Source organism: Apodemus sylvaticus, chromosome 3 (assembly GCF_947179515.1).
Source record: "Apodemus sylvaticus chromosome 3, mApoSyl1.1, whole genome shotgun sequence".
Taxonomy (NCBI): Eukaryota; Metazoa; Chordata; class Mammalia; order Rodentia; family Muridae; genus Apodemus; species Apodemus sylvaticus.
In genome coordinates, this window is record NC_067474.1 from 130078980 (window position 1) to 130188118 (window position 109139).

At 41.0% G+C, this 109139-nt stretch overlaps 1 protein-coding gene, 1 long non-coding RNA gene and 1 pseudogene across 3 annotated transcripts; 1 reads left to right on the top strand and 2 right to left on the bottom strand.

Annotated features, from left to right (window-relative positions):
- Window positions 1–1773: 1773 nt before the first annotated feature.
- On the bottom strand, window positions 1774–33779 carry LOC127681127 (uncharacterized). Its single transcript, XR_007977080.1, has 4 exons — window positions 33647–33779; window positions 29675–29783; window positions 8328–8506; window positions 1774–3444 (listed from the first exon to the last, which is right to left on the bottom strand). It is a non-coding gene; the product is annotated as an uncharacterized LOC127681127 (long non-coding RNA).
- Window positions 33780–34087: 308 nt separating this feature from the next.
- On the top strand, window positions 34088–108877 carry Pik3r3 (phosphoinositide-3-kinase regulatory subunit 3). Of its 2 annotated transcripts, XM_052177078.1 has the most exons (11): window positions 34089–34562; window positions 34796–34905; window positions 71723–71831; window positions 74784–74882; window positions 86176–86356; window positions 87663–87788; window positions 94699–94841; window positions 95844–96020; window positions 98322–98396; window positions 98748–98918; window positions 105447–108877. In XM_052177078.1, exons 2-11 carry the CDS (start codon window positions 34800–34802, stop codon window positions 105643–105645), a joined length of 1386 nt encoding a protein of 461 aa, XP_052033038.1. In that variant the 5' UTR covers window positions 34089–34562; window positions 34796–34799; the 3' UTR covers window positions 105646–108877. The 2 variants fall into 2 exon arrangements, with proteins under 2 accessions (XP_052033039.1, XP_052033038.1); XM_052177079.1 differs by lacking the exon at window positions 98748–98918 and having other exon boundaries at window positions 34088–34562.
- On the bottom strand, window positions 63411–65359 carry LOC127679731 (BRCA1-associated RING domain protein 1-like; annotated as a pseudogene).
- Window positions 108878–109139: the final 262 nt, after the last annotated feature.

The window sequence follows — 109139 nt, forward strand, 5'->3', positions numbered from 1 at the left end:
AAACCCAATGATAATAAAAACAAATAAACAAATAAGAAAGACAGACAGAGTCTATAATGAAAGACCAACTGTGGTGAAACATGGTTGTAGTTCCAATTGTTCATATGTAGCTGAAGCAAGAGGTTCCTATAAGTGAGGGGATTCAAGGCCAGCTAAGAAAACACAGTGACACCTCATCTCAGAGAAGCAAGTTCAGGCTGGCGAGATTGCAAGTGGATGCCCGGAACCCAATTAAACAGAACAAAAGCATGGCGCTCGCCCTCTCTTCTGGTCTCTGCAGACATTCATGCATGTGGAGTGGGGTCCACTTACATACATGTAGGCAAAACTCTCATACACAGGTGGACATGGCAGTACACACTTAAACCCAGCACTGAGGAAGCAGGGGCAAGCGGAGCCTTGTGAATTGGAGGCTAACTTACTGTAGACATAGTGAGTTCCAGGACAGCCTAGGCTATACAGAAGACCTGTCTTAAAACAAGCAAACAAAAACCTACATAAAATCCAAATAAAGCTTAAGTTAACAGAATGGTTACAGTGGTAGTTGCAGAGGGGGCTCATCAGGAATTGGCATTTGCCTGACTTCTTGTGTTTAAGCTTCACAACCCACAGGTTGTAATGAAAGAAATATTTCATCAAACCTGTCCTCTGATTTCCACACATGGATCATGGCACACACACACACACACAAATACATGGAAAAATTAATGCAATGATGAAAATCTGTGTGCACATATTTTGTTTCTATTTTAAATTATTTTCTGCTTTTTTGAAAGTGGACTTACAGATCAAAGGCTAGTAAAAAGTGTGTTCCTGTAAACAGGATCCAAGCTGGCATGGAACTTACTGTATAAATCAGGTTGGTTTTGGAGTCACAGAGATCTGCCTGCTTCTGCTTCCTTGAATACTGTACGACCATGGTTGAGACAGGCTTTCTCTGTGTAACATCCCTGGCTGTCCTGGAACTTTCTCTATAGGCTATTCTGGCCTCAAACTCACAAAGACCCACCTGCCTCTGCCTCCTGAGTGCTGGGATTAAAGTTGTGTGCCATCGCAGTCAGTAGCTAGAATGTTCTTTTTATTTATTTATTTATTTATTATTTTTAAGATTTATTTATTTAGCCATGGTGACTCACGCCTGTAATCCCAGCACTCTGGGAGGCAAAGGCAGGTGGATTTCTGAGTTCGAGGCCAGTCTGGTCTACAGAGTGAGTTCCAGGACAGCCAGGGATATACAGAGAAACCCTGTCTCGAAAAAACTAAATCCAAAAAAACAAAAAACAAAACAAAACAAAAACAAAACCAAGATTTATTTATTTATTATATGTAAGTACACTGTAGCTGTCTTCAGACACCCCAGAAGAAGATGTTAGATATCGTTATGGACAGTTGTGAACCACCATGTGGGTGCTGGGATTTGAACTCAGGACCTCTGGAAGAACAGTTGGTGCTCTTAATCACTGAGCCATCTCTCCAGCCCTAGAATGTTCTTAAAATGCAGATAGTCTATGGAAGAAAACAAAATCTGTGCATAATAGTTACCATAAAAAGCAGAGTAGGCTCAAGGGAACAACAACCAAAATGCCCTGGAGTTCAGGGATGAGCTTGCTGGAAGAGGCCCCATCTAGGCAGACCTTTGAGGAAAGTCTTATTTTTAAAAAAGATTGAACTTAGGTCCCCAGGAAGAGCAGCCACTGCTCTTAAGCACTGAGCCCCAAGGAAAGGCTTTAAGGCTTTATCTGAACTGGGGGGGGGGGGGCGGGGGGAGGGAGGAAATGGTGTGAGGCAGGCACCGTGAGCACAAGTCACAGTGGAGGAAAGGGGAACAGCCTAAGATGGTCAGCAGGGGCCGGACTGCAAAGGCAGGCAGTTTGGATTTACTCTGTGCCATCAAACACTTTTAGGCAGGAAGCAACGGAGTCATAATTATGTCTTCAAGTGATCCCTCCGGCTGCAGCTGGGGTGGGGGAGGGGAAGGATTGGAGTGGGACAATCCAGGAACCTGTAAAAGCTGAATGCTGCTGAGGCCTTAGGGATACAAACGCAGAGGAGAACAGGATGCAGGGGATGGATGCTGCAGCTCCTCCCTGAGGACCCTCAAGGAGCACGGAGAATTGCCCAAGTGCTGCCCAATGAGACTGGGCTTTAGGGTAGAGCCTCTATCAATTCTATCCCACAGACACACCTGGGGTGTGGTGGAGACCGGAGGTAGAGGGCAGGCATGTGTCTGTCTTGGGCACTTCCTGTTTTGACACTGGACAAATTGCAGGGAATTTCTGTAGGTTTGGGTGTGTTAGAGGCATTTTAGCCATTATGACTCCCTTTGGGGATCAGCTTTCTTCTTTTTTTTTTCCGAGACAGAGTTTCTCTGTGTAGCTCTGGAACTCACTCTTTAGACCAGGCTGGCCTTGAACTCAGAAATCCGCCTGCCTCTGCCTCCCAGAGATCAGCTTTCTTAACAGAGATTTCTTATAGCTTTCAGAACTTGGATGGAGAGATGGTGGGCTTGGTATTAGTGCTGGGCGTACACTCAGCAGGAGGGATGACTCCCTCACGGTTCATTTAAAAAAGGTGGTTGACATGGTAAATGGTCTGTTTACCTCCAAGAAGAAATCAAAGATCATCCACCATTTGATAATTTGGGGGAATGCTGAGTCTGTGAAGCTACTAAGTTGCTTTTATTTTTCTTTATTATATTATTTATTGTCTGTGTTTGCGTGTTAGCACACACGTGTCACAGCACCATGTGGAGGACTGAAGACAACTGCACACGTTGGCTTTCTTTTTCCACTGTGTGGGCCCTGGGTATCTAACTGGGGTGTTCAAGCTTGGGTTACTTGCTGGGCCACCTCACTGGTCCCTGGGTAGCTTTCTGAATGAGAGGCTGAAGGGGAATCTTGTGGGCAGACTTAGGGATGGACAGGGCTTCTCGGAGGGGCCCAGGACAATAGCCTGGCTGAGCTTTTTTTTTTTTTTTTAAATCGGCTTCAGGCGTGTTTACTCACATTAGCTAATTAACTGACACTTTATCCAAGGGGAGATGAGGGATGGTGGAGGACAGCAAGCTCATGTCTTATCACTCGTCCAGAGGCTGGAGGAGACTGATAATGTGACTGCAGGGCCAGAGCCAGACTGTTTGTGTGTTTGGACAGGGGCTAACAAACGAACAGGAGCTAATTGATAGGCTCTTGGGGCCTGTGCATGATGGTCAGCTGATCTATCTATAACAGTGTGGTAAATGCCCCATTCAGTTCAGGGGCAGTGGCAGCTCCGAGACACCCGGGGAAGACCCTGGTGCTGATCTGATGACAAGCACATGGTAATTGCTGCCTCAGCACAGATGTCTTTTGTGGAGAGTACTCTTGATTCCAGGAGGCAGAATGTGATTCTTCATGGTCAGAAATGTCACATACGATCCCATTTTCCACAGAGGAAATCTTCTCACTGAAACAGAGCAGGCAATGAATTCTATCTATTGCTTTTTTTTTTTTCATAAAAATTTAAAAAGACAGCAAGCATGATGGTTTATCATCTCAACGCTTTGGAGACTGAGGCAGAAGGATTGCCAGAAGTTTGAAGTCAGAGTTTTAAGCCATCCTGGGCTACAGAATGAGACCTTGTCTCATAACAAAACAAAAAACAGGGATTGGAGAGACTGCTTAGTGGTTGGCTAAGATCATTTGTTTTTGCAGAAGACCAGAATTCGACTCCAAACACATCCACATGATGATTCAGAACTACTCGTAACTACATCGACAGGACCCTCCCGCTCTCTCTCTCTCTCTCTCTCTCTCTCTCTCTCTCTCTCTCACCACCCCCTCACACACACACATTAATAAAGAAATAACTTTGCTTAAATGAAAGCAAAATATTTACTGAAAATAAAAATAAGTAAACTTAAAAATGGGGCTGGAGAGATGGCTTAGCGGTTAAGAGCACTGACTGCTCTTCCAAAGGTCCTGAGTTCAAATCCCAGCAACCACATGGTGGCTCACAACCATCCATAATGAAATCTGACGCTCTCTTCTAGTGTGTCTGAAGACAGTGTACTTACATATAATAAATAAATAAATCTTTAAAAAAAACTTAAAAAAATCTTAGCCAGGCTTGGTGGTACACATCTTTAATCCCAGAACTCTAGAGACAAAAGCAGGCAGATTTCTGAGTTCAAGGCCAGCCTGGTCTACTGAGTAAGTTCCAGGGCAGCTAGGGCTATACAAAGAAGCCCTATCTCAAAAAACATAACATAACACAACACAACAAAACAAAAAACCCTTGGCTTCCTTTCTTTGGAATCCAACCATTAAAATAGTTTCTTTTCCTTACAATTGTTTGTGTGTTTCCTTAGTCATTTAAGGAAAACAAAAGGGGCCGTGGGGCTGGTGAGATGGCTCAGTAGAGGCCCAAGCTGCTTCCCAAGTGCTAGGACACAGATAACATGCTTTTTTTTTTTTTTGGACAGGGTTTCACTGTGTAGCCCTGGCTGTCCTGGAACTCACTCTGTAGATCAGACTGGCCTCGAACTCAGAGATCTGCCTGCCTCTGCCTCCCAAGTGCTAGGATTAAAGGCATGAGTCATCACCATCCATTGAAAAACAGCATTTTTACCATGAAACAGATATAACGTGGAAAAGTATATATTCTGCTTTCTTTTAGAGTGGTTTAAAATGGACCTGGAAAGGTGTTAATATAACACTCAGAAAGCTAAGGCAGGAGTATGTGAGCTTGAGGTAAGCTACTATCTCAAAGCACCCCCAAAATAAATAAGATTTAAAAAGCTGATCATGGTGGTGGAGTCAGGAGGATCATGAGTTCAAGATCATCCTTGACCATATACTAAGCTCTAGGCCAGCCTGGGCTACATGAAATTCAGTCTCAAAGAAACAAGCAAACACTGTCTATTGAGATAATTATCGTTGGCTAAAATCACTTTCCTTGAAGCCTAATGACCTGAACTGGATCCCTGGTGCCTGTATGGTAGAAGGAGAGAACCCATCCCTATAAATTGCCCTCTGACCTCCACAGGCCTCTGTAACACTTAGTCTCATATACAGGCATACACAAATACTTTTTTTTTTTTTTTGGTTATTTTGGATTTGGTTTTTTTGAGACAGGGTTTCTCTGTATAGCCCTGGCTGTCCTGGAACTCACTCTGTAGACCAGGCTGGCCTCGAACTCAGAAATCTGCCTGCCTCTGCCTCCCAGAGTGCTGGGATTACAGGTGTGCGCCACCACCGCCCAGCTCACAAATACATTTTTTAAAAATTAAACAAATTAAAGGATCTGTTTAAGTGCATTTATTTTTTTAGATAGCAGTAAGTGCTTATAAAAATTAAAAAAAGGCACTAGGGGGCTGGATGATGGTTCAGTTAGCATGTTACTGCAGTGCAGACATGAGGCCGAGTCCAGATTTCCGGCACTTACGTGAAGTCTGTAACCGTGGCTCTGGGAAGGTGGAGGGTTAGCAGGTAACAGTTTAAAAAGATGGATCCCAAGAACTCATTGGCCAGCCAGCCTGGTTGAATTGATGAGCTCCAGCTGAAAAAATGCTGTTTTTCAGTGAGAAATCTTGCCTCAAGAGAAGATGGATTTGGGAAAAGGCAGTTTTAGAAATGGCTCAGTGACTGGAGAGATGGCTCAGTGGTTAAGAGCACTGGCTGCTCTTCCAGAGGTCCTGAGTTCAATCCCCAGCTCACAACCATCTGTAATGGGATCTGATGCCCTCTTCTGGTGTGTCTGAAGACAGGGATGGTGTACTTATATACATAAAATAAATAAATCTTAAAAAAATAAATAAAAAATAAAAATAAAAGCATTTGCTGCTCTTGCAGAGGACCTGGATTCAGTTCCCAGATTTTATGTGGCAGGTGGCTCACAATGTAACTCCAGGTGCATGGGATCTGATGCTGTCTTCTGGATTTTGAGAGCACCAAGCAGGAATGTGGTACACACATGCATACATGCAGAAGAAACATTCATATACATAAAAAAGATAATCTTATTTTTAAAAAAAGGATCCTGGTCGGATGGGTGGGGGTGGGATACACACCTCTAATCCCAGCACTCAGGAGACAAAGGCAGGTGGATCTCTGAGATGGAGGCCAGCCTGGTCTACAGAGTGAGTTCCAGAATAGCCAGGGCTGCACAGAGACACCCCGTCTCAAAAATCGAAAACCAAAACAAAGAATCCCACAGTGAAAGTGGATGTGGAGCACAGCGCTTTGGCTGGCAATGTGAAGGAAAACGATGGATTTTGAAGACGTGAAATTTGAACTGAGACTTAAAGGACAGGAAAGTGGTGCATAGTAAAGGTGTGGGAAAAGGAATGTTCTAGGTAGAGGGAGGATAGATATGCAAGCTCCTGGGGCCTCTCTGGTCCTGTTCTCTGGCTGAGGCAGCGGTGGAAGGATGCCTCTGTGTTGCAAGTAGGTAAAGGGTGGTGAAACAAGACACAGAAACTTATGACAGCTGCTTACACTCTGCATTTTAGGCAAATGTGAACATATTTTGTTCTTCAAATAGTCTGTTCCTGCTTTATGTGGAAGAGTTTTGTTCAGAGTGTCCCCTAAGCTGGAATTCATGGCCATACCCATTCTGTCCTTCTTTCAGTGATAGAATTTTATAGTTGGGCATGGTGGTGCACATATTTGATCCTAGTACTCCAGGGGCACAGACAGGCATGTCTCTATGAGTTTGGGACTAGCCTGGAGAGTTCTAGGATAGTCATGGCTACACAGAGAGACCCTGTTTCAAATAAAATAAGAAAAAATAAAATAATAAAAATCTTGACATAGCATATATAGAGAGTCCTCTAACTGATCTGGATAGCCTACTTCTAAGCTGCTATATGAAAGGAAAAAGAAGTTTCTGTCTTGTTTGACACTGTTCTCTGTCTCTGTCTCTCTCTCATCCTCTCTGTGTATCTCAGGTTGACATCAGGCTCATGATTCCCTTGGCTGCATCTCTTGAATGATTACAAGCGTGTACCACTCTGCTTAGCTTGGATTTCTTTTAATGGCTCGGCCTCTATTTTTTCTTCTGTCTGGTAAATTATTTCCTTCATTCCTGTCTTCTCTTTCCCAGGCAGGGTCTTACTCTGCAGCCCAGGCTGGACTTGAATTCCGATTGCTCAGCTTCCTGATTGTTGTGTGGTCATGGTTGGCTTGCCTTGAGAAGTCTTATTTTTATCTGTTAAGACCAAGTTCTAAGAACCACTTTTCCTACGTTCTCTAAGAGGAGTTTCTGTAGTGGCGAGTTTGTGCTACGCCACTTTGTGCTCCCTCACTTCCAGCCACCCACCCAGAAATTCTTTGGATTCGTGAATGAAAGTCACACATAGATTAGCTTATTTTTTAAATACCTTGGCTAACTCAACGACTGGCCACTCCTTAACCTTCCCCTCTCACCCTAGGCCCAGTCAGGGAAGCGACCAGTGGCTCGTTGGCTAGGTCTCCTGCAGCTCTCCTCTTCTGTTTCCCACCACATCCTGGTGATCCTCTGTTTTTTCCTCCCTGAATTCTAGCCAGCATAACTCTAAGGGTCCTGCCCTGTATCTCGTGTCCATCCATTGGCTGCTGGCATCTTTATTGATTGGTCAAAAACCAACTGGGGGTCAAGGACCTTTAGCATTTAGACATGCAGATTCCTGATTGAATCAAAGCATTAGAACCAATCTCCAACAGGCTTCTCCCTTTCATTTGGTTCTCACTCAAATGTCTCCAGAAAAGACCCTTTTCTATGTCTTTACTGTACTTTGTATGTATAGCTATTCTAGTAGCCCCTCAATGAGCATTGACTAGGAGGCTAATAAAATGTCACACACTGTGGTAAATGGGTTTGTAGTGTACACAGAAGGACAAACATGGGGTAAAATGGTTGCGTAGTGGTCCTAATATATTCTCTGTGAGAAGAGAGAGAGCTGGAGGTTAGCACAGCCATCCTTCATTCTTTCCTCCTTCACAACTCCCATGTGTAGTTCTTTTTATTTTTTAAAGATTATTTATTTAATATATGTTAAGTACATTGTAGCTGTCTTCAGATACTCCAGAAGAAGGCATCAGATCTCTTTATGGATGGTTGTGAGCCATGTGGTTGCTGGGATTTGAACTCAGGACCTGCGGAAGAGCAGTTAGTGCTCTTAACTGACTCCGTCTCTCTTAACCAGAGCCATCTCTCCAGCCCCCATGTGGAGTTCTATTAAAATAACAAGGGATGGAGAAGTCTGAATATCCCAGATCTCAAGAAACTAACACAGTGGGAAAGAAGAAATTACATAGTAGCAGCAGTGATAGTTATCCTCACCTAAAAGAGGCACTTTCCAAACTCACCAGGACAGAAGGCATTATCGCTCCTGGAAGCCAACATCATTTGTTGCATGTGATCACTACTGGAGATGGGGTAAGTTCTTTGGTGAATCTGCCACAGAAAATGCAAAGTAGTGGAGCTGCAAGAGGACCAAGCACAGAAGGACTCACCACTGCCTTGAGAATCATTGGACAGTTCATTCCTATAAGTAGGGAAGGATTTGTTCATGTTAGAATAACTTTAACAAAAAAGTTGTTAAACAGTCTGAGTAGTTACAGAGAAATGGCCCAATGATATATAGGCTATACATTCTTTTTTTTTTTTTTTTTTTGGATTTTTCGAGACAGGGTTTCTCTGTGTAGCCCTGGCTGTCCTGGAACTCACTCTGTAGACCAGGCTAGCCTCGAACTCAGAAATCTGCCTTAGGCTATACATTCTATCTGAAAGTTTTAAAGAAACTTGTTTTATGTTAATTATGTACTGGACTATGTGCACATGAGTACAGGTGCCTGTAGAGGCCAGAGGGGTATGTAGATCCTCTGAAACTGGAGTTATGGGCCATTTTGAGCTGTTCATACATATGAAGGTCTGAGGCAGTCATCTCTCCAGCTTATCTGAGGTTATCAGAAGATTGTTGAGGATTATATTTGATTATCCTTACTATCTCTAGAGAGAAAGCATATTGTCACGAGGTGTGGTAGTGCATGCCTTAATCGCAGAACTTGGGAGCCAGAGGCAGGTGGATTTCTGGAGTTAAGAGGCCAACCTGGGGAGCTGGAGAGAAGGCTCAGTGGTTAAGAGCGCTGACTGCTCTTCCGGAGGTCCTGCGTTCAATTCCCAGCATCCACAGGGCAGCTCACAACCATCTGTAATGGGATCAGATGCCCTCGTCTGGTGAGACTGAAGACAGTGACAGATTAAAGGCGTATACCACCACCACCTGGCTCAAAACCTGAGTTTTATGTTTTAAAATTATCCTATTCTAGCCAGGCAGTGGTGGCATGCACCTTTAATCCTCAGGAGGCAGAGGCAGGTGGATTTCCAAGACTGAGGCCAGCCAGGGAAACACTGAGATACCCTGTCTCAAAATCAACAACAATAGCAACAACAAAATCAAATTATTAGCAAGCAGTAAAACAACACTTAAAAAGAGGTTTAGCCAGGCGGTGGTGGCGCACACTTTTAATCCCAGCACTTGGGAGTCAGAGGCAGGCGGATTTCTGAGGTCGAGGCCAGCCTGGTCTACAAAGTGAGTTCCAGGACAGCCAGGGCTACACAGAGAAATCCTGTCTTGAAAAATACCAAAAAAAAGTTTATTTTATGTGCATTGGTATTTTGCCTGAATGCATGTTTGCACAGTGCCTACAGAGGCCAGAAGAGGGCATTGGCTCTCCCTGGAATTGCAGTTACAGACAGTTGTCAGCTGTCATGTGGGTGCTAGAGATGGAATTTAGGTCATCTGGAAGGGCAACCACTAAGCTATCTCATCAGTCCCTGATGGGACTGTCTTAGTTATCTCTTCTTCTCCTCATGCTCCTCCTCCTCCTTGTACTTCTTCATTTTTCAAGACAGGGTTTCTTTGTGTAGACCTGGCAGTCCTGGAACTCACTCCATAAACCAGGCTAGTCTCAAACTCAGAGATCTGCCTCTGCCTCTGCCTCTGCCTCTGCCTCCCTAATGCTGGGATTAAAGGTGTGCATCACCACTGCCTGGTCATAAGATATATTTTCGAATGTGTTCAGCATGCTAAAACCACATACTAGCCCCAGACAAAAGTCACTGATCCAATTGCTGAGGGCAGTTGAGAAAGGCCGTTCAGTTAATGTAGTGACTTGGGAGTACCTGAAAGTTAATGGTATTTGGGGGAAAAGTCACTCAGAGTATGAGGAAAGAGCTTCCTTGCTCAGAGCATTCCACTGAGCCACTGAGAGTTCTGAGTAGCAGATACAAGGCATGGCGGAGGAGCTTCTGAGTGTGGTGAGGGGGAGGTTTCAGGGTCTCAGGGTTCGTTGGCTAAGTGCTGAATGCTCTAAAGGCAACTACAGGGCTATTCAGATAATCCGCTATGTCAGCGAGTGGGGATAATACACGTACATATATGAATTGAGCCTGGATAAATTCCCATGGAAGGCAGAAGGTCGAGTAACCAGAGGTCCAATCTCCAATCAACAGATCTTGCGTATAACCACAGTGTATTAGATCAGTTCCAGGATAAAGTTTTGGGAGAAATTCCAGCTGCCAGGACTGTTGAAAATAATACAAGGAAAGAAAGGAAGACTGGCCAGATCACCAAATAAAGAAAACCTAGTCCTTGCCATGTGCCTCCCCCTCCCTGGCTTCTTAGGAGGCTGTGGCCAACTCTTGAACTCAGGAGTTCAGGACCAGGCTGGTCAACACAGTGAGACACCAGTTCTTAAAAATATTAAGAAAAAGACAGGTAAAATCATTCAACAGGAGTGATTGTAGATGTCCATCAAGGATTCTGGTGATTCACAACTTTATGCGTGAGGATTAAACAGGAGAAATATCTAACAGCGGGACTTTTCAAATATTTAATTTAATTTTATTTATGTGTGTGTGCATGCATATATGCATTCATATGTGTGCAGCTGCCTGCAGAGTCCAGCAGAAGACATCAGATCCCTTGAATCTGGAGTTATAGGCTTTTGTGAAATGTTAGAATCTGAACTCCCGGTCCTCTGATGGGACAATAAACACTTAACTAATGAGCTATCTCTCTAGCCCCCAGTAGTGGATCTAATAGTAGATCTTTAAGTTCTGGGGAAAGAAACATGAGACTAGAAACGAAAAGACAGAACATGGGGGCTGTGCTATGGCTTAGTTGGTAGACTGCCTATTACTATGCAGGAAGCCATGAGTTCTATCTCTAGTATGCATAAAACCAAGCTTGGGGATGCATAATTGGTAAAGTGTTTGTCGAACAAACACGAAGACGCCAGCACCCATGTGAAGGCTGAGTGCAGTAGCACAGTCTGTAACCCCAGTGCTGGAAGGAGGTGGCTAGAGACAGGTGTGGTCTTAGAGCTCACTGGCTGACAGTCTAGCTGAACTGGGGAGCTCCAGGTTCAGGTAGAGATATTGTCTCAAAAACACAAGGTATAGAGCGATACCGGGCACATCAGATGTCAATGTCTGGCCTCCATTGACATGTACCTACATACACAAGTGCATATACAAGTACGCATACATACACACATACTAAAATCAACATTAGGTATGGGGGGCACATGCCTTTATCCCAGTACTTCAGAGGTGGAAACATTAGAAATTCAATGTCATCATTGGCTACATAGCAAGTTCCAGGAGAGCCTAGAGTGCCTGAGACCACCTTACCTTTAAAACAACAGCAAGCAAACAACACCACCCAAGGAGGCTGTGGGTAAGTAAGCAGGACTCCTAGCTAAGGAGGGATTCCAGCGATAGCATTCAAGGCTGAAGCACATCCATGAAAAAGAGAAGGGGATACTTAGCTCTCTCACAAGAGAAGGCCAGCTAGGAAAGGAGCTCACCTTTGGTGAAGGGAGAATCCTGGGAAGAGGGGTGACAGGCAAAAGATTGCCAGACTTTAAGAGGATGCATTGTACCTGTAATCCCAGCACTTAGGAGGCAGAGGCAGGCAGATTTCTGAGTTCGCCAGCCTGGGTTCCAGGACAGCCAGGGCTATACAGAGAAACCCTGTCTTGAAAAAACCAAATTAAAAAAGAGAGAGAGAGAGAGAGGCTGTCATTGTAATTATTTTAAAGACAGGAAGGAGTCTTGATACATAGCTCCAAATTGCTTCAAATGTGTGATTGCTTCAAATGCGCCTCCACCCCTGACTGCTGAGATTATAAGCATGTTACCACCAAGTTCATTTTCCTGAGGTTTTTAATGGAATAATTCATATATAAAAAGCACTCAAGCCATCTCCCATCACAGAGGGCCACATTTAAGCTGAACATTCAAGTGTCCCACACAGCTTGGAAAGAGAGGAGGGGTGAAAACGTCTGTGATCATAGACCTTGGTGGTATTCAGGAGAGGGAAGCACATTGGTGGGGATCAAGATCAAATTGAAGTGTTTAAAAAACACAGGGACAAGGTACCTGAATATTCTATCTTCATCTGGATATAGAAGCCATAGAAAAATAAAATCAGGAAAGAGCCAAATATTTCCGTTTTCTCTGATTCCACTCAGGGTCCTCCACTTAAAGCTTTAGTTTGGTGAAATGTTCAAAGTTCAAAACGTACAAGGAGAACAAGGAGAAGCTATCACCCCTGGAAAGGCCAAGGCAACAGTTCTCTCTCTCTCTCTCTCTCTCTCTCTCTCTCTCTGTCTCTCTCTCTCTCTCTCTTTTTCCGCTGTTTTTGTTGTTCCAAGAATGGAATGTGACTTAGGGTAATGGACTTAGGGTAAGCACAAGATGTAGTTTGAGAACTCAGACTCTAGAAAATAACCCAGGAAGTCTGTATTAACTGAGAGGAATGAATTTTGAAATCACCTTGGGGGCTGGAGAGATGGCTCAGTGGTTAAGAGAACCCATTGCTCTTCCAGAGGTCCCAAGTTTGATTCCCAGAAACCACATGGTGGCTCACAGCCATTTGTAATGGACACCCTCTTCTGAAGACAGCTACAGTGTACTCATATACATAAAATAAATCTTAAAAAAGAAATCACCTGCTGGGCAGTGGTGGTGCACGCCTTTGATACCAACACTTGGGAGACAGAGGCAGGTGGATTTCTGAGTTTGAGGCCAACCTGGTCTACAGAGTGACTTCCAGGACAGCCAGGGCTACACAGAGAAACCCTGTCTCAAAAAACAAAAAACAAAAAACAAAAAACAAAAACAAACAAACAAACAAAAGAGAAATCACCTTAAAGAACCATTGATAAACTTGATTGTTTAGGGTTTGCTACACCATAGATTCTATTTATTTTTATTTTGTGTGTATGAATGCATTGCCTGCATGTATATATGTATGCCTGGAGCCTGCAGAGGTCAGAAGAGAGAGCATCAGTGCCTGCCCTCACCCCACCCCCACACACACTGTATTTAAGGATAGCTGTGAATCACTATATGGGCTCTGGGATTTGAACCTGAGTCCTCTGTATTAGCAACAAGTGCTCTCTAAAGTGCCAAGCCATCTCTCCAGGCCATTACAGTTCCTTTAAAAAATTACTATCTACATTTACTTTATATGATTACATGCTATGGTACTGTTTCAGACATCATAGCAGACAACTTGAGTTGTTTCTGGTTTTCTGTCACGGAGGTTCTGAGATTGAACTCAGGTTGTCAGGCTTCATAGTGAGTGTCTTTACCAGCTGAGTTAACTCACTAGCCCCCCCCCCCCATCATCATCATCACCATCATCTTTATCTTTAAAATAAATGAATTTAAAGAAAAAAGAAAATGGTTGAATTCTAAAGAAAGGAAGCCACTAGTGACACATGCCTTTAACAGGAGGCAGAGGCAGGCAGATCTCTGAGTTCAAGACCAGCTTGGTTTACAAAGTGAGTTATAGGACAGTTGGAGCTACACAAGAGAAATCCTATCTCAGAAAACCAAAACCAAAACCAAACCAAAGAAAGCATTCTCTTTAACTAGACTCAGTGATTAGCTCCAGGGTGACAATGGGACCCAATGGGACAAGCCTGTCCCCCAGAATTTCTCTGTTATCATATGACAAAACTTATATTCTGCTGGATAGGATTGATTTTTGGGCAGAGTGTAAGCCTGATCTGCTGAATCCATCCTTGGGGAAGCATCTCAAGGGAAGGGAACAGAGAACGAGTCAGAATCTTGCTAACACTGTGTTCCAGTTACTTTTCTACAGCTGTGATAAATGCCCAGACCAAAAGCAACTTGGGAAGGAAAGGGTTTATTCCATTTCACAGGTTACAGACCATCAAGGAGAGGGGTCAGGGTAGAAGTTCAAGCAGGAACAGAAGCGAAACCGTGAAGGAATGCTCCTTACTGGCTTGCTCAAACACTTCAGCTACCTTTCTTATATAACCTATTCCCCCTTGTCTAGAGATGGTACTAGCCATGGGGTGTTGAGTTCTCCTACATCAATTACCAATCAAGAACATGCCCACAGACATACACAGACATATACACAGACAAATATAATCGGGAAATTCTTCAACCGAAGCTCTCTCTTCCCAGATATGTTAAGTTGACAGCCAAAGTTAGCTATCATACATGGTTATAGCATCTCTGCCCTCTGCTCCTGACGTGAACTTTTATTTGGCTTAAGCTGGGTTTTAGTCACAACTAAAGTCATATTGTGACAACAGTGATAGTGTCCCCTATGAAAGACTCAAGATTGAAGGTGTCCCTTTATAACTTCAGCAATTTTGCTTAATCTTCATAAAAGTTGATGACAGGAAATATCACATATGATATAAACACAGGCTATGACATCTATATTGTTGTTGTTAGTATTATTAATTTTGGGGATTGAACCCACAGCTTCAGGCATGCTAAGTGTGCTGTCTATGACTGAGTTATACCCTTAGGCCCAGAAGATCCCCAGATAACTTATGAACCCCAGGAAATAAAAAACAATCACAATGTTAATGAGGAACTCTTCCAGGCTCCTAAACATCCTTAGTGTTCCAACTTTGTATTTGACATTGTCACAGCCAATCCAGGGTACCAAATCAGAAGCTTAAGACCCAGAAGAAAGTCAAATCCCTCATTGCCAGAAATTCACTCATTTGGAGGTCCAAGCTTGGTAGTATGCTACTTATTTAGGTTTCATCCAAGCAATTTTGTTGTTGTTGTTTTGACTTTTTGGAGACAGGGTTTCTCTGTGTAGCCCTGACTGGCCTGGAACAGCTCTGTGGACAGACTGGCCTCAAACTCAGAGGTCCACTTGCCTCTTATCTCTCTTTAAGAGGCGGGGTGTCACTCTGTTGACCACTAGGTTAGGGGTCTTCCTACTTCTTGTTGAAGAGCAGCTGGGAACCCAGACATGCACAGTGATTCTCAGTTGTTTTGTGAGTGAAATGGTGTATCACTAGACACACTCGCAGGCTCCTAAGAGTCAAGTTGTCAGGCAGGTCTAGCAGGAAGTTCTAGTCTGTCTTAGCTATCATGCTCATGGTGGCATTTGACTGCATGGTTCAGAACAGATTATTATTACTCAATCTATGAATGTGAAGTTAGATGGAGGAGTGTATATGTCCAACATCCCCAGAAAAAACAATGAAGGCTTTCCAAGAAAGAGGACCAAAATTTCCTCCGAGGGAGACAGCTCCAAGACCTGACTGATGAGATTAGAGAGGACATTTTACACTCTTTGATGCCTAATATCTGAACACTGTTCTCATTTTGGAGTAATGCCAAACCAGATGAGAGGCAGAACTCATAAACTCTGATATGATAATGAATATAGTTTCAGAAATAATGTAATATTTTAGGGTTTGGGCTATTAAGGTCAAAATCTCTAATTAGAGATATAATGTACATACTATATGTTGTTGGAAGGGTAAAGTCACAATGAGTAATCTAAAATAATTTTCCATAGATGGCAGAACTTACAGCAAAAACTACCTCTTTGCTTCTGACACATTTGGTGGGCATTAGGGCTTGTACCAGACACCGCTCTAGCCCACCAGGGAACAGACAATAAAACTGGCAGGGGCCTTTGGGATTCTTAAGTTGCAAGTAACAGAATCTAGCTGGATCATAATTTAAATAAATATTTATATAAACAGTTTCTATTAGAGCTGAAAAAGAAACAGCTCTGGTTTGGACCCTGTGTCTAAAGGGTCTTGCTTGGGCCCTTTTCTGTGCCAGCTCCTCTCCTTAGGAAAAGAAATCCCCTGGGACAAAGGGAGTGAATTATTTATCCCAAATCCTTGCCTCTCACTTCTGGACCATCCTCAGTATCTGGAGTTTCCTGCTTACAAAGCCTCTGTTTGTTTCCAAGAACTTCATAGGTTCTTCCCTTGGATGTGTTTCTCTCTCTCTCTCTCTCTCTCTCTCTCTCCATATATAATAACAATAATTAATATTAATATTAAATTAATTATTATTATTACTCAATCTATGAATGTAAAGTTGGATGGAGGAATGATAGACAGAACTCACAGCAAGTATATGTCCAACATCCCCAGAGAGAACAATAAAGGCTTTCCAAGGAAGAGGACCAAAACTTCTTCCAAGGGAGACAGCCTCAAGACCTGACTGATGAAATTAGAGAGGATATATATATATATATATATATATATCCATCCTTCTGTATGTCTGTCTTTCTCTGTGTCTCTCCCTCTCTCTCTTTTGTATCGCTGTCTCTATCTTTCTGTCTTTGTATCTCTGTCTTTCTCTGTGTGTCTCTCTCTCTAGTTTTTTTCAGACAGGGTTTCTCTGTGTAGCCATAACTGTTCTGGAACTCACTCTGCAGACCAGGCTAGCCTTGAATTCACAGAGATCCTCCTGCTTCTGCCTCCCAAGTGCTGGGATTAAAGGACATGCTCCACCACTGCCCGGCTGGATGAGTTTTCCTAAGAACAGAGAGCGCAGTGTCAGCACCTTTAGATAGACCCAAAGGTGGCCAAGGGACAGCTGTGAGGAAGGGATGGGTGGAAAGAGCTCGGATTCTTAAACAAGGGCTACTCTGACCGTGCAGGGTGAAGCCAGGGGTAAGAGGACAAGGGCCATCACTCTAGCTCCTCCATGCTTTGCATGTGTCAGAACTCTGAGGAGCCTTGAATATTAAATTTGAATTTAAGCCGGGCTATGGTGGCGCACGCCTGTGATCCCAGCATTCTGGGAGGCAGAGGCAGGTGGATTTCTGAGTTCAAGGCTAGCCTGGTCTACAGAGTGAGTTCCAGGACAGCCAGGGCTATACAGAGAAACCCTGTCTCGAAAAAAACAAATCCAAAAAACAAACAAAAAAAAAACAACAAAAAAATTGAATTTAGTTTTCTGAGTTTTCATGAAGATGTATTGGATATAAGCAGACTTTATTTTTATTTTTTATTTTTTTTAGTTTAATGGTGTATATTTGACTTAGAACCTTTAAGAATTTTGACAAATGGCATGTGGGTCTCCATTAATACTCTTGCCCCAAGCCCTACTAGTGTTAATATGAGAACTCAGTCTGGTGTCAGGAAACTCTAAATTAATGTCACAATGTTATATTGCTATAACAAAATACCCAAGGGTGGGTGCTTTATTAAAAAGATTTCCACCGGGCAGTGGTGGCATATGCCTGTAATCCCAGCACTTGGGAGGCAGAAGCAGGCGGATTTCTGAGTTCGAGGCCAGCCTGGTCTACAGAGTGAGTTCCAGGACAGCCAGGGCTACACAGAGAGACCTTGTCTCGAAAAAATCAAATCCAAAAAACAAACAAACAAACAAACAAAGATTTCCCTTGCCTCATGAATTTGAAGGCTGAAAAGTTCAAGCTTGAGGAGTCACATCTGATAAAGATCTATTTTTAAAAGTTTTTAATTAGCATATTTTAATTACACATAATAATGGGTTTCACGGTGTCATTTTCATGAATGCATATGATGCACTTGGATCATATTCACCTCTCATTATCCTCTTATCCCTCTCACACGCTCACCAGCCTCCTTCCCTCCTTCCCTTCCTGCTCAAGTCTCTGCGTGTGCATTAGGGTTTTGTGCAGGATGAAGAGTTATTTATAGGAGCATGGGCAATTGACCAGTGGCTGTATCACTGAAGAAAATGTCTCTCCCACCACAGCGACACTAATTGCCTATAGATCCTCCAGGAGGGGCGAGGCCCCATGAGTCACTCCTTACAAATAGCAGTTAACTGCCTATAAATCTTTAAAGAGGGGTGGGGCCTTGGGAGCCCCTCCCACCTTCCTGTCAGAATGTTGACCAGCTGAAGCTTGTGCATGTCTTATTCTTGTGGTCACAACTTGCCAGGAGTTCAAGAGTGCAAACCATGCCATGCCCAGAAGACAGTGTTCTCCAACATTCCACCCCTTTCCCACTCAGGTTCGTCCATATTTTTTGTAACCACTTCTGTGATATTCCCTGAGCCTTGGTGTGATACAGATGTTCCATTTTGGACTGAACACTCGACGGTCACTTATTTTCAGAATTTTGACCAGTTTAGACTCTCTGTGATAACTGCTGCCCACTAAAACAGAAGCTTCTCTGACCAAAGCTGACAGCATTACTGGTCTGCTAAGAATTTTAGAGCATATAACACTACAGGGGACATCATGTGCTGGAGGTGTGAATGAGAGCAGTGAGCCTATGAGAGAGAGAGAGAGAGAGAGAGAGAGAGAGAGAGCGAGCACGAGGGGAAACGAAGGAAGCTGGACTCACAACGTATCAATTAATACTCACGGTAACTAATCCAGTCTCTTGAGATCTAATGGATGCTCTGGAGATGGGCCTTAATCTGTCCCTCAGAGTCTTGCCCCATGACCCAATTCCCTTCCACTGGACCTTACTCTTAAAGGTGACACCACCTCTCAATTACATTGTGGATCATGTCCCCAGCACATGAGCTCGTTTTATTATGATGTTTTCATACAAGTACATGCTGTACTCCATCACAGCCATCTCCCCATCACTCTCTTTCCTTTTTCTCTCCTATTGGTCCTCTTTTTAACTTTCATGTCTTTTTGTAAAACTCTAGATTGCATATAGGGGAGGGGAAAAGCCTCATATTTTTCTTTCCCAGGCTGGATTATTTCACAATACATTAGCACATCCATCCATTTCATTTTTATTTTTATTTTAGTTTATTTTTTGGTTTTTTGAGACAGGGTTTCTCTCAATAGCCCTGGCTGTCCTGGAAGTCACTCTGCAGACCAGGCTGGCCTCAGAACTCAGAAATCCGCCTGCCTCTGCCTCCCAAGTGCTGGGATTAAAGGCGTGCACCACCACAGCACTGCAGCACTGCGGTAGTATGTCTTTAAGACCAACCCTAGGGTGGCAGAGGCTAGCTGGGGATACATAATGAGACCCTTTCTCACAATTTAAAATTTTTGGATTTATTTTTATTCTATGTGCATGAGTGTTATCTGTAATGTATATCTGTACTTTACAAGTCCCGCCAGCACCTGTAAAAACCAGAAGAGTGCATTGGAACTTCTGGAACTGGAGGTATGTTGACTATTGATATGATCATAGATATCTAGGCTGATTCCATAATTTGGCTATTGAGAATAGTGTTACAATAATGATGGGTTCCAGCAGGAGAACTTTGAAGAATCAGACATATTCAAATCACAGCAATGCAGAAAATTGGTTACTCCTTGTAGTCATTCAGTCCTTTAACTCTATTCTATTCATATGACTTTCCTTCTTTCCTTCCTTCCATTTTCAGCATTGGGGTTGCCTTATGCACGGTAGATAAACACTCTGTCAGACAACTATACCCCTATTCAAGTATCGTTTACTTACTTGCCTGATGTAATTGTCATCTCAGAGGCTCACTGCCTCTGCTAGCCTAGGCCTAGTCCTGGAAGCTTCCATACAACCTAATCTTGGTCTAGCATGTTTTCAGCCTCTGAGACTTGCTGTTGAATTAGCTCACCCTTTCTTACTCTTTCTGATGGCTGGCTAGTTGATTTAACTCAGCTGTTCTGGCTCAAACTCATCTCCAAGATGATGGATTCAATCTGGCTTCTTTTAACTCTCCTTCTAGCAATCTGTTCTAATCTTCTGACTCACTCTCTGGCTCCTTCTGTCTTCACCTGTGTCTAGTTTGTTCTCGTTCTATAACCTGTCTCTGTACAACTGTCCCAGTAAGATTGCCCTTTCTCCTCCCTCTCTCTGCACTTTCAAGTAGCTTCTCTTTTCTCTATTGTTTTCCTGAGAGTTGGGCATATACTAATTCTGTCAAATCTTTCTCTGATTCATAATTTTGTCTACCACTCAATCAGACATCACTTTCAAACATTGGTGCTTCTTCTACAAACTAAACTTTACCTTTATTGTTTGGGATTAAAGGTGTGTATTAAAGGCGTGTCTGCATTCCAGCCAGATCACACAGACCTAGGTCTTTTGATGTGAAATTCCTCTACATATCCTCAGACTCCTTGGGGGTGGGGGGGCGGGCAGTCTTTGAGACAGTCATGCTATGTATTCTGGCTGGTCTGGAACTCTCTATATAGACTAGGATAATCCTGAACTCCTAAAGATCTTGCCTCCTAACCTTTTTTTTTACTTTTCTGTTTTGAGACAGGCTGTAACTGGACAAATCTGGCCCTGAGTTCAATCTGTAGCCCAGAAAGTCCTTCACCTTGTGATCTCTGGGTCTGGAAATGAAGGTAGTTCTACCAGGCCCTGCCTTCTTTGGTTTTCCTTAGAGTAGTTTCCTTTGAAATTCAGTGTTAGGGTGAACAGTACTCATAGCCAACTCCAGAGGTTGATACTTTTTACAAGTCCAATCCTTTAAAAGTCTAATTTGGGTGGGGGAGTACTATTTCCAAATATTTATGAAAGGAACACTAATTAACTTGGCTTGGGTGGGGTCACTTATGGCCAGGAGCAAAGTCCTGTGCAAATTGAGGAGGGAGATTTCATGCTGAAGGCATCATCACTACAATGGGATAACTGACTCATCAGCCTAGGACATGATCTTTACCCAGTGTCAGGCCATAATCCATAAGCAATGCTCTCTGGGCTACTTGATCTAGCCTGGAGGGCCTTGAAATGAAGGAATCATTTGGACACACAGAAGAAAATAAATGAAAACATCCTCACATATTTTCTTATAAAACAATTATAGCCAGGCAGTGGTGGTGCGTGCCTTTAATTCTAGCACTTGGGAGGCAGAGGCAGGTGATTTTCTGAGTTCCAGGCCAGCCTGGTCTACAGAGTGAGTTCCAGAAAACCATACACACACACACACACACACACACATATATATATATATATATATATATATATATATATATATATATATATATATATATATGCATATGCACCCCTCTCATCCCCAAGGATCTCACCACTGTGGTGTAGAACTTGATTAGATCTCACAGAGATCCACCTGCTTCTGACTCCCTAGTAATGGGATTAAAGTTGGACACTAGCATTGCCAGAGCATGAAACCATTTAAAAATAAACAAATGAATTAAATGGGAAAATATTTTAAAAATTATGGAACTGAGTATGACGGTTTACCCTTATCCCAGCACTTAGAAGACTGACCTATGAAGATTACAGTGAGTCTAGAGTCTGAGGGCCAGCCAGCTTGGGCTCCAGAGTAAGAGCTTGTCTCAAAACATTAAAAAAAAAATAGAGGAAGAAGGCCTAGTATTTGTGGTATTACTTTCCTAGGATTGCAATTGTGTTTTACCACAACTGGCTGGCTTAAAACAATAGAAACTTATTCTTTCATAACATTGGAGGGCTGAAGTCCAAAGGTTCAAAGCCAAGATAAAGGCAGGTTTAGCACTTTCTGGAGACTCTGAGAGAAAATGCATGTCTTCTCCTAGATTCTGGGGGTTGCATGTAATTTCCTAGATTCTGGGGGTTGCATGTAATTCTCGGTGCTTTCTGGCTTGTAGAGGTATTGCTCTGATCCCTGCCATTGTCTTTCTGGGTATGGCTGTGTCTCAGATCTCCTTCTTCATTTTTTAAGAAGGACATTTGTCACTGGATGGAGAACCCACCTTAAATCTATGATAATCTCATTGCCAAGATTTTTGCTTATACCTTTGAAGACTTCTTTTTCAAATAAGGCCATATTTAGAGCTTCTAGGGTTAAGGTGTATACAGATTGTTAGATAGAACTGGTTGAAGTGGTACTAGGGTATAATAATGTTCCACAATATATGAATTGGTCAGAAAAAGAGAAAAAAAAAACAAACAAAACAGAGAAGTCTTAGTGGTCTGTTATTGAGTTAGGCGTTTCAGAGATGGCACGATCCACGGGTGAGATGGGTGCCGCCTGGTTCTTATTTGCAGTGTCCTAGGCGAGCACTGCAGAAACTGCAGCCACAAAGCCTCATATCAAGCAAGGATCCCGGGCTCAATCCCTCTATTGTCTTGGAAAAGAAGACTTAATCCAAGGGATGCTTTCAGTTGTGGTTGGGGAATAAAGCCTGCAGTGAATTCCACAAGAACAGAATCATGAGGTTAAGACTCAGCAGTCAGAAGCCAGGGAGAGATGGAGAGAGCTGTGAGAGGGAGAAAACAAAACACAAAACCCGAGGGGGCCAAGAAAGGGTGCTGTCTCGTCCTGGTTTTAGGACCCCACGGAGAATGAGTTAGTTTGAAAGCAGAGAGGAAATGGGAATGTTGCTTGTTCTTGTAACCCTCCCTTATGATGTGGTGGGCTTATCTGGGAGGAGTAGAGTCTTCCAGAGTGCTGAGCACAAGACTGGTTCAGAGGAGGGTCTTAGTTGAAGTTGAAAATGAAAGCTTGTAATTTTGAACCATTTTTCCTTTTTAAACCTCTCTCTGTCTGTCTGTCTGTCTGTCTGTCTGTCTCTCTCTCTCTCTCTCTCTGTGTGTGTGTGTGTTCGTTCTGAGACAAATTCTCACTATATATCTCACTTGTATGGTGATACAGAAATCTCTATGTAGACTGGGCTGCCGCAGTGCCACCATGCCTAGTTTTTAATGTGGTAGAGATTTGACCTCAGGTCTTCATGTTTGCACAAGTAGCTTATCCCAGCCATATCTCCAGACTCTTAGCTTTGCTTTGCTTTCTCTCTCCTTCTCTCCTTCTCTCTCTCTCTCTCTTTCTCTCTCTCTTGTTAATTTTTCTTTTTTGAGATAGGGTTTCTCAATGTAACCTCGGCTGTCCTGAAACTCACTCTGTAGACTAGGCTGCCCTCAGAAATAAGCCTGCCTCTGCAAGTGCTGGGATTAAAGGTCTGTGCCACCAACACCCAGCCATATGCATTGCTTTTCAATACACATTTCTCAAAACCTTAGAAGCTTTAGTTCTGAATGATGTAATTTAGAATTTTATACACTGGCACTCAGAAATAAGATCTTAAATGTAGTTTTGTGTATAATAGTGATCTTTACTAAGTGTTGTCTCTTGTGCAAAATGTCTGTAATGTCCTCCTTCTCCACGGCTCCTTGAGATAAGAAAAATCTGATATGGTGGTTCATATTAGTAATCCTATATTTCAGGAGATGCAGGTGGGAGAACCAGAAATTAGCCTAGGTCAGCTTCAAACTTGTAGCTGTTCCTGTCTCTGTCGCCCATGGGCCGGGATTACAGACCTGTGCTATCATGCCCAGCTTCTTCCTTTTGATTAAAGAAATCCTTTTGAGTATACAATTTTTTTTTTAATCAAATGATCAAACCTTTTGCTGTTTTTGTTTTTGGAGACATGTTTCCTCTGTGTAGCCCTGGCTGTCCTGAAACTCAGTTTGTAGAGATCTTCCCGCCTCTGTCTCCCAGTGTTGGATGAGAGGCGTGCTGACCAGGTCTTTTGTATTTCATGCTTGTACTTTTCTTACTCAGAGATTTTTTTAAAAAGAATTTACTTATTTATGTAGATTTATTTATTTTATTTGATGTGTTTGAATGTTATGACTGCATGTATGTAGGTTCACTGTGTACATCCCTGGTCAGAAGAGGGCACTAGACACCCTGGAACTAGATACACTGGATGATTGATCCTAGGTGCTAGGAATCTTCAAGAGCAACAAGTGCTAGAAACCACTCCACCATCTCTCCACTCGCCTCAAATGATGATCTTGTAGTCCTAGAAGCTACCTCATTTCACCAGGTCTCCAGGAAAATGCCCCTGTAGAGATTGATGTGGAGGTTGTGGAAGGCCTTTTGTTTTAATACACGTATTACATAAACCACTTGAGAGTTTCCTGCTGCTTGAAAAGAAAATTGTTATCTCTACTCTCTACCTGGGATTGTCTAGAAAGAGAACTGGGCTGGCTTTATCCTCAAACAATGATAGATATTAAATGTGGTTTGCATCTGAGACCCATGGCATTATATTGCGATTAGATATACTCTGGAAAGGTAGCACAGAAGACACACTACTCAGAACTACTGCAAGGATGACCTCAGGAAGTGAGCATGCTTTAAAGCCCTATATGGAGTTACATCTCAGAAATGAGCTGGGCTGAAAAACAAAACCCATTCCTTTCCTAGGTGCTGAGCTTTCCTGAATTTCCTACAAACTGCTTGGAATTTTTCAAACAATTCACAGCTGATAAAATAGAAAGATGACAGAACCGAATGTCTTTGGAGAAGACCCTGGAGGCAGCCAGCGGGAGAAGGTCACTGTCTGTCTCTCAGGGTTCCTGTAACCTAAGAACTGCTTTTTTTGGGGGGGGGGGGCCCGGGGTTCTTTTTGTCCTTTCAAGTAAACCAGGAATCAGGATCAGCTGAGGAGCTACAGAAAGTATTACTAGGGTGATTTAGAATTTAGAATGCTGCAGAACCTCCTTGGGAAATATACTGGTAGCATTTGTTGACCACTCAATGTGTGCCACATTCTTAGTTGGGCATGGGTGACTCAAGGACCTGCCCTCACCTACAAGAAATCCTTTTATTGTTTTAAGATAGAGTTCTTCTGTGTGGTCTTGGCTGTCCTTGAAGGTGTGCACCAGCACTGCCCAGCTTTTTTTTTTTTTTTTTTTTTTTTTTTAGAAAACTTAAAATATTATTTTATGTGTGTGGATGTTTTTCCTGCGTGTATGTCTGTGCACCATATGCATGCCTGGTACTCACAAAAGCCAGAAGAGGGCACTAGATCCCCCAGAATTAGAGTTTCAGTCAGTTGTGAGCCTCTAAGTGGGTGCTAACAATCAATTCTGGGGCCTCTGGAAGAGTGACCAATGCTCTCAACTACTGAGCCATTTCTCTAGCCCCAGGGAATTTTAAGGAATATTGGAGAGCTACAAACACATGCTTTAACATATAGCCCAAGGCTGTTCAGAGGGGCTGATTCGAGCAGTCTTCAAGAACACTGTAGAGAGAGGAGTTTATCTAGTTCATAGTATGTTCTGATACCTGTAAATACTTCACTATAGTCAATTCTTATTTTATTTTTGAGACAAGGTCTCATGTAGTCTAGCCTGACCTTGAACTTGCTACGTAGCTGAGAATGTACTCCACCCTAGAGGAATTCTTTAGGTCTGTTATTGACAGCTCCTAGGAGATAGGAAGAACTACTGGGAAGGGACGAGAGGGGTTGGCAGGAATCAGAGCATTAATGGCCTGAAATGCCTGGCTAAGAGAACAAACCCTTTTCTAGAGGGCAAGAGAAACCATCTGAGTTTAAAGTAAAGGAATGACATAGATTTGTTTTTGTTTCTTCCCAGTGCTCCAGACTGAACCCAGAGCCTTGCCTGTCAGGGTTTATTTCTTATTGTTATTATTGCTGTTACTATTATTCATTGTAGCTGTGTGGTGTTTGGACTAAAGAAGGCAAGGAGATTAAGAAGAAGCTGTTCAAATGTGATTCAAGAAATTGAGGGAGCCGGGGGTTGGTGGCGCACGCCTGTAATCCCAGCACCCTGGGAGGCAGAGGCAGGCAGATTTCTGAGTTCGAGGCCAGCCTGGTCTACAGAGTAAGTTCCAGGACAGCCAGGGCTATACAGAGAAACCCTGTCTCAAAAAAAAAAAAAAATCCAAAAAAAAAAAAAAAGAAATTGAGGGATTCTGGAGACGGTGGACAGAGCTTGACCTGTAGGGCATTTGCCTCATATGTATTGGACCCTGGGTTTAGTCCCCAGAACTACACACAACCATTTATAGTGGCACATGCCTGTCATACCAGGACAGAGGGCGGGAGGCTGGAAGATCAGAAGTCCAAGCTCATCCTTCGCTATATAGTGAATTGGAAGCTCCAGTAAATCTCCAACCCAAATAAGCCCCTGCAATGAAATCCTGTTTGGAAACCCCCCGCCCCCCCCAAAAAAAAAGGAGGAGGAAGAGGAAGAAAGAAGGAAGAAGAAGAAGAAGAAGAAGAAGAAGAAGAAGAAGAAGAAGAAGAAGAAGAAGAAGAAGAAGAAGAAGAAGAAAACACAACTCAATATGAATACAAGCTGCACGCCTAGATTAGGCAGATCTCCCACTACACTCCCATATTCCCCAGCTATGAGATCCCTTATAACGTGCGGTTTCTCCAGGACGTGCTTCTGCTCCATTTTCCTTCCACCTCCTTCTCTTCCATCTTCCTCTTTCTCCTCCTTCTCCTCCTTCTCCCTAAAACTTTTCAGCTCCACCTTCCCTTCCGCTGCTCAATCACAGGCTCTAGCCTTTATTTTACAAGTTAAAATGGGCAGAAGGTTCACAAGAAGTCACCTGAGGGCTGGGCGGTGGTGGCTCCCGACTGTAATTCCAGCACTCTGGGAGGCAGAGGCAGGTGGATTTCTGAGTTCCAGGCCAGCCTGGTCTACAGAGTGAGTTCCAGGATTTCTGAGTTTGAGGCCAGCCTAGTCTACAGAGTGAGCTCTAAGATTTCTGAGTTCGAGGCCAGCCTGGCCTACAGAATGAGTTCCAGGACAGCCAGAGCTACACAGAGAAACCTTGTCTCAAAAAAAAATCAAATCCAAAAAAACCAAAAAAAAAAAAAAAAAAAAAGGCACTTTCTATGGATCCACTCCTAGTCCCAAGCAGCCCCTCTTGGGGAAGTGGAATTAGCATCAAAATACAAACACCAGGGCAATCCACAACATTTCCCCCCTTTTGTCCAATTTAAAGGCTCTTTTCTCTCAGATATAAATTGAGTACAACTATTACCATTCTACAATTTATAAAGTATAAGATACACTTTACACCCAGTCCATCAATTTTGTCAACTAAATAAAGAACTCTGCCATCTATCCTAAAAGACTTATATAATTCTATATCTGACCTATGTCCTGGTTTTAGATTGTATGTCATCTGAAACCCAGCAGGGCTACTTAAGAACCTACCCTGTGTAATAAAATAGACAAAACAAACAAGCAAACAAACAAAGGATCTGGCAAGCTGCAATTTGGGCTAGCTTTTCCAATTAAAACTTTAAAAATATGTATATATAACAAATATATATGTATGTATGTATATATAAAATAAAGATATATGTGTATATATGTACATGTATATGTATTTATTTGGCTGTCCTGGAACTTGCTATGCAGACCAGACTAGGCTAAAACTTAGAGATCTGCCTGTTCTTGCTTAGTCTCCTGAGTGCCGTAACAAAGGCATGCACCACCACTCTGGCTTAAGATATATGTTTTTTGTTTGTTTGTTTGTTTGTTTTCCGAGACAGGGTTTCTCTGTGCAGCTCTGGATGTCCTGGAACTCAGTCTGTAGACCAGACTGGCCTCGAACTCAGAAATCTGCCTGCCTCCCAAGTGCTGGGGTTAAAGACTTGTGCCACCACCGCCTGGCAAGATATATGGTTTTTTTTTTTTTAAAGATTTATTTATATATGTAAGTACACTGTAGCTGTCTTCAGACACTCCAGAAGAGGAGGTCAGATCTCAATACAGATGGTTGTGAGCCACCATGTGGTTGCTGGGATTTGAACTCAGGACCTTGGGAAGAGCAGTCAGTGCTCTTAACCGCTGAGCCATCTCACCACCCCCCAAGACATCTGTTTTAATTATTTTATTTTATGTGTATGAATACTTTGCCTGTATGTATGTCTGTGTGTATGTATGTAGATACACTGGTGTCTGTCTATTAAAGTCAGAAAAGGGCATCAGATCCCCTAGAACTGGAGGTATAGACAATAGCAAGCTGCCATGAGGGTGTTGGGAATCTCTGAAAGAGTAGCCCATGCTCTTTACTGCTGAGCCATCTTTCTAGCCCCTTGGTGAAACTTTTTTAGGCTTGAAGTTAATTGTATATATTGGAGAAATAGAAATAAAGAGACCACGGTATGTAAAATGTTCAAGGAATGCCCAACTACCGAGGCTGCTGCTTGCAGCATGCGTCTAGACCGTCTTTCTTTGGGGCTCCCACAGCTCCTGGTCAGTTTCACTATCCATGCCTGCCATTATTTGTGCCTTTGTAGACCCTCCTCTATGAGTCTAGAGAACTCACTGTTAGAGAGTCTTTCCTACTCATTTTCTATATCCAGGTAAAAACATTTGCTTGGAATATAAAGAAGCGAGGGGCTGGAGAGACCGGCTTACCAGTTGAGAGGTCCTGAGTTCAATTCCCAGCAACCACATGGTGGCTCACAACCTTCTACACTGGGATCCGATGCCCTCTTCTGGCAGGCAGGCGTACATGCAGATAGAGCACGCATACATTTAAAAAAAAAAAAAAGAGTTGAAACTATAATGTCACAGAAAAGGAAATGGACCTGGCAGAGACCTGGCCTCTAGTGTCATCTCTGTTACCAAGTGATTGCATGACTTTGAACAAGTTCCTTCACTGCTTTGCGTCTCAATTCCTCATCTGTAAAATGAGAGTAAAAATACAACCCTCTTCCCCAGGGCTATGGAGACTCTGTGAGGTACCAGAGCTCACCAGCTGCTTGTCCTGTTTGCGCGCTGCCCTAGCAAAACAGCCTGGACTATTGTTCCTGTCATTTGGATCTCATTTGCTCTGTCTCCTGGTGAGAGTCAAGCCGAAATCTGTTGTCTTGTTGGAGGGGACATTCGTAGGAATGGTATACATATCATCAGGTGCCCTTTGTGTTGCCAGGGGGGGAGGGCAGATATTAAAAGAGAGGACCATGTCAGGAGACAGAGAGAGGCACTCGCATACCCTGAAAGCTGAAGGAGAATCCACGGTGGGAGAGTGTGGCAGAGCAGGTCTCCATCATGCGTGATGGGCCTGAGCCCCCTAAGCCCATTTGGGCAACAACATTGGGACAAAGGCCACTTCTCTAAAGCCGGTCATCCAACAACTGTCGTAATTCTCAGGGCCTTAGGCCGGAATGATTAACTTTATCATGATGATCCAAGTGTTAAAAAAAAGATGAGGGGAAGTTAAGAAAGAAAGAAAGAAAGAAAGAAAGAAAGAAAGAAAGAAAGAAAGAAAGAAAGAAAGAAAGAAAGGCAAATGCTATATAAGAGCGGTGCTATTCAGAATGGTAGGCACAGCTATCTCAAGAGATGTCTATCAATCCCCAGGTGAAATGACTGTCTAGAAGATCTAAGAACACTGCTCTTTTTGCAATCTAAGGGAAACGTTTCCATCCAAAAGCATGTGGCCCTAGGAGCTGCAACTGATAATTTTGAGTGCTTTCTTTGGTGTCCATTTATTAAGTGAATTTCTTTAGCTGCATGGGCTAGGTCTCAGGAGATGGATGAGTTGTCAAAGAAGGTGATGGGGGTGGGGATGGGGGAGAAGAGATTGAGGCCAGTGGAATTCTTCCTGAAAGGCTAAAGTTAGTCCTGATGTCAAAGCTAATGACCTCAAGGGAAAAGGTACGATTCCATTTTGCCAAGCTTTAAAAAAAAAATTTGTGTTCAGATGGTACCTTTAATCATGAAGAACTTTTGGCTGAATTCCAGGCAGAGTCTTCTGGCACAGAGAACTCTGAGATCATCCACTATATTCAGAGCACAGAAGAAAATTCTCATCCATTTCTGAAATATAGAGAAGGGGGGAGTGGAGCATAGTGTACAGTTTTGTGATAAAACAATACCAGGGTTAAAAAAGGAAGTGCATCCTATCTATTTGGGATACAGAAAGGTACTATTTTTATTTTTATTTTTATTTGGTTTTTCAGATTTGTTTTTTTTCAAGACAGGGTTTCTCTGTATAGCCCTGGCTGTCCTGGAACTCACTCTGTAGACCAGGCTGGCCTTGAACTCCGAAATCTGTCTGCCTCTGCCTCCCAGAGTGCTAGGATTACAGGCGTATACCACCACCACCGCCCGGCACTATTCTAACTATTAAGTAGCATTTTTTTTTTATTCTTAGAGCTTCAAAATAAATTAAGTAGCTTGCATACATCCAAAGGCAATCTCCAATTTCAAATTTATAAATGAAAGCAGATAGATTTTGTAATTTACCTAAGGCTAATTTAAAGTAAAGAAAGGAGAGAGAAAGAAGAAGAAGAAGAAGAAGAAGAAGAAGAAGAAGAAGAAGAAGAAGAAGAAGAAGAAGAAGAATGCATCTCCCAAAGTAGCAGGTTGTGACCCAGAAGTTTGAGCTCTTAAAGCTGAATTTAATCCACACTCAGGCCAAATATAATCCTCCACTATGGAAGTGGTCCAGAATACCAGAGCTAACATTTTTTACCTTTGCCAAAGAGCCAGAGGCAGTTAAATGCCATGCAATCAGAAGCTTGATTCTGTTTCTCTCCCCACCCCCCACCCCCCACAGGGTTTCTCTGTGTAGCCCTGGCTATCCTGGAACTCACTCTGTAGACCAGGCTGGCCTCAAACTCAGAAATCCACCTGCCTCTGCCTCCCAAGTGCTGGGATTACAGGCGTGCACCACCACCCAGCCTGATTCTGTTTCTTAATGAAAAGAAAAGTCAACATCCTGTGATAGGCACTTCCTACCATGGCAGGATGCTGACTGAATCCCATCTTACAGGGAATGTTCTTTTCCTGGACATAGCCTCTTGTGCCACTCATCCCTTGGAAATCTCCTATTCAAAGGTCTATTTAAATTGGAGATTTGGATCACACACTTTTTGGTGGTAAGATTGAATAATTGCTGTCTTAGGGTTACTACTGTTGTGAGGAAACACCATTATCAAAAGCAACCTGGGGAGGGCAGGGTTTATTTCCCTTACAGTTCCTTAGAACAGTTCCTCATCAAAAGCAGTGAGGGGAAGAATTCAAGCAGGAAGCAGGGCAGGACAGGAGGCTGCAGGCAAGGGCTGAAGCAGAGGCCATGGCGGGGTGCTGCTACTGGCTTGCTCCCCCTGGCTTGCTCAGCCTGCTCTCTTATAGAGCCAGCATCACCAGTCCAGCCATGGCATCACCAACAATGGCCCTTTTAGAACAATCACAAACGAATAAAATTCCTTACAGGCTTGCCTACAGGTCTATCTTATGAAAACTTTTGTTACTGTTATTGTTTTTGTTTTTTTTCCAAGATAGAGTTTCTGTGTGGTCCTGCTGTCCTGGAACTCACTTTGTACATCAGGCTGGCCTCTAACTCAGAGCTCTCTGCCTGCCTTTGCCACTTTAGTGCTGAGATTAAAGGTATGACCACCACTGGCCTGGCTTAAAGACATTTTCTTTTTTGTTGTTGTTGTTGTTTTGTTTGTTTTGTTTTTTGGATTTGTTTTTTTCTAGACAGGGTTTCTCTGTATAGCCCTGGCTGTCCTGGAACTCACTCTGTAGACCAGGCTGGCCTCGAACTCAGAAATCCCCCTGCCTCTGCCTCCCAGAGTGCTGGGATTACAGGCGTGCGCCACCACCGCCCGGCTTAAAGACATTTTCTTAATTGAAGTTTCCCTATCTTAGATGATGCTAGCTGTTTCAAGTTGACATAAAACTCTCCAGTACGATTGCTTTAAAGCCATTCAAAAGCCTTGATCATTAGACTTCTTCTATGTTACTTTTTCACTCCATCCTGCTAAACCTTAGATATTGGTAAGGACTGGGTGATTACTCTGTATATCAGAAACAGAAACCCATCTCTAACTGGTCAAGCTCAGTCCAGGAAAAAGTTGCTGTGAACACGTGAAAGCCATTATTATCCTCTTCACACTTTGGTCTCTTCAGTTTCATTTTCTTTGGGACTGCACGGGGGAGGCACACCTGTGTATACCAACTTGCCCTTGACTGACTGTTCAGCCTTTTGAGTTATCTAATGTGAATACTTTTGGCACTCAGATATGGTGAAGTAGAGACTGCTGGGAAGCCAGCCACAAATTAGAGTTGTTCTTCCAACATCTTCTACCTGAAGGAGCAGTTCAGGAGATTAAAATTAATGAGCCCTGCCCCAGAGCTGCTTAGCTTTTGAAATACATTTCAACTGAAGAGACAAAAGAAAGCATCTCCAGGATTCTAAAAGAATTCTGATGTGCTTTTCAAATTTGTTTCCTTAAATGCTTTACCCTGTCTGCATTTCCTGGATTTTTGTCCCTTTACTTTGTATCCAGTTTATACACATTTTGATTTTGACTGTTTCCTGGGCCTGTCTCAACCCAGTACATACACACACACACACACACCCTCCTCCACTCTTTTGTTGTTGTTGTTTTTCCAGAAAGGGTTTCTCTGTGTAGACCTGGCTATCTTGGAACTAGTTCTGTAGACTAGGCTGGCCTCGAACTAAGGCCCGGAGCTCAAGAGACCTGCTTGCCTGTCTCTAGAGTGCTAGGTCTAAAGGAGTGAGCCACTGCGACTGGCTTTAACTCAGAACACTTTTAAGAAAGGCAGAACCCTTTAGGAGGTAGAGGATAAAAAGTGGCGACCCTTCTAGTGGCCAGTCAATACAGAGCTAGATTCTCAGGACAGGTTTTGCTCACGCTTAAATCAGGTTGTCAACTCAAACACAATGGGCTTTGTTACTCCAGTGTAAAGAGGAAACAGCAGTTTTTGGCCTCCTCAGACTGTATTGTAGGGCAGGATGGCAATTCTAGGCCCAGGTTAGTTATTCAGGGTTCCCCAGCAAGTTAATTAGCTGTTTCTGAAATGCATGCAAATGTTCAGCATTTCTATACTGAAGCAAGTCTCAGAACTTTAAGCTTGGAGGGAGGGAACTGTGTGTTAGGAAGTGGGAAACAGAATAGCTCCTTTTTGGTAAGAGAATCCAACACCTGTGATTTATCTCAGAAAGCACGGGGTCACTGAAATTCAAAAAAATAAAATTCTATTTTATTCTTATTTTTATTTTTTTATTTTCTGGTTTGAGTACTAGAACTGGAGGGCTTGATGAGATGCCTCACTATTGAGCGTTACTATGGGTTCAAAAGTCCTTCAGTGAGAAGCAGAGTAGCCGGGTAAAAATGACTCCTCAAGGAATATTCCAGGTTCAGGTACCCTCAGGGAGTTGCGAGGGGCGATGGGGGATTTTGTCTGGTCGGAAAGAGTCGTGCAAGTGGGTTTGGCGACCTTTGCTGTATCTGATGATTTAACGCCGGGGTAGGGGAGGGCGAACGCAGCAAGGTGAAGAGGTTTGTGAGGAGGAACTTTGCCCAGAGACTTCCAATGGAGCAGAAGAGTGTGCGCCCCGCCAAGTGACAGCACGCCCCGCTGCCGTCGCTCCCCTCCCCCCCGCGGCTAGTCTCCAGGCAGAAGAGTCTCGCGCCAGCCCGTCCTCCCCCCCTCTCGTCACTCGTCCGGGAGGACCGAGCCACAGCGGGAAGCCCCGCCAGTCTCCGGGCAGCTTGAGCCCCCGAGCGCTCGCCCAGCCTGTCAGTAACCGCCGTTTGCGCCTTCTTTCTTTCTCTCTCCACACCCCCTCCTCTTCCTCCTCTTTTCTTTTCCCCTTCTGCCTTTGTCCCGCTTAGTAACTGAGGTCCGACCAATCGCCGCCTTACCGGCCGGCGCCGGCTATCTTCTGATTGGCTCGCTTGGGGCGCGCAGCCGTCGCCGCTCCTCAGCTGGAGCAGGGCAGACAAAAGACGCAGGCTCGGGCTCCGGCAACCCGGACCAGCCAATCGCCATCCGCCCCCCAGGAGCTCGCGTGCGCCCGGCTCCGACTCCTGGCGAGCGGCCAGCGCCCGGACTGTACCATTCTGGGCGAGGCTAGGGGGTAATGGCAAAGTCTGATTAAAGTGTCGAGTCTCACAGGCTGACCAGGAGAGGTAAAAGTCAAAGCGGAGAACGGTGTCAGTCATCGTTTCTTAGGCACTTGACAATCTTTGCACGTTACGGTGCTAAGGAGTGGAAAGGACAGTCGAGCTACCGGCTGTTCCTCCTGTCCCGCACGGTTGGGTGACGCCTCAGCAGGGGTGGCAGGGGGGGCGGGGGAGGAGGTCCCCTCAGCGCAGTTAAAATGAAACTCTAGTGGTGGGAGCCAGGGCAGAGCGTGAGGGAGCCGGCGCTGTCGTGCCGGTCTTTACCTCTCGGGCACAGTCGAGCTGACTGGACTCTCCGAGGGGTCGCCATCCCGAAGCTGCGGAAGCTTGGGTTCCCAGCCTGACGCGCTGAGCCCGAGTCCCAGTCCCAGAGGGAATCGCTCTCTGCAGACCAGTGGGACCCCGAAACTTGAACGCAACCCCCCTTTTCAAGCCTTTGTCACTTCCCCAGCTTTCTCCCAACGCGTTCTCTTTTTTTCCCCCCTTCCTCTCCATTCTCTCTTCTCCGAAGGACACAAAAGTGGCTTCCGCTGAAAGATTAGGGAGGCGGTGGCAGCTTTTCCCTTTGGAGAGCGATTGTGTAGAAGGATTTTCGGGAAGCTGCTTTGTAACACCACTGCTCTTTGCTTCCCGAGCTTCCCTGTAACCCTCTGAGGTAAAAACCCCCGTAGCTTAAAAGTTCGGGGTATTTTGTTGGGTGCTTTAGGAGGAGAGAAGGGGAGGACCTTGTCCTCATCCCAGTAGTTTGGCTGGACTTAGACTGTCCGTTGGAAACCCCCAAGTACATTTCCGTGTGGAACTTTTGCAAATGTATATTTAGATTTTTAAATAATCAGATAAAAGATATATATGCTTTTTATATATTTCCTGACGACCTACCCCTGACAGCGCGATGTACAATACGGTGTGGAGTATGGACCGCGATGACGCAGACTGGAGGGAGGTGATGATGCCTTATTCGACAGAACTGATATTTTATATTGAAATGGATCCTCCAGGTATTTGAGAACAAACTTTTTATTTATTGTTTTTTTTTTAAAATTTGGATGGGTCTGACTTGTGCTTAACAAAACCCCAGTGACGTTTTCAGGCCAGAAGTATTCTTGGGTGCGCCAGGTTCGGGATGAGGGGTAGATTGCAGTTATAGCTGCAGTAAAACTGCTCTGGCTTACACACCTTTAAAGTTTGCAGTTAGGACCCTGATCCCATTGTCCCGAGAAGGTGGGGGTGGGGAACTGGAGCGGGAGGAAAGACCCGTTTTGGTTTGGCCTTTGCGTGTCATTCAGGTTTTTGACGGCCCTCCACTTTTTTTTTTTTTTTTTAATAATTCAAGATTTCAACTGGCAAGGGATGTTTTATAATCCATGCTTGAAGACTTTCCTTTTGTGGCGATTCCTTAAAGCTTATACTTTAATGCAGTTGTCTGATTTGATTCGTTATTTTACCTTCGTTAACTTTAGAAACTGAGTTGCCTTTGTGATTATTCATTTTGAGACTCCGTGCTTCTCTCATAGTAACCAAATGCCGGTTAGTGATTTTCAGGGATTGGGCGTTCTTATTCATTCATGGCCTTAGTCTGAGGCTTTTTCCTTTTATGCATATAGTTTCTTAGGTCTGCATGTAGTATTTTACTAATCATTAATTAATTTATGATGCTTTAACTTAATTTGGGGGATAGAATTGATATAATTTCGACTCTTAAAAATAATCTTTCTTTCCTGTGAATGCGACATATACATATATGTGAATGTGATAGGTTTCTATATATGTACATGTGAAGTGAACATATAAATATATTTTTATTTGAGGACCTTGAGGCTACTAGAGATATTTTGTGTTACAGTGAAGGAAAAAGAAAGAAAAAGTTTTTTGTTCTTTAAAGTGTGCCTTATTTTATGGTCATTATAGCTGTCAGATATTCAAACCCTCTTTGCAATTATAGATGGTGCTTTATGTAATGATTTTGAATAAGCAGAGGGCCTTTGTGATTCTTTGTTTTTAACCGAGAATAAATTTGTTGCCTTTTAAACTGTGTTATAGTTAAGCCTACAGAATAAAGTGTTTCTTATTAGAGAACCTTGCTTTTTGTAAGACTATATATTTTTGGAAACATTTGAATGGAACAGAGCCCATGCAAGTATAGTGGAGTGTAAATGTCTTGTAGGTGTATAGCAATTATTTCTGCATCCTGTGAGTGGCGAATTATCTCCTTTAAAAATTAACAATAGTGTTAAATGATGCCTTAGAAAGTAATAACAGTATTGAATGGCTTTTTTCTGAAAACTCTTAATGATCACTAAGAGTTTTTCTCTTTTCCTTTGTCTTTGTACTGTCTCATTTACTTTTGTGATTGTGGTTGTGATCCAGATGACGCTTTCCAGTGTTGATAAAGTTTGTGAGATTTGCCACTGTCTATTGTGTGTTCCCCTTTGTTTCCTCCAATGGTAAAGCATAGCTTCTGTGACAGACATTTGTCATTCATGTGTCCAGAAATCCAGGACATCACTGGTCTCTCTCCTGTAAAGAGTGGGTAATGTTATATATCTGTATTTGGAAGAATTATATATTCACAGTGCCTTAGAATCATGCTGGATCATAGAGTATCTTGCCTTCCAGACATACAAAGGGAAATTTATTGGGCGGGGAGTTGAGTAGGGAGGACGGTAGAAAGTAAAGAAGGTACTAAAGATTGAAAAATTTTAATTTTGTAGAAAAATACTAGCCAAATTGAGCTGAATATATATATATATATATTCAACTTACATATATTACTTGCTTATTTTTGAGGCTGAATCAAACACTATAGCTCAGGCTAGCCTGTAGTTCTCTATAGTCTAGGCTGGCCTCTCAAACATGCATTCCTTCTGTCTCATCTTCTGAAGTGCTACGATTACAGGCATGTACCACTATGTTTGGCCCCAAAATAATCTTTCAGGAAGCTATTATAATTATAATTATTGCAAAATGTAGGTTTAATATGCATGTCTAGAAAATTCTGATCCAAACTTTTTTCACTGAAATAAACTTTTGAATTTAAGATGTTTATCCTTGAATGAAATTCTGTATACTAAATATTCAAAACACTGAAAATACATTTATACTGTGTTTTATAGCCTTACTATAGAATATGGTTGTTCCTAATAGTATTTCAAAGAGAAACTGCTTTTAAATATGCTGAAACACTGATTATAAATTGAATTTACTTTCTTTCCAACTTACTTTTTTTTAGTTTTTAGGTTTTTTTGTTTGTTTGTTTGTTTGTTTTTAAGACACTAGATTGGCCCTGTCTGGTGTAGTAATCACTATATGTAGACTAGGTTGGCCTTGAACTCACAGAGATCCACTTGCCTCTGCTTCCAAAGTGCTAAGATTAAAGGATGAGCCATCACACCTGGCCTAAAGTGAATATGTGTGTATATGCACTTTTACATGTGTATTACATTTTCTCATTATTTTAATTGTTTAATGCCAAATTATATTTTATTTAAGTTATCAGAAACTATAATAATTACTTTAGAGCAGTTCTTTGATTATCAGTGAAGAAATAAAAACAGCTAAATAAGACATATCTTTTTTTTTTTTTTTTTTTTGGCAAAACCAAGATACAATGATATTAACATTTTTTTGATAATTTTATACAACAGTTTTTGACCATATTCAGCTCCCTTACCAACTCTTCCCAGTTTCAACTCCTTTTGAGTGGGAGCATATTAGTGTCCATCTTTTTCCTAGCCTTCCACCCTAACAAAAAGTTCTTCCTCCCTGGACTGGAGAGAACTTATTGTTTTCCCCATTTCTCTTCCATGTAGTCTATAGTTTTTGTTTGTGGATGTTTTGCCTGGTGTTTATCCGTGTACTACATGTCATGCCTGGGACTCAGAGGCCAGAAGAGGGCATTGATCTCCTCCCAACTGGAGATACAGTTAAGAGACATGATATGGGTGCTGGGAATTGAGCTCCCCTGGTCCTCTGGGAAAGCAGAAAGGGCTCTTAACTGCTGAGCCATCATTTCTCTAGTCCCCTCTCGACAGTTTTTATTGTTGCAATATTTACCTTACAGTAACACAATGATACAATCTTCTAATTTTTTTTTTTTTTATAAAAAAGAAATCTTCCAATGGTGCTGGTGGTGGTGATCATGCCTTTAATCCCAGCACTCTGGAGGCAGAGGCAGGTGGATAGCTGAGTTTTAGACCAGCCCAGCCTGGTCTACAGAATGAGTTATAGCTAAACCTACACAGGAAAAACAAAAACACAAAAAACCAATTCCCAATGTCTTCTTTGCCTATTAAACACACACACACACACACACACACACTCACACTGGTCACCCCTTGTATATAAATCCATCTTTCTTTTTCTTCCTAATTTTCTCATCCATTTTTTTCCTGGGGTCCATTGTAACTTCTATGGAAGCTTTTTTTTTTTCTTCTTGTTACTTTTAATGTATGCTTTGTTTTTCTTTTTAATCACTTCTAATGGTCACTTGTCAAAAGATTATATGTTTTGAACTCACATCAGATGCATTTCCCCCCAGAATATATATTCCCTGATACTCTTTGTTAGAAGACATTCTTCCCTTTTTTGTCCTTCCTTCCTTCCTTCCTTCCTTCCTTCCTTCCTTCCTTCCTTCCTTCCTTCCCTTCCTTCCCTCCCTCCCTCCCTCCCACCGTCCCTCCCTCGCTCCCTCTCTCTCTCTCTCTCTCTCTCTCTCTCCAAGGCAGGGTTTCTTTGTATAGCCCCCGGCTGTCCTCTGGAACTCACTCTGTAGACCAGGCTGGCCTCAAACTCAGAAATCCGCCTGCCTCTGCCTCCCAAGTGCTGTGATTAAAGGCGTGTGCCCCACACCTGCCCGGCTTCTTTCTTTTTTTTTTTTAAGAGTACTTCTTAGATGGAACTTGCTTATCATGTTTAGAGTGGCTGCTGCATTTGTTTATGAATATTTTGTTCAATAGAATTGTGTTCCTGCTTGGTTGGAAGTTTCTTAGCTTGTTTAGGGTTTTGGAAGTAGTAGGCAGTTTAATCAATACATGTTATAGGTAACTAAGTGTCCCTGTTTCTTTCTAAGTTAGGTGTTTTTTGCTTAAAGTCCTTAGTCATCTCACTCCTTTGCTATTGCAATAGCCTAGTTTGGAGTTAGTTTATTATTTGGGCTCTTAATTGGAATATTATTAATATTTTTGCTATATTATTTTATATGTTGACTTTAGTCTGAACTATAAATATATAATATGTTTTAAAACCTGATATTGCCTTAAAAACTATCTTCCAAAGATCTTTCCCTCTAACTTATCTTTATCTTTTCAATAACTTATCATTCATTCAATCATTTTATTTTTTTCTTTTTGGTTTGGTTTTGTAAGACATGATTTTTCTGTGTAGCCCTGGCTGTCCTGGAATTCACTCTATAGAGTAGGCTGATGTGTTAACTCAGAGGACCCCCTGGGATGAAAGATATGTACCACCACTGTCCGGCTAGATTTTTAGTCTTAAGAATTGTGTCTGAGCCGGGCAGTGGTGGCACACTCCTGTAATCCCAGCACTCTGGGAAGCAGAGGCAGGCAGATTTCTGAGTTCAAGGACAGCTTGATCTACAGAGTGAGTTCCAGGACAGCCAGGGCTATACAGAGAAACCCTGTCTGGAGAAAAAAAAAAAGAATTGTGTCTGAAAGGGCTGGAGAGATGACTCACTAGTCAATAGCTATGTAATAGAAAATCCTGTCTAAAAGAAAATAGAAAAAAAGAATTGAATTGAATCCAAATAGGAGCTTAATATCTTTTTGGAAAATTAATTTTATCTATCTATCTATCTATCTATCTATCTATCTATCTATCATCTTATTTGTATGCTGGGAGCAGGAGTGCCATGGTGTGCCTGTGGCAATCAAGATGACAAATTACAGGAATTCGTCCTTTTTCTCACCATGTGAGTACTGGAGATCAAACTCAGGTTGTTAGTGTTGGCAGCAAGCACCTTTTACTCACTGAGCTGTCTTTGTGGTCTGGGTTTCATATTTTAATGTTCCTGTATTTTCTGGCAGCTATAGAGATAATGTTTATATGAAATGTAAAACTACCTTCAAAAATGTTAAGATTGGGGTAGAAATATAATTCAGTTGTTAGAATGCTTGTCTAGTATATATGATACTCTGGGTTTGATTCCCCTACATGAAGTAAATTGGGTGTGGTGATACAGGTTTGTAATTCTACGTAGAGGCAGAAGAATCAAGATCACAGCTACACAGTGAGTTGAGATTAGCCTGGGATATGAGATCTGTCTCTAAAAAAAGAGAAAAAGTACTATCAAGAGTTAAGGTTGTGGGCTAGGCTGACAAGATGGCTCATTAGGTAAAAGTTCTTGCTAACAGTATCCAGCTTCATAACCTGAGTGTGATTCTCCAGAATCCACATGGTAGGAGGAGAAAACTTCCATAAGTCATCTCTGACTTCTTCCTGTGCACTCTGACACATGTGCACCCACATATACATGTGGGGACCCGCACATTAAATAAATAAATAGATAGATAAATAAATAAATAAATAAATAAATATGGAGGGAAAATAATTAATCTGGGTGTGCTGATGCATGCCATTATTCCAGCATTTGGAGACAGAAGGGGGAATCTCTGTATTCTAAGATCAGCATGATTTACATAAGGAATTCTAGGACAGTCAGGGCTACAGAGTAAAACCTTTTTCAAAAACAGAAACAACCAAACAAAAGAGAAAGCGATTAAGATTGCTAGGGACACACAGAATAAATAAACAATATTGCACTAAGATTGTTAATAACCCCTTACTTCTGAGGTGGTTTGGATATTGGGGTTACTAGACAAGCAGTTGCTGATTAGGCTCTCAAAGACCTTCATCTTTGATGTAAGAACTACTGTAGAATTTAACTGTACATGATTGATCCTAGAATCATTCACGTTTAAAGAGCTCAGATAAAGTGAGAGATTACGTGGCGCATACATTGTAATCTCAGCATTCAGAAAAGCCAAGGCAGGAGGATCCAGAATTCATGGCCATATTGGGTTATTTATCTAGATCTTTTAGGAAGAAAAAGAATAAAAGTCTATGTGATAATGGTCCATTAACTCAACTCTTGAATTTTGACTTTAAGTTTTAAAAGTGTATGTTTTATGTGTATGATTTTTGTCCTGCATGTATATCTGTGCCACATGTATGCCAAATGCCTAAAGAGGCCAGAAAAGTGCATTAGATCTGAAACTCAGGACTCAGACAGTTTCAAGCCATCCTGTGGGGGGGCTAGGAGTTGAACCCAGGGTCTTCCACAAGAGCAGTCATTACTCTTAACTGCTGAGGCACCTCTCCAGCCCCACACACTGTTGTTGTTCTGACAGTAGAAAAATGTAATAAGTGATTCTTTTTTAAAATTAAATGACAGAAAAAATGAAAAAATTCCTAAGATCCTAAACCATTTTGGGTCTCACCAAGATAAATTTTTGAAATTTAGGCAGCAACATTTCCTCAGTAGATAATTAATTGATTTTTTTACATCTATTTATTTATTTATTACTCTTAACTGCTGAGGCACCTCTCCAGCCCCCCCGCCCCCCAACACATGCATGCACACATGCTCAGTCAGGGTCAGAGGAATCAATTGTAGGAGTTGTTTCACCTTCTTTACCCGTTTGGGTCTCAGAGGTTAGACCCAGGTTGTCAAATTCAGTGGCATGTGTTGTAACCACCAAGCCATCTCACTGACCTGAAAGGTAATATTTTTAATTATTTGGCAAGATACAAATATAGTAACAGTTAAAAAGTGGGGACACATGCCTTTAATCCCAGCACTTGGGAGGCAGAGGCAGGCAGATTTCTGAGTTCGAGGCCAGCCTGGTCTACAGAGTGAGTTCCAGGACAGTCAAGGTTATACAGAGAAACCCTGAATTGAAAAAACCAAAAGAAACCAAACCAAAACAACAAAGGAAAGTGGTCCCTGCTGGAGCTGTGGCTCAGAGGCAGAGCACTTGGTCAGCCCCACGTGTGAAAGCTTTGTGCTTGATTCCCCAGTTCCTACCTCCCAAAGTTGTCAGTGGCTTTTGTCTCAGGATTCTGATTCTTAAAAATTATTGAGGACCCCAAAGACTTTCTGTTTAAGTGGATCATATTTTTGTTGTTTAAGAGTCTATGTATTATAGGCTAGACCTGACTCATTATGTACCCCAGTCTGTCTTTAAACTCATGACAGTCTTACTGTCTTAGTCTCCTCAGTGCTGGGATTGAAGGAATGTACCATCATTTCTTTCTTTCTTTCTTTTCTTTCTTTCTTTCTTTCTTTCTTTCTTTCTTTCTTTCTTTCTTTCTTTCTTTCTTTCTTTCTTTCGTTTTTTTTTTGTTTGTTTTTTTGTTTTTTTTTTAAGATACATTTACTTTATGTGTGCGTACATTCTTGTTGTCTTCAGACACACCAGAAGAGGGCATCAGATTTCATTAGGGATGGTTATGAGCCACCATGTGGTTGCTGGGAATTGAACTCAGGACCTCTGGAAGAGCAGTCAGTGCTCTTAACCGCTGAGCTATCTTTCCAGCCCCCACCATCATTTCTTTAAATCAGCAGTTCTCAACCTGTGGGTTGTAACCCTTTTGGGGTACACATATGATATATTCTGCATATCAGACATTTACATTATGATTAATAACGTAGCAAAATTAGTTATGAAGTAGCAATCTTATTATCTTATTGTGGTTCAGGGGTTACCACAGCATGAAGAACTGTATTAAAGGGGTGCAGCATTAGGAAGGTTGAGAACCACTGCTTTAAATCAATTATATTTACTCTTGAAATAAAACTAAGAAATGCAAAGAATACTTAATTCAAGTCAAGTGTGGTAGCACATATCTGTGATCTCAATACTTTGCTGGTAGAAGCGGGAGGATCAGGAATTTGAATATATCCTCAGCTACAAAGGGAGTTTGAGGGAAACATGGGTTACATGAGACTCTACCTTTTTAACACCAGGTTCTGGGGATGAGAACTCAGTGTTTCAAGCTTTCAGGCCAAGCACTTTAGCAACTGACCTATCTCATCTGCTTCATATTATTGTAGACTCAGTACCATTTTATGATTTCTTTGTACCATTTCTTTTAGCCAAACAACTATATAAAGTACATACTTAAAGATTTATATTTTTATCTGTATGGGTGTTTTGTCTGCATATGTGTCTGTGTAGTACGTTTGTACAGTGGTCTTGGAGGTCAGAGGAGGATCACTTGAAGCTGGAGTTATAGAACTGCCGTTTGGTTGCTAGGAATTGGACCCAGGTTCTCTGGAAGAGAAGCCAGTACTTTTAACCATTGGGCCATCTTTCCAGCCCTGATGGTGCATATTTGTAAGTTTATATAAAGTAAGGCAGTATATATTCTGTAGGCAGTGCTAAAGCCATAGCTTAGTGGTTAAGAGCACCAACTGCTCTTCCAAAGGGCCCCAGTTCAGATCCCAGAAACTGCTTGCTGGAGAGCTGGCTCAGCAGTTAAAAGCACTGACTGTTCTTCTGGAGGTCCTGAGTTCAAATCCCAGTAACCGTATGGTGCCTCACAACCATCTGTAATGAGATCAGATGCCCTCTTCTGGTATGTCTAAAGACAGCTACAGTGTACTTACATATAATAAATAAATACATCTTTAAAAAAGAAATAAGAGAGGCATAAGTTGTGCATGACTTATGTCAGTGTAAGATCTACTCTCTGCTCTGGTGTTGAAGAGTGAAAACAAAGCCAAAGTTATTGCTATCCTCTATTATCTATCCCTGGGTACCCAGGTACATAGCTATGTAGTCTTCAGTTGTATAAGAAAACTTAATTTGCTGGCAGTGGTGGCATGCCTTTAATCCCAGCACTTGGGAGGCAGAGGCAGATGGATTTCTGAGTTCGAGGCCAGCCTGGTCTACAGAGGATTTCCAGGCCAGCCAGGGCTACACAGAGAAACCCTGTCTGGGGGGGGGGGGGAAGAAAAAAAAAGAAAACTTAATTTATTGATATTATTATTGTTGTTGTCTTTTTGTTGTTGTTTGTTTGCTTTTGGAGACTGGCTTTCTCTATGGAATCCTGACTATCCTGGACTAAGTAGACCAGGCTGGCGTCAAACTCATAGAGATCCACTTGCCTCTGTCTCCTAAGTGCTGAGATTGTAAGTCTGTGACCACCACCACATCCAGCTAAGATTGTTATTTTGAAATTAATCTGTCATGACTCAAATTTTATAATGATTATAAATTATTTTGAGAAAAACCTTTTTGAAATGAATTGCTTTAGAGTCTGTTCTTTTTTGTCTTTTTTCTTTTACTTTGTGTGTGTGTCTCCACATGTAGAGACCATAGGACAGCTTTTAGAAGTTCTCTTCCACCATGTGGATCTGCAGATCAGAGTCAGGTCATCAGAGACATTTTCTGTCCCTAGAGTTTGTTTTTAATGTGTATGATTTGGCCTTTTTTTTTTTTTCCCCCCAGACAGGGTTTTACTATACAGTCCTAGTTGGCCTAGAGCTAACTGCAAAGGCTAGGCTGTCCTCAAACTCACTAAGGTTTGCCTGCCTCTGCCTCCTGAGAGCTGGTATAAAGGCATACACCACCATGGCCAGTCTGTATTAGATTTTTTTTTTTTTTTGTATTTTAGTTTTGTTGTAAGGACACTCAGTGTGGTATTATTTATTAATAAGCATTTTTTTCTGTTATTGGCATATGTTTTATAAAATAGTTACCATTTTTAGGGACAAGTTACAGAGCTGATTTAATGGCTTAAGAACCAACATTTTATCTATGTAATAGTCTTCAGGGTTTGTTGAACTGTTTGTCAACCACATATTGCTAAAATGTTCCATGCTTGAGACAGGCTTAGTCATTAGTCTAGTAAAATGGTCACAGTGATTCCAGACACACTGACACACAGAGACATCTGCTTCTGTGCCTCAGTTTTCAGGGAGGAGACTCCAGAAACCTTTCCTAGACTTCTTTCACGTCTTTTTACCCAGAGTCAGGTCATATGGTAGTTCCCAAACCAATCACCATCGATTACCCTTACACTAATTGTGTCTCTGAAAGTGGACTGGTGTTGATTTCTCCTGAGGCGTACTGTAACTGCAGGGATTCTGTCAGGGAATTGAGGAGGAAGGACACTAGGGGGGCAGTCAGCAGTGGCCATGGTTTGCAAAACTACAGCTTTCTTCAAGATTATTCTTTTACTTTTTTCATTAATTTATTTATTCACTTTATCGCAATTGCAGCCCTCCTTCTTGTGGTCCCCCAAGATTATTTATTATCGTGTTTGTACAAAAACTATTAGGAAGTTATTTGTTCTCCCCTTTTAGAACTAAATTTTAGTCCTTTCTTTCTTTGTTTCTTTCTTTGTTTCTTTGTTTCTTTCTTTCTTTCTTTCTTTTTTGTTTTTGTTTGTTTGTTTTTTGTTTTTTTGAGACAGGGTTTCTCTGTGTAACTCTGGCTGTCCTGGAACTCACTCTGTAAACCAGGCTGGCCTTGAACTCAGAAATCCACCTGCTTCTGCCTCTCAAGTGCTGGGATTAAAGGCGTGCACCACCACTGCCCGACTCATTTTCACTTTCTAACTTGGAGTCCACAAGACCAGATAGTATATGTTAAAAGTTACATAAAAGGACAGTGAGATGGATCAGTGAGTAAGGGCATTTGCTATCAAGCTTGATGACCTGATTTGATGTCTGGGATCCACATGGTAGAGAGTTGCCTCCAACTTCCACACTTGTGCTGTTACTTGAGAACACACAAATAAATGGATTAATGAATAGACAGGAGGAGCTATGTGAGATTGCTCAGTGCATAAAGTGCTTGCTCTGCAGGGCCTGCTGACCTGAGTTTGGTCCCCAGGATCCACGGAGAGGTGGAAGGAGAGAACTGACTTCATAAAGTTGTCTTCTTACCTCTACACAGTGCTGTGGTTTGAATGATTTTACTTACACACACAGCATAGACAGTAAGCCCAATAAGCTCCCTGCATCACCAAGCTTAAAGAAACATCACTGAAAGCAGGCATGTCTGCACATGCCTTTAATTCCAGCACTGGCCTTTGGAGGCTGAAGCAGGAGTTTGAGGCCAGCCTGAACTTCATTGTAAGACCCTGTGTCTTGGAGAAGGAGAAGAAGAAAGCAAACTGTAAGACAGTCCTTTCCTTGTTTTGTCAGTTACTTATTGCAAGAAGAAGGTAGCCACTCTGGTTGATACTTTTCTCAGTTGAGGAATATTAGGTCTAGAATAAAGTTTATTTGTATTGCATCTAAAAATGTGAGACAACATTGAATAACTATACATGTTTTACTATTTATTTATTTATTTATTTATTTATTTATTTAGGGTTTTTTTTCGCGATGGGGTTTCTCTGTATAGTCCTAGCTGTCCTGGAACTCACTCTGTAGACCAGGCTGGCCTCAAATTCAGAAATACCTGCCTCTGCCTCCCAGAGTCCTGGGATTACAGGCGTGCGCCATCACTGCCTGGCTACATTTTTACATTTTAATTTAGTGTGTGTGTATATCTCAGTGTGTATGTGTGTATATGCACACATGTACATATGGAGGTTAGAGGACAACTTGTAGGAGTTGGCTTTCTCTACCATCATAGGGTCAACAAATACCTTTACCCATTGACCCAACTCACTGGCCTATAAACTTTAAAGTCTAAAGTAAATGAAGTAAACTTGAAATGGGTTAAGATTTGAGTACTAGCCTTAAAAATTAGGACACCACTATAAAGTAATCTATAGATTGTATCTTTTAACTAACATGTATGATATACTTAAAAAATGGTTGTGTTCCCCCATTCCCAGCATATTGGAAGCTATAGTCTGTATTGTAGGATGTTTAAGAGAGGTGGCTTTGGAATAAATTGCCTGATTTGATATTGTGTCTCTGCTACTTGTTAGCATGCATCTCTGTGTAATTTACATGTGTTATATTTTCCTCATTTAAAAAAATGGAGGTGCCAGGCAGTGGTGGCTCACACCTTTAATCCTAGCACTTGGGAGGCAGAAGCAGGCTGATTTTTGAATTCGAGGTCAACCTAGTTTACAGAGTGAGTTCCAGGACAGCCAGGGCTATACTAAGAAACCCTGTCTCAGACCCCCCCCCCCAAAAAAAAATTGAGATGAGTCTTGGGTGACAGCTCCATTGGTGAAGTGCATTGAGGTGACAGACATAGAGGCTTGAGTTCTGTCTCCTAGAATTCACCCAGAGAACTGCTTATAGTCTCAAGTGCATGCCTGTTTTCCCATACCTCTACACATGTCAACATACACACAGAAGTAAAATGGAAGTGGTCTGATCCTTTGGTAGGGTTATTGTGAAAGTTAATTGTGTGTGTGTGTGTGTATGTGTATTCATGTAAGTGCCAGAAGGCAGCACTGACTGTTTGGCTGGATTGCTTTCTACAGTATCTTTCGTTGGACCCAGGACTCATCGATTAGCTAGACTGGCTGGCCAGTGAGCTCTAGAATCTCTCCGGTCTCTTCCTCACAGTACTGGGAATGCAACCATGCACTGCCATGCCAGGAGCACCAGTGAGCCAGAGTCAAGGTCCTCATGCTTGTGCAGTTAACATGTTACCCTCTTAGCCATCTCCCTAGTTCCTACTTTTGTGTATTAATTCACTGATACTTTTAACAGTTTCTTGACTGTCAGACACTGTTCTAGGTTCAGCAGTGAGCAATACAAGTCTTGACATTTTGAAGTGAGGGAAGAGAATCAACAAATTCAGAACTATAATACATAGTAATGGTGATAAGACTATAAAGTAAAACCAAATTACAAAAATGTATTCTGAGTTGGGGAACTGATGTTAACTGGTTGGGCAGGGAGGCCTGACCTAAAGCAAGTGAGAGAGCAAGTGTGTACATGTATGGCAGACAAGAGAGCAGGGAGCTTTTCTGGTAGATGCAGTATCTAAGGACTTACCTTGACTCAGGACCATCTATCTCAGTGACATGTTCTGGGATCATATAGGAGGCCAGTGGGGCTGGAGTAGAGTGAGGGGAAGGTCTAAGAAGTAAAGACAAGCTAAAGAGATGGCTCAGTGTTGAAAGCATTTTGAATGCAAATGTGAGGACTTGAGTTTAGAGTCCCCCAAACCCTTGGATGTTTGGACATGATGGCATGAGTTGCCCCTGTGGCAAGATATGAGGCAGAGAGAGAATCCCTAGCAGCTTGCCTGGTTTATGCAGTGCAGTGGCAGACAAATCAGTCCCTGTCTCAAACAGGATAGTACTCGACCAACATCTGATGTTCTCGTCCATACCCACACCTGCCTCCACAGACAGAGGGGTGCACACATATCATGCATGCACCCACAATTTTTTTGGGTTTTTTGTTTGTTTTGTTTTTTCGGGACAGGGCTTCTCTGTGTAGCCCTGGCTGTCCTGGAACTCACTCTGCAGACCAGGCTGGTCTCGAACTCAGAAATCCGCCTGCCTCTGCCTCCTGAGTGCTGGTATTAAAGGGGTGCGCCACCACCACCTGGCGTACCTACAATCTTTTAAAGGAGTTGGAGAGAAGGCTTAGCATTTAAGGGTTCAACGGAATGGAGTTCTTCTCCCAGCACCCATACAGGTGTCTCAGACCACCTACAACTCCAGTTCTAGGGAGAACTGATCCCTCTGGCTTCACAGGCACCAACATATATGCACACACACGGTAATTTTTTTTTTTTTTTGAGATGAAGTCTCACTATGTAGCCTTTGCAGTCTTAGAACTCTGCATAGACCAGGATGTCCCTCAATGCACAAAGATCCAGCTGCCTCTGTCTCCAGAGTATTGGGATCAAAGGCATGAGCCCCATGGCCAGCAATAAAAATATATCTTAAGAAAAAAAGAACGATGATGGCTGGGCAGTGCTGGTACTCTGGAGAACTCTGGAGACAGTGGCAGGTGGATTTCTGTGAATTCAAGGCTAGCCTGATCTACAGAGTGCATATCAGGACAGCCAAGGCTACACAGTAAAACCTGTCTTGAAAAACCAAAAAAGAGAAAGAGTGGGGAGAGAGGAGGGAGGGGAATGGGAAGTGGGAGGCGGAAGAGGGAGAATATGAATGATATAGGTGGTGGTAGAGCATTATATCGTGTAGGACATTGGGAGCCATTATGAAAACTTTGGCTTTCAAACTTGAGTGAAGGTCCCAGTAAAATGGCTCAGCAGGTAAAGGCACTTACTGGCAAACCTTTCTGTTAAATTTTATCTCTGGACCTACATGGTGGAAGGAGAGAACCAACTCCTTCAGGTCATTGTTGACCTCTACAACGTGTTACATCTATACATGTGATCACATACATGCATCCACACAAAATGTAATGAAGACTTTTGAATAGAGGAGAAGCCATCAAGCTGTGCTGAACAGTGATGTACACCAGCTGCTGGCAGAGAGTACAGATCTGTGGGAGTGGGGAGGCCAGTGGGAGCTGTGGCAGCAATAAAGAACTCGTCGCATTCTGGATAGTATTATTGCCAGTTGTATGGCATGTCACTTCAAACTGACTTTTTTCCTGGTTTCTTAACTTTATATTTCTGTATGTAAGTTGATTAAAAATTAAGCAAACGTTATGTATTTTTACTATTTTTTCCTTAAAGTGTTATTCTGATCTCTGAAATTTAGTTGGTTAGTAGAAGTATATTTGACCTTGGTTATTGTAGGAAGAGCTGCCATAATATATTTATAAACAATTCGGTATAAATCTAGTTTGTACTTTAATTTACTTTAAAAAGTAAGTATAAGAGGCTGGAGAAATGATTCAGCGGTTGATTAGTTGGTAATCTCTATTGGTAACTCTAGTTCTTGGAAATCAGACACCGTCTTCTACCTCCAAGAACACCATGCACACACACAGGCATACATACAGGCAAAATGTTTATATACATTAAAATAAAACAAACCTTTAAAAACTATTTTTAAAAAGTAGCTCTGAAAAGAAAATTTCCCTGTGAAGGTTCTTAGTTTCTCCTATGGGCTTTGACGGGAAGAAGAAATTTGAAGAAACCATGCCATACTCATTTTATTTTATGTGTTAAAGTTGTTAGTATCTTAGAATAATTAATATATATTTATATATTTTCTCTTATTCAGTTAGGTTTTTCTTTGTTCAAGACTAAATTAGGTGGATCAGACTGGTTGCAGCATAATATTGAAGTGCCTGAACATATAGCAGAATAATAGAAAAGAAGGACTTTTTATTCAGTTTTTGGTTTTTGTATGCTTTTTTTTTAACGTGTGTGTGTGTGTGTGTGTGTGTGTGTCTGTGTGTGTGTCTGTGTGTCTGTGTGTCTGTGTGTGTCCATTCTCAAAGACTAGGCAAGTTTGAGGCCAGCCTAGGCTACACTGTGAGACCCAGTCTCAAGAAAAACCAAAAACCAAAACCAAAACAAAACAAAAATGGAAGACAGGGAATAAAATGAGGAAGGACAGAGAGAGGATGGGAGAAAAAACCCTTTTCAAAAGAAGAAAACAAGGGCATTTCACTCTGTCATTTTTTTTCAGCAGGCCACATGACTCAAACCTTCCTTCTTTACCCTCGGAATAGTCTGTCCTCTCAATACTTTTTATACAAAGCTGCTGTCTGTTCTGACTGCTGTTAACCTTTAAGCTTTCATAACCTCTTCATCTATACTAAGATAACTTCCTTACTGATTCCTTAGCTGTCCTGGAACTAGATAAATATAACAGGCTAGCCTCAAACTCATGAGATCCACCTGCATCTGCCTTCCAAGTGCTAGTGTTAAGAGCGTTCACTATTATGCCAGGCCCAGTTTCTCATTAATCCATCTATTTTTCATTTTGCCCACCAGTTAACTGGTGCTGCACAGCTGCTGGTAAAATTAGCAGACTAATCCAAGTACATTCAGGCCTTTCGTGATTTGGACTTCATTCGCCTGTCAACCACATCGAACACAATTCCCATCTTACAGATGTTTCAACAAAACTGAAGGTGCATTAATCCACACGTGTACTAAGCTGTTAATTCTCTATGATTGCACCAGTAGTACATACATTCCTCCTATGCTTAAATATTTTTCTTAGTATGATTCAAACATTTAGTCAACCCGTAGTTACTAACAGAGCTAGGTATTGGAGACAGCAATTATTGATTCAGTTCCTATCATAATTAATAGCCTAGTAAGGAATAAAGAAGCTAAACTACTAATAATAAACATAAATAATTTTTTAAAACATGGACTAGAAAGATGGCTAACAGGTAAAGGTACTTGCTACACAGCCTCATGATCTGGTCTCAATCCCAGAGACCCACACAGATGCAGCTGTGAATACATTATACAGCAACACTTTTGGTTTTGTTCCATTTAGCAGCCATGTTTTGGCTTTTAGAAAACTATTTGCTTGATTTATAAAGTATCACTGGGTGATTTAGACTTGTGGGATATTAGTTCAGAACTTGGAGGTTAGTCTCTCTCCACATAATCACTGACCATAAGAGTAGCTGTCACATATTGGATGGGGACTGAGCTGAGCTACTCTTTGGTTTCTGGGGTTCAGTAATGGAACTTTAAGGTTGTCAGATAAAATGTAGACTTTGTGTCTCATACAATATTTGGGACATACTATACTAAAAAGTATTATTTATTAGAAATTCAAATTTAGTTGGGTGTTTTATATTTGTATTTGTTAAATGTGGCAGTCCTAATTTAGGGAAAGGCTGTTACCTGGACAACATCTTCTAGTACATTTTCTGTACAGTGATGTGTAACTTGATGCAGTAGATATCTGAATAGAAAATTCAACAGAAATTCACTAAAACAAATATCTATAACTATGTAACTGAAAAGACCAAAAAGTAAAGGCATCTGACCAATGCTATTAAGCTTGGATACTGTCTTTCCCCAGTTCTTTTGGAATTACAAATGTTTGTTGATTTTTTTCTCAAGTTGGCTTTCCTGGTGATGAAGGTGGCTGCTGGATCCTGGAATTACAAGTATCCTTATTCATAGATAATAAAGATTATGTTACATAAGCATAACACTAAAAGCTTGATCTTGAATGTAATTAGACCACCCCTATGTTCTAAAGGATCACTGTTTTAAAATCTGGGTAGCTTTTTTGTCTAGATAGTAGCTATTACAACTACTTCAAGGGTTTGTCAAAACACATATTGCTTGGCCTTACCTTCATGGTTTCTGATTTAGTAGGTCCCCATGAGTTTGAGTTCTAGGAATTTGTAACAAGGGTTAGACTGGCTTTGCTAATCACTAACCACACTTTTAGAATCACTGCTATGACAAATCAAGGCCCATTCCTGGAGCTGAGGAACTGGTAAATTTCTTAGCAATGCTGGGAAGGAACAAGGTATTTTAGAAAAATGGTAACTGTGTCCAGTGAAAAGAAAAAAGAAGATGCTTCCCATTTATTTAGGCAATAGCTTCTTGATTTTTCTTAAACAATAATTTCTATACCATTTGCAATCAATGTGGTGAGGTGGAGATGGCCTGACCCACGGTCTAGAGGTAGGTTTATGGCCCACTCTTGATCAGTAAGGGCTGCTGCTGGGTGACTAGCCCACCAGTGAAGAGGGTAGTGATCTGTGCAGCATAGTTAATGAACATTTATTTACTCTCCTCACTGATAATCTGAAAATGACATAAGCCTTATCTTCAAGGAGCTCAGACTATGATCAAGGAGACCCACATTGTTAAATATGTGCAGTATGTCTCTGTATAACCCCTTCCTTTTCATCTGGCTGCCATAAAATGTACACTTTAATTTTATGAATATTGTATTACCCTTTATTTTCTTTTTAAAGATTTATTTATTATTATATATAAGTACACTGTAGCTATCTTCAGATACACCAGAAGAGGGCGTCAGACCTCATTATGGATGGTTGTGAGCCACCATGTGGTTGCTGGGATTTGAACCTTTGGAAGAGTAGTCAGTGCTCTTAACCTCTGAGCCATCTCTCCAGCCCCTATATTACCCTTTAAATTACATTTTATTTATTTTGTGTGTATGTCTGTGTCTGTAGTGTGTTCTGAGGGTTCCAACCTTGAGGGCGATGATCTTTCCTTTCAGGGTTTTTACAGAAATCTGCATCTTGGTGGTGGATCTACCACAGAAGGTGAACTAGAAAGAAAGATCCCATTTTTATAAAACAAATAAAATACAAATTATATTTTACATCTTTTGTTTAGGATTATACAAACACAAGGAAAGGTATGAAAATATTTTTCATGTATTCATTTGGTGGGATATAGCAAGTAGACAAAACAATCTTTGTGTTGTTCCATGGGTGGAGATAAAATAGTATGCAGATAAGAAGTAAATATCGGTGGTTAGGCAGAGATAAATAGTGTAGAAAACGGAGTTACTAGCAAAGGGGATTGGAGGGCAGAGAAAGAATTGCTATTTGAGTAGTCAGAGAAGGCTTCACTAATGTAGTGACTTAACCTTAATTGTAAAATATATACAGAAATATCTAACTATAAATGTGTAATTTATTGAATTATATAAAGTGAACCACCCTATAACCACCACCTACATAAAGATGAAGATAGCCAGCTTCTCAGAAGTCTTAGGCACTCCTGGTTTCCAATTATACCCTTTATCTTAACAGGTAATTATTAAGTTGACTTTTTAAAGCAGTTACTTTTTTTCTATATACTTATATCTCTAAATGATGCATATTATTTCTGTCTGCTTTTGAGTTTGTTATACATGGAATTTTGAAGAATGTATTTTCTTATTCTTTTTGTCTATTTATATGTTTTCATATAATGATAGTTTCTTTTTTGTTAGTATAAGATATTTTGCTGTGTAGTTCATCTTTACTTTTTTCTTAGACAAGTGCTCACTCTGTCTTCTTGACTAACCTGGAACTCCCTATGTAGATCAGGCTGGCCTCAAACTCAGAGATCCACCTGCCTCTGCCTTCTGGGATTAAAGACGTGCACCACCACTGTCATTCTTTATTTTTCCTTTTTATAACAGTTCTTGTCAAAGCCTTAATCCACATGGATCAAAAATAATCTTCCCATTTTAAATAATTTTACTTTGATTGTTTGAGACGATTTTTTACTATGAAGCCAAGATTGTTCTCAAACTTGTGATCTCCCTTCTCAGCCTCCTGAGTACGGAAACTATGTGTAATATGTTAATGTATCCAGTCTTCAACCTAGTAATTTTTTTTTTTCCCGAGACAGGGTTTCTCGGTATAGTCCTGGCTGTTCTGGAACTCTGTAGACCAGGCTGGCCTTGAACTCAGAAATCTGCCTGCCTCTCAGAGTGCTAGGATTACAGGCGTGTACCACCACCGCCCACCTTGTTTTTGTTTTTGTTTTTTTTTAAATTAATTAATTTATTTTTATTTATTTATATGAGTACACTGTAGCTATCTTCAGACACACCAGGAGAGGGCATCAGATCCCATTACAGGTGGTTGTGATCCACCATGTGGTTGCTGGGAATTGAACTCAAGACCTCTGGAAGAACAGTCGGTGCTCTTAGCCGCTGAGCCATCTCTCCAGCCCCCTTTGTTTTTGTTTTTGAGACAGGGTTTCTCTGCGTAGTCTTGGCTGTCCTGGAACTCACTCTGTAGACCAGGCTGGTCTCAAACTCAGAAATCCGCCTGCCTCTGCCTCCCAAGTTCTGGGATTAAAGGTGTATGCCACTACTGCCCGGTACAACCTAGTCATTTTAATTACCTCTGCAGAACTCTTTTAATCAAGTGATGAAATGTACTTGATATGGCATATGGACAATTTTTTATGAGGGTAGTTATTCTGTCAGTAACTGTAAATTTGAAGAAGACAAAATTTTACCAACCAAAGTTGGACTTGGTAGTTCATGTGTTTAATACCAGCATTTCGGAGGCAGAGGCAGGCAGGTCTCTGAGTTTGCGGCTAGCCTGATCTATTGAGTGATTGCCAAAACAGCCTGGGCTATACAGAGAAGCCCTGTCTTGAAACAAAACAAAACTGTATTTCAAAAAGGCATCGAGAATGAGTTGAAAAGAGAGAAGGTAAAGATGGATGTTCTGTGAGGAATAGAGCCATGAGAGTTGTGTGTTTGGAGGAGCTATGGACATTTTGTTGTATCTAGGATGAAAAGCGCCTGTGGGGAAGCTCTAGAAAAATGAGCCTGGACGAGTGGGCAGAGGCAAAGGCTGTGGAGGGCCGTCTATGCTGTGTTGAGTTCAGGTGTTATCCTGCATGTAGTAGCTAACTCTTTTTTTTTTTTTAATTTGGTTTTTTTGAGACAGGGTTTCTCTGTATAGCCCTAGCTGTCCTGGAACTCACTTTGTAGACCAGTCTGGCCTCGAACTCAGAAATCCGCCTGCCTCTGCCTCCCAGAGTGCTGGGATTACAGGCGTGCACCACCACTGCCCAGCTTAGTAGCTAACTCTTGAAACAATTTGCTAAGCTAGGATGGTTAGTTTTGAGACACAGGATAAGCAGTGAAGGTAAGAAAACAACCAGGGATGCATTTTCAAAATGGAAATGGATTCCTATCAGGATTAAACCCAAGATGATTATTATGTGAAATAAAGGTAGATTCTACTGTACTTTTCTGTAGGGAGGGCCTTAATAAGACATACTTGGGGAGTGGAGTAGACATCAAAGTAATAGATTTAAGAGTAAATATGACTTATCACCTTTAGAAAACTTATGAAGCCGGGTGGTGGTGGCACACGCCTGTGATCCCAGCACTCTGGGAGGCAGAGGCAGGTAGATTTCTGAGTTTGAGGCCAGCCTGGTCTACAGAGTGAGTTCCAGGACAGCCAGGGCTATACAGAGAAACCCTGTCTGGAAAAAACCAAATCCAAATAAATAAATAAATAAATAAATAAATAAATAAAAAACTTATGAAGCAAATGAAAGTTAATGAGAGAAGGAAGAACAGTTTATGTAGCTCAGGCTATCCCTGAACTTGTTATATCATCATAATGACCTTGAATTTAGGATTCTCCTGTCTCTAGCTCCTGATTGTTGGGGTTATAAGCATGTGCCACCATGCCTGATGTATGTATTTTCAGGCTCTATATAGCTAAAATTCAAACAATGGGTCTGTGTGATTAGATGGACAGGAAGGTGCTGGATTTGAAGATATGAAGGGATTAGTAGCTTAGCAAAGGAAGAGAGAAACCTTTGTCTAACACTCAGAAGTCTGAACTTGATATTCAAGAAGACTGGAGGTTGGGTGATAAAATTGGGTGGCAGCAGAATTATTTTTAAAGGACACAAGAAGGGGGACATAGGAAACAGTTATCACTTGTGGGTTTGCTTTTCAGGGTTTCGGGTGCTTGTGGTCAGCTGCAATCTGATAATAATAATAAATGAAAAATTCTAGCAACAATTGATGAAGGTTAAATTGCATGTTGTCCTGAGTAGTGTGATGAAATCTCCTACTGGCCCATTACATCATTCATAGGACATGAATCTTCCCCTTTGTTACACACAGGCCCTGTCTGTCATGTAGATCCTACTGTTGGAATAACTCTGGGCTTGTGTTTGGTTAACCCTTATATCCTAGCCTAACCCTGTAACACAATGTCTCCCTCAGTTCCCTCCCTTTCTCCCATCATTTAAGCATTGTGCTGTCATTTCACAGCACTAGAGGAGGGGTAGATACAGCATAATAAGATGTTTCAAGGGAAACCACATTCATAAACCTTTTTATTAACAGCATATTGTAATTTTGTATTTTCTTTTTTTTTGAATCTTTTTTTTATTCGATATATTTTTATTTACATTTCAAATGATTTCCCCACTCCCAATTTTGTATTTTCTTAATCTCTTACATTTAGTTTGTAAGTTAAACTTTGTCATAGGTATATATGTATAGGAGAAAATAGTATCTATTAGATTCAGGTATTATCTATGGTTTTAGGTATCCATTTGGAGATCTTGGAATATGTCCTCTATGGATAAGATTAGAGTGACCATTGGCCACTCTGTGGGATGGAAAGGTCATTGCTTAGAGGCATATGGATAAATTACTAACAAAACAGCAATCTCAGTTACCATTAGAAACTATAAATTGGAAGTGGCATGAATTTCTAAGCTGTTGTAATTTCCTTCAGGAGAATTTAGAAGCTGTGGCATAGTAATAGTAGAAACAGGGTTTTGGGGTTTTCCCTCAGTAGAATGACAAAAGAGTAAGGAGCTTGCTAGTGAGTTCCAGGCCAGCCTGGTCTACAGAGTGAGTTCCAGGATAGCCAGGGCTACATAGATAAACCATGCTTCACAAAACCTAAATAAATAAATAAATAAATAAATAAATAAATAAATAAATAAATAAATAAATAGGAAAGCATCAGAGAAAACTCTGTTAGCTTCCATCCATATATATGCATACATATGTATGTACACTCACATGCCCACATACATTTGAACACACATGCACATATACCACAGACAGGTCTCATTATGTAGTACTGGCTGGCCTGGAAACTCACTATGTAAACCACCTGGTCTCAGATTCATAGATCAGTCTGCCTCTGCCTCCAGAGTTCTGGGTTAAAGGTGTGCACCACCACGCCCAGCCAGTGTATAGATCACTTGGTTTGCTTCTATTCAGCTGTTATAAATAGTTGGTTGTTAATATGGAAGTGATAATGCCATACCTTTTTCTTTTGGATATATAACTATAAAGCAGGATTGATGGACCATATAATATTTGTTGACAGTTGTTTTAGGAATAGGTGATATTTTAATTTAAAATTATTTTTAACCTATACATTAAAACTGAACACATATGTTGGGTTCCATATGATATCTATCTTAATGCTTAGATCAGTTTAAAGAGATTTACTTAATTTTGTTTGTTTGTTTGTTTTTTCTGAGTCAGGGTTTCTCTGTATAATCCTGGCTGTCCTGGAATGCACTCTGTAGACCAGGCAGGACTCGAACTCAGAAATCTGCTTGCCTCTGCTTCCCAAGTGCTGGGATTAAAGGCGTGTGTCACCACTGCCCGGCTACTTAATTGTTTTTTAAAAAAGATTTATTTATTCTATGTAAGTACACTGTAGCTGTCTTCAGACACCCCAGAAGAGGGCATCAGATCTCGTTACTAATGGTTGTGAGGTACCATGTGGTTGCTGGGATTTGAACTCAGGACCTTTGGAAGAGCAGTCAGTGTTCTTAACCGCTGAGCCATCTCTCCAGCTACCCTTCCACCACCCCACCCCCCTTTTTTTTTTCTGAGACAGGATTTCTCTGTATAGCCCTGGCTGTCCTAGAACTCTGTAGACCAGGCTGATCTTGAACTCAGAAATCCTCTTGCCTCTGTCTCCCAAGTGCTGGCATTAAAGACATGCACCACCACTGCCTGGCTATTTAATTATTTTTTTCAAGATTTATTTATTATGTATACAGTGTTCTGCCTGCATGTATGCCCGCAGGCCAGAAGAGGGCACCAGATCTCATTATAGATGGTTGTGAGCCACCATGTGGTTGCTGGGAATTGAAAGCAGGACCTCTGGAAGAGCAGTCCTTAACTGCTGAGCCATCTCTCCAGCCCAAAGAGATTTTTTTCTTTTAATCTCTCTACCTTTTCCAGCCCCTGGCCTTGGGCATGATAGGCAAGTACTCTACATTGAGCTGCATCTCCGGTTTTTTGTTTTGTTTTGTTTTGTTTTTTTAGAAAAGATCTCTACAAAGTTCAAACTGACCTTGCATTTGAGATCCTACTTCCTTGCCTCTCAAGAGGAGGGACTGTAGATCAACATCTTACTTTTTATATGTACGTGAAATCATGCTGCATTTGTCTGCGTCTTGCTTATTTCACATTATTCTATTTTCATGCCACAAATAGCAGTGTTTCTCAGTGTAGCTTTGGCTGTCTTAGAACTTGCTCTGTAAACTGGGTTAACTTTGAACTCACAGGGATCTACTGGCCTCTGCCTCCTGAGTGCTGGGATTAAAGGTGCACACCACCACTGCCTAGCACCTTTTACACATTTTTAAAGATTAAAAAATTGTTTAGATTTATTTTTTTCTGTTTTATATGTATGGTATTTTGCTGTGTGTTCAGAGTAGCTAGAAGAGAGCATTGCATTCTCTGCATCTGGAGATGGTTATGACCTCAATGTGGGTGCTGGGAATTGAACTGAGGGACAAGACCTCTAAAAGAGTAACAAGTACTCTTAACTGCTAAGAAAATCTCTCCAGTTCTTAAAAACAAGATATTAATTTACTTTGTGTGTGTGTTTGTGTATATACATCCAAATGACCTTGGCGTACTTGATATGGTGGTTGAGAATCAAGTTCTCTGCAAGAACACCATAAACTCTTTTTTTTTTTTTTTTTGATTTGGTTTTTTCAAGACAGGGTTTCTCTGTATAGCCCTGGCTGTCCTGGAACTCACTCTGTAGACCAGGCTGGCCTCGAACTCAGAAATCCGCCTGCCTCTGCCTCCCAGAGTGCTGGGATTACAGGCGTCCGCCACCACCGCCCGTCGCACCATAAACTCTTAATGCAGGCCTATTCCCTCTTGTCCCTACAGCTTATATTTGAGACTGGGTCTCACTGTGTCTCCTCACCATCCTTAAACTCACTGTGTAGACTAGTCTAGCCTCAAACTTAGAGGGATCCGACTACCTCTGCCTCCTTTAAGCTGAGATTAAAGGCATGTACCACCATGCCTGGTGCCCACCCCTTTTTAATGGCCAAACAATTTTGTGCATACATGCCATGCTTTATCTATTTGTGAATTGATTTACATTTAGATTGTATTTCTTATGAATAAATGCTATGAGAAACACAAGGGTACAGTATTCTTCTTAACACTTGGTTTCATGAAAATATAGTAGAATTGTTAGATCTTTTCTACTTTTGTTTTCTGATTACTGGGTCATATGGTCTGTCTTTCTTTTTTCTCTTTCTTTCTTTCTTTCTTTCTTTCTTTCTTTCTTTCTTTCTTTCTTCCCTTCTTTCCTTCTTCTTTCCTTTTTCTTAACTACCATAACTTTGCAAACAATTGTTATCTTTATTGATTTTTATTTTATGTATGTGGCTATTTTGCTTCCATGTTTGTCTTTATTTTGCACATGCTTTCATGGAGGCCAGAAAGGGTGTTGGATTCCCTGACACTGGAGTAACAGACAGTTGTTAGCTGCCATGTGGAATGCTCCTTGTCCTTTGTCATGCTTACCCCATTTGCTGTTGGCGACTGACCCAAGGCTTCATGCACACTAGGCAAGTGCTGCAGCTTTGAGCTCTATCTCATCCCTATGTGTTGTCTTCTTATAATAGCATGCAGCCCTGACTGACCTGGAACTTGATATGTAGACAATGCTGGCCTGGTTGTCTCAAAGATCTATTTTTGCCTCTCAGGTGTTGAGACTACAGAAAGGTATAAGCTAACATTTCTGGTTTTAATCTTAAAAAATTTTTTTATATTTATTTTATGAGTATGAGTGAGTGCCCAAGTGCATCATGTGTGTGTTTGGTTCCTGAGGAAATCAGAAGGAGGGTATCAGATCCTAAGGAACTAGAGATACATAGAGCTGTGAGCTTGCCATGTGGCTGCTAAGAACCAAACCCAGGTCTTCTAGAAGAGAGCAGTAAGTGTTCTTAACTACTGAACTGTTCTTATTGCACTGTTACTGCATTGTGGTTTTGATTTGCATTTTCATATTATTGATACTGAATTTTTTTCATATACTTGTTGGTTTCTTTTTTGTAGTAGATAGTTGATGGGGTTTTGTAAGTCAGATCCATATAATTTTTATAAGCACAAATAATTTTAATGATTTATGGTAAATAAGAGTGAAGTTTAAATTCATTAGGGAAAGCCGGGTGGTGGTGGCACACCACTGTGATCTCAGCACTCTGAGAGGCAGAGGCAGGTGGATTTCTGAATTCGAGGCCAGCCTGGTCTACAGAGTGAATTCCAGGACAGCCAGGGCTACACAGAGAAACCCTGTCTTGAAAAAAACAAATCCAAAAAAAAAAAAAAATTATTAGGGAAAAGTGAAAATTACAAGCCTAATATAAACCAACTGCATAAAATTCAGCATTTAGAGTACTCAGTAATGCTAATAAGGAAAATTTTAAAAAGGTAGGGGAGGCAAGGAAGAAAATGAAACATGGACAAGAACCTGCAAAGACATTTTTAGATACAGGAATTCACAGCAAGGAAGAGACACAGCATGATCGGGAATGAGACCCCGGGTGCAACACAAAGCAACTGACAGTTGGGATAAGCAAAAATAATGAAAAACTACTACAACCCACATCCCAGGATTCTTCTTGTTTTTCTTGTTTTTCTTTTTCTTTTCTTTTTTTTTTAGACAGAGTTTCTGGGTATATTCCTGGGTATCCCTGTGCTTTTTCTGTAGACCAGGCTGGCCTCAAACTCACAAAGATCTGCTAGCCTCTGCCTCCCAAGTGCTGGGACTAATGGTGTGCACCACTACCACTTGGCCAAAATCCCCAGATTTTATATGGCTTAATCCAGATGTTGCCCCTACCCCCAGATTTAGAACGTAATTTGAATGAAGCATTGGTAAGAGCTGTAGACTTCCAGAACTATTCACCCTGGAAAGCCAGAATCAGGAAATATTTTGTTTATATAATATACCTGTTGACATGAAAAAACAGCAGTATGTCAAGGGAGGCTTTATGTGAGATATGTTTACAAACGATGAACAGGACCTCAGAATTTCTTAGTAGTAGAACTGGAGACAACTGGCTTCACGGCCTTCTGGTGTTCTGAACTGGGCAGACCTTCCCAGTGCTTATCAAGTTCCCCTGTTTGGCTTTTGACAGCAAAACTGGTGGATCTCTTCGCACCAATTTCTACAAACCCTAGTGCCATAAACACCTCAGTTTCTGAGAAGATTCATCAAAGAATCCTCTTGGTTTTTGTTTGTTTGTTTGTTTTTTTGTGTTTTTTGTTTTGTTTTGGTGTTTTTTGTTTTTGTTTGTTTGTTTGTTTTACTTTTTTGAGACAGGGTTTCTCTGTATAGCCCTGGCTGTCCTGGAACTCACTCTGTAGACCAGACTGGCCTCGAACTCAGAAATCCCCCTGCCTCCCAAAGTGCTGGAAGAATCCTCTTGTTTAAAACCATTTTAAGACTATAGATATTGTCTGCTTACAGTGAGAGCATGCAGGACAGACAAGCTGCCCTCATGCCCAGGCACCCTTCCTACTTCTGTACCTTGGCTGTTCAGTGTTGAGGAAGCTCTTCACACTCATACTATGTATTTGCTGCAATGGCTTGTGTGTATGGTGTGGTGAAAGTGTCATGAATTGAGAAATAGGCACCCTGACCACCCACCAAACTAAAAACTTTATAAAGAAATTAAAATTGGGGTGAGTTCAAGGCCAAACTAGCTAACTTAGCAAGACTGTCTCCCAAATAAAGGGATGTGAGCATAGCTCAGTTTGTGTGAAGCTCCCCCTACACAGAGAGAGAGAGAGAGAGAGAGAGAGAGAGAGAGAGAGAGAGAGAGAGAGAGAGAGAGAGAGAGAGATTAAATCTGGACTGGGGATATAGTTTTATGCTAGGTAACTAGCATGTACCAGACCCGGCTTATATTCCCAGTATCACAAATAAAAGGTAGAAAGGAGAAAGGTAAAGAAGACAGAGAATGGGGAAGAAATTAAATCCTAACAGAGACTTATTTTAGAAATGCTCAGAAAAATTTATCACAGATTGTTTCTAATCTAGTGAACTGATGGTGTTTGACCATTTTCTCAACTGGTAAGACTTTTAAGAAATGATGACAGTAAAACAAGTTAAGCAAACACTGAGGTATACAGAGATATGTAGTAGACAGCCAGTATGCACAATAAAAGTATTCACAGAAGCACAGTAGACAGACAGCAAGTGTGCACAGTTAAAGTATACACCATGGGGCAATTTGGCATTAATACCCAGTAGTTTACATCATGATTTCCCAATGCATATACAAGATTTAAAAAATTAATAAATGTGAAGAAAGACCAAGAAAAATAAGAAACTAAAATACAGTGTCGGAAAAAGATAATAGCAGATAAAACCTATATACCTATATACCTATATACCTATAGTGGTATATTTAGATAGATACTCTGTTATAACAAAGGCAGATCAAATCATACAGTGATACTCTGTTTACTAAAGGATACTAAACTAATGATAGAATACTATGGGCCTGACAAGTAGTTCTGATGCCATCTGATTTATTAATCTTTGATAGATGCGGATAAAACTGAAAGACCTGATCAATAAAAACCACAGGCCACTTGTAAAATGAAAACTTTTTTTCCAGTTCCCAGTGTGGAACCTTGTGCCTTATGCATCCTTGAAGACTCTGCCACTGAGTTTTAGCCCAACCATTAAGAGAACAAAAACAATCTTAAAAGTAATTTAGGCCTCTAAATAAATTCCTAATCTAGTATCAGTTGTATTATTTTTCAATTTAAAGGGGAACAATGTAAATGGTTCTCTTTCATATAAAGTAAATGACCAAGCATATCTCAATGGTTGGGTTCTCATGAACCATGCATGTTCATCTTAAATGTTCACCTTGTATGACAGTTAGCTGTCAATTGGAAGCAATTCAAAGACCATTAAACAGCTGATAAGCCAGGTGGAAAGAGCCTTCCAGACTTTGTCCTGCTGAACCCTGGGTGACAATGAAACAAGATCTTTATAGATGATACTTCATACAGAAGTGCTGATGTGTGGCATGCAACTGTATTGATGAGTCGTGTCACTGCTTGCCTTTGGCTTTCTACTGAGGACCCTGTCTTCTGATGCAGCAATGAGCTCAAGAAGGTCGTTCAATAGGGGATGTTTGACGTTTACACCCCACAAAAGACGTAGCATCCATCAGATAGCTTTAGCAACAGCTGTCCTCTATGGACATCCAAGAACTTGATATTATTTTTCCTGTTCATGTACTTTGCAAAGAGGCCAGCATCCGTTGTGAACCCTCAAGCATACACTTCAAAGGACCTTGAGCTTTGTTCATCAGGAACAATGACTTGAGTAATTGTTCTGTCAAACTCAGCACATTTTCTAGCCTTAAGAACTACCTCACGTTTCCTGAGCATCTTTTGTTGTTATGAAAGCCATTGCTTTCAAGCCCAGTAGCCCATTCTTCTGCTGCTTGGCATTTGTGACTGTGCATTGGCTAGTTGAGAATGATTCATTCTTCTCTGGTAGCAACAATAATTATCTTATATTCTCATTGTCTGTATGATCAAAAGGCTATACACCAAATTGACAGCATCCCTCAAGGCGCCATAGGACAGAAACACCTTGACTATCTATGTGCCCATTCTTGGTCACATGGTGGAGTGGTGAGTCTATTTGATAGCCAGTGGTGTTTACCAAAGCATTATGCTGGAACAGCAATTCTATACCTTCAGGTGCCCATGAAGGTTTATGCAATGGTGTCCATCCAGTGTGGTCTTTAACTTTTGGGTCATTTCCGTTTTGCAAAAGGTATTCAACAGAGAGTATATTGCTTTTAATGGAAACAACATGAAGCACAGTCTCTCCTGTGATTTCTTTTCCTGGTGTAGTACCAGGTGATGACTTCACTGTGGAGGGGCTTGACATCATTTGTCTGTGAGTTGAATTATTCAGCGAAAGTGGAGCTGTGCCCAGTGAAATTTAAGGGAGTCATCTGATATGGTAGTTTCTCCTGAGTGTGACATCAACTTAAAGTTGGCCTAAAGGCAGTGAAGAACAGTTGATCAACAGTACTTTTTCTGCAAGCTGTGTCTCTGTTGCTACTTGGAATGTTGCTCCCAAATCTCTTAGAAGTAGGATTGGGGGACCTGATGCAGCAGTCACAATTTCTGTTACATTTTAGTGAGAGACGATCTTTTTTACACAGACCTTCTCAGGAGTCTCTTGTTCACAGTGTCTGGAGACACTGTATGCTCAGCCAATTGTAAAGAGAGTCTAAGATGGTGATACATGCCTGTAATCCCAGAATTGGGAGGCTGAAGGAGGAGGAGCATGAGTTCAAGGTCAGCTAGGGCTACATAACAAGACCCTGTTTTAAATCAAACAACATAAAACAAACCAAAGCCAACCAAGAAAACCAAAGACGGGGTGGGGACAAAACCCAAAGAACCCAAGATACTTTTCTGATAAATATGTAGAACAAAAAAGGTTTTTGGTTCAAAGATCATTATATACTTCTATCCTTTGATATACTAAGTCAATAGAAAATGTAGTTTTACAATTATGGCTCAGGGCGGGTGCTAGTGGTTAAGAGCTCAGTATTCTTGCAGAGAATCCAGATTTGGTTCCAGTACCCACATGACTGCTCACCGTTATGTGTAACTCGAGTTCCAGGGGAGCCAATACTTTGTTCTGGCCTCCACTGGCACTGAATGGTATACTCACATTCAGGCAAAAACAATTATGCATTTAGAATAAAAATAAAATTTTAAAACCAAACAAAAGAAAAAACCCTAAAAAACAAAAACATAAACTCTTTTCTACCGAGTAAGTTCCAGGACAGCCATGTTTACACAGAGAAACCTTGTCTTAAAAGCAAACCAACCAACCAACCTGTGTGCATAGGTAAACATTATTTTATCTGTGGGCTGCTATAATTTTAAAAGATACTATTCACTGTAGCAGCTGCAAGAAAAGTAACAGCTGAAAAACAAGTCATGGTATGGGAAAGTCAAAGTTCTCCCAGGTAGCATAATTTAAAAGGCCAAAATATTTGCCCAGAAACTGAACCTCTGCTTTATAAAGAAACTTAATATATGTCCTGAGTGCTTAGCAGATGAGTGAGGAGATGGACTGTTTGAACCGTTAATGACAATGAAACAGTTAATGAGAGAGAAAATAGCCTTTCTATTCAACCATATATACAAATAATAAGTTCCTAACTATGATATAAATGTGAAAAAGAAAACTTTCAGGAAAGATAAGGATGTTTGTTTTTTATGATATAGAGGAGAGAAGATAATGAAGCTTTTTTTATAAGGCTTGAAAGACAAAGATTGGTGTTTATTAAAATTTACAATGTGCAACCTATAATCCTAGCACTGAGGAGGCAGAGGCAGGAGAATCAATGTAAATTTGAGGCCAGCCTGGCCTACAGAGTGAGACCTTGTCTATGAATTAATGCATAAATTAATAAATAAACAAACAGTTATTGCAAGACAACAGGAACAGAAGAGATGCCCAACCATTTAGAAGAAAATACTAAAATATTTGGAGAGCATAGACTTGAAAAGGATTATTAATAAGCATATATGAGGAGAGTTTTATATACCTCTAATAATAATAACAGGAAGACTAGAAAGTCATAACAGAGGAAGCACCAAGTACTTGCAGACATGAAAAGGTGTTCAGACTCTTTAATAGTCATGGAAGTGCAGATCAAAACACATGAAGTGGGGTTTGTTTTCAACCTAAATGTTTGGATTCCTTGGCTCAGCACTCTTCCTCACATCCAGGGCCCCAGGTGCTTGGCAAGTCTCCTCCACTGATCTATATTTCCCAGCCTGTTTTAAAAGCCTAATTAAAGTTTTTCTTCCTAACTGTTGAAATGATTCTTCATTTTAAGTATGAAGTAGTCTTTGAGACATTGACATGTTTTGTTTATGTAAGTGTATGTGTGCACTTTCATGAGTTTATGTGCATCATGTGTATCTGAACCTGTGGAGGCCAGAAGAGGGTATAGGATCCCCCTTAGTGTGGAGTTGTTACAGGCACTTCAGAGCCACCATGTGGGTACTGGGAACTGAATCTGGGTTCTATTCAAGAGAAGTGAGTTCTCTGGGTTTTTGTTTGTTTTGTTTTGTTGTTATTTATTTATTTATTTATTTATTTTATTTGAGGCAGTGTTAGAGAGATTCACCTGCCCTTGCCCCTGCTGGGATTAAAGGCATTTGCCACCACGCCAGGATCAAACATTTTAAACTACCAAACTACTGAACCATCTCTCCAGCCTCATGAAATAGTCTTTTAAAATGACATACTTTGAAAGAAAAAAAATGTGTGTTTGGTGACACCCATCACCTAATCTTGGCACTCAGGAGGCAGAGGCAGTTGGATCTCTGAATACAAACCCATTCTGGTCTACACAGTGAATTCCAGGCTGGCTGGGATTAAAAAGTGAGACCCTGTATCAAAAAGAAATATAAACAAAGATCATCCTTGCTACCTATGTTCAAGGCCAGTCTGGGATACGTGAGAGACCCTGTCTAAAGAGAAAAGAAAGAAAAAAAAATACAATTTATAGGAAAATAAGTCTTCAAAGATAAAGATAAATACTTGTTTTGTTGAAAGAGAAGCTCAACCAAACTACCTGCTGGAAACTACAGATTTCTGTGTTAATGACACGAATATTCAGGTTCTGTGTAGTAATTGGCTGTTTTAATGTTTTCATTCAGAGATAAGTGCTGCCAGCAACACCTGATGTGGGATTGGGCTTTAGCAATCAGACTGATGGCTGGTGTGTAGGAGAGGTTAATGTCACTAAGGCGCAAACATCATTGTGGAGATGGGGGCAGGGTTTCATTTGTCCATGTCTGAGCAACCTTGTCCTGTATGTCAGTCCTGCATGCCGAGTGGTCAGTGAAGTCCGGATTGAGTGTGGTGGCCCACTGATGCTGAGGACAACAGTGTCGAATCATTGCTTTAGTAAAAAAAGTTGGTTAAAGCTTTCCCCCCTTATTTTAGAAAGTTGAATGGTTTGTTTCTTCCTTTTGTTTCCACAGAAGGCTTTCAAAAAGTTGAAAATTTAATTAAAATAACACATTTTCTTTCCATGTAACTTCTTTTTCTTCCAGAGTAACTTGATTAAGCAGTTATTTTTCTAAGTATATTTGGCCATAAACAGTTATACTCTGAGCAGTTCTAATTTGTTGTTGTCTTGTATCTTTAAAATAAAATAGTTTTGGTCTAGGGACTATATTTTAAAGGCTTATTTTGTTTTATTAGCTTTATATTTTGAGCCTTTTATAATACCTAGTTATTTACAAATATATGCAGTGGGATTTTTTTGTTTGTTTCTGAACAGTGATTAGTAAAATTGATATCATTTTTCTAGAAATTCAGGATATGGATGTACTAACATGGTCATTTGTAATACCATAACTAAAACTTTCTACTAGAATTTATCGTTTGATAAAATATTACAGTTTTTTTTGTGTATCTTTTATTGACAGTTCATTTGCTTTTGATAACATTTAAACTGGATAGTCCTTTAGTTTCTTTATATTTAAATACCCTTAGTACTGCAGTACTATACAGCTGAGAACTATATGAAAGTGTTCTTTTCTTTTTTTTCTTTTTAATTTTAACATTTTCTTAAGCTGAGGGTTTTTCACATCAAGGACATTTGTGAGAGAAAGGACTTAACTATTTAGAGGATAAACATGTTTTGTTTTTCTTTTGAGACAGGCTTTTTCCATATAGCCCAGGTCTTGAACTCCAAATTCTCCTGCTAAAGCCTGCTCAATGCTGGGATTACGCGTGTATCATAAGGCCTAGCTAGGAACTTAAAAAACTGTATTTGAGGGCCGATGCAAGTGGGGCCTGAGCAAGTTGAGTTCAATTCCCAACAACCACATGATGGCTCACAACCATCTGTACAGCTACAGTGTACTCATATACATAAAATAAATAAATAAATCTTTAAAAAAAAAAACCTAAATTTGAAAGGGAAGTATTGAGGGACATTTGTTGACTTTTTGATTTTTGGTTTTTTCGAGACAGGGTTTCTCTGTATAGCCCTGGCTGTCCTGGAACTCACTCTGTAGACCAGGCTGGCCTTGAACTCAGAAATCCGCCTGCCTCTGCCTCCCAAAGTGCTGGGATCACAGGCGTGCACCACCACCGCCCGGCTAGTTTGGTACAGTTTCATGGTCTAGTTCATTAGTTGGGAAGCCATTTGATAGTTAGTTATGGTACATTCACAAATGGGAGCGAGAACTGAGTTCACATACTCGTGCTGCTTGCTCTTTCTCAGCTTGATTTCTCCATTCATTCATGTAGGGTGCAGGACCCCTGTCTAGGGAGCCGAGTCGCTCATGCCGAGCTGGGCCTCCCCACATCTATTAACTTAAGACAGTCTCTCACAGACTTGCCAATAGGCCAAGTCAATAGAATCCATTCTTTATTAAAGCTCTTTCCTCATTATTCTGTCTTATCAACCTGACAATTAAAACCAACCATCAGGAGGCTGGTGTGATGGTGTGTGGTCGAGAGTGCCTGCTACTCTTCCAGAGGACCCTACTTCAGTTCCTAGCACCCACTTCAGGCTGCTCATAATAGCTGAGGGGGGGGGGAGTTCTCTGTGTAGCCCAGGCTGGCCTGGCCTCAAACTCAGAAATCTGCCTGTCTCTGCCTCCCAAGTGCTGGGATTAAGGGTGTGTGCCACCACCCCCTGGCACACACACAAAATTAAAAAAGAATTTGAGACAAGGTTCCTCAAAAAGTAGTCCTGACTGTTTTGGAACTCTCTATGCAGGAGTTCCCCATCTAGGCCTCAAACTCACAGAGATCCTCCTACCACTCCTTCCATCAATAAAATAAATCTTAAACAAAAGCTAACTAACCATCACACAGACTTTGTGTAGGGTGTGGAGAGAGGAAGTACCGCCTGGGTACTTGGTGGAACTGGGAAAAGAACTAAAGGTCTAACTATTTTTTGAGTAGAAACTGAGCCAGTTTTGTTTGGGGGCATATTCTTTCATTTTAGATTTGTTTGTTTGTTTGTTTATGTGTTTTATGTTTATGAATGCTCTGTCTACATGTATGCCTGAAGGAGGGCATTTGATTCCATTATAGATGGTTGTGAGCCACCATATGATTCCTGGGAATTGAACTCAGGAACTCAATCAGAACAGTCAGTGCTCTTAACTGCTGAGCCATCTCTCCAGCCCTTGGGGCCCATTCTTGAAATTTTCCTTCAAAGCCATATTGTACCTCTTAATTCCTGCATCCTACAATAACATGAATTATATTGCTTTTGACTGAATTTTTTTTTAGGTTTGTGTTTAATTTTAGAGGCTCTACCAATTCAATTTTGTCTTTTTCCCCCTTTATTAGTTTTGCTGCTATTGTTTGTTGTCTCCTCTCTGAATCTCTTCACTCTGTTTAAACCTTCAAATGTGTTTGCCATTTGGGATTAATCATAACGTTTTTTTAGCCCATTCATGTTCTCCTCTGTATCACTGCTTCGCTGCTTTCATTGTTGAATAGCATTGTGTTACATAGAGATGAATCACAACTTGTCTCATCTCCCGCTATATACGCCCCATATATACCCCACTTTGGGGGTATTACAAGTTGTTTAGCTATGAATTTCATATACAGGTTTTTTGGTAGGTGTTTCATTTTTCTTGAATATGTAAAATCATTGAGCCAGAAGGTGACTATTTAGCCTTTGAGGATACCTGGCTTTTCTTTATAGTGTAGCATGAGTGTAGGGAGTGCCTTCCTTCCTCTTCATTCATTTGCTATTCTGCCTTTGAATTATCATTACTTTTTAAAAAAAGATTTATTTATTTATTATGTATTATATAAGTACACTGTCTTCAGACACTCCAGAAGAGGGCATCAGATTTTGTTATGGATGGTTGTGAGCCACCATGTGGTTTCTAGGATTTGAACTCAGGATCTTTGGAAGAGCAGTTGGTGCTCTTAACTGCTGAGCCATCTCTCCAGCCCCTGAATTATCATTACTTTAATGGCTATAAAATAGTGTCTCATTTTGAAATTTTTTTGTTTCTCAAGACATGGTTTCTCTATATAGCTCTAGCTGTCCTGGAACTTGATCTGTGGACAAGGCTGGCCTGGAACTTAGAGATCTGCCTGCCTCTGCCTCCCCACAGAGAGTAAAGGTGTGCACCACTACCAATTGACTCATTATGGAATTTTTGTTTTTGAAGATTATTAAGAACTATATACTTCAGAATAACCTGGAAATATCTATGTATCTCAGGCTGATCTCAAACTTCTCTGTAGCCTGCTGAATGCGGGGGAATGCAGACATGCACACTCATACCCTGCCTCTGATTTTCGTTTGCATTTCCTTGATGACTGATATTGAACACCTTTTAATGTGCTTGATTTAGCCATTTGGTCTGTTTTTTGTTTGATTTTGGTTTTTTGTTTTTCAAGACAAGATTTCTCCGTGTAATAGTCCTGACTGTCCTGGACTCAATTTGTTGACCAGGCTGGCCTTGAACTCACAGAGATCTGCCTCTGCCTCCTGAGTGCTGGGATTAAAGGTGCCACCACCAAAAACATGCCTATTTATGTTTTGGCTATTTGTATATATATTTTGTGTGTGTGTGTGTGTGTGTGTGTGAGTCACAATGCATGTATAGTAGTCAAAAGATGGTACCCTCCACCAATGTGGGCCAGGGCAACTTGAACTTAGGTCATCAGGCTAGCTCAACACACACCTTACCTGCAGGCCACCTGGTCTACATAGTGCATTCCAGAACTGTTAGGATTACACAGCGAGACCCTATCTTAAGAATAAGAATATCTAAAATCCAGTATGGTGTCATATTGCCAATATCCAGTATAATATTAGTTATTAGCTAGAGTCTTCCTGTTGTACATTAGTCACTTAATAGTTTTTGGAATGAATCGCTCAGGTTACAGCTTTACTTATGTTTCAAAGATGTGAAATTTTACTGAAGTAAAAGTATTTTATGAGGAAGAAAAACCTTTATATTTCAGGCATCTATGGGTAACATTTCAAAAGGGTCCCCTTGGCTAACACTAACCTGACAGCCGATTTGACTGAGTACTATTTCACATTGATTATTTCACATAGGAACTAGTTTTGGGTGAAGAAATTAGAAAATGAATAATTTTCATATACAAAATAACATACATCTCTCTTCCAGCTCTTCCACCAAAGCCACCTAAGCCAATGACTTCAGCAGTTACAAATGGAGTGAAGGACAGTTTCATTTCTCTTCAAGATGCAGAGTGGTATTGGGGAGATATTTCCAGGTAACTCAAAATTCTACCATAATTGAATGCAGTGTTTTTAATTGATTTTGAAGTAGTAGATAAATAGTTTAATGCTCTATTGGCTTTCATTTAAAGATTACATTTTAAAAAGTATGGGTAGTAACCCTTCAAAAGTGTATTTAGGGGCTGTAGGTTAGCTCAGAGGTTTAAAGGTGATTGTGCCAAGCATGATTACATGAGTTCAGTCCCCTGAGTTCCCATGGTGGAAGAAGGGAACTGTTTTACAAGTTGTCCCATGATCCACCTCACATGCATTGTGGTGTGTCAACACCCCCCCCCACACACACACACGAAAAATTTAAAAGAGTCTGTAGGGGCTGGAGTGATGACTCAGAGGTTTTATGAACGACTCCAGTTCCAGAGAATACAACATCTTCTGCCTTTGCAGGCTCTGCATGCATTTGGTGAATAGACATACATATAGGCAAAACATCCATATACAATTAAAAAAAAAACCTTTTAAAACAAAAGCATCATTCTTTCATTCTCAAGACAAAATGACAGGAAGATCTTTGGGTTATGAGTGTGATTGTACTTTTCCAATCTGTGACAAGGATGGACTTTTAAATATATAATCCTTACACATTTAAGATAGTTACATTAGAATAAAGGAACTTAGATTCCCTTTACCTTTTTTGTTTCATTTTGTCTTTTTAGATAGGCTTTCATTCTGTAGTCTTGGATGGCCTGAAACTCAATCTGTAACAGAAAACTCCCTCTGCTTCCCATCCTTCTTCATGTCTGCTGGCCTTTCCTTTCCTTTTTTTGTAACCCAGCAGTCAGGTCTTGAATTTGGGATCCTCCCCACTTACCCTTCCAAGTATCTGGGATTACAGACCTGTACCATCTGGCTCTGCTCCCTTTCCTTTTTCTCCTTAAGGCAGTTGATCTAAGGTTTGCATGCACTAGAGTCAGTTGAGGTGGAGCCCAAGAACCTTTGAGGCAGGGTTGTACTTTGTATTCAGTGCTGACCTTGAACCATCTCAAACTTTAGATCTCTTGCCTCAGCCTTTGTGATGCTAGGATGCCACCCTGGGCAGGTACCACCATGCCCTTCATTAGGTGATTTTGATGCAGGCCTGTTTGGTTTTGTTTTCATTTTTTGAGGCAGGGTTTCTCTGTGTAGCCAGGCTGTCCTGGAAGTAGCTCTGTAGAACAGGCTGGCCTCAAGCTCACAGAGATTGCCTGCCTCTGCCTACCAAGTGCTGGGATTAGAGGTGTGTGACACTATACCTGGTTTGATGCTGTTTTTAAAAAAATCATTTCTTTTAGTTTTTGAGACTACATCATTTCCCCCTTCCCTTTCCTCCCTCCAAATTTCTTTTTTCCTTCCATGCTCTTTTAAATTCATGACTTTTTTAAAAAAATTTCTTTATATAGCTTAATCTCAGAAATAGATATCAAGAAGAGATCTGCTTTTTGGGTTAAATGTAGATTTAGATAATTTTGAACACAGAGAGGGTATATTTGTTTACTTGTATATTGTTTATTAATTGAATATTGTATCTTTTAGTTATTTTTCTCATTAAAGTTTGACGGGTGTCTAATGGTTTTGCTTGGGTTTTTTTTTTTTTTTTTTTTTTTTTGAGACAGAGTTTCACTATGTAGCTCAGTCTGGCTAGAAGCATTTTCTGTAGACCCTGTTGACCTCGACTGTGTCCAGCCTCTTGACTGGACAGTTTACAGGCTTGCACCCCCATGCCCATCTATTGTACTTTGTTTTCTGTTTCTGTCGAAGCTGGCTCCAGCTGATGCTGTAGTGCCTCAGTATATCACCTCTTAACCTTTGCTGCCATCCATCCCAGTTCTCATTTACCCATATCATTTTATTTTTTCATTGGCATTAGGTATATTCACACTGTTACACACATAATTGTTATCTGTCCTTAGAACATGTGCATCTTTCTAACTGAAACTCTACCAGTTAAAACAGGTCTTCTTCCTCTCCTTGAGCCCTTCCTAACCAGGCTTCTATATTCTGTCTTTATAAATTTAACTACTGTAAATAGTGGAATTATATAACATTAAATATTTGTGACTAGCTTTTCACTTACTTCAGATAACTTCATAGTTCATTCATGTGTCAGAATTTCTCTTCTTTTTAAATCTAAATATATCCTAATATTTATAAATATTACACTTTGTTTATTCAACTAAAATAAGGATTTGGTGGATATTTGGGTTATATTTTTTAGCTTTTATGCTGATATGAATGAAGCTGTTATAAATATATTATTTATAAATAAATATCTGCTAGACTTCTTGCTTTTGATGATTTGGGGATATTTACCCCAAAACCGAGATTGCTAGATGATTTGTTAATTCTGTGTTTAATTTTTGAAAAGGACTTAATACATATTAAATTCAGTAGACCAATTATATAATAAGAGTGTTTTTAATATTTAAGTGCCACTTAAACTATACTTTAAATCATGCTTTATTGGAATTCAAGGATCTTTTATGTTTTACATTCCACGGAATAATGTTCCTGAAATTCCTAAGCTGCAGAAGGAATTTAACACTTATTCAAATTAGCACCATGTTGATAGTCGTGAACTTCAGTGAATTTTCCCCTCTGCTCAGTAACAGTACCACTGCCACTTAAAGCAATGACCTTCTTCCTAAATAGCTGTGGGTTTTCTTGAAACTCTTCATGTTCAGACCTGCCTAAGAAAGCCCTAATGGCTTATTAGAAACATGATCTGTACAGACAATTGAAATCTGGAGGAGTTAGACATCAAGTAATCTTTCCCTAGATTATATAACACCAGAAATAAAATCAGATTTTGTTTCCATGGGGAGGACCTGCATGACTACTGGAGACTTGGGGGTAGTGTGACTTCCAGCTGGTCTTGATAATAATATGTGAAGACAACCAGTGTTTAAGATATTTTTTCTTTTTTAAATGTTTCCTATAACTTTGCTTCTCAGGGAAGAGGTAAATGACAAATTGCGGGACATGCCAGATGGCACCTTCTTAGTTCGTGATGCCTCAACAAAAATGCAGGGGGACTATACATTGACTTTGAGGTAAGTGCTTTTCTGTTTCTGGCTGGGGTCCTCCTAGCATGAATATATTGAGAGTTCTGTATTTTCTTTAAATATTTATATATTTTCCATTTTTATTTAATTTAGATACATAATTTTTAGCTTTGTTAACATTTTAACTTTAGAATCCCTTTACTGTACATAAAATATGTAAACATAAAATGGTGCCTATTTTATTTCTACATTTTAAATATTTGTACCAATAAGATAAAAAGGCTAAAATTCCTAAATATTAGATAATAAGGAATATATTATCTTATTCTCTTACCTTCATTAATGAAGGAAAAGTGTTGGCTGTAGCTTAATTCTCCAAACACTCTTATTTTTTTTTTTTTTTGCATAATAGCACCTTTATTCTCCAAACTGCCACTAGATCTAATTGAGGCAAAAACTGTACAAACACACACACACACACACACACACATACACATACACACATACACACCCACACACCCCCCCACACACACACAGAGACTTGTACTTGCACTTACTCCTATGTATACTTATCAAATTGTTTTGGAATGTTACATCAGACTGCAAACCATAGATTATAGTGAGCATATATATTAGTTCTCCAATGGAGATAACCGAACATTTTGACATTACCTGGAAAAGTATGGCACTTAGTAGTTTTAAGTTGGATGAATAAATTGTGGTTTTTAGCTATTTGTTATGTCTGTTGGTTTCTATTTAGTATGTTCTTTTGTGTGAACACTCTTATTTTTTTCCTAATGTGGGCCTTAGGAAGTGTTACTCAGCGTAGTTTTGACAGATTAGAGAGGTAGACAAGAGAATAGTTCTAGCCTGTGTTCTTCCATGTGGACAAACTGGCATTTTATAAATGGTAGAGCTATGACATTTTATACTTACAAGGATGGGATATATATTAAAAACAGGCCAAGAACAACTTCATTAGCTATTTCAACATTTAATTTTAATCATTAGAATCACATAATTGCAGTCTGGAGAGACAACTCAAATTTTTTTCTTTTTTCTGAGACAGGGTTTCTCTGTATAGCCTTGGCTGTCCTGGAACTTGCTCTGTAGACCAGGCTGGCCTTGAACTCAGAAATCTACCTGCCTCTGCCTCCCAAGTGCTGGGATTAAAGGCCTGCACCACCACTACCTGGCACAACTCAATATTTAAGAGCATATATGGAGCCCTTGAGGACCTGATTTTGATGGTTCTTTGAACCTACATCAGGTGGCCCATAACTGCCTGTATCTGCAGCTCCAGAAGATTGATGCCCTCTTCTGACCTCTGTAAATAAAAATGCATAGTTTAAAATAAAAATAGAACATTAAAATCACCTAGCTGTAATAAAGTTTTGTGATTTGGTTGTATAATATTAGTGGCTCACCCACTTACTTATTCATTAAAAGCTTCATTGTGCTAGGCAAGAACTCTACCACTTCATCTCCAGCTATTATATATTGACATAGGGTCTTACTGTTTAGCTCTTACTAACCTGGAATCATATGTAGACTAGGCTGGCCTTGACTTCAAGAGATACCCCTCCCTGCCTCTGCCTCCTTGTACTGGAATGAAAGGATTAGGGTGTGTATGAGGTATGTGTGTGAGTGGGCATACAAGCCATCACATACATGTGGAGGTTAGCGGACAACTTTGTGGGTTCAGTTCTCTTTCCACCTTATTTGGGTACTATGAAGGAAACCATGTGACCAGGCTTATGCAGTAAGTGCCTTAACCCACCGAGCTCTCTCACTGGACCCCTAGATTTTTTTTTTCCAAGATAGGGTTTCTCTGTGTAGTCCTTGATATTCTGGAACTCGCTCTATAGATCAGACTGGCCTCAAACTCAGATCTGCCTGCCTCTGCCTCCTGAGTGCTTCGATTAAAGGTGTGTGCCACCATGCCAGGCTCTAGAAAATGTTTTTAATCTCACTGAGATGGTATTTCATCCTCAAATTGTTAGTTATACTACCTAAAAATAATAGTTATTTATATTATGTTCAAGAAAAAAAGCCTGTAAATGTTATATAACTGGGCAGGTTGATGGGTCAGCAGGTAGGCATTTGCTGCAATGCCTCATATTTTAAGTTTGCCTTCTAGGACACACATATTAGAAGGAGGGAACTGATTGGAGGGAACAAGTTGTTCTCTCACTTCCACACAGACTGGGTAGCATGTACACACACACACACACACACAGAGAGACAGAGAGAGATAGAGACACACACACACACACAAAGAGAAAGAGAGAGAAAATAAATGGGATAGATTTTTTGGTTTTTTTGGATTTGGTTTTTTTTTGGAGACAGGGTTTCTCTGTGTAGCCCTGGCTGTCCTGGAATTCACTCTGTAGACCAGGCTACCCTCGAACTCAGAAATCTGCCTGCCTCTGCCTCCCAGAATGCTGGGATTACAGGCGTTTGCCACCACCTCCCAGCCAGGATAGATTTTTAAGGTTATGCGACTTAGCTGAAGTTGCTGAAGTGTTCTTCAGGAACCAAGACAAACAGTGGTCTCCTAGTCTAGGACCAATTTAAGACTTGATGATAAAGGGAATTAGGATGGAGAGTCGGCTCAGGGGTCAGAGCACTGGCTCTGGGTAGGGTACCAGTCATATTTAGGGAATACATAGATACGTGCAAAGAAAATACTCATATGCATATAATAAAATAGTTTTTTAAAAATTAAAGGAATCTTTAATATTTACTAATTTATATGGGTCAAGTCCTTGAATAACATTACTTAAAAAAAGGACCCTCTGATCTTTCCTCAGAGGCAGTCAATTTTGTTGTGGAATAGTAATAAAATTTGAACATTATCTTTACACTGGGCATTATTTCTAAGATTGGGAATTTTTTTGTTTTTTTGTTTTTTTTTTTTGTTTTTTTCAAGACAGGGTTTCTCTGTGTAGCTCTAGCTGTCCTGGAACTCATTCTGTAGACCAGGCTGGCCTCGAACTCAGAAATCTGCCTGCCTCTGCCTCCCAGAGTGCTGGGATTACAGGCATGCGCCACCACCGCTTGGCTTGAGTCTTTCTCTTTGACACAGATGGTCTTTTCCTTGGGATGAATCCTCTTTCTGCTTTCTGCTCAACCAATAGCTATTATTAAAGACAAGTACCACCGCCCGGCGGATCGGGAATATTGATATACTTAAGACATGGCTTTTCCCTGAGGAGTTTGTAATCTAAGTGTGTGATAGTGGAATAGGAGAAACAAATGCACCCTCTACCTTAACTGTTTCATTAGAATTCATTCAATTGCCCCTTCTGTTTACCCAGGCTGTCCTGGAACTTGCTATGTAAACTCACAGATACCTCTGCTCTGCCTCCCAAGTACTCTAACTAAAGGTGTGTATCACCATGCTCAGCTCCTGCTTTCTATTTCTGAATCATACAAGTACTTATCCTTCTGTGTCATGCTTATCATTTTTATGATTTTAAGTCTTTTTTTTAAGATTTATTTATTTATTATATGTAGGTACACTGTAGCTATTTTCAGACACACCAGCAGAGGACATCAGATCTCATTACGGATGGCTGTGAGCCACCATGTGGTTGCTGGGATTTGAACTCAGGACCTTCGGAAGACCAACCGGTGGTCTTAACCACTGAGCCACCTCTCCAGCCCATGCTTATCATTTTTAAACATTTATTATATATATATGAGAATACTGTTGCTCTCTTCAAACACACCAGAAGAGGGCATAGGATCCCATTACAGATGGTGTGAGCCACCATGTGCTTGAACTCAGGACCTCTGGAAGAGCAGTCAGTGCTTGTTACCGCTGAGCCATCTGTCCAGCCTCTTCCTTATCATTCTTAAGTTTAATATTTTTAAAGTTCATATATGTTACAGCAGGGCTCAAATTTTATTTCCTTTAAGGATGGGTAATCTGTTATATGTCTACATTTTGATTTTCTATTCATTGATAGATATAGGCAAAAAAATAAGCAAGGAAAAATTGTATTACTTTTGTTAGTGCACTTAACACAGTTCTACTTGAGCCTAGATTCTAGAGTCTGTAACTATCCTTTAAGGTTTTCATTCATCTAGAAAAGGTTTGGCAAATTGTTGGTTTTCAGGTAATATTTGAGTAGAGCATAGATTAAATGAAAGGACAGAGAGCTTTCTCAGAGCTGTAACTTCATGAGTTTGCTAGTCAGACAAACGATGGACTTAATTCAGTTTAATAAACAGTTAATATCAGGGATATTTAAGTACACAGGGCATTTAATGTGTTAAAACTTTTGTCTGCTATAACCTCCACCTAGGAGGCAGAGGCAGGAGGATTGATAAATTCAAGCTTACCTGGGTAACTTACTAAGACTATCTCAAAATAAGAAGTGAATGGTAGAGTGTCTGGAGAGATGGCTCAGTAGTTAAGAGCACTGGCTGTTTTTCTAGAGAGCCCAAATTCAGTTCCCGTTGTCCACATGACAGCTCACAACCATCTATAACTGTAGTTCTAGGGTATCTGGTGTCTTCTGACCTCGGTGGGTACCAGGGAAGTACATGGTGCACAGATGTGCATGCAGGCAAACACCCATATATATTAAAACCCGTTAGCATAGGATGAGCATACAGTTTAGTGGTGGAGTGCTTGCTAAACATGAATGAGGACCCTAGGTTCTGTCTCCAGTGCTGCCAATACAACAAAAGAGAACAAATTTTGCCTAAAGGACCACTTAGGTAAAGTCAAAAGAAGTAAGAAAGGTATATTGAACAAGAGTTAAAATAATAGAATTTCAAAAAATATGCTTTGGAGGATGTAAGAAATGAAGGAAATACATTTTTTAAGGGCATAATGAAAGCTGACCTTCATGGAAGAAATGACATTTTATATGTAGACAGGGATGCATTGCCAAGGGAGATAACACTGGGAGCAGGGAAGGTGGAATGAGAAGTCGGAGCTATCTTGTGTGATGCAGTTCCATTCTGGCTGTGCAATGTTTGTTAAAAAGAAGTGGTAGGGAATAGACGGTTCGAGGGCTTAGAGAGCCTTGAATTCTAAAGTGTGGAGTTTATATTTAATATTGTAGGTGGGTGTAGAGAGGTTATGATCAGACTATATTTTAAAAGAAAGGAAAAACAGGGTGGGAGATACAGTCCAATCGATGAGTGGTTGCCTAGCATTTGAGAGACCCTGAGTTTGATATTTAGGATCAGGTGTGCTGATGCATGCCTGCAATCTCAGCAGGATCCCAGGAGGATCCAAAATTGAAGGTCATATATATATATACAGATATATAATGAGTACGAGGCCAGCCTGGGCCATATGAGACCTTAACTTAAAACAACAGAACAATTAATGAAATAATGACAGTTACTTAGGGATCTTTTATAGAGTGAGAGGTAGTCATGATTGAATTTAGGATTTATTGCTCATTTAATATTTATATATATATATTGAGTACTAACAGCATTTTTACTCTTCTAAGCAAAAAAAAAAAAAAAAAAAAGCAACCGAGCACAGCCCTCCCTTGTAGTGAGAAGGAAGGGTGAAGACAGGGAGACAACACAGGACAGTAAAAAAGAAATGAGCTGAGACAGTGTCATAGCCCATTAGGTGCTGCACTAGGGATCACGGTGCCCTCAGGAGTGTTGGATGACGATGCTCAGAAGGGCTTCTGAGGCAGTGGCCTTTGAAAGTTGAATTAGAAATCTCCAGCCAGAAAGGTGGACCCAGGGGAGAAAATAAAAAATAGAGAAGCAATCTGGGGGAAGATTTAATGCAAAGACCACTTTGTAGTTGGCTTACATAATCAAGAGGTTGAAATTAGAATGAAAACAAACACATAAAATAAATAAATCTTTAAAAAATAAATAAAAATAGAATGGAAACAAGCTTTGCAGAAACTTAAGGAGACATGAGAAGGAATATGAACTTTATTTCTAAGTGCAAAAAGATTGGTAGATAATTATACACAGAGAATGACATGATCCAGTCCTGATTGCACACTGTCCTTTGATACTCCAGCTGTCTTAGGACAAGACTTTCAGTGAAAGAATGCATAAAGTGACAAGGGTCAGAGCCCGAGACAGTTTTTAAACAGAGTAATAACTATATAGCCAGGAAACAGACAAGAGAGGGGTAAAGTAAAGAGCATCATCATCATCATCATCATCATCATCATCATCATCATCATCATCGGAGGCACGGGAAATGGTGTGTTTGGGAGCAGGAGGCAAGGCAGGGACCCACGCCTTCAGTCCTAGCACTTCGGTGGCGGCAGACTTGGGCACATTTCTGAGTTTGAGACCAGCCTGGTCTACATAGTGAGTTCTGTCTAGGCTAGTTATGGCTACACAGTGAGAAGCTGTCTTGAAAAAAAGGAATGAAAAGCAGCATCACCAGCAAGCACAGGCAGGTGGCTGGGGAGATGGGTCACTGGGTGACTTGTGTTTGCTGCCAAGCCCAGTGACTTGAGTTCAGCCCCGGGCTCCACCTTGTGGAAGGAAAGATAGATACTGAAAGTTGTTCAGTGACCTTCATAAACAATGTAATACATTGTTTATGTATGTGAGTACACTGTAGTTGTCTTCAGACACACCAGAAGACGGCATCAGATCCCATTACAGATAGTTGTGAGCCACCAGGTGGTTGCTGGGAATTGAACTCAGGACCTCAGTGCTCTTAACCTCTGATCCATCTCTCTAGCGCCATACATTTTCTTTCTTTTTTTTTTTTTTGTCTTCAGAATATTTACTGAATGAATGAATTCCTTAACATTGCATTACATTCTCTGCCGATATTCTGTAACATCTTATTCTTTTTATTTCCAATTTAAACAACAACACTGTCATTTTATTTTATTTTTATTTATTTATTTTTTTTATTCGATATATTTTTTATTTACATTTCAAATGATTTCCCCTTTCCTAGCCCCCCCCACTCCCAGAAAGTCCCGTAAGCCCCCTTCTCTCCCCCTGTCCTCCCACCCCCCCTCTCCACTTCCCCGTTCTGGTTTTGCTGAATACTGCTTCACTGATACATTTTCTTTTTAAAGAAGAAAGGAACTGGTATTACTGCTTAGGTGGTAGAGGGCTTGCCTATACACACAAATCTCTAAATTGGATCTCCAGAACAACATAAGCCAGTTACAATATAAGACTAGAACTAAAGGTGGGGGGCAGGACAGTCTGAGGGTTATCCTTGGCAAATAGAGTTTACTGGCAGCCTGGCTACCTGAGACCCTCCTGAAAACCATAGCCATCATAACCAACAAAGAAGAAAGAGCAGGAAAAGAAGGAAGGACTGGGTCAAGGGAACAGGGCCTGGATTTGATAAAATTACTGGTGATCCTTCCAGTAAAGTGGGAGAGATGAAAGTGAAACTGGATTGCAGAGAATTGGGTGAAGATGCTTTTCCACATAGTAACCAGCATTTTAGTTGGGTGAGATGACTCAGCAGTTAAAGGCACTTGCTATGCAAACCTTGAGTTCAGTTTCCAGAATCCATGTGAAAGTGGAAGGAGAAACCAGTGGTGTGTGTTGTCCTTCCAGTAAAAAGTGATGATATATTAAAAAACAAAACATGCTGCATATCTTTAATCCTAGTACTTAGGAGGCAGAGGCAGGCAGCTTTTTTGAGTTCAAGGCCAGCCTGGTCTACAGAGCTAATTCCAGGACAAATGATGTCGTGGAACTGGAATCACAGGTGGTTGTGGCCCCTCAGAATGGGAGTGAGTTTGGTTCCCAGCATCATCTTCCAGAAACTCACAACTACCTATAAATCTGAAAGCTCCAGAGGATTTGAAGCCTGTGGCTTCATCAGACACTTGCAAGTGTGACTACACACACACACACACACACACACACTCACACACTCACACACAACACACACACACACACACACACACACACACACACACACACACACACACAAGTCTTTTTAAAATGAAAGCCTTACTAGAGTCTACAAGGTGTTTCTTGATCTTCTATTTACAGCACTTACTGTTCTCTCTTTCAGCCATTCAGCCCTCAAATCACTGTCTCTTTACTGAGTTAAATCTTTTTTTTTTTTTTAAGATGGAGTTGCTTTGTAGCCCTGGCTGGCCTAGAACTTTCTATATAGAACAGGCTGGCCTTGAACTCACAAAAATCTGTCTGTTTCTACCTCCCGAGTGCTGGGATTAAAGGTGTGCACCATCACTCGCTAGCCTTTATTGTTTTTATTTCTACTTTATTTTAATTTTATTTTATTATTTATTTTATTGTGCCATAGTGTGTTTGTGGAGGTCAAAGAGCAACTTACGGGTACTGTTTTTTTCCTTCTACTAAGTAGGTTCTGTGGATTGACCTGAAGTTGTCGGAATTAGTGACAAAGCCCTTACCGGATGAGCCATCTCTATGGCCCTTCTTTTTCTATTTTTAGCTTGAGGCAAGAAAATTGCCACAAGTTTAAGGCCAGTTGGATCTACACAGCATGTTTCAGGCCAGTATTGGCTGTAGTATGAACCTGGTCTCAGAAAGCTGAAACCCACCCCAGGAGTCAGAATGCAGCCCTCTCCCTCCCCAAACCTCAGAGCTGTGGAGTGCACATGTGCTGTGCTAAGTTCTGTGAGAGCATGGGCTGTGTCTGGCTTCTTCTGTCTTTGTGTCCATAGCACTTTGTATAGTTCCCATTATATAGTAGACATTTGTGGGGGTGTGCAGCAGAGTAACACCCTGAATGAGGCAAGACTTACTTACCTAACATGACTTAGTTAGCCAGTGCTGGTTCAAACTTGTGGAATCTGACTTCGGGTAGTTTATTTTAGTCATATTTAAGTACAGCACAATTTGGAGAAATGTCTCTTGATGAAAATTAACTTAGTCCTATGTATACAACAAAGCTTAAGACATGTTTATATTGAAACTCTTTACAAAGTATGGCCTCTTCCATAAAGATGAGTTCTGTTGACTCAGAAACAATGCTCAAAATAAGGGTCTAGGGAGAATGACTGAGGTAAACGTAGCCTGTGGGAGCCAGGATCGGCCTGGCCACAAGGTAACGTAGACATCACTCAGGCTGTGTCACTCAGGCCCTTGTAAAGTACAAGTGACATCTTCCATAAGGATGGGTTTATTGACTGAGGAGCCGTGCTCAAAATCTAGGGAGCAAGAGTCTGGGATAAACAAACATTATAGTCTCAGGGACTTGGGTGAAACCCAGACCTACAGGGGGCTAGAGAGATGGCTCTGTGGTTAAGAGCGCTCGCTGGCTGCCATTCGAGAGGTCCGGAGCCATTGATGGCTCACAACCCTCTGTAATAGAATCTGATTCTTTATGGTGTAGAGATGAACATGCAGACAGAATACTCATATACATATATAAATAAATCTTAAGAAAAGACTGGCCCTACAGCTAGCAGAGACGGTCAGTGTTGTAGTATGGTGGACAGACACCATGACCAAGGGAAGTCTTAGAAAGGAAACATTTCATTGTCACTGGCTTTTACAGGTTCAGAGGTTTAGTCTACTGTCCACATGACAGGGAGCATGGCAGTGTGCAGGCGGACATGGTGCTGAAGTACTTGAAAGTTCTACAACTAGAGCTGAAGGCAGCAAAAAAGAGAAACTGGGTTTGGCATGGGTTTCTGCAACTTCTACTCATTCTACAGTGACACACTTCCTCCAACAAGGCCATATCTCTGAATCCTTTCAAATAGTGCCACTCCCCGGTGACCAAGTATTCAAATCTATGAGCCTTTCTGTGGAGACCATTCTTATTCGAGCCACCACACCAGGTTATTAACTATGTACTTTCCCAGCCTTCCGGGTGTAAAACAGGTGCACACACCCCCTCCCCTTTCCTGATTTTCCTAAGTGCTTATCTCTGAGCACAAGGGCTTCATGCCCTCTATAGATGTTCAGCACATTAATTTGAATGAGTTTTAAGTGAGACAGGCCATCTGGGATTTATTATCTCTATATCTGTGTGTATATACACCTATATTAATAATATACCATTAGTTGAGTTGATCCTTGTAATGTGCATTTTATATGAATAGTTTGTCATCCATCTAAATACTGACCTAAGCCTTGTATAATGTGAATTTTAACCAGTCTATAGATTCAGGCCTTTCTTACTTAGTCCTTCACAAGTCCTAGTAGGACATTTGTCAAGTATTATAAATGCATAGCATAAAGCATGTAACCCCTCCCCCACATCATGGCGCTGTTAGAAAACCTGAGTGGAAACAGCATAGTATTTTGCTGTTGTAGGGTAAATCAACCTGGTGTTTTAACATTGCTATTTTAATTTTAGTTATAAATTCCTTTTTTCTTCTTCCCTATTCCCCCCCTTTCTTCTCTTTGATTTTCTTTTCTGGGGAGGGGCCTTGTAGCTCAGATACAGAGGGCTCACACTTTTGATTCTCTTTCAGAGTCCTAGGTTTACAGGCATGTACTACCATACTTGTCTTAGAAATGATCTGTAAGGGATTATTTGGATTTAATTCAGTAAATAAAGTTGGTCTGATATACTTAAGCATCAAATTATATCTATAATATGAACCTTGGTGATACTGAGACAAATGTTTATAATTCCTTTATATATAGATGGCTTCTGCTTCTGCTCAAAGACAGAAATTGCCTCTATTCTCCATGACAAATTAAAAAGATTCACGAAATAACAAAAAATAATTAATTTACTTACATTTTAGTTATTTTTAAGTAATATTTTAGGCTAAATTTATTGATATTGACTGTTATATAGATTTGGGCATTTTGTTTTGAGACAGGGTCTCTCTATGTAGCCCTGGCTTTTCTGGAACTCATTATGTAGACCAGGGTAACCTTAAACACATAGAGATTCACTTGCCTCTGCCTGAGAATAAAGATGTGCACTATCATACCCATCCCAGATGTGTTGATTTTTAATAACTAAGGTATTTTATGGGCAAAAGAAATAGGAGAAGAAAAAACAAAAACAAAAAAGAAGTGTAGGTCAGGTGTGATGGTCCTCTGCTTAGAGGCAGAGAGAGGCAGAGGCAGAGGAAGGGGGATCTCAGCTGTTCAAGACCAGTCTGTTCCACAAAGCAAGTTCTAGGACAGCCCTGGCTACACAGACACTTTGTCATAAAAACACCAAACAAAACGAAACAAAGCAAAGCAAAATAAAAAGAAAGAAAGGTAAGAAAAAATATAAAATAATATATAGTTTTAAATACATAATTATATATGCTCTTACTACCTCTGCTTATTAGCAAAATAACACATTTATTTGCTATGAACTAAATTTTTTATCTCCATATGAAACTAGTGTTTTAATAGAACTTTGGGGAAAATGCTACAGTTACTGTTTTGTTGTTCACAGGAAGGGAGGAAATAATAAATTAATAAAGATCTATCATCGGGATGGTAAATATGGCTTTTCCGAGCCCCTGACGTTTAATTCTGTGGTGGAGCTCATTAACCACTACCACCATGAATCTCTTGCTCAGTACAATCCCAAACTCGATGTGAAGCTGATGTACCCCGTATCCAGATACCAGCAGGTATGAACATAGGAAATCTTATAGGATTATTTCATATAATTTTATTCTATTAGGCTTATTGATTTATATTTATTTTCCTAATTAATCCTGAGTGTGGTTGAGGCATGCCTTTAATCCCAGCAGAAGCAGGCAGGTCTCTGAGTTTCAGGCTAGCCAGGGCTATATGAGACCCTATCTCAAAAAGAAAAGGAAAAGAAAAGAATAAGATACATTTCTTAAGTAACATTTTAACTATATTAGTTTTTTTTGGGGGGGTTGTTTTTCGAAATAGGGTTTCATGTACGTGTGCTGGCTTTGAAATCACTATGTGGCTGACAGTGACCTTGAGCTTATAATCTTCCTGCCAGAGTCTCCTGAGTTCTGGGATTCTAGGTTTTTGCTATCACTCTCACCCTTTGGGGGTGGGGGTGTATGTGAGCCCAGAGGTCATCTCAGGTGTTAGTCCTTAGGAACCATTCACCTTTGTGTTTTGAGTCAGTCTGATTGGAACCTGGGATTTGCTGATCAGCCAAGGCTGGCTGAGCCAGGGGTCCGCCGATTTCTGTCTCCCTGGCAGTGGGATTCAAGCATGTGCCTCCAAGCCTCACACCGTACTTAGGTGAGGAGGGTCAGATTCAAATCCTCATGTTTATGTAACAAGCACCAGCTGAGCTCTCTCCAGCCCTATTTATTTATTTTTTTTTTGGATTTGGTTTTTTTTCGAGACAGGGTTTCTCTGTGTAGCCCTGGCTGTCCTGGAACTCACTCTGTAGACCAGGCTGGCCTCGAACTCAGAGATCCGCCTGTCTCTGCCACTCAGAGTGCTGGGATTACAGGCGTGAGCCACCACCACCCGGCTCTTTAAGTTTTATGTGAGTGTGTACATGTGTGAGTGTCTGAAAGTCCAGAAGACATGACACTACATTTTGTGGAGCTGGAGTTACAGCTTCATGTGGATGCTGGAAATGAACTTGAGTGCTCGGAATGAGCAGCAAGCACTCCCAGCCACCGGGCCATCTCTCCAGTCCTCCAGTCCTACTTCTTTCTCTCTTTTTAAGTTGTATTATATTTTACTTTGTCTGTGCATGTTGCCTGCTGAGGCCAGAAGAGGGTACTGGATTCCCTGGATCTGGACTTTTGTTTCTATCTCAAGAAACAAAACAAAAAAAAAAAACAAAACAAAATCTTATAAGATCAAAGCATTTTTTGGTACTTGCTATCAAAACAGGACTTCTAAACTTGAAATATAGTTTAAATGTAAATAGACCTGGAAAAACATGTCAGAATTAATAACACTGCTTCGTTTTATTTTCTTCTGCCTATGTAGGATCAGTTGGTAAAAGAAGATAACATTGATGCAGTAGGTAAAAACCTGCAAGAGTTCCACTCTCAGTATCAGGAGAAGAGCAAAGAGTATGACAGGCTGTATGACGAGTACACCAGGACGGCGCAGGTGAGACGCCTGCCTCCCATGAGCCAGTTCTGACTGCGGCCTCAGGGCTGTGGCAGGGCTGCTAGAGTGCAGATTGTCCACTGTTATTCAGAAGCCCTAGGTTTGATCCTTGCATCATATTAAACTGGGTGTGGTGGTACAAGCCTTTAATCCCTGGTACTGGGGAGTTGGAAACAGGAGGATCAGAAATTCAAGGTCATCCTCAGCTGTGTAATTTGGGATACATGGAAACCTATCTCCAAAAAATTTTGCAAAATTAGATAATATTATAAATGATAAAATTAGCAAAATGATAAATTCCTGAGATAGAAATTAATTTTTGTCTATATGGGCAGCACAGGGCTGTTCAGCAGCTCCACTCTCAGCATGAGTCTCGGGTTGTTCTGTTTTGTGCTCTCCGTATCTAGCATGAGCCATCACCACCATATTTCTAGTAAAAAAGGAAGCCCTCTTCCTCCCAGGGTTTCTCTGTGTAGCACTGGCTATCCTAGAACTTTCTCTGTAGGCCAGGCTCGCCTTATGCTCAGAGTTCTGCCTACCTCTGCCTTCCAAGTGCTGGGATTAAAGGTGTGTGTCACCTTGCCCAATGGTTTTGTGATTTTTTAAGACAAAAACATTTATTTATGTGTTCTGCTTACATGTTTGTCTGGGCACCACATGTATGCCTGGTGCCTGGGAGGTTAGAAGAACTGGACTTATGGATGGTTGTGAGCTATCCTGTAGGTTCTGGGAATCCAACATGCGTCTTCTGCAAGAGCAATAAATGCTCTTACCCACTGAGCCATCTTTCCAGCCTGAGGTTTTCTGGTTTAAAAGTGGCTTCCTATTTATTTTTATAAAGTTGGTAGTAACGTCCTGTCTTTGGGTCTTTTTAAAAAACTTAACTTTAAACTAAAGTTTTGTTGATTCTGTTGATCTTTTTATTTATTTATTTTTTAAAGACTATTCTATGGTTTTTTGTTATTCATTTTATTTTATGTATATGAGTACACTATAGCTGTACAGATAGATGGTTATGAGCCATCATGTGGTTGCTGGGAATTGAACTTAGGACCTCTGCTCACTTCAGCCCCACTTGCTCTGGCCCCACTCATTCTGGCCCAAAGATTTATTTATTATTATAAATAAGTACACTGTAGCTGTCCTCAGACATACCAGATGAAGCCGTCAGATCTCATTATGAATGGCTGTGAGCCACCATGTGGTTGCTGGGAATTGAACTCAGGACCTTTGGAAGAGCAGTCAGTGCTCTTACCGGCTGTCTCTCCAGCCCTCTGTTGATCTTTTTAAAGAACAGTTTTTGATTTTGTTGATTTCCCTTCCCTTCCTGTCTCATGTTCTCATTTGTCTTCCCTTTCCTTCTTCCTTCCTTTTGTCGTCGTTTCCTTGTGTTTTTGTTTTTGTTTCTTTGCAACTCGGTGTCATTTAGTGCAGTGTGTTCCTGGCCCTCCAACCTGTACCTCAGTGCTGGTGCTGCAGGTGCGCCATCATTCCTAGCTGTGCTGGCTTTCTCCTCTCATCTCTGCTTCCTTTCTCATGCTGGCTTTGTATTTCATTTTCTTTTTTCTTAGTTCCTTATGTTATCCAATTATATAACTGATCTGAGAGCACAGATCTCTTTAAAAAAAAACTTACCATTCATATGGATGAGGATGTCACTGCACACTTCTGTAGGTCAGAGGAAAATGTTGGAGTCTCTCGGTCTGAGTCCCAGGGCCTTTTTACCGTACCGCTGTCAGCTTACTTCCTGTTGCTGTGAAAAAGAACATGACCAAAAGCAATATGGGAAAGACCCTTCTTTGGGTGATTTTTCATTTTAGAGTTGTATTCTATCAAGAGGGGAATTCAGAACAGGGACTGAAGCAGATACTATAGAAGAATGTTGCTTGCTGTTGTGCTCCCCGTGGCTTGCTCAGTCTGCTTTATACAAGCCAAGGACACCTGCTGTGAGGTGGTACCTCCCACAGTGGGCTGGGCCCACCCGTATCAGTTATTAATCCAGAAAATGTCCCATAGACCTTCCTACAGGCTAGCCTGATGCAGTCTATTCTCAACAAGGTTTTCCCCTCTCAGAAGGCCCCACTCTGTGTCCCAGTAGCAGAAGTGACTTGCACACCCAGCAAACCTCTGAACTACTCTCCCATGCTGCCACTCTTTTGTTTTGTTTTTTTGGAGATAGGGTTTCTCTGTGTAGCCTTGTTTCTTCTGGTACTCACTCTGTAAACCACTCTACCGTTTTTAACCATAGTTGTTTATAAAGTACCCTGGAGACTGCTTTTGTGTGTTCTGAGAATGTTGTTATGGAGTGTCTAGATCTCATGTATCACAAGGCATTTTCTAATTTCACCTGTTGTTTCTTTATTTATTTTACATTATTCTTATTCTACGAGGTGAGTGTTACTAGGTAGCCCTGGCTGGCCTGGAACTTCAATGTGATAAGGGTAGCCTGGAGCTCACAGAGATCTGTCTACCACCAATTCACAAGGCTTCTGGGATAAGGGATACATACACCACCATGCCTGGCCTTTGTCATTTATTTTTTGAATCATTAGTTGTTTCAGAGCATGTTATTTAATTTCTAGCTTTTCTTCTGTGATTCCTGCTTTCTTTTCATTGTGGATCAGGAAGGTCCTCTGTATGATTGTTGCCTTACAATTTATTAAAACTTGAGACTAGAGAGATGGCTCAGCATTTAAGAACACTTTTTTTTGTTGTTCCGTTTTCTTTTGAGGCCGTTTTTCTCTGTGTAGCCCTGACTGTCCTGGAAGTCGCTCTGTATATCTGCCTAGCCTGCCTCTGCCTCCAGAGTGCTGGGATTAAGGGCATGCGCCACTGCAGCCAGGTGAGGACACTGGTTCTTGCAAAGGATTTGGGTTCAGTTCCCAACACTCAATGGCAATTCACAATGATTTTTAGCTGTACTGTCAGGGAATCTAATGCCTTCTCCTGATTGAGAATGTTTGGCACTGGGCATGCCACTCACACACACAAAATTAAATAATCTGAAAAAATAAGTTAAAACTTATTAAAACTTGTTTTGTGGCCTAATGTGATATATTATTTGTGATATAATATTTGTATTATTATATTTTTATTTAAGAATTACCTATATTCTATTCTTGTTATGTGGAGTGTTCTTTATTATACCTATTAGGTATCTAATTGGGTTAAATTACTGCTAAAAATCTTTATAGTATTATGTAAACACTACTGTTATGCATCTCTATCCCTGCCTGCCCTCTCCTTTTTTGAGACAGGCTCTCATTATATAGCCCTGGATAGTTTGGAACTCACTGTGTAGACCAGGCTAACTTTGAGCTCATGGGGCTCTATGTGTGTCTACCTCTCAAGTGTGAGGGCGAAACTGAAACTTATATCAACTGCCCTAAGCTGTATTTGCTTATATATTGTCCAAGATTGCGTTTATATATATTTTATGCCTATAATGAGTCTTTTTTAAAAAGATTTATTTATTTATTTATTTATTTATTTATTTATTTATTTATTTATTTATTTATTTGTGAGTACACTGGAGCTGTCTTCAGACATACCAGAAAAGGGTATTGGATTCCATTACAGATGGTTGTGAGCCACCATGTGGTTGCTGGGAATTGAACTCGGGACCTCTGGAAGAGCAATCAGTGCTCTTAACTGCTGAGCCAACTCTTCAGCCCTATAACGATTTTTTTTATTTTCCTTTCACATCATATAAAATAAAAGAGGCAGGTCTAGGGGTATAGCTCACTGATAGAATGCTTATTCAGCATTTGTAGCTTCCTGGTTTTGATCTGAAGCCCTGTAAGAAAGATCTCTTAATTTGCTAAGTACGAAGGCTTATGTCATGAATGACCATTTCAGTACCCATGCACTATTGACCACTTTAATGGAGTCAGTCTGTCAGTCTCTCAATAACATTTTCTCCTTCTATCTCCACATACGAGGCTCATTGTGCTAAAGCAATGGAAGACCTTGAAGTAAAGGTGTAGACACCAAGCACACACATGATACATACATTTGGGCAAACACACACATAAAAATAAACAATGTCCTTGGTGCTCCTTTAGTCCTTCCTGCCCCTCTCTGGGGTTCCCCTTGTCCCACCTAGTGTCTGGCTGTGAGTCTTTGCATTTGCTCTCTTCAGTTGCTGCATGATGCCTCTCAGTGACAGTTTGGCTATGATCTGAGTGTGGCAGAGTAGCATTAGGAATCGTTTAATTGACTGTTTTTTCCAGTGTGTGTTTGGTTCCATCCTGGGTCTCTAGGCTGTCCAGCCCCTGGTTCCTGGCTGTCTGGGGAGTGTCAGGTGTAGGCTTCCTCTCATGGTGCATGCCTCAAGTTGGCCGTTCCCACAAGTCCTGTGCACCATTACCCCAGCATACCTTATAGGCTGGACAAATTGTAGGTTGACAGTTTTGTAGCTGGGTCAATGTCCCAGTCCCACTGCTTTGCCTTGTTATAGAAGATGACCAGTTCAGGTTCTGTGTCCCCATTCCTAGGAGTCTTTGCTAAGATAACTCTTAAAGGAGCCAGAGGGGTTGAGGACACCACAAGAACATGGCCTACAGAATCAACTAAGCAGGGCTCATAGGGATCATAGAGACTGAAGCAACAGTCATGGATCCTGTATGGCTCTGAACTAGGCTCTCTGCATATATGTTATGGTTATAACAGCTTGGCATCCTGTGGGACAACAGTGGGACTCTTTCGCCTGCTTTTGGGACCCTTTTTCTCTATTGTGTTGTCATGTCCAGACTTAATATGAGGGTTTAGGTGTATAGAGAATAGCTTCTATATTGTACAGATACATCACCTGTCAATTAAAAAGCCTATGGCCTATGTCTTAGGCAGAACATAGAGGTGGGACATTCAAGAGGGGGAGAGAGGATTCTCGGAGAGAGCCCAGAGGAGATGTTAGAAGATGGACTCATGGTACCTAAGCACAGGTAACTAGCCATGTGGTAGAATGTAGATTAAAATAAATGGGTTATCTTAAGTTATGATTCTAGTCAGATTTGAGCCCAGTTGTATGAGGGCAGAGAACTCAACATTTGAACAACACAAGTGTAAACCATACAGTGTATAAGGACATTATGTCTACATGTAGGCCAGTCCTGTTGTAAGTGATGCCATGTCTAGTTGATATCCCTAGGAGGCCTACTCTTCTTGTGAAGGGAAACTGAGGAGATGATCTTGTGGAGAGGGGAGATATGAGGGGGGAACTGGGAAGAGTGGAGAGATTGGGGTCCAAAAATCCAAAACAACCCAAGCAGTCACAAGAGTCCAGCAAAGCAAGATCTTTATTTGAATTAAGCAGCAAAAACTGACTAGCCAGGGACAACAGCACAGATTTGAGAGCTGACTATGTCTTTGAACATTCATTTTAGTGAAGCAGAAAAGTAATAATGTCCATAGGCATCTGTGGTGGTTTGAATAGGTTTGGCCTCCTCAGATTCGTGTTTGAATGAAAGCTTGGTCATAGGGAGTGGCACTATTAGAAGGTGTGGCCTTGTTGGAGGAAGTGCGTCACTGTGTTGGTGGGCTCTAAGGTTTCCTGTGTATACTCAGGGTTCTGCCCAGTCCAGAAGACAATCTGGCTGCCTCTTGGCTCCTCTGGCACCAAATCTGCCTGCTGCCATGTTTTCTGCCACGGTGCTAATGGACTAAACCTCTGAACCTAAACTAGCCCCGATTAAATGTTTACCTTTATAAGAGTTGCCTTGGTCATGGTGTCTCTTCACATCAGTGAAACCCACACTAAGACAGTATCATCAATCAGATGAAAAGTTAAGGACATTGTCCTGGTTAAGAACAATCATTATGTTTTGGCGGACAAAAGAAAAATGAGAAGAAAGTTGGATAGCCACCTGGAAAGCTCCAGCTCTCTGAGAGCCTGGGAACTTGAACTTAATTTCACCTTATGATCAAAGTAGAGTCTGAAAACAAAATGGCAGTATTTAGGGTAAGTCTCATTCATCTCATCCATATAGAGGACAGGGTGTAATGTATGAGAGAATAAATAAAGAAATAAATGGCCCTTAAAATTGAAATAACATATTAATATTAAATACACATATGCATAGAGGCATACAAGACACAGCAGCACAAATATCTGAAAGGCCAGATCTTTTGGGTTCAGATTCCATCTTAGAGAACCTGACCTAAGGTTGAACTTGAGTTAATTGACTGACACCAAGAACCAGTTTCTAGGTTATTCACCAATATATGTGCACCTCCAGGTGACAAGCCTGCCCCTGGCATGTCACTTCCTAATGACCACCAATCAGGAGGAAAACAGAAGTTATGTTTATGGTTTGGCTCCCGCACCAGCCAATTATGTTAAAGGCCATAATGGCCCCCCAGTCAGATGTATGCCAGGCTAGATTCCCCTTCTTGTGTCTATAAATGCTTGCCTGAAACTAGGCTCAGGGCTGGCCCCTCCTATTCCTCTTTGCCAGATGTGGTGGCAAGCTTGAATAAAGAGACCCTGATGTGATTATATTGGAATCAGCTCCTTGGTGGTCTTAAGGAGTTAACGAACACTTCCTGGCACAACAATCAAGTAGCAAAAATTATGAGAATATCAAAATCATTCTTAATAATCAAAAAAGATAAAATGGAATCAGACTTTTCACCCAAGAAAGTGGACCAGCGCAACATTTTGGCCGTTAGAGTTCTACATTTTTTTTTCAGTCAGAAATCTGGTATTTTATTTTAAGTAAGTTTTACCTGTAGGTTTTCTAGAACTGTAAGTGTTCAGGACAGCCATCTGTGGTACTTTGATTATGCTTGGCCCAGGGGAATTGGCACTATTCTTTCTGGAAGTTTTTGTGCAATCATTACTTTTTTGAGAAGTAGACTGAATCAGAGTTAAGCTCTTAAGTGTGTATATTGTTTCTTTTTCCTCCTGTAGGAAATACAAATGAAGAGGACTGCCATCGAAGCCTTTAATGAAACAATTAAAATATTTGAGGAGCAGTGTCATGCCCAAGAACAACACAGTAAAGACTACATCGAGCAGTTTCGCAGAGAGGGGAATGAGAAAGAGATTGAGCGGTGAGTGTATTTAATACCTCATGCAAGACTGACACAGACTGTTCTTTTTTTTTTTTTTTAAAGATTTATTATATGTAAGTACACTGTAGCTGTCTTCAGACACTCCAGAAGAGGGCGTTAGATCTCATTACTGATGGTTGTGAGCCAGTATGTGGTTGCTGGGATTTGAACTCAGGATCTTTGAAGAGCAGTCGGTGCTCTTAACCACCAAGCCATCTCTCCAGCCCCAGACTGTTCTTTAGTGATACTTGTCTGTCTTGTTTGTTTTTACCTCCTCAAGCTGCAGATGTTAAATGGAACTGCTGGCTGGTCACACTAATGGTACCAAATGGCATCTCTTTTATGTGTTTTATCTCTGTAAATTCTTAATTCTCACCCATTCTGTAGGACTTACGTTAGATATAATCTCTCCCCAATACCCCATAGTGTTCAGGAGTGTTTTGTCAGTGTTTGGTCCTGATCACAATATAACATATGCCTACTGAATTGCAAACTTACTAAGATTAGACACGGTGGCTTGTTTTCCTTCATAGAGCTCAATGCTTATGGCTACCATAGTTATGCTCTTTTTTTTTTTTTTTTTTTTTAATTGGTATTTTCAAGACAGGGTTTCTCTGTGTAGCCTTGAGTGTTCTGGAACTTACTCTGTACACCAGGCTGGCCTCAAACTCAAAAATCCACCTGCCTCTGTCTCCCAAGTGCTGGGACTAAAGGTGTGCACCGCTGCTGCCACCACCGCCGCCACCACCACCACCTGGCTATCATGCTCTTATAGTACCAGCTGGGACGTGTATCTGTATAATCTCAGCTGTTCAGGAGACTGAGGGAGGAGGGTTGCTTGAGCCCAGGAATTCAAGACCAGCCTGTGTAGCACAGTGACATATCTTGTGTCAAACAAACAGTCATAAACAAACCCAACAAGATATTAGGGCCTTGTTTATGGTTCATGATCTTCCTGCTTCTGTTGTTATTTTAGACTTAATATATCATGTATTTTCACAGAATTATGATGAATTACGATAAATTGAAATCACGTCTCGGTGAGATTCATGATAGCAAAGTTCGTCTTGAGCAGGACTTGAAGAAACAAGCTTTGGACAACAGGGAAATAGATAAAAAAATGAATAGCATCAAACCGGACCTAATCCAGCTGCGCAAGATCCGCGATCAGCACCTTGTGTGAGTAATCTGGGCCTGAGTGCTGAGGGACACACCAGCATTCGTGTATTACTGGAGCCAGAAATATCATCAGTGGGAGAACTTGAGAACTAGAAGGTGTTATGTAAGAATTTAGGAATGAGCCCTTTAGTAGTAGGAGAAACCAGAATATCACAAATTAAGCCAGAATATAGCGCTCTACTTCATGCAAATACTTGTGAACTCTCAGATGAAATAGCAAAGTGTTAAAGAATAAAAATTACATATTGAGGCTGGAGAAGTGGCTCCATGGTCAGGACCTCATGACCTCATGCTGTTCTTCCAGAGGACCTAGGTTTCTAGCACCCACATGGTATCTCACAACCCTCTGTAACCCCAGCTCCAAGGAATCTGATGCCATCTTCCAGACTCTGTGGAAATCAGGTACATGATGCACAGACATACATACAGGCAAAACATTTACAAGGTAAAATAAGTATAAAAAAGAAAAGTATACAATGATGTATCCTTAAAATATAAAAACTAGAAACTATAGATTTATGGTGGAATCACAGAAGTAGAATTATACCCTAAAAGTAAATTCTACAATAAATAAATAGAACAGGCAGTTCCTTAAAGGAGTTTTATGCTTAAGAAATGATATATGTGCTGGACAGTGGTGGCTCACGCCTTTAATCCCAGCACTTGGGAGGCAGAGGCAGGCGGATTTCTGAGTTCGAGGCCAGCCTGGTCTACAGAGTGAGTTCCAGGACAGCCAGGGCTACACAGAGAAACCCTGTCTGGAAAAACAAAAAACAAAAAACAAAACAAAACAAACAAAGAAATGATACATGTCTGTAATCAGGAGGTAGAGGCTGTAGGACCAGATATTCAAGGCCAACCTCAACTACATAGCAAGTTTGTGGCCAGCCTGAACTACAGGAGACATTCGTGTGTCTCATGTGATGGTTCCATGGGTTCCGTGGGTAAAAACCACCAAGCTTGACAACCTGGCTTCAGGCAACCCGCACGATAGAAAGAAGAACCAATCAAGAGTTAATCATTAATCTAGCCCGGATAAAAGACACACAGTGCAGGTACTTTATTTATAAGCCACAAGCCTAGATTGGGCAGTTTGGAGCTATTGTAACTTATTTCCCAGCCATATATGTCCATTGTTCCTTGCTGTTTGTCCTGACAATGTGCTCATGGTGCCTCTCCTCTCCTGGTGGCCTCCTCCGTTCTTAGTGTCCTTTCTTCTCTCTCTCTCTCTCTCTCTCTCTTTCTTTTTAAAGATTCATTCATTTATTTTATGTATATGAGTACACTGTACACTGTAGCTGGGACTTGAACTCAGGACCTCTGCTTGCTCTGATCTCACTCGCTTCAGCCCAAAGATTTATTTATCATATGTAAGTACACTGTAGCTGACTTCAGACACTCCAGAAGGTGTCAGATCCCATTATAGGTGGTTGTGTGCCACCATGTGGTTGCTGGGATTTAGACTCAGGACCTCTGAAGAGCAGTCAGTGCTCTTAACCACTGAGCCATCTTTCTAGCCCTTTCTCCTGCAACCCTCTTACTCAGGCCTCAAGCTGCACCTTTCTCCCTCTACTGCCCAATCACAGGTTCTAGTCATTTAATGACTGGTTAAATTGGGGAGCATTTTAAAGAGCATTATAACAGCCAGGGTTACACAGAGAAACCCTGTCTCGGGAAAAAAAAAATCCATTGCATAGGAAACCAAGGAACACAGGATCTTTTGTCCCTGTCTCCTTTGACTGCTGTCATTAGCTGCTTTCCTGGTTTGTAGTCATTGATTTTTTTTTTTTAAGATTTATTTATTTGTTATTTATATGAATACACTGTAGCTGTCTTCAGACACCAGAAGAGGGCATTGGATCCCATTATAGATGGTTATGAGCCACCATGTGCTTGCTGGGAATTGAACCCAGGACCTCTGGAAGAGCAGTCAGTGCTCTTAACCACTGAGCCATCTCTCTAGCCCCCATGAAAGTGTTTTTATACTCCACTCTCATATTCCTATTTCAGACTATGGGTCTCTACTATGTTTGAATGCAAGTATGTGTCTGCTTCTAGAAAAGAAAGATAATAAGATAAATGCCTAATTTCAAGTGTTTTGTTTCTTCCCTTTTGTAGGGAACTTGGTTGTGGTATTAGTTGAGGGAAAAGTAATGGAGAGACTAATTTAGGGGACACTCTGGGCACTCATCTAGAGACTAGGGGAAATAAGAGGTTCCTGGTCTTTTAAAGCTGAGCTGGCTCCAGCATACTTACTTTGTCCAAGCAGCCCAGTTCTGACAGTGTCTTCTTTCTTGGCAGGTGGCTCAATCACAGAGGAGTGAGGCAGAGGCGCCTGAACGCCTGGCTGGGGATCAGGAATGAGGACTCAGACGAGTAAGTCCCTCAGCAGAAAGGTCCTCCGTCATGCATGTGGGAAGGGGCTCTCAGTTTCACTAGCAGAATCGAGGCTTTTGCACCTCTTTTGAACTAGTTGCCTGAAGAATACAGTGTACACACTTGAACATAGAAATGGCCCACATGGAACCTGGATGCATACAGTGCCATTCAAATGTCTTAGCATACTGAATGAGTTCTATAGATTTTGTACCATAGTAAATAGGAAAGTTGTTTAAAACTGAACACTTATCTAATTTTATAAGGATTGAGAACAATATTTTATGAGCTTTTAGGTGTAAAAAACTGATTGCTAGAATTAAATAAATATTTCAAATATTTAATTTTTAGAAGCTATTTTATCAATGAGGAAGATGAGAACCTGCCGCATTATGATGAGAAAACCTGGTTTGTGGAGGATATCAACCGAGTACAAGCAGAGGACTTGCTTTATGGGAAACCAGATGGTGCATTCTTAATTCGTGAGAGTAGCAAGAAAGGATGTTACGCTTGTTCTGTGGTGTAAGTCTTCTCTGGGGATATGACCTTTTCAAATCTGCATCAATTAATAAAAGTCATTATCATAAAGTTGAAATGGGATTAGAGGACAATGATACAGTATGGTCTGCCATCAAGTGTTCCTCTGATGGTTTTAGGACGGAGCATTTGAGTATGGCCTTGCTGCTTACTTGCTGTGTAACATAGGAACATGACTTACCTGTAGAGCAGAGGTGATAATAATACTTGTTCAGAGATAAATGTACACACTAAAGTTATTATGATAATCATGCCACTGTAAGACAAGGTAGGAGAAAAAGAAAGATGACCATGTGACTGCTGTCAAAGCAGGCAAGGCCCCAGCAGCAGCCCTTCTCTCACACATGGAGTATAAGTATAAATACAAACACCATAAAAGCAGAAATGGACAGCCAAGGCTGGGCTGAGAGACTGGGGAGAAGCAGGAGGAACAGATGGTAGCCAGGGGATAGAATATGATCGAGCTACAATGACAGATATGTCTCAAAAGCCATACTAGAGCCCCAAGGTGGCTCAGTAGGTCACTTGTCACCAAGCTTGATGACCTGAAGACTCACAAAGTAGAAGGAGAAAACCAACCTCTTCAAGTTGTTTACTGATTTTCACATGTATACCATGCACACATAATATGTGTGCTTCAACATAAAGAAAGAAATGTAATTTAAGAACCTGTTAAATGTCACATGAAAACCCATTATTTTTTTGTTTTTGTTTTGTTTTGTTTGAGACAGGGTTTCTCTGTGTAGCCCTGACTGTCCTGGAACTCACTCTGTAGACCAGGCTGGCCTCGAACTCAGAAATTCACCTGCCTCTGCCTCCCAAGTTCTGGGATTACAGGTGTGTGCCACCACTGCCTGGCCGAAAACCCATTATTTTGTATTGTAACTTAAAAAAAAAAAAAAAAAAAAAAGGAGGGCCACATAGAAAGGAACTAAGATCAGTGAGATTACGGTGGACACTGTCACACTTAGCTCTCAGGCTTCATTCCTAAAATATCTAAGAAAATTAGAATCAATGTGAAATAGCCATCTGTAGTAGGCCTTCCTATGTGGGAATGTTTGTTATGACTGGAAAAAGAGTTATTAGCTTATGGGAGAGGTCTTAGAACTGGATCCTAGTGCCTGAGTGCTGCCTATGGATGGAAATGAAGGGTGGAACTGATAGTGCAGTGTGTTACAACGTATCGCTGTATTCCGATCATCTAGAGTGGAACTACTTACAGCAACCCATGTCTGTCTGAGTTACTCTGCATAAGTTTTGAGACCAGAAATGACAGCAGGGGCAGTGCTCACTAGGCTTCAAGTCTTAGAACAAGGACAGGAGGTGGCCAGATGTCTCCTATAGCTGATAAACACTTTCAGCAAAAGTGGCTAGATACAAAATTAACTCACAAATCAGTAGCTTTCCACAAATGACAAGTGGACTGAGAAATCAGGAGACAACTTTCACAACAGCCTCAAACAATAGAAAATACTTAAGAGTAATCCTAACCAGGGAAAAGACTTGTATAACAAAAACTTCACTCAAGGCATTTAAGAAAGAAATTGATAAAGAAAATATCCAATAAAATAAAAAAATATAAAAAATATTCCTAGCACAAAATAATAATAAGAAAAAAAAGCACCCAGAAAAAAAGAGAAAGAAATTGAAGGAAATATAAGATTTCCCATGCTTATAAATCAGTAAAATTCATAAACAGCCATTTTATTAAAAGCAATCTAATGCAAGTTCCATCAAAATTCCAATACAATTCATGACAGATCTCGAAAGGACAATTTTCAGTTTCATATGGAAACACAAAAAACATAGGATAGATAAAATGTTCCAGAACAATAAATATACTCCTGAAAGTATCACCATCCCTGATTTTTAGTACTACATAGCTGTAGTAATAAAAACTACATGGCATTGGCATAAAAACAGACATGTCAATCCGTGGAATTGAAGACCATATGTAAACCCCTGATTTTTTTTTTTTAAATAAAAAAGCTAGAAAGACAATACAAAGAAAATTGTCTTTAACAACTGTGCTGGTCAAACTGCATGGTTGCCTGTAGAAGAATCTAAATAGGCCCATACTTAGTACCCTTCAGAGAACTCAACTCCAGATGGATCAAAGGCCTAAACATAAAACCAGTAACACACTGAGCCTGATAGAAGTGAAAGCAGGGATATCCTTGAGCTCATCAGTACAGGAAAAGACTGACTGACCAGAACACTGTTAGCACAGGCATGAAGATTAACTGCAAAGCTTCTGCATGGCAAAGGACACCATCATTTGGACAGACCAGCAGCCTTCAGAATGGGAAAATGATTTTACCAACTACACATCCAATAGAGGGCTAATATCCAAAATATAAAGAACTCAAAAAACTAGATATCCAGAAAACAAATAACCCAATTTAAAAATGGGACACAGATCTAAATGGAGAACTCTCAAAAGAGGAAACTCAGGTGGCTAAGAAACAAACAAATGTTCAACAACTTTAATCTTCAGGGAAATATAAATCCAAACTACTTTAAGGTTTCATCTTACACCTGTATGAATGGCTAAGGCCAGCAACACAAGTGCCAGCTCATGGTGGTGAGGAGGTGGAGTCAGGGGAACACTCATCCATTGCTGGTGTTAGTGCAAATTTGTACAGCCACTATTGAAATCAATATGGCTGTTCCTCAGGAAGGTGGGAATTGATCTACCTCAAGATCCAGCTGTACAACACTCTTGGGCATAGATCCAAAGGCCCATAGATGGAGCTTTAGATCCAAAGGTCCACAGATTGATCCTGCCAGAGCCTTGCTCATCCATGTACTTTGCTGTTCTATTTATCATAGCCAGAATTTGGAAACAGCTTAGGTGTTCCTTAATAGGAAAGTGGATAAAGAAAGTGCAGTACATTTACATAATGGAATATTACTTAGCAGTTAAGAAAATGAAACAATGAAAGTTGCAGGTAAGCCAGGCAGCACTGGTACACACCTTTAATTCCAGCACTTGGGAGGCAGAGGCAAGTGAATTTCTGAGTTCGAGGCCAGCCTGATCTACATAGTGAGTTCCAGGACAGCCAGGGCTAGACAGAGAAACCCTGTCTCGAAAAACAAAAACAAAAAAAAAACAAAAAAAAAAAAAAAAAGAAAAAAGAAAGAAAGAAAAAAGAAAAGAAAAAAAAAGGAAAAAAAAGAAAGTTGCAGGTAAATGAAATTTTTCTTCTTTTTTAAAATTTTCTATATTTTTTTACATTCCAAAAATTTTCCCCTTTCCCAGTTCCCCACTCCCCATTGGTCTCATAAGCCTCCGCCCATTTTCCAATCACCCCCTCACATTTCTCTGTCCTGGTACTCCCCTACAATGCTGGATCAAGTCTTTTCAGAACCAAGGCCCTCTCTTTCCTTCTTCTTGGGAACATTTGATATGCTAATTGTGTCTTGAGAATTCAGAGCTTCTGGGCTAATTAATACCTACTTATCAGTGATTGCATTCCATGTGTGTTCTTTTGTGATTGGGTTACCTCACTTAGGATGATATTTTCCAGTTCCAACCATTTGCCTAAGAATTTCATGAACTCATTGTTTTTAATTGCTGAGTAGTATTCCATTGTGTGTATATACCACATTTTCTGTATCCATTCCTCCACTGAGGGACATCTGGGTTCTTTCCAACTTCTGGCAATAATAAATAAGGCTGCTATGAGCATAGTGGGCATAATGGAGCATGTGTCCTTATTGCATGCAGGGGAATCCTCTGGGTATATGCCCAGGAGAGGTATAGCAGGGTCCTCCGGAAGTGTCATGTCCAGTTTTCTGAGGAACCGCCAGACTGATTTCCATAGTGGTTGTACCATCTTGCAATTCCACCAGCAGTGGAGGAGTGTTTCTCTTTGTCCACATCCTAGCCAACACCTGTTGTCTCCTGAGTTTTTAGCCTTAGCCATTCTGACTGGTGTGAGGTGAAATCTCAGGGTTATTTTGATTTGCATTTCCCTAATGATTAATGAAGTTGAACATTTCTTTTTTTTTCTTTTTTTTGGGGGGGGGGGTTGGATTTGGTTTTTTCGAGACAGGGTTTCTCTGTGTAGCCCTGGCTGTCCTGGAACTCACTCTGTAGACCAGGCTGTCCTCAAACTCAGAGATCCGCCTGCCTCTGCCTCCCAGAGTGCTGGGATTACAGGCGTGCGCCACCACCGCCCGGCGATGTTGAACATTTCTCAAGGTGCTTCTCAGCCATCCCAAGTTCTTCAGGTGAAAATTCTTTGTTTAGCTCTGTACCCCATTTTTTAAATAGGGTTATTTGGCTCTCTGGGGTCTAACTTCTTGAGTTCTTTGTATATATTGGATATATATGAATTTAAAAAAATCATTCAGAATGAGCTTACCTAGACTTGGAAAGAGCAATATGGTATGTTTTAACTTATATGTGGATATTAGCTATTAGGTCAATGATAACCAAGCTATAATCACAGAGGTTAGGTATAGAGTAAGGGACTAGGGGGGACAGACAGATTTCATTAGGAAAAGGAAATAAAATAGTTATGGATAGATTGTGGGACTAGAACAGAAGGTTCAAGTGGGGAGGGAGAGGGAAGGAAGGGAGAAAATATGGAGACAGCTAAAATTAGGGTCATTTAAGGGGGTCATATGGAAACCTAATACAGTAGAAGCTTCCTAAAATCCATACATATATGAGAAGGTGATGTAATTGAAATTGCCAAATAATTGGAGAGACAGAGCCAAAACTGGCCATCTCTTGTTACCAAATGAAGCTTCCAGTCACAAGATTGGATCACATGTAATTGAGTTGTTGGCCAAAGGGATACCATGGAGATCTCCAAACAACCCAGGCTGTTGCTAAGGCCTTAATGCTGAAGACAACACCTATACAACTCACTGAATATGGAGGAGTTGAATTGGTGCCATATAGAGCCTTTATCCCTATTGTTTGAATGCCTTTGGTACAAAAAGTTTCTCTGTATGCTACTAAATGAAACATAAACACCGACCCCGCCACAGACCATTGGGATTGACAGTAGTGGCCTGCCTTTAAGACATGCAACTGCAATGGTGGTACCTTGCTTAGCCATCATAAAGAATTTTTCTGGTTTTATTTTTTTATTTTATTTATTTATTTATTTGGTTATTTATTTATTTATTTATTTTTACTAATCTGCATGCCTTTAATCTGAGCATTCAGAAGCAGAGGCAAGCAGATCTCTGAGTTTGAGGCTAGCTTGGTCTATAGAGTGAGTTCCTGGACATCCAGGGCTACACAGAAAAACCCTAGTTGGAAAAACCAAACTAAACCAAACCAAAACCAACCAACCAAAACAACAACAAAAAACCCCTTTGTTCTATAGTAGATGAGAACGCATACAAAAACCCATATCCAGATAGTATCCAGATTCAGAGAATTAGAGACCTCGGGACCCTGATCCCAACCCCCAGGACGCAGGTAAGAGGAGGCAGAAAGTCTAAGAGCCAGAGGGATGGAGGACTCTAAGAAAGCAAAGCCCATGACATCAACATGATGAGAGTTCATATGAACTCACGGAGACTGAGGCAGCACGCAGGGCTTGCTTGTCTGCATCAAGCGTTCTTTGAGTACACTATGGCTTCCTGTGTAGTGTTTTGGGGGATTCCTGAGTGTGTGGCCAGGTAGATCTCTTTTTCTTGTGCCTCTTCTTGGGCTCTTTTCCTTGTATTTGTTTTTTCCTATTCCAGTGTATTAGTTTTTGTTTTATCTTACTTTATTATTATCCCTTAGAAGTCTGTTTATTTGAGAAATGTAATTGAACGAAGTTAAGAGTTTAGTCAGTGAGGATAACTATATGTTAATATCTGGAGCAGTGGTTTGTGCTCTTTCTTAGTGCTTTAATACAGATCACATTGTGGTGACCTCCAAACATAAAATTATTTTCATTGCTACTCTTAATAGTAATTTTGCCACTGTTATGATTCATAATGTAAATATTTGTATTTTCTGATGGTCTTAAGTGACCCTCTGTGAAAAGGTCATTTGAATCCCAGGTTGAGAACTGCTGATCTAAAGGCAGTTCTCCTGTCACTGTCACACCTACTCAGCTCCTTGAAATGTAATAAACTTGATTTTCTTTCCACCAAAACATCTTCTGCATAGTCATCATGATCGTAACAAAATCCACAGCCCTAGCTGAATATTTGCAGAAATAAAAAAAATTCTAAAATTCCTATGAAGTGCATGGGACCCAGAATAACCCAAACAATCTCATGAAAGAAAGCTGCAGCTCTACCACCTTGATATCAGCACTCATGATTGTAAACTCTCACAATCAACAAAAGAGGAGTTAACAGAGACTAGATTGTATGTGGAGTGACAGGAATTGTGGGCTACACAGATGGTAGTTATAAGTATCTGAATTCAGGTCTTTAGGAGGCACAGTTGTGTTTGATTGACAGGATGCTCGTGCATGAGATCTTATATATGACAGTTGTTTCTCTGTTATCTATGATCTACCTCAAGCATTTTCTTCTCTTGTCTTTCAGTGCAGACGGGGAAGTGAAGCACTGTGTCATCTACAGCACTGCTCGAGGATACGGCTTTGCGGAACCCTACAACCTGTACAGCTCACTGAAGGAACTGGTGCTCCATTACCAGCAGACTTCCCTGGTTCAGCACAATGACTCCCTCAACGTCAGGCTCGCCTACCCTGTCCATGCACAGATGCCGTCCCTCTGCAGATAAGCAGAGTGGAAGAGACATGCTCTCCAGTTTTTTTCCTATGGTTTTTATTAGACTACGATGAGGGCATTCTTTCAACGTAGACTGCTTGTTTTGCACAAGTGATTCTGTGAATGTGAAATGGAGAGACCGAGCAGTAGCTTGGATTTGGAGAGAAATGGGCCCAGGGTCTCTGGACCCAGCTGTGCTGCTGCACTGATGGACTAAGCTGGAAGCAGATATTGGTTTCATGGGGTTTGGTTTTGTTGTCAGGCACCTTTAAAAGAAGTTAGACTTGTTGTGGGTTGGGGTGGGGGTTTTATTTGGAAGCCTCTGAAGAGTCCATGCTCCCTTGTCTTCAACTCTGAGAATGAAGCAGATCACAGTTCTGCTGGGAGTGTTTTGCTTCGATAGTCTCTCCCTCCGTCACACCCCCAAATAAGGAGCCTATTTTGGCTCTGTGGTAAAATGGGATTTGGTTTGAGGGGAAAAACAACCAAAGGAAAATAGGGAGGTGTGGGATTACATTTACAGACTAAGGAGGCATTAAGACCCCTTCGGGTGATGTCACTTCAGTTTTACCAACATAATACAGGCTCCAGCATCTTAGCCAACCTCCCTCTAAAGCACTGTGTTCATGAACCAACAAAGCAGCCTTGCCAGGCCAAGGTCTAGGACACTAGTAGCTGAATGTACACTTCTGTACCAAAACTTGACAGAAACCTAGAACTATGAGTTTCAACATACACTAAAATTGGTCAGTGAGTTTCCTTTTGCCCTGGCCTTGTTTCTCAGATGAGGAATAGAATTATTTTGTGGAGATAGTAAGCTTTGAGTCATAATGAAGTTGGTGCTTGTGTGGTGTTTCTTTAGACTAAAGAAAAATGTTTGAAACCCTTGTAAGTTGTTTTATGAGTAAAGGTGCAATCCAGTGCTTTTAGATGGCTTGATATACCAAATAATGATAGAGATCAGCATTGTTGTGTGCTTCCTCACGTTTAAAAGCCTTGCCAAAACTATACAAGGATTATTTTGCCTTCATCTTCCCTTCCTTTACTGGATAGGGTTTAGGGAGCCATAGGTGGCTAAAGGAGGCCTCGAGTTTGTGGTCAGAGACCTCAGTAAATCAGACACATGGGGCCCAGGTGTTCACAGTGAAGGGCCCATCACATTACATGTTATTCCATACTGTGGTTGAAGCTTTTGCCAGAAGAGGGGATAGCAAGGAGTTGAGACTATCTGGTAAAATAACCCACAAACTTTCCCATTTGCCCTTTTTGTGAGCACAGCCTGCTCTCATGCTCCCATGGCTGACTTAGGCCATGGATTTGCTCCATGTGGTTTAAGCCTTCCAGCTAAGTGAGGCAGATAGAGGAGAGGGCAGGCATCTATTTATATCTTCACACTCATTTATGAGTCCAGCTGCTTCAGAATCAATCCTGGAGCCATAACAGGCTCCGTGTGACTCAGCTGCTTGAGCCCAGTGATGTGCAGTTAGGCACTCTGAGTAAGCAGCCTGTACCTGGGTCTTGGCTCATAAGGCTTATAATCAGGGAAGATAAAGTTTGGGGGCCAAAATAAAGATGAATATGACTTTCCCTGAACACTTCCTTTGGTGACAGTGTCTAGAATGTACCACAGTATAGAGATGGGTCAAAAGTTTTGGACAATTGTTGTCAAAGTTAAGGATGAGGCATGTCATTGATAACTTTTTCTTGTTCATGTTCCAGTATGAAATGAGAAGAAATTGACCACCCTCAGCCACTATTTAAGGCCTGGCCTTTTTCAAAATTGCTAGCTTGGAATCTTGCTCAGTTTACCAAGTAATGCCAGGCTAGTGTTGATTGGCATGCCTATGTGACTTCGTACTGATATTGAACTTGCTGAAGCAGTTATATGCTCAGGATTAGGTGTGAGGAATCCCTCTGATCCAGCACTAACATTTTAGTATGTCTTGAATGCTTCTTTTTTATTTTTTAAATATCTTCCAACTAAGTCAAAATGGTAGAATATGCAGCTTTAGTGTTGAGTAATGTCTTTACTTAGTAGGCAGACATGGAAGATGTGCAGGAGAAAGCAGCATCTTGGCATCTACACCTGGACTGGACTGTGTAGAAAGGCTGTTTTTCAGTTCTCTATTCCTTCCCTTTGAGTGACCACTTTGTGGGATTTGAGACCAGGGATCATTTAGTAAATCAGAAGTTATCTTTTTCTGACAAGTTGCTACATGATTTATCTGATCCTGAGGTGTAGAAATGGCATAAGGACCAGTTTCCTAACACCAGCCCTGCTGTTGAGGGAAGTCATCATAGCTTGGAAGCAAGTATTGGTCTTCTTCCCAAGTCTAGCTCAAAGTTCTGTCCCATGATCAAGGCCCTGGGACCATCTTTTGGCATCTTAACTGTAGTCTCACTGACTAAAGCAGAGGGCAGAGACAGATTAAGACCATAGGGGCAGATCAGCTATCCCCTAACAGGAAAGCAAGCAGCTTTGGGTTGTCTAGATAATTTTTTTTAAAAAAACAAAACAAAAACCAACAACAAAATAAGGCTGTTTCCACCTGGCATAGTTCAAGCATCAGTAGGTTGTTTATGTTCTTGTCACTGTCCCAGCAATGTAGACGTCTTAGCTCCACCCTAAGCTCCACATTTACTTCAGACTCCTCCAGCTCATGTGCTGTCTTCCATCTCCCTTCTCTGCAAGGTACTAGCTCCACCCATTCTCCTGAACTTAAAAAAAAAAATGTATCTGAGCAATTTCTGATTTCTAGGATAATCTCTACTGCCAGTTAGATCTTTGTGAGGTTTCCATAACATCATAAACCAGAGGTCCATTCTTGGTCCTTTGCTGCCAACTGCTCATTCTTGACTTAGCTCTAGCCATTTGTGACAACCAGCCTTGTTTCCTTACAAATCCTCGCATGTAACTTTGGTACTCTTGTTGTTTCCTGTGAAGAACCTACTCTGTTGTCTTTGATGTAATAAAAAAATTCATGTAGTTCATGTAAAAATAACTGACTCAGAAGGAAGCCAACTGTGTCTTGTGTTGGAACAATTCATAATGTAATTTCTAGACCACTTTTGCAAATTGTTCTTGTCACCAAATGTGTCAGACATTGCTGTGCAGTTGTGGGGGAAAGGGGTGGGAGGGAAGGTAAGGTGAGAACATTGTTGGGGCTTTTTCTTTCTTTAACCTTCTCCAAGAATTGGAATGGTCGGCTGACTTGCTCCAGATGCAATAAAGACATTGCAGTGAAGCATCTGTTTGTTTTCTTGGCATGGAGGGCAGTGGGTTTAAGGCAGGTTAGGGAGGAAGGGAAGAGGTTCTGCATGCTTGGAGGCCAAACTGGGGCCAAAGAGGTTCTCCCTCCTGTGAGGAAATTAACATGCAACAAACTGGTAGGCTTGCTTCTTTGTGTGTGTGTGTGTGTGTGTAAGTGCAGGCACTTACAATGCATGAGCACATATCTAATGTGTCCTCCTGGGGCTTTGTGTGTTCATGTCGCTCTTGTGTTGATG

What these genes read in the sequence shown, in the direction of transcription:
- Pik3r3 (XM_052177078.1), top strand. Translation starts at nt 34,800, where the DNA reads ATGTACAATACGGTGTGGAGTATGGACCGCGATGACGCAGACTGGAGG. An exon ending in CCGTATCCAGATACCAGCAG is followed by an intron (nt 86,357 to 87,662) that starts GTATGAACATAG and finishes CTGCCTATGTAG; the next exon opens with GATCAGTTGGTAAAAGAAGA. An exon ending in AGTACACCAGGACGGCGCAG is followed by an intron (nt 87,789 to 94,698) that starts GTGAGACGCCTG and finishes TTCCTCCTGTAG; the next exon opens with GAAATACAAATGAAGAGGAC.